The sequence below is a fragment of the Oryzias latipes genome, chromosome 13 (assembly GCF_002234675.1).
Source record: "Oryzias latipes chromosome 13, ASM223467v1".
Taxonomy (NCBI): Eukaryota; Metazoa; Chordata; class Actinopteri; order Beloniformes; family Adrianichthyidae; genus Oryzias; species Oryzias latipes.
Window position 1 is genome coordinate 1143779 of NC_019871.2, and position 141340 is coordinate 1285118.

The 141340-nt window shown below is 46.8% G+C and overlaps 6 protein-coding genes and 1 long non-coding RNA gene across 11 annotated transcripts in view; 6 read left to right on the forward strand and 1 right to left on the reverse strand.

Moving 5' to 3' along the window:
* Window positions 1–2764, forward strand: part of LOC101171760 (nesprin-2) — an 18835-nt gene extending 16071 nt beyond the window's left edge. For both annotated transcript variants that reach the window (XM_020707991.2, XM_011482165.3), the window contains exons 11-13: window positions 769–921; window positions 1092–1147; window positions 1410–2764. In XM_020707991.2, coding sequence (XP_020563650.1) covers window positions 769–921; window positions 1092–1147; window positions 1410–1647 — 447 coding nt within the window. In that variant the 3' untranslated portion in view covers window positions 1648–2764. The remainder of the gene's footprint in view (window positions 1–768; window positions 922–1091; window positions 1148–1409) is intronic.
* Window positions 2765–30973: 28209 nt separating this feature from the next.
* On the forward strand, window positions 30974–60274 carry LOC101172006 (cilia- and flagella-associated protein 91). 2 transcript variants are annotated; one of them, XM_023962031.1, is made up of 4 exons: window positions 30974–31179; window positions 51687–53216; window positions 54786–55298; window positions 59307–60274. In XM_023962031.1, exons 2-4 carry the CDS (start codon window positions 51896–51898, stop codon window positions 59327–59329), a joined length of 1857 nt encoding a protein of 618 aa, XP_023817799.1. In that variant the 5' UTR covers window positions 30974–31179; window positions 51687–51895; the 3' UTR covers window positions 59330–60274. The 2 variants fall into 2 exon arrangements, with proteins under 2 accessions (XP_023817799.1, XP_023817800.1); XM_023962032.1 differs by lacking the exon at window positions 30974–31179 and adding an exon at window positions 48728–49281.
* Window positions 60275–63247: 2973 nt separating this feature from the next.
* On the reverse strand, window positions 63248–76684 carry LOC101165082 (transmembrane protein 87A). 2 transcript variants are annotated; one of them, XM_004075172.4, is made up of 21 exons: window positions 76449–76680; window positions 74899–74971; window positions 72250–72347; window positions 71751–71876; window positions 71619–71675; window positions 70525–70593; window positions 70353–70382; window positions 70135–70258; window positions 67571–67632; window positions 67224–67407; window positions 67042–67141; window positions 66782–66875; window positions 66012–66089; window positions 65212–65320; window positions 65077–65135; window positions 64856–64959; window positions 64707–64780; window positions 64581–64642; window positions 64454–64506; window positions 64336–64366; window positions 63248–63866 (listed from the first exon to the last, which is right to left on the reverse strand). In XM_004075172.4, the coding sequence occupies exons 1-21, from the start codon at window positions 76572–76574 to the stop codon at window positions 63825–63827; spliced, it is 1755 nt and encodes a 584-aa protein (XP_004075220.1). In that variant the 5' UTR covers window positions 76575–76680; the 3' UTR covers window positions 63248–63824. The 2 variants fall into 2 exon arrangements, with proteins under 2 accessions (XP_004075220.1, XP_020563651.1); XM_020707992.2 differs by lacking the exon at window positions 66012–66089 and adding an exon at window positions 65535–65603 and having other exon boundaries at window positions 63522–63866; window positions 76449–76684.
* A 9566-nt stretch (window positions 76685–86250) lies between these two features.
* LOC101165329 (calpain small subunit 1) lies at window positions 86251–95469 on the forward strand. Its single transcript, XM_004075173.4, has 11 exons — window positions 86251–86384; window positions 88199–88253; window positions 88338–88374; window positions 88908–89000; window positions 92335–92392; window positions 92475–92539; window positions 92643–92711; window positions 92816–92894; window positions 93950–94066; window positions 94382–94440; window positions 95199–95469. The coding sequence occupies exons 2-11, from the start codon at window positions 88207–88209 to the stop codon at window positions 95223–95225; spliced, it is 651 nt and encodes a 216-aa protein (XP_004075221.1). The 5' UTR covers window positions 86251–86384; window positions 88199–88206; the 3' UTR covers window positions 95226–95469.
* A 460-nt stretch (window positions 95470–95929) lies between these two features.
* LOC101165744 (synaptosomal-associated protein 25) lies at window positions 95930–107598 on the forward strand. 2 transcript variants are annotated; one of them, XM_020707995.2, is made up of 8 exons: window positions 95930–96175; window positions 98003–98157; window positions 100953–100994; window positions 101974–102022; window positions 103272–103389; window positions 105088–105237; window positions 105333–105477; window positions 106059–107598. In XM_020707995.2, exons 2-8 carry the CDS (start codon window positions 98077–98079, stop codon window positions 106122–106124), a joined length of 651 nt encoding a protein of 216 aa, XP_020563654.1. In that variant the 5' UTR covers window positions 95930–96175; window positions 98003–98076; the 3' UTR covers window positions 106125–107598. The 2 variants fall into 2 exon arrangements, with proteins under 2 accessions (XP_020563654.1, XP_004075223.1); XM_004075175.4 differs by lacking the exon at window positions 103272–103389 and adding an exon at window positions 103762–103873 and having other exon boundaries at window positions 95955–96175.
* A 113-nt stretch (window positions 107599–107711) lies between these two features.
* On the forward strand, window positions 107712–113969 carry LOC101172259 (myb-related transcription factor, partner of profilin). The gene is made up of 7 exons (XM_023962035.1): window positions 107712–107838; window positions 109317–109516; window positions 111077–111171; window positions 111250–111406; window positions 111480–111644; window positions 111814–111861; window positions 113017–113969. The coding sequence occupies exons 2-7, from the start codon at window positions 109381–109383 to the stop codon at window positions 113682–113684; spliced, it is 1269 nt and encodes a 422-aa protein (XP_023817803.1). The 5' UTR covers window positions 107712–107838; window positions 109317–109380; the 3' UTR covers window positions 113685–113969.
* Window positions 113970–126187: 12218 nt separating this feature from the next.
* LOC111948506 lies at window positions 126188–127518 on the forward strand. The gene is made up of 3 exons (XR_002874522.1): window positions 126188–126239; window positions 126478–126654; window positions 127351–127518. It is a non-coding gene; the product is annotated as an uncharacterized LOC111948506 (long non-coding RNA).
* The last annotated feature ends 13822 nt before the right edge of the window (window positions 127519–141340 follow it).

Sequence of the window (141340 nt, forward strand, 5' to 3'; positions counted from 1 at the left end):
AGCATTTAGCCTTAAATCTTAAATAGATCCTCTAGTTTGATTCTTGTTTGTGTTTTTCCTCTCATGACTGAGGGTCACAGAGACATGTAGGACTTATTACTATTATTAATATTTTTTTACCCAGTCAGGTCAAGGTCTCCATGAAACTCTAATAAACCTGGAAGTAAAACGGAATGAAATTGACATTCTAGTGTTTTTACAGGTTCTTGACTTGCTTGGACGGTTTTAAATTCAGAAACCGATGTTTTATTTGCAGTCTTCATGATGCGGTGTGCATATTTCTGTGCTGCTGCCCAGCTGTGGCCTGATGGATCTGGGATGGTTTGTTTGTATCGTTGACGTCACACTAGACAGGAAGGTGCCAGGAGACCCGCCCATCCACAGCAACTCGTTCAAATGTCTCTGCAGAAAACACTCTTCCAAAGATGATCACTACTTCAAAGAATCAAGAAATTGGATCCTCACAAGTTTTTTTGGGGTCTTGTCCGGGATACATGAAAAAGCTGGTATCACTATGGGACCTTTGCCCCTCCCATAGTGGTGGATAAATAGACTGAGCTTTGAAAAAGATCTCATCTGTTCTGAAGTTCAAGTCCCAACCGTGGATCAAACATCTGAAAGCTCTGAAGACAGTTGTGAAGAACCAGCCGTGCTTAGATGTTAGAGGTTCTAGTTAATTAAACCTGCTGGAGAACATCATAGTTAGCAACTGTTTATTCTCACCATGTCAGGTCTTTCTCCTCATTTCCCGCCGTCTGCTGTGTTCAGGCTTTGGAGCTGCATCATCACCTGGACGGCCGCCAGCATCGCCATGACATCACGCAGCAACCAAACGACGTCCTCCTTCCTTCGTCGCCACGTGACTTGGAACCAAAAGCTTCCTCGCGTGACTGGAAGCTTCACGGTCTGTCAGGAGATCAGGTGAGTGGAGGGGTGTGGGGGGGGGATCACAGGCGGACTTTCTTCGGTTGGATCTTGGTGGTGTTTGAGAACCTGCAGTGATGAAAGCTGCTGCAGGCAGACTTTTCTTTTCTTTCTTCGAGTTCCTCAACAGCCTCCTGAGAAAAGTTAACAGATGCTCTGCTTTGTAGGAGGAGGAGGAGGCGTTCTTTAGAGACGAAGCCGCGCGTCTCCTTCCTGAACTGAGGTGAGAAGTTTCAGATGTTCCAGGTCTTCTATCTGAACCTGCAGAGTGAAGCGGATTTATGACGAGGGCCAGAGTTTGGTTTGTGGGGCGTCTGTCCGTCTGTCTGTTTGTGGTCCTTCCACTCTTCTGAGATAATAAAAAACTTCAAAACATCCAGGATGTGTAATCCGATAAAAGTAAAATGATGAACGATCAGAAGTTGAAAGTGCAAGTTAGTGTTTTTTGGGTTGGTCGTCAAAGTCTGTTTTCATTTTCTCTCCAGGTGTTCTTCCATGGCTCCCACGGTGGGGTCCCACAGCAGCTCCTCCTCGTCCTCGTCCTCGTCCTCCTCCTCCTCCCTGCTCTCCTCACGCCTCCTGTGGCTCCTCCTGGCCGCAGCCGTGGCTCTGCTGGGCGGCCTGGTCCTGATCAGCATGGAGGCGCCGTGCCACCACAGCAACAGGATGCCTGGGACCTTCCACTTCACCCTCAGATACGTCAACGGACCCCCGCCTACCTGAACTGGAGACATTTGGGTCCAAAGGGTCAAAGGGGCAGAGAAACTGACCGGGGTCCAACACTTTTGAGGCTCACGTGTTTGCAGAGCACCAAAGCAGCTCTTCTTCTGGGATTTCAACCTCCTTTTTATTTTTATTTAGATCCATGAGCTGCTTCTGAGATTAAAGGAACGTAGAGGATAAACGGGTCTGTCCGACACAAGCTGTCCAAAAGGAAACTTTTCCTCAGGAAAAAAGATTTTATTTAGCAAAAATCCAAATCAAAAGTGAACCGAGTAAAAGACGTAAACATCAGCAGTGGGATGGTCTTCAGTTTGTCACCAATTTTTCAAACTTCTGTCCTCCGGGTTAAAAGAAAAACAGAAGTTTGACTTCCACATCAGTTAAATTAAAAAGCAAAATAAAAGTTTAGTATCAAACTGAAATGATCAAAGTCAGTCAGATGTTAAGCTAACGGCTCATTCTTTCAAAAGGCCCCTGAAGTCCTACATTTCACTGGATGGATTTTTTTTTCCAATAGATTTTTTTACATTTGACATTTGTTTGTTTTCTGAAATGTGTTGCAGCAGTTTAGCTTAGCTTAGCTTAGCTTAGCTTAGTTTAGTGGGGGACCGGTCTGTCCTGTGAATGTTACTCAACATTAAAAAGTCTCAGACCGTTTCATACTTTTGAATCCTTTTTTCCTCCAGTCAGTATATAATAATAATAATCCTGCTGAGCGTTTAGTGGAAGAAGAAGCGTGGCTTCCTCAGGCTGATGCTTTGCCAGACTGAAAGCATTTTCTTTTTTTTATTTCAAATCAGCAGGAGGAAGGAACTTCTAGAGTCGACTTTACTTTTTACTTTTTTTTCAGGAAACAAAATCTCCAGATTTTCTGTTGGTGGGTCTTTCAGGCCCGGGTTCTGGATAAAGGACAGACGCGGTTTGTAAAATCGATGCAACCTCCTCATAAATAAGGACAGAAACTGAAAGGCGATGTGGGATTTTGTTGGTCATTTCTGACTTTGTGTAACTATTTTTCTTTTCATTGTTGCTGAAGAACATCTCTGTGAGTCTCTCTCCTCGTGGGGCTGAAGCTGTTCAGAAGGCATCTTTGTCTTCATCCTGAAGGTTTTGTGTTTCAGCGGTAAAGATGTTTCTCTTAAAGAATGAAATGGTTAAATGCCATCGTCAACTTTTTTTGTGCATTTCCTTTTTTATAAAAGCTCAATTTGAATACTTTTTTTGTTTTTGCACGTGTTGATGGAAAAAATAAAGGGATGTGTTTAAAAAAAGGTAGAAAAACATCTTTTTGTTAGTGATGCAGATGTGATGGAGGTTTTTGATGTTGTCCAAAAGGCCTGCAGCTTTGCTGCTGACGATTGTCCCAAATCAAAAGCTCTTAATCTTCCTCTTCCTACAGTCCTGGGAAGAACAAAAATTCATGCTAATCTTCCTGACATAAGCCCAGAAGCTGAAAGACTTTCCTCCCGTCTTGAGAAACAAGCACTTCCGTGTTGTGGATCTTGGATGCCGCCTCATCCGTGCCACGGCGCTGGAATCCGATTTCAATCTGTGCATTGTTCGGTAAAGATGGCGTGCGTGTGTTTGGACAGACGAGGCGGGTTCTGCGCGTGGAAACAGGACGGAGGAAACCGCTCCAGGTCGATACAGACGCATGAATGGATGGGATTGTTCCGCTTATCTGAGAAAAATGCTTCTAATTCAGTTAGAGGGCAAATAATTTCATGTTAGCCGAGGAATTTTCCCAGTGGACTTTTGACCCGGCAGCCCTGAGACGTGCAGAAACACAAAGGAAGAGAGGAAATCCTGAGATACGCAGACCACACCGGATCCCAGCGAGTCCTGGAGCTCCACGGAATCATCTTAGGAGGAACCGTTGTAAGACTGTGGTGATGACCTGTGGCTACTTGACCTTCAGAGCCTTAAAGGTCAAACAACAAAAACATCATTTATTTGATCAAAACCAGTTAACATTCTTTTCTTGTTCACATGTTTACATTCAGAAGTTTATTCGGTTTCTGACTGAAACTAACAAACACTTAGCTGAAGTTAATTCCTGAACCAAACGCAGACACCAACGGCGTTCCCACGGAGACGGACAGCGAGCCGATCTGTGGAACAGAGAAGCAGAAGCGGCGTGTTCATGATGGAGCTCTGCCCTGAAGACGCCAGCCACAGCCGGCCCAGACCCCAGCGACAAATCAGCGCCACGCATTCCAGATGTGCGCTCCGGAATCCCAGATCCGGATTCTCACAAAGCCTCCTGCTGCTTTGTGGACCTCCGGTCCTGCAGAAAACCTGCAGCTCGTTCCAAACCAAAGCCTGAGCCACAGTTTCCACATCATGAAACACCATACCCCCCCCCTAAAAGAAAGGCAGCATCAGACTGAACCCCTGAAGTGATTTCATCTGAACCCTGCAGCAGCAGAAGCTGCACTGTCCGCTTTAGATAATCAGATTTCAAACGTACACAAAGGGTTAGTGTCATTTAAAGAAAATTGATGTCAGATACAAGCACTCTGCTGATTCAATGGGGGACTAATGCGTTTATTCAGTTGTCTGGTGAGAACAAAACTGGAAAATGCATTTTTCTTTGGGATTGGGGGGGGGGTCCGCCTCGTTCCTCCCATGGGATTTCTGAATGACATGTTTGAGAGGCCAGGGTCCTCTGTGTGCTGCTCAGCAGATGAAGAGGCTCAAGGCTCCAGGAACTCAGGAACCGTCCGTCCTCTTCTGGATCTCCTCAAGACATTAGCATGGAAGAAGATCATCTTTTGGGTTTTACTGATGCAAATAAAGATGAGCCTCCCTGGCCTCTGGCTCTGGGGGCCTTGCGGCGGTCCTGCTGGCCCTGGCCTGGGTGGCGGTCTTGGTCGCCCGGGGGGCGGTCGTTCCCTGCCTGTTCCCGTGTGGCGTTGGGGGGATTCCGGCTGCCGCTGCTGCTGCGGTGGGGGTCTGGGTGTGGGGGTGGCTGGGCGCTCCTCCTCCTTCTTTTCACATTCCACCATCCATTTTAGAAGAACATAAACACTCACCTGAGCACAGGTGTTAGCTCACCTTTGCACTTATAGTTTGCATCATTGAATGAATGAAAGATTTCACACTAGTTGGTTTAAAGGCATAAGTATGCGTGTGAACACTATCTGTTTTGTGTGCATGTTGACATGTGGACATTTTTGCAGCTAGCAGGTGTGTTGATAATATTTGAGTGTGTGTGAACAGGCCCCGCCCTTTTTGTACTACATTTGAACCGTACCGTAATGATAAACAACCAGTAAACCTGTCTGCTCTATGCTGCTTCATGGTCTTACCCCCCCTCTCACTATCACCCCCCCCCTCTCTCTCTAACGTCCCTCTCTCTTCTTCCCTCCTTTCCTTTTCCGTCCGGTCCAACACCAAAGATTTTCAATCATGGTTGAAATGAATAAAAGTTTGGCCTCAATTACAAAAGGGGTTTATTCAGGCATACCTTTGGTTTGTCTAAAGATTAATAACCCCTGTTGTTAAAATAAAATATGTCCAACACAAGAGGCCCTCAGCTCCCATCTGTCTGCCCAGCTGTTGGACAGGACAAGTTAAAAAAAAAGAAAAAAAAGATGAAAAACAAATTCCTTTAGTGGAGTCCGCTGTGCCACAAACGTTGCCAACAGTTTTGGGTGGTCCTGTTCACTTCATTTAGCTCCGCCCACTTCCTCTTTGTTCACTTCGTCTTTCTTCACTCAATGAAACAAACCCAACCAAAAGCATGATGGGTGTTTTATTTTGAAGGGACATTACTTCAGGGTTCTGACTGAGTTTGTTGAAGTCCGTTGGCTCCGAAACAACGAAGGTCACGTCCATCCGGATGGGCGTCGACCCGTCGTCACCCATTTGGCGTTCACAGGAGTACCTCGCTGTGCAGATGTTCCTACATCCCACAGACTCTAGGTTGAATCTGAATTCCTTCCCTACCCCTCTGCCTCCAACTGTAGGGGCTTTTGGAGCTGCAGTGGTGTCCAAACAGTGACTTCGGGCTGGCTGGGTGTCTTGATGTGGGTGTCTACATGCTAACGTAGACGTCCAGAGACTATTGATGACATCACTGAGGAGTCAGTAGTGTCTGGAGTGGAAGACGCCATTTTCATATTTTCATCTCTCCGCTTGGAGGAATAAATGTGGCGGTAGAGAGAAGCCGGGGGTGTGTGTGGTGATGGTGGTGGAGGGGGGGGGGGGGGGGTTCAGATTGAAGGGAAGATGCTTCCTCCTCTTATATGAGCTGCAGCTGTTAATGTTAATGCAGGTCAGACGTGAAGCTCTGTGATAATCAAAGCCTTAATGCCGATAAAAGCCCCCATCAGCCAGTTAATCACAGCACACAGCCTGGAAACGCACCAATTAGGAGGCTTTACATCATTCGGGTTTCGCAGGACAAAGCCCTGATTCTCTCCTCTGACTGAAGGCTTTAGGTTAATGTCTCGTTGACGGGACCGGCTGGGGGAAAACGTCTGATTCCCGCCAACCCAACGGCGTGTGGAGGCAGGAATCTGCGTCCAGAGCAGAAAGCAGAGGTCGTGTTTGAGGCTTTTCTGTAGATGATGTGGTGAGAGGACCGGTTCTGGAACACGGAGAAGCTGATAAGTGGAGGCCTTAACCCTGGTGCTATTTTAGGCACTTTAACATTGGGAGTTGGGTCATCTAGACCCACTAGACAGTGCTCTGAACCTTTTTTCTTCAATGATTTGTGATCTTCACTGGTGTCCATGGATTACATGAAATCTTTCCACCTTTATCCACCTTTGTCATGGTAGGGAGAACACCTCAATGGAAGGGTGGGGGGGGGGGTCATCTCAGATAGCACAAGGGTTACAGAATTAACTTACTGCCAAACTTTAAATAGGATTCTAAGGTTAAAGGAGCTGAAGCTCATCATCAGGTTGTCCGGTTCTACTTCCATTTAGTTCATTCTGTTTTGAGATGCAAATTTAATTTTAAAAAGCCGTTTTCCACAAACATCACAAGAGTCTCATTTGAACTTCTCTCATGGTTTTATGTTATTTATTGATTTTAAATGTTGTACGGTGTCCTTGAGGGTCAGAAAGGTGTCTTCAAATAAATGTATTGCTGTTTTTTTTGTTTTTTATCCTCTCGGGCCGCAGACATCAGCTGCGGATCAGAATTTTTCCTACAAAAGATCTGTGCCGCAGTGTGCCCCCCCCTGGCCCCCCAGCCGGATTCAAGCCTCCAGAGGCCTTATCTGCCCGCTCGTCTGTGCAAAGGCGATGCAATCCTGTGGGTCTCTTCCGTTTTGTGGTCGTCTCAGCAGATTTTAAAAGACAAAGAAAGGTGTTTTTATCCTGAACATGTGTGTCTGTGAAGACGCTCATTCATCCAGGTAGAATCCATCAGAGCAGGTTTAAAGGAATTGACAAAGACTTCATTTGGATGAGAGGTGAAACGTCTTCAACTTTAAAAACCAAGTCCAGATGACAAGATTTTAACCCTTGTGCTATCCTATGACCCCCCCCCCCCCCCTTCCATTGAGGTGTTCTCCCTACCATGACAAAGGTGGATAAAGGTGGAAAGATTTCATGTAATCCATGGACACCAGTGAAGATCACAAATCATTGAAGAAAAAAGATTCAGAGGACTGTCTAGTGGGTCTAGATGACCCCACTCCCAATGGTAAAGTGCCTAGGATAGAACAAGGGTTACACTACTACTGTGATCCAGAACATCTGTTTTTTCTGAATGATTCTCTCTTTTTCCAATCAAGTAAAACAAAATTAAAAATTTAAACTTGAAATCCCAACAAAAGCTCCACAGTTCTAGATCTTTCTATTGTTCTATATTTCAATATATAGACGTATTTACTTCAGTTCTTGTTTGAGGCATAAAAATCTGATATGATCTAATTTATTCTAACTGCTGAGCAGAAAAAGAGGAAACCGAATGAGGTCAGTGATTGAAATAAACGTCACTGCAAACGATTGATTGGATCTGAGCACAGATATCAATAATTTTTGTTTTTTTTTAAACTTGAGATATTTAACCAGGTTTGGAGTTTTTTTTAACCTTCTCTTTCTGCTAAACCCTTCTGAGCTTTTTGTCAAAATCAGCACCATCCAGAATTTTGGAAGTGAGGAAATTCTTATTAAAATGAGTCAAAATCTTTTTTTCTTTCAAACATTTGACAATAGAAAAACTCAATTTAAGACTCAAAGAAACTCACTGCTCTGTAATGTTCAATTCATTTTATTTTAAAGTTTAATGACAAAGTAAACTGGCATTCCTGGTCAATATTTTGGAACAAAAATGTCTGATTTTATGAGGATACATTAAGATGTGCCAAATCGTACTAAGACTGTTTTTCCTTTTGTTGACATTTTCTTCTAAATGAGTTTTCACTAATTACACTAGCTTTTAATCAGTGTAATGAGCATATTTTAATTGGAACTAGCAGAAAAAACACATTATGAGGCTTTTAGCATTCAGTTTGAAGTCATTCTGACTAACATTTCACTCTTTTAGCCTGAATTCCCTTTTTGAAGGTTTGTGTGGAACTAGATGTTGAAATCATATTTCTGGTTGAATTGCTGCACAGACAGATGTTTTTTAGTGATTTCCGACCTCTTTGTGTGTTTGTGTTGATCATCACACATACAAATGTGTTGGTGTTTCACCGCCAACAGTCAGACGACCAAAGCCTTTTCCTCTGAGCGACAGCGGCTTCTTCCTGAGAGCCTCTCTGCTGTCTTTGCTTTGACTTTTTTGGTTTTTCCGTATCGACTCGCTGACTTTTTTCCCTCATGTTAAACACAGAAAATCCACCAGTCAAACAGTAATGAGCTCACTCAGCTGCCCCTCCCTGGGGCATTATGGACAAACACACAACATTAGCCTCTCTATTGACTACCGCAGCACACTCTGGGGACTTCACACAGTAACCGCTCATGTAACCAAACACAACGCCAGCCTGCAATCTGCTCTACACAAACACCCACAAAAACTCAGTTATTCCACCTGAAATTCATCAACTTTCTTTAGAGATGAAGTTACAACTTTGAGAAATTTCTCTTTACTAAAAAAATTCATTTTTTTCTGGTTGTATTGGAACTAAAAAACGCTCATTTAGGGGGGAATTTTGTTTGATTGGCAGGTGAGTTAACCAATCCGTGAACCCAAAGAGTTTACTGTTTTCCACCCAACTGTCCTCTTGGTAACTTCATCAATGGGGGGGGGGGTCCTCATTATCTCTGTCGCGCTTCAGGGTTTTTTTCAGCCTGCAGGATCCAAAGGTGCAGGTGGGGGGGGGGGGGTTGTCTGCATTATTGATTTCATGTAATCCATGGACACCAGTGAAGATCACAAATCATGGAAGAAAAAAGGTTCAGAGCTCTGTCTAGTGGGTCTAGATGACCCAACTCCCAACGGTAAAGTGCCTAGGATAGAACAAGGGTCAACAATGATTTAAAAGCAGCTGCAGGCGGATGCTGCTAAAACTGTGGAGCGGGCAGCACTTTATCTCCTCGCCTTATCATCGCTACTAAATGTGATCTGGGTCCCTCTCTCCCCTCACCTTATCCGCCAAGAAACAATGTTTCTGATGAAACGGCTCTTTCTGATCTGATTGGAGGGAAAGAAGAGAGCCGACTCCTTTATGGGAGCCATGTTCTTTTTAAAAAGATAAATTACTTCAACCTCTCTCTTTTTTCTCATCAAGCTGCGCCTGACTGGTCAGTACATACGTGTTTGTGCTGTACATACATGTGATTAGTTGTGATGATCACTCAAATCGTTCACTGTCAAGGAGGACTATTCTTATGGAAGTTGAAGGTTGGTTTGTTTTTCAACAAGACAAGAAATGATTCCTGCAGTTTTCTGAAACTATTGTGATTGACAGTTCAAGATCAAACCGAATGAAATGGTAGAAGTGAAAATCATTTATCTTTGAAAAAGTCTTTAAAAAGGGAAAATGCAGAGAAGATTGTTCAGGAGGAAGACTGCAAGTAAGGATGAAGATGAACACGCTTCGTAAAGAAGAAAATGAGAAAGGAGGAGGAGCATTTTCTGCATTTATCAAGTTCTTTAGTGCAATCATCAATTCAAATATTTGTCCACAAAGCCCCGCCCACATTTCTCTGCATTAGTGGAGCAACGGTTCATTTGAACAAGGATTCACATCTTAGTTCCACACGCTGCTGATCCGATTCATAGCTGATAGTGGTTCATGCTGAACGATCCAGTTCTCTGAGCTAAAGTGGATCCAGATCCTCTTCATCCAAACTTCCAGACAGAAATTCCTGCTACTGAACAGTTTTCCACATTCTTGGATTTCTTCCAGATCATCAAGTTAATGAAATCTGTGTCCAAACCAACAAGTAAACTAGAATGAATGTCAAATCCATTCACATGTTAGTTTCCTAAAGTTCACCACTGTTGTTTTTCCACATCCAAAGAATCCAAAGGAAACATTCTTAGAACATTCTAGACACTGGATGGTCACATGACTTTATTCAAAGTCTGTCCACACATTGGACTGGAATGATGGACTGATCCGTGTTGATGACATCACACGTGTGCTGTTGCTGTGATTGGTCGGTTTTACGTTATAGTCATATGAACCTACTGTACCTCAATCCAGATGGTATCTTCCAATATGGATTGTCATCAATTTATTTCATTTTTAAATGTTTTTATAATTGATGGGATTAACAGACTTGAATCAGTTTGGTCGGATAAATCAGAACATTGATTAATCATTAAATGGCGTATACTTGTATAGCGCCTTTCTTCCTACAAGGACAAAGCGCTTTACAGTCACAGACCCATTCACCCAGTCACACACACACATTCACACACACATTCACACACTGATGGCGGCTCCGCTGCCAAACACAGGCGCCCGCCTACCACCAGAGGCAAGGTGGGGTTCAGTGTCTTGCCCAAGGCCACTCCGGTTCATGGGCGTGCAAGGCGGGAATTGAACCTGCAATATTACAATCATAGGTCGACCGCCCTACCGCTGCACCACGGCCGCCCCAGCCCTAATCTGCATTTACTGCTAGTAAAAATGAATGTTGCTGAAACACTGGAGAAGCAACTGTGCTGGTTTGAAGATATTTTTCAGGGAGTTTTTGCTGCAGGACGACTGACAGCTCTGTGATGGAGATGAGGACTTTGGAAGATTTCTCCTCCAGATCCCAGATCTCCACAGATGGAAGATGCAGAGAAGAAGAAAACGTTGTTTTTAGGCCAGTCTACTTAAGACCTGGATGTCCCAGTTCCACAGAATGCAGAGCTCACACTCGCAGATGAAAGCAGTGTGTGTGCGTGTGTGAGGGTGTGTGTTTGCACGCATGCATGTGTGTGCGTGTATTCTCAGCGGTACGTCTGCTTCAGGGACAGATCTCACCGGGAGTTGGAGCGATGGTGCATAACACGCTCTCTGTCCTCGGCGGTCATTGAGCAGATATTTTATTGTGTCTAGACGGCAAAATACTAGATTATTTTAGGAACAGAAAACAAAATCAAACTTCAGCTGAAAGCAGTTGGATCAACAATAAACACCATCCAGGTGACCTGACTTTACCTTTGGTCAGGGACCGCTGGGACGGCCTTTGCTGGCCCCCATGACCCAAACTAGGATGAAGGACAGACAGACTATGATGGACCCAAGTCTGAATTGGGACTGTCCCAGTGGTCTTCCGAGCTCCGACAGCGCCGTGTTTCACGCATCCTCAGCTCAGCATCAGGAACCACAGTTCCAGTTTAAAAGGCCTGACGCTGCGTTCACACCGAACACCGTTCCCAAATTCACGTTGGATGCATCTCTTTGGACGCGCAGCAAAGTCGCTGCTGGTCGCTTGTGCAAAGTTTTTTCATCAACTATCCAGAATGTGGGAGAAGCTGCTACCTTAAAGCCCCCCCTATAAAATTGTTTTGGTTTTTTTAAAGGGGGACAATGTTTTTTTTAAATGTTGATTATGATGTTTTTAACCAAAATTCCAGAACCTAAATGTCTTCCACTGTACATCAGGGAGTGTCAAACATTACAGACCTTCAAAACACAGCTCAAGCAGTGGCTGAAAGCAAACCAGTCCTGTAGCCACTGACTTTTAACTCTCATAATGTACCACCTTCTTGTGTTCTTATTGTATCTGTGATTCTGTCTTTTGTTTTGTCCTGTTTTATGTTTCCTGCCTAGGGACTATGGATGCAAATTAGCATCATTGCTATAATCCAGCATGTTTACGCCTATCATTGTTTGGTAGATGTTCATTAATGTGCACTGTCCCTATTAAATAAAGCTTAAATAAATAAAAAATAAAATTGTTTTGTTTTTTTTCAAAGGGGGACAATGTTTTTTTTAAATGTTGATTATGACGTTTTTAACCAAAATTCCAGAACCTAAATGTCTTAAATGGCTATTGGTGCTGAGCTGAGTAGCTCCGCCCTCAATCCCCCTCTTTCTGCAAGCTGCAACCTGCAGGAGTGAAGGTCTTGACACAAGGGGCGGGGCACAAACGACACCGACTGACAGTCTCTATTCTCAAAAGTTAATTGGTGAAAAGTAGTTTTGGAACTTTTGGTCCGAAATCTTTCTGAACAATGTGCGGAATGACAAAACTAACGTGTGAAGCAGACCTTGCTGTTTAGAAAATGACACACAAAAAAGAATTTAAGATCATAAAAAATGCTTTTATTACATCAGAATTTCGGCTACATTGCAGCAGCGAGCAGCACTGGCTGTGGCACAGAACTGATGTGATGCTAGCACATGCAGATTGTTGAATTAAATTACACAGAAAATAAAATGAAATGTGGAAGAAAGTGACTCCAGACGTGTGATTTTCCACATACGTGCAGCCAGCACTGAACGTTTTTCTTGCCCGCATGGACCCAGAGGAAGGGTTAAGATCACCCACTCACACCGAACGTGATTTGTGCTGCGGAGGCGACCAGTTTCAATGTTAGGTTCATGGTACAGACGCCATCTGGGGTGGGATTTGGGTGCCGGGCCGTGGGGCAAAGGCCTGGCACAGCGCGGCGTGATATCAGTGGTGTTATACGGTGTGGTGTTCCAGATTTAAAAAATCAAAACGCTGGTAAAGTCGCCGCATCGCGTCAGCCTCACATCCAAAATAGAGGATCGATCCGATTGTTCTCCAGAACTTCCATCCGTTTGCTCATCGCTGTAAAGCTTTTGGGCAGCGCGGTTTTTGGAGCCCGTCCAAAGGTTTGTGTCCTGCTGGAATTCTATCACACCAAGTCTTTCATTTACTGGACAGAAAAAACCTGGAACAAGATCCATCAGACCGCTCTGACTTTGTCACTAATCCAGTTCCAGCTGTGAGTTCATGCGCTCCTCTCAACAGTCATGGGGCAAAAGCGCGTTCAAGAACCCGCGTTCAGGGCGTTCTGGAACGTGCATCACATGCCCCATGTGTAGGTAGCATCAGAACCTCTATAGGACTATCAGTACTATGGGGGTTTGAGGATTCAGCCACTCAGTCTCTGCTGTGATTCATCATCATCTCCAATCTGAGACCTTCCTCCTCCTGCAGTTATTTTTCTCTGGGGCTCAAACTTCTCCAACCGGTTTGTCTGTAAACAATTAAACCCGTATCAGTTTCTGTAATCAGATTACTTGCGTTTTCCTTGTTTGTGTCAGTTTCCGTGTATTCTACCGGCGAACTGCATCGTCCTGGTGTGACTCTTTAATCTGCTCTGTTGTGGGGGGGGCAGCATGTGTTTACCACCAACAGATTAGCCAGAAGTAACCTCTAACCTGATGTGTACAGCTGAATCCAGGTGACCCAAATGACTGTTTACCTGTCTCTGTACCAACCACAGTCATCTGGACGTAATCCACTTACAGCCAAAACAGGAACGGGACGTCATGATCAGGAATCTTATCCTCACGTCTCAATCTAAAGGAGGAAAAAAGTCGGGATTCTCCGGACGGTTTCAGGAGGAGCAACTGCTCACATGAGGCCAGAGAAGGTCGGTCTTTGTGTCTCCGTCGTTTCTTCACCTGAAGGCAACCGTGTCACTGAATGGCAGAGCATCAGCAGATGTTCACGTCAGAGAGAAAATAGAAAATGTTCAAACAGAAACTCCATCGACTTTCAGTCCAAAGTGCCCCGCCCCATTTCGACACATTTTCTCTGACAGGAAGAACCACAGCAGCACATCTGGACCTGATCCAAACATCACCAATCAGACACGCGTGGCTGTGGTTTGGAGAGGTCGGCTCCCTGCCGCAGGATAGACCATTCAAATCCCGGAACGTCAGGCCAGGACTGGGGACACCTCTCTAGTCCAGAAAGATGTCATTGTCATTTCCTGTCCAAATGTTGCAGTTCCTCCAAAGACGCTGGTGGTGGAGGAGAGCGACTTGCAATTGACTCAAAGGTCAAATGTGTTTGGAATAATTTAGCTGTAAATGTTTCTCTGTTGATGTTTCCGTCAATAACACTCCAATATCACTGGTGGAGGTATGCCGTACCGGCTGGAAGATCAGCTTTGCGGGGGCTCTTTACTGCTATAACCCTTGTTATATCCTATGGGGTCCAGATGACCCCCCCCCCCCCCTTACATTGACGTGTTCTCCTACCATGACAAAGGTGGATAAAGGTGGAATGTAATCCATGGACACCAGTGAAGATCACAAATCATTGAAGACAAAAGGTTCAGAGCACTGTCTAGTGCAGGGGTCGGGAACCTATGGCTCGCGAGCCATATATGGCTCTTTTGATGGTCACATGTGGCTCGCAGACAAATCTTTAATTATAGTTTTTTTTTTTCATTAGACCAGTCCTTCTCGGGCGCGATGCGATGCCAGAGGCGCGCAGTAGTAGCAGTGCTTAGAGAGAGAAATCTGCGCCAGCGCTATCAGTTACTATTATCTATTATTTCACAGAGTTTGTACCAGCTGGAAACCTGTGAATTGACGTGCCTAAAACTACGCGCTCCCGTCTCTGAGAAAGAGCGCGCAGATGCGGAGACGGGATGTGTGAGGGAGAAAGCAGGGGGTGGGGGGGTTGTGAGGACAGCAGGTGAATCGCGCAGGGATTGTAAAAACGTAAAACCCGCTTCCCGTCACTCACTGCAGCGTGTGAGTGTGTGTCTGGCTCCCCGTCTGCATGTGAGCAGTCTGTCTCACATCTACAGAACATTCAGACCTACGATGACGTTTAAAGTCTCAACGCCTGCATGAAGCAGAAACTCACCACGTATCAACCAGACTAGACCATCAGCAAAACCACCACGAGAAATACTCATCATTTATCAGCAACAGCATAACAATGTTATTAAAAAGAATCCACAGACTTATTGTACTTTAAAAATGTTGAAATTAAATCAAATGCACACATTCATTTGTATATTTAGTTTTAAACAAATTGTCGCGGACTGAGTTGGATGGCTGTTGGGCCGCGTTAAAAGTTCTGGAGTTCATTGAACGCATCAAGCAGAGATCTGATTGGCTCTCAGTTCTGTCGCTCAGCCTGTTGTTAGGTAGTTTGGACCAATGGGGTTCAGCTATGGGCCGAATAAGGAAAATGGGAGGGCTGCAGCGGGAGCAGGTGAATATAAAGTTGGGAGAAGCGCTCTCGTGTCGGCGGGAGAGATTCAGGAGTTGATGAATGAATTGAACGGCGTTTGTTGCGGTCTGCAGTAACCAGAATAAAGAACTTTAAAAGAGGTTAAGTCTCCGTGCCTCAGTGTGGGAAAGGGGCACCACATTATTGAATGGCTCTTTCGAAATTACATTTCAAAATATGTGGCATTTATGGCTCTCTTGGCCAAAAAGGTTCCCGACCCCTGGTCTAGTGGGTCTAGATGACCCCACTCCCAATGTTAACGTTAAGTCACGACTACTGAAAAAAGAGGTCAGGACATGTTAAAAACATTTCAACAAAATGCAATTTGAGGAAATTCTTTAGTTTGACCAAAGAACAATCTGGTTTTCCTTTCCAGGAATCTCAGGGGATCTAAATGTAGAGCAGATTGATTCCCATGATTTCTGAGGGTTGAACTCTCAGCTTCTTATCTGCTTCCATCTCAGTCGCCAACAGAAAGGATCGTCTGATCAGAGCATCGCCAGCGATCGCTCTTCCTTTGGAGCTCACCCTGAAGCAGAAATCTGAGAGACCAAACAAGCCCAAACCTCTGTCTTTAGAGGAAGGAACAGAAGGGGAAAGGTTCAATGAAACATAGTTAAAACATGGAAAACGACGCAACAAAGACACAACAAAGACACAACCACACAACGGTCAGAGAGGATAAGAACTATAGACCAGGAGGAGCAGGGATACTGCCACCCATTTCTTCAACAAAGATCCAAGAGGATGGGATGTGGGAATCAAGGATGGACACATTTGACAATGCCCCCCCCCCCCCCCCCCCCCCTAAAAACAGCTGACTGTGGCTGACTTAAGAGGAGAAGCATGTTGAAGTATAAAACAAAAAAAACCTAAAACATTCGTATTGGGCCTTCGTCCCAACTGTCCTAGCAGATGGAGACGGGCCTTTTTCAGTTTTTCCTCAGGAATCCGCCTAAAGGACAAAACAGAAGGTAAAGTCATGAATGTGGTGTTTCTCATGAATTCCTGGAGGATCTGAGGAAGGCTCTAAAAAACAGAGAAGGATCTGATGAAACGTGATCTGCTTCTTTTTTACTCTTCAGTCCTCTGAAGTTTCTCTGACACGGATATGATCCTCAAGTCGGGATGATCTCCAGACGCTGGAGTGTTGCATCACCCAAAAATCCTTCTGCTGGTCATGGAGCCCCCTCCTCCCATCCATCACCTCCACATTCTCCAGATCCTCTTCCTCGGAGTGGGCGGGGCAGCTTAACGAGATCTCCCACAGCTAATCAGCAGAAAGGCTTCCCATTGGCTGAAAAGCTGGCGGGAGGTTGGCATGGCAACAACACAGATTGACACTGACAGGTTGTTGCTACACATAATGGGATTACGGAGAGACAGGCAGCAGAGTGGCAGTTTGAGTGGGGGGGGGCTTTTGTGGGGGCACAGAGTGAACGCCGCTCGAGGCGTTTCTGCTGAAGGTCAAGGTTTTCTGTTGGGACAGGTTACAATCACACGTTTGACGGGAAAGAAGCTTTAGCCTGAACGACCATCAGGAAGGAACGCTTCCGTCTGTGACATGAATCTGGTCATCCTGCCGCGTCACCACAGATCAGCGGCTCCTTTCTCACACTCAGGTGCGTCCAGATCCCGCCGTTTGGGTAAACGATGGCGAGCACTGGACAAATGACTTGATGGTAATTTAATCAGAAAAAACAAAACAAAACAAAACTCAGATTCACCAAATAAGTAAGTAAATAAATAACCAAAGTGCAACGTCAGTCCAAAAAGAAACACAGCAAGGACTAAACAGGTACAGGTGAACCCTCTGAACAAATGACGGTGTGAGTTTCACCGCAGAGCGCTCATGTGTGGAAATGTTCTGAGCATTTGTCTAAAGCCACAATAACAGCCACCCATCCGGGTGGTTGACCCGTACGGCTGCTGTGGCTTTGGGGGGTTGTCCAGAACCGTGGAGGGTCGCAGAGAAGGGTGGCGGCATCTTAAGGGGAGCGCAGGTGTGTCTCTCAGTTCCCGCAGTGAGGCTGGTACGGCCATCGGAAGGGACGTCACGGGAAAGGAACGTACCATTGTGGTGCGGGTGGTAAATGAATGGCATGATTAGGGTTGTTTATGCCTTGGTTCCGCTTCCTGTTTTATTTTGAAGGTTTCTTCCTGCACGTCTTAGTTTAGAGTTTGACTTCCCTTGTCCCAATGTCCCCTGACCGTGACCGTGTCTGGTCAGTCTGTCAGCGTTTATGTCTCGTCTCTGCCTTCCTCTGGTGCTGGTCCGTCCCATCTGCTTCCCTGGATGCCTGGTAACCCGGACGGTTGGCTTTTGTTTGGTTTCCCGGCTCTGCAGCGTCTTTTGCTTGGTAATGAACCCCTCACATGGGGACCCGTGTGCCTCCCGTCTCTGCATTTTGCACCAACTGCCGTACCTGACAGACGTATCCATTAGGAGAATAGAAGCAAAACGCCCTTCTGACGCACGGTGACTCTAGTCTTACCTTTTCGTGTTGGGTCAGTGTTCACTACGACCTGTCGCCTGTGTGCCTTGTTCAGGTTTGACCATTTTTTTGGCTATCTGCCCGTGAGGGCAGTCGTGACTACGGCTTTAGACACTTCCTGATGCAGCAGAGAAAGGATCACCTTTAGCTCATTTAACTACAGACAAACATGTCTGATGACAGAAGAACCAAGAAGTCGGTTACTAAAACAGACACTGTGAATGTTGTAAAACTTCCTGTTTGTCCTCATTGGTGATCCAGTTAACCTGAGAGGAGCCATTCAGTCACAGGTGACCCAACACCCTTGGAAGGGGGGTTAGTCCCCTTAACCACTATCTATATAACACAAAGCCCGCTGCGTCGAGCGTCCCAGAGTCGTGCCAACACCAACGTGGGTTCCTGCACACAGCCCCACGAGCTCCCCCAGCGCCAACACTGGGAGAGGTGGGGGCTTCGCACATGCTCAGTGGGAAACCATAAACCGAGCCTCACGCCGACTCGCCGTGTGTGTCCATCATGAAGACTGAGGGGCGTTCTCCACATGAACGGTCTCCGACAGATTTGCTGTTTAAAAAAAAAAAGAAAGGGCTGGAGTTTATGGAGAAAGAAAAGAAAAGAGGCGGGCAATGAGGCAGAAAGAAAAGAGGGATTTAAGAATGGACAGAGGTGATGAATGAAGATGAAAAGAGGGGATAAATTATTAAGGAGAGGGAAACCGGGGGGGCTGCATGCAGGGAGGAAGGAGTGAGGAAAAAAGGAGGTGAAACAAGGCTCAAACCTAATTACACAGATTAATGTGGCGTGCAGAGAGCGGTTACCCAGAGGGACAGAGGGAATATTACACTGCAGGATGCTCCACACACTAATGTTAATGGATGACTGTCCGACACTCTCTCTCCCTGTCATCTCTCAGTGACTCTCGCTCGTTCTGGTCAGACGTGTCAAACCCGTTTCTCTGCCCGCTCCTTCCTTTTTTTCTGACCAGTTCATTTTGAGTCGTTGGGTTTTATTGACATTAATTGCAGTTCAGTATGTTGGCTGAAGAAAATAAGACCTCATGGAAGACGCTGAGTCATGGGAGGGGGGGCAGAAACTCAGCAACTTTTGGGAGCAAATGCTTAAAAACTGAAATACAGCTCAGTTTTCACAGACTTCCTGTTTAGCTGTGTGGGTGTTACTTCAAATAAATGCAAACGTATCTTTATACACTTTTATAGCTGAAAATTGTTATGGAATTGTATTTTCCGGAGTATAAGTCGCACCGCAGTATTAGTCGCACTGCAGTACATGTCACCCCATAGTCACGAAAGCCAAAAGATCCATAATCAAGAAAAAACATATGTAATTTGAGTATTTTACTTACTTTTAGGAGTAAAGTTTAAAGCTTTTGAACAAATTAGCCACCCCGACGTAATGCTGCGTTCACACCAAACACGATTCACGCCTCAAACATCCACTCTTTTTTGACACGCATGAAACTCGAAGCTCATTGTTTGTCCAAAAATGTGTTCATAAACTAGACGCTCCTGCCGCGTGAGGGAGGAGCGTCCATCAAGTGTTCAGCCTCGTCGCTACAGGGAAGCATTGACTCTAGATCTCATTTACAGTGATGGAAGACTTGGATGAGTTCATGAAATGACTCAGGCTGCGTCCGAATTCCCACTATGATCCCAAACCACTATAAGAATATGTAGAGCCGGTCTGTGTAGTGCTCTAGATTTTACTGCTCACTACTTTTGTTTTTTCTAAATGGGAAATATGACGTCTGCGATTTCACAAACTGGAATCTTATCAACACGAGTGACTATTTATAAATCCACTGTGTTCTGATGATGACAACGTTGATTGTTTATTTAAGACATTTAGATACATTTCTTTTCCCAAAAATTGTCCAAACGCAATGCATTGTGGTCTATATTCACCAGTCTAGTGAGCACTGATTCACACTGTTTTGACTTTTGGAAATTTCTAGGGCCATGGATTTTGGAATTGTAGATTCGGACAGCACTACAAAATGACAAACGCACAGTGTATTGATTAGCAAAGGAACTTGGACACAGTGTCAGTCTTTTTTAAACGGCGATCTGAATGGCGGCACTTTTAGCGATATTTCAGTGTCTTCATCGGTCAGTAGCAAATACTGATGCACACACCTACAACAGCACCCAGGTATTTGAACCCAGGAGAACCCACAGGGTCAGATTCGTCTGCAGTTGGTTTTTATTCTTTTAATTTTTATTTTACTGTAAGTTTTTTTTTCTTCATATTTTTCGACTGGCGACCTGTCCAGGATGTCCCCTCCCTTTGACAGCTCTGTGACCCCGAAAGGGAGTCATTTTTAGTATTTTAGTTTTTTTTATTTTCAGTCCTTTATTTTTTTGGCTGTTGTTAATTGCTGAAACCCAAAAAGAACAAACAATTTGAAAAAATTGGCAAATTAAATTTAAAAGCCAAGAGGAAAACTGTTCTTTTCCAGAGTTAAAAATTCAAATATAAGTCACTTTGGAGTAAAAGTTGCACAAAAACAGGACATAAAAAAATACGGAACTCAACTTTTGTTTAGCATTTTAGCCAAAAGGGAAAAATGTTGCATTAAATCCAAAAGACTGTCTCTTTACACATCAATGATCTTTCACATGCAGGTAATCTTGTCTTCACAAACTAACTAATAAAGTTGTTTGATTCCTTTAGACAGGCTGAATGTGAGAGGAAGACCTGCAGGTTGTTGTTCTTCATCACCTTTGACCCTCAAACGTTTCTTTTCTTACTCCATCTAATCTTTCAGTGATGACCTCATCCCCCCTCCCCCCATGTGTGCGTGATGACTCATACTTTTGTGTCTTGGCGCTCTTCAGCTGCTCAGAATGGCGTGGAGCGCTCAGGGTGACAATGACACACAGAGGCTTTACTTCATGGAGATGGGGGGTTGAGAGGAGTGCACAGAGGGTTAATGGGGGGGGGGGGGGGGGTCACGCTGACATGCATCAGAGCACAGAAAAGAAAACCCCGCCTCCTCCCGCATCCCCTCCCTCTTTTTTCCCCAGTCATTCTGCGTTTTGCTTCGTTTCTTGATCCACCCTTTCTTCTGCTCATCTTTCCCGCCTTTTCTCTGTCTCATCCCCTCCTTCCTCCTCGTCTCCTTTTCGGTCCAAACGAATCCGTCTGAACTTTGGAAATGAAGGCAGCTGCTGTGCGTGAAGGTTTGAACTCCTGGTGTTGGTCTGCTGGTTCTGGTGGATCCTGAAGAACCGTCTGTGGAGAAGATCCTTAGGGAAAGAAAGTCGCAGCATGAAGCTTTTTTTCTCCTTCATGGTGAAAACAGACAAACTTTTTCTGGATTTGGTTTGAAGGTTTCCTCTTCTGCACGCCGTCGCCTCACGCCTCATTTCCACGTCGTCCATCTTGTTCTCATGACAACAGCAAAGCAGAAAACACAACAAGTCACGGTGGCGTCACAACATGGCGCCACGCTGCCAGCAGGCGCCCGCCGTTTCCCCGCTCCCTGATGATGGAGCCATGATGCACCCCTCCACGCTCTCCCTGCTCACCTGTGACCCCCCCCCGCTTTCTCTCCCTCATCATTTTCTTCATGCTTTTGCTCAGCTCCATCTCCCTCCTTTCCTTTTCCATCCACTCCCCCCCCCCCCCCCCCCGTTATTCTACCAGTCAACATTGATTACATATTGAAGTTAATCCCCGATAAACTGCTTCACTTAAAGCCCTCCTGCTCCCACCAATCACAGCGCAGTATGCTGCCGACGGAGGATCCAAGCTGCATCCTCATTGGCCGTGGCGGGCTGTGTGGCGCTGCACGTGCGCGGCGCATTGTCTGAGAACCAGGAGCTGGGATGGGAGAGCGGGAAACGGATCTGACAGTTAGCACTGAGGGCTCGATACGACACACACATGGACTCACAAACACACACACGGACTCACCAACACACACACGGACTCACAAACACACACACGGACTCCCAAACACACACACGTACTCACCAACACACAGACGGACTCACAAACACACACACGGACTCACAAAAACACACACGGACTCACCAACACACACACGGACTCACAAACACACACACGGACTCACAAACACACTCATGCTCATTTATGCAAGGACACACGGAAGCTCCTTAATGAGAGTCCCCCCCCAACAGCGGCCTTTCACTTCTCACGTCAGCAAAGCGTCCTGGTCATCTGACTGTGGCCTTCGTCACTCACTTCTCTGAGTCCATTTGACGTTTCTGGGTTTCATCGTCACGTTCACGTCTCCTTTGACCAAAACTTGATCCCCAGAACTTCCAGCCCTCTGATCTGCTCATTTCTACTGCCGTCTCTTTGGTTTCCAGTCCCACCAGCCAATCTGTACCATGCCAGGGTAGGTTTTAATTCATTCTTCGCTGTGGTCACTTTGGTCCATACTTGGGGACATTGAGGGGAATTGTGTCAAGACCGGTTTGCAGTGGTCCAACAGACGGTTTGGTGTAAACCAGCGTCGTCTGGATCCGCTTACTAAACCTCTGGAGCTAAGTTTTCTCCACCATCAGCAACGGATGCAAAGTGTTTGTTTACATAGACTTCATGTGTAGCTTCTGAAGATTTCGCGACCATTTTCAGGTCCTACGTGCAAATCGCAAGGCCACTGAACGAATCTTGCCAGTTAAACAGGTCGAACTTTGATCAATCAGGGACTTGGATTTGGTTTATCTGGTAACCCCAGGCATGGCGACAACTCCATTTGTTTTTTTTAATAAATATAATGGTGATGAGGGTAATCCATATCTGCCAATGCAGAGATTCTGAACCAAACTGTATCCTTTTGGTGCCCAAATAGTGACATTTGCCCTCTTTGACAAGCCTCTTCCAACCGTATGTGTGCTAGTAAACAGTAGAAAAAGAAGAAGCCCCGCCCCCTGCTTATCCAGTGTGAACACTATGGGCTAAATGTGCGTCGCTTGAGGTTTATCCTGCTGATCTTTGCTCCGCCCTCGTAATTCCTGACCAATGGAAGTTTTTATTCACATGGTTTTGTTTCCTATCTTTGGTCTGAATCAGGAAAGTTCCCTTGGCAGCAGTCTGAATACAGACCAAACGTAAGGTTCAGAGTAATACTCTGAATACACCCAGAGATGCAAACAGCAGAGCACAGAGGCCAGGGTTGTTGTGATGGCCTTTCTCTTCTGTCCATTTAAACGTACAAAGCCAAGATACATCCAACCTTTGACATGTACACAACGTCGCAAACGTTTCTGTGAAGTCTCTCACCAACAGCTTTTTCATTCACTGTAGTCTGACAGTTTGAATGTTTGGTCACTCAAACGTTGCTCCACTAAAGCTGCTCCTGTCTGTCAGTCAGATTCAGTCAAGTGTTTTTATGACTCATTTTCATGGGAAGTCTTTTGTGCTGCTGTCATTAAATATTGCTATGTGCATCTCAGAATCTGAGCAGTGAAGTCCAAACAGGGTCCACAGAGTGTTGAGGGTTTGAGACCAGCCTTGGACTATCTAGCTGGGCTTGAATTGTGAGACATGTCAGATTCAGGAAACCACAGACAGTCGTAAAAACACTGTTGTCTGATGATGGTTCATCACTTCATAACTGGACCAACAGATGTGATGTCCTGCCTTTGTTGGGATGCATCCAGGATGTTGGAATCAGACTTCACCGGGGTCTTAGTGGGTATTATTAGTGTGCAATCAGTTTCATCTGGGGTACAAGAACTGGTCTTTAGGGTGTAGAAACCTGATTCTTGTGTGTCTTCTTTTTCTCTTTTATCCATAACTGTCAACTCATACAGACATAATTGTCTGTCCCCTCAAGCATTTTATCTCACAGTTCCCTGAGCTGCAGACTCAGCACCACCTCGACTGTTTAATTTCAGTTACATGACCAACATTATTAGACATCCCTGTTTTCCAGTTCTAAATTCAGTTGCAGAGACCTCTTTGCTGCTCGTGCACAGTTCCACTCACCATCTCTGTTACCGTCCTCAAAGCTATTTCCATTCCTACTCATCGTACTACATTACCGTCATCCCACTGCGTGTTATAGCAGAATGCGGGGGGGCGGTGGTTGGGGGAGACGGGCTGGTTTTTATGTCTAGGGTCACCCCATGATGACCACAGACTACCTGTAGCACGCTCATGCCCCTCCCATCTTCCTCTCTAACACTTTTCCTTTCATATCTGCTAACACGGATGACGCTTTCGCATCGCCATGACCTGCATGAGAGCCGGTCCTCAACGAAGGTCAGATTGACGCTTGTTGATTCAAGCCGTGTGGGATAAATTTATGCTGCTGCCCCCGGGGGACCACAAATGATCCGCTGCCATGCAGAACAAACGGGTTCCAGAAGACATCCACTTTGTAGCTACAAGCCTCCTGAATGTTTATCGTGTTGTTGCTCATTTATTGTTTGGTTGACGGGTAATTATCACCGTTGGCTGTGAATCAAATTGCCTCATGGAGACGTTAAAGATATCTGGTCTGATTAACGGAACAGCCTCCCCCTGATCAGGACAGAGGGACTCTTCTGGAAAAGTTGCCTCAGTGTTTCGTCCAGTCAGTTTAGTATGAACCAATAGAACTAACATCGATCAACTTGTCCCAATCTCGGACATCCATCCATCCATTGCTGAATCCCTTTTGAGATCACTGGGTTGCTTGAGCTCAGCCCAGTCACTGGTTCGCAGTTCGATCTATTGAGAAACGCTGATGATCGTGACTGAAAAACACAGTCATGCATCCATCTGATCAGCTGCACAAGCTTTTTTGGTGTTTTTCTTAAATTGTCGAAGTTATCAAAAAAAAACTGATTGAAGGTGGCATTAAGGGACAGCTTTTGGCGTAACCCTTGTGCTATACTATGACCCCCCCCCCCTTCCATTGACGTGTTCTCCCTACCATGACAAAGGTGGATAAAGGTGGAAAGATTTCATGTAATCCATGGACACCAGTGAAGATCACAAATCATTGAAGAAAAAAGGTTCAGAGCACTGTCTAGTGGGTCTAGATGACCCAACTCCCAATGTTAACGTGCCTAGGGTAGCACAAGGGTTAACTTGGACAAAAACACCTTAGCATTATGGTGCATGTTGACATGGACGCACGCTGGCCTTTCATGTCTACCACTACTTTCAGTCGTCCTTGTCTGATGATTCCAGACTGAACTCCCCTCGTCCAGATCACCTGCCCAAGGTCAAATCCAGATAACTGGAGAAGAAGTGTAGTAGATCTGGAGGAGCGTGGTTGGCCTGCTTTAGACCCCCTGATGGAGACTGTGCACTTTCAGAGACTAAAGGCAAAGCTGCAGTGTAACAGATCAGGTTCACAACCCTGTTCATTTGAGCCCATCTTAAACTAAAGTAGAGCGTGTAATGGCTCCTCTGGGAGGGATGGGGGCAAAGAAAAGACATTAGTGACTGTTGTGGCATTTTATGTTCAACTTGTGAAGCTTGATCCCATTTCCTGCTCACAATGATCACTGAATCTGCCTGTCCTGCATGAATGATGTTAACCAGCCGCCTGTGCTGCAGCCACACAAGGCTGATGGTCGTTCTGTCCTCAAGCCAACTCCCTCTCATTCATTACCCATCTGTCTCCCTGCATCAACACCTCTCTCCATCTCCCGTTTACCCCACAGACTGACACTTGACGGTGTCGTCTCTCTGATCTTTGTTTTCCTTCTGTCCTCTCGTTCCCTCGTCTGCATCCTTTCCGAACACGCCCGCTGCCACCGGAGCCTGGGGGCTCGCTCCAGACAACCTCTGTCTGCTGACATCCAGACGACATTGGGCTGTGTGTGTGTGTCAACGTTTGACGGGGGTGTGTGTGTGTGTGTGTGGGGGGGGGGGTGTTTGTCCTCTAGTTTTGTGTTCATCAGGGACGGATGCAAAAAAAGGAGCTTCTAACCAGATGGAGAAGAAAAAGGACAAGTAATGGAGTAAAAGTGGAACATTCCAGCTCCAGTGGTGTTGGGAAAGCCTGGAAATGTTGGACAGAACAGACGTGTGCTTTTGTTTGTCATGTTTTCAACATGTTGACGCAGATTATGGACTTTGTCCGTTAGATTCAACTCAAGATACAATGGTACGTGTAATGACACATCTACAGGTCCTGCTACCGCTTCACGCACTCAACTGCTTGTTGATGTAAATATTGAATTGGCTAATTGCATGGCAGCAGCTCAAAGCAGAGCAGCATGTGGTGAAAATGACCAGCTGTGATTCCAAATGAGGTTAAAATGGGAAATAAAGAAGTTCCCCATAAAAAAGAAGAAAAAAACAGGCATGTGTGCCCAAGACTCCGTCTGGTTTTAGGATCTGACTTTGAGCAAAGAGGATCTTTATTGTCTTGTTCTCACTAACCTACCAGCTGAGGATTGTCAGCATTGTCCCAACACGACCCGTCTCTGCTGCCGTTTAGGTCCCATCTTGATGAACCTCAGCTGTCAATGACAAAACCAACTGAAGATGATGTATATTGGAAATTTGAGACATTTGTAACCATAGCAACCTACTGTTTCTTGACCCTAATGATGTGCAGTCTCTGGTTTCGGAAGGTAATCCTCTCCGTCTCCGTGCCTGATGGGGGGGTAAGATGAAGTTCTGGGACTTTTTGGACACTTAGGAGAAAAATGAGTGTTAACAACAAACAAATGTCTTTGTGTCATGTGACCAGCATCCTCATGAAACTCTCACAAAGAACCGAATCAACAGATAAGGACTAAAAAAACATCTTCATCGATGGCAAACCAGAGCATCTCAAACGTCAACAAAGCTTCAGCCACCAAAAACACGTGCTCCCTTCATGATGCTGTTCATTGGACAATCCTACCAGTTCCATGTTTTCCTGCCAGAGTGGGCGGGGCTGGGCAGAAGCAGGAGGAGCCAAGAAGGAGGAACAAAGATGGAAGCTGAGGAACTTAAAAGAGAATTAAAGATCAAACCGTGATGGCATGTTTGTCAACTTTGCCTTCAGGCTGCATGTGTGTGTGTGTGTGTGTGTGTGTGTGCGCCACCACAGAGCCTAATTAGCTTTGCACAAACCCTCATTAGTCAGGAATCAAAGCAGCCATTTCATATCAACCACTGGGCTGAAGTGGGAGGAGCCTGATTTTGCGGGGAGGTTAAAGTGGGACTGTTGTTGTGGTAGCAGTGAATAGAGATGAGCACCAGGGAAACAACATATAACACTGTTACAAAACAGGTCTAAAAATGACAGATATGAAGGTGTGAGTACGATCATGGTCATACATGTTTGCTAAATTCTCCTCGAACACGCTAAGCAATTTTGTGTCATTCAGACCGAGATGCATCCTGTGATTTCTGCTAGACACAGTCTGCAGTCTGCAGAGAAAGGTCTGAGGGTGAAGGATGATGGTTGACCCCGCTGAGCTCAGAATGGTACGATCCAAACGGGACGGTACCGGCTTTCTGAAGGCACACAGAATTTGCGCTCAATGTTTTTAATCATGCATAGCATCGATTAAATACAATAAGTCACGTACTTCTCAGTGAGGAAGATGATTTGTTGACGGGCTTTAAAATGATATATTTTATTTATTTATGATGGCCTGTGATCTACACACACGTCTTTGTCCGACTGACGTAACGAGCACCTATCTATGAGATAACTTTTTCTTCCAGTGTCTTTTCTGTATTTTCTTTTACATGTTTGTTATAAACTCTTCATCTTTTGCTTTTTCACACTAGAGCCAAATGAAGAAATTCCGGTTTTACTTCCTCAGGTGCTCGAACAAAAACCTGAAGGGACAGACTTCAGTACGACTCACACCTCAGAGGCTTTTCTCACACACACAGTAGTGCACAGCGTTGTGCTGCGTACCACTTCAGCAATTTCCATTTAAACCTCACCTTATTTACTTTTCTAATCTAAACCTTGTATTGATCCACGCAGCCTGTTTGAAGCACCAAAGGGAAAGGCGGTTTAATTAAGAGCAAAATGATTTCTGAGGTTTCGTTGAGAAGCTTGTCCCACACATGCTCTGTGTCACATACCAACTCTCTCCAGGGATGTTCAAACACAGCAGGGATGTTTTCTAGCAAGGACATCATCTTCTGGGTCCAGGTGGGTTTTTCTAGCTGCAGGAGGCCAAACAACTGACTCCGAAGCTGCAGATGACACCAGGATACGAAGCTGTTTTAGGCACAAATATAGAAATGCTTATGGGTTTTATTCCTTAATGACCCAAAAAGCAACAAATTCTAACTTTAACGTGTGAAACGAAAATATGGAGTCCATGTTTGCAGACCAGTTCAGCTCCTTGTCCAGGAGGACTCCAAGGTATTTGTAGTTATCCACTACCTCCACCTCTGCTCCACCAATGAGGATGGGTTGAACCGCAGCAGGTGTTCGACGGATGTCCAGCACCATCTCCTTTGTCTTGGTGGTGTTCAGGTGGAGGCAGTTGCCTCCAGTGCACAAAGTCCTCCACCAGCTGTCTGTACTCCCCCTCCTCACCCTCCTCCCTGACACATGCCACAATTGCTGTGTCATCCGAGAACTCCTGCATGTGGCATGCATCAGAGTTGTAGTGGACGTCAGTGGTGTAGAGGGTAAAGAGGATAGGTGAGAGCACTGTGCCCTGTGGAGCCCCCGTGCTGCCAGTCAGCATGGAGGAACTGCAACTCCCCATTCTGACAAATTGTAGCCTGTTTGTCAGATATACCGTGTTAGAACCAGACAAAGACATTTACCGTGTTTTTCCAGGTTGGGATGGCACTGACGGCCTTTTCCGAAAGATACTTTTATTTATTTAGAGGCAGAAAACAGTTATGTTGGATTTTCATCTGAATGAGTTGATTGGGTTTATTTTTGAGAGTGTCAACAAAACACATCCATCTATCGGTAATCGGTAAACGTTTCCATCCATCTAACCATCATCTTCTGAACCTGCTGAATCCAAACACAGCTACTGTTGAGGGAAGGCGGTTCCACCAGTTCCTTGGAGGGCCTCACATGCACACTGAGGGGCAATCCAAAGTCCCCAATCAACCAACGAAGCATGTTAAGAAACCCGCATGCCCGATAAAAACCCAACGAGTTTTTTACGTGTCACTAATAATGTTGGGAGTCAGTGAAGTCGCAGTAATGTTTGCTTTAGCGGCGTCGGTCAGTTTTTTTTGGTGTTGCAAAGTCTGGGGTTACAGGTACACTAACTCGGCTAACATGGCTGACGTGTAGCGTGTTACCAACAAACCCTGAAGTTACTGTGAATGTAGTTAATCCGCCGTACAGTTCAGTCAGCCTTTTACAGGACAAACGTTTGAAAATAGACCAGTCATTAAAGCTGCGACCTGTAGTCCGGTGCAGAAACATTTCATCCGTTATCTGCAGATTATGGCGTGGAAGTTAAAAGTCATAATGTTAAACAGGTTTGTGAGCTGCGGCTTTGCAGCCACATCATTACCCTTCCTCCACCGTGCTTCACAGTTGTAAGGAGGTATTTTTAGTGGAATTCCAGGTTCACTTTGATTTTTATTGGCAGTTTGGCCCAGTTCATCTGAGCTGCAGCTCTTAAATCCATTTGGAAAATTGATGAACAGACTACAGATCGCTTGGTTTCATCAAACTGAGGAACCGCTGATGCTCCTATGATGCCACTGCAGATGGTGGTGTCCCATCTTACGAAAAGCTCGGCACACCTGATCACGATCAACAAAGATCCTTAGATTATCTGAACCCGAGTTCCACCGACAGCCGTCTCTCTTCAAGCGGAGCGTTTACAGCAGGTCATGTGACGCTTTGGCCCGAGAGGAGAAGCTTTTTTCTGGATGAGGAGGAGGAGCAGTGAGCTCTCCTCAGAGGTTTTCCCGCCCTGTGTCTGGAGGTGTGGCTGCTGCTGGTTTCACAGCTTCATTAGGGGAGCACGTGCATGGAGGTGCCAGCGGTCTGCTGCTGATAGTCTGACTCAGCACTCCTGCGGCTCCACGACCTTTGACGGGGCGAGTCAGATGGCTTTTATTAACCAGCAGAGGGTTTTTATGAGGTCTGTAAACGGATGAAATGAGCCGGCTTGTTTTGTTAGAAGTTTCTTCTGGATGTCTGCAAAGAAAATCTGTTGATTCAGCTCCTGTTTCTGTGGCTGCAGAAATAACCACCTCTTCTCCTTTTGGGCTCCTCCCTCGTCAGAAGATGGGAGGTGTTGAGCCTAGTGGAGGAAACAGGAGGAGAAGAGGAGGCGGCTGGATGTCAGATGATTGTCTCTGTTGTCAGAGACCTTCATTCCAGCTCAGCTCATGCAGCAGCTTTCTCTGATGCAGAGCCCTCTGGGAGGTTTGGTGCCCCTCCAGAACGGGTCTCTGCTCTCCTGCAGATGAACTCTGGTGAGGTTCTTTACAGCGTGAATGTAGACTTTCCAGGAACCAAAGGGAGCTCTGAGGAACACGACTAAAACATCAACGGATCACAACTAGAAGCAGGAACCGGATGGAGGTTTCCCCTCCTTTTGTTGGGGACTCCATCCAAATAAAAGTGGGAATCGAACCATCTCCTGCTGGTCATTAGAGGACCGACCCAGATGTTCGGTGCTTCCTGGTTTTTCTGGGTCGTGTTTTGTGCGTAGAAACTGCAAAAATACACACAGTTTCCAGACTCTGAACTGTGCTGGAGCGGGTTGGCTTCCATCTGCAGATCGGACCTTTTCAGAACAGACAAACCGTGTCACGTGACTGGACCCCTGAATTCTGGAGCGCCAAATCATCCAACATGGATTCCTGAGTGACATCATGAACGTGAAGGAGGAGTCAGAGGAGGACTGACACGCATCTCTCATGACTTCATGCTTCCAAATAAAGGAGAGGGGGGCCTTCCCCCTCCCTCTGCCCCAGTCCTCATGATGTTGCCCCATTGTTCTCTGGATCCAGCGCGCACGCGCGCGCCTGACCCTAACAATGCCTGAGGTTTGAATGGAGCGGAAAGTTGAGAGTTTTTGGCCCCCAGAAGGACTTTTGTCAGCTACTGTTTGTCTCGCGCTCATCTTCCCGCCCTCTGAAGAGAGGTGTGCACGCGCGAATCGGCGTGACAGCGTCCGTGAGGACATGAACCCCGCGAGGGAAAAAATCTCTATAAACCACTTCAATGACACGCGGGGAGGGGAGGGTTGGGGAGGTGGGGGTCTTTGTTGTTGCTATTGGCAACCATAGGCGAAGGGCGTCCTGTTCGCGCGCGCGGGTGCAAGTGCGCGCGCGTGCAAAACTTGCCAGCATTTTCTTTGCTGCGCGACGCGCCTCGCGCCAAATCCAGATCACACAATTGGCTGAGAGGGAGAGGGGGGGGACGCACGCGCAAAAGGAAAAAGAGAGAGAGGGGGAACGCACGCGCAAGAGAGAGAGAGGTGGAGGGAGTTTGGTCTTTTTCCGTCGGACGCAGCAGGTTTATTAGCTCTCCCTCCGCGCGCCTGGAGTCGGATTTACGCCGGAAAAAGGTTTGTTTTCATCTTTTCCTCCTCATCCTCACAGCGCGCGCCCACTGCTCACCCCAGACGCGTTCTTCAGCTGCACCTGGGGCTACAGGTCGCGCGAGCGTCTGTGATCATCAGCTAAGCCACATCGAGCGGCGCGCGGCACTCAGACGGACCCGGAGGAGCCGGTTCCGTTGTTTCGGATGGAGGGTCTCCGGTGCGCGCGAGGCAGTGCGACGCAGGCGTCCAAAAGACGGGGGGAGTAGTTCGGCGACGGCGCGCGCTTAAGCCGCTGAAGGTTTATTTTAGGGAAGCACCGGAGTTCATTCACGTGAGCTACCCCCGCAGGTTCCACGCACCCCCCCCCCCCCAGACATAAAACCCAACAAACCACGAAGCAGAGAAATCGACCTGAAGCCTCAAACGTGAGCGTTTTTGGAGCCGCGCGGTGCTCCTGCAGGCACGCGCAGCTCAACGGTTAATTCTGCTTCGTCTGTGCGCGCGCTCAGGGCTGTCTGTGCATTTGGCGCGAGCAGCATTGAAGTTGTCTGTGCACGCGGACTGAGCACAACAACCAAGAGACTGGGGGGGGGGTGATGGGGGGTATGCAATAGCGCACGCACGTGCTCATGGACAGACGAAATCCCATCGGGGCGCGCGCGCGTGTGTGTGAGATGTAAAGGAGGTCAGCGCGCGGAGGGAAAGCAGCTTCTTCCTTTTGTTTCGGTTCTTGTGACCATTTCGGTTTGGGCTGCCGTGACGCCGCGCGCCCCGGCACACCGGGGTGTGGGGGTGGGGGGCAGCTGCTGGTTGGGTTTCGGCTCCACCGGTTGGGTCGGTGCAGATCTGTTGTGGCTGATGCTCAGATCCATCCATCCACCACTCCGCTACTCCTCTCTCCATCAACCCCCCTCCCCGCCCCCTTCGGCTGAGTCCCGCCAGGTAGACCCCCCCTCCACCCCCTGCAGACATGTGGGGTGGCGGGCAGCCTTCTATTGTTCCTCGCGCGCATGTTGGAACCCAAACAGTCGCTTCTGTCGATCCTCTGAGCAAACCGGACCCTCCCGCCCCCCCTCTGAAGGGTGCTGCGGGTCTCCTTCCCGGGGGGTGGGGGGCGCGGTGCTTCTGCTGCTCCGTTCGTTTAATCTTTCTGTTTGTTGTTTGTGTTTACAAACAGAGCAAAGCAGCGGCGCCATATTAAAGGCTCTGCTTTAGCCCCCAAAATGGAGGGGGAGGGGGCTCCGGGGGGCTCATTAGCAATGCTAATTAGGGTTTTTGTCCTCAACTCGGTGCTTGGGCACCTGCTGTCTGGAGCATGCGCAGTACCCGGGGTCCTGAGCAGTGAGCGCACCTTTTTTGTTCCTCGGTTCTTCACAGATAAAGAAGAGATAAAGCAGAAGGAAGTTTACAAAAAGGAAAAATCTGAGGAGAAAATCTATCAAAGCATGAAAAGATTTAAAAATATTCTGAAAAAAAATATTATTTCTGATTTAGAGGAAACAGATATTCTGTAATAAAATAGTAAAATGAATCGACATGTTTGAAGCAGAACTGGGATCAAACTTTCAACTCTAGTTTGAATCTTAAAGTCTGTGTGACTGAAAGAGGAACCATCAGACATGTTTGTCTGAGGAACCCAAAGGTTACATTTCTGTGACTTCAGGGGCTTTAAGGTCACATTTACCGTCCTTCTTTAGCTGCTTCTTCATGATATTTAGAGGAAAAAAAGTCTTTTGTTGCCTCAGAAATCCTGGATCAGACTCAGACTTTTGATCTGGGATGTTTTCCACCTTCAAAACGCTGAGATGATGAAATAAGACAAACAGAGCAGAACAGGATGATGTTTGTGGAGCGATGCTTTAATGATAACTGGCTGAAAGCTCAAGGCGGACCTGTTAGAAGCTAAAGTCCATCTGTGTGGTCAGCAGGTGGCGCTGCGGTTTGTTGTCCTGATGCCTCGTCCATCATTTGTTCATATGAACTAATTTACAGATCATTTTCTGTAAAAGAAAAGAAAAACATCAAGATTCAGGTTTTGTTTCTGAAAGCAGGAGGATCAGAAATGGGCTCTGTGGCGTCCGTGGCGTTCCCGACCTTCACCTTCAGTAGCTGGGTCAGCACCAGTGACCCCGTGACCCGGACGGTAATAAAGCAGGTTTAGACGAATCCTCTGTTCAGAATCCATCACCTAGAGTTCAGCAGGAACCAGATGAGGGTACATGGAGTTTCCATCCATCCAGTTTCCAAACCCGTTTCATCCCTTTTGGGGTTGCTGGAGCCTATCCCCACTCCCTGCTGGGTGAAGGTGGGATTCCCCCTGAAGGTCTCCAGTCCATCACAGACAAATGCCACACAATAAGCTGGGATTCGAACCAGAGCCGTCTGGCTGTGTGGTGAGAGTGTTAACCGCTACCCCACCGTGTCGCCCAAAAGTTGATTTTATTTTGAATGAAAGCGAATCCGTCAGTGAACTCAGACGTCCATTTTTGACTCTCAACACGGCGAGATTGACGAGGGAGACGAGGATCTGGACGTAAACAAGAGGACCGGCAGAAGATCGGAGACGAGGGTGGAGGAAGGGAGATGCTTCTGTGAAAGCAGTAGAGGGGAGGAAGAGGAGGAGCAGGTGACCCCACTCCCAACGTTAACGTGCCACCATAACACCTCAATGCAAGGGTGGGGTCATCTGGACCCCATAAGATAGCACAAGGGTTAAAAATGTGCAAAGGATTGTGGGAAACTGGGAGAGACGGAGGACCACAAGTGCTATCAGAGAGGAAGAGGAGGGAAGGCTGAATCAGGAGGAGGAGGAGGGATGGAAATAAAAGAAGCAAACGAGTGACGACGGGAGCAGCCAAACAGAATAATCAGGAAAATCATTGAAAACTTTGCCCTCTATCTGAAGAACCTCTGAGGAGGTCCGTGAAGCTCCACCGTTCTGCTTTTTAACGTCCGTCTACAGCAGGGAGGCTCTCTGCTCACTTGCAGATGAACTCTGGTGCGGTTCACTTCAGTGGGAAGTTTGGTTTGGAGCCACATCTTCACGATGAGGCAGCGTTACAGTCCGACCACCACCACAGTGATGCACGTAGACATCAGCGTCAGCCCACGCCGTTCACACTGGACCGTTGCTACCTGACCCCGGCGCACGGCGTCACGGTTGGAAGAGGTTTGGTGGGAAAGGTCCATACGGTGTCAATCTGTTCCAGGATGTTTCCTTCACAGCTCTAATCTGATGAATGACAGACTTGGTGCTGTAGAATTCCGTCTGAGCTCAAACCGCAGTTGTTCGTTTCTCCTCCATGATCCATCCTGGTTCCTCTGACCGCCATCCATACGTCACTTTCACATCAGAGTCCCTGATGGGTCAAAGTTCAACCTGATATAACTTTCAATGCGAACTGAATGGACGATTGTTTTACACTTAAAAACGTGTGCAGCGACACGTGAACATGCGTGTTTCCAACGCGGAAGCCGGAAACACACATTTAAGAACACGGTGAACACGGTTAATAAAGTCTACCTGACTAAATGTTTTTTATATTTCGCTTAATTCTCCTCACACTTCGATGCACCTTATTTATGATGAGTTCAAACATAAACCCTTCATTGATCCGATGGGCCCTGCAGTGCTGGAAATACGGTAGTTTAGGTTGACCAACCCGTTTGACCCCTTCAAGGCTGAATACATCCGGACAGTCCTGTGCTGGAACAGGAAGTTTCCTTAGATCTATACAGAAAAAGCACATTTAAATCCATTTAAAAGAAGAAAAAGGAAATGTTTCATCATAAAATGTCTCCTCTAGGAGTGAAAACCATTTTCCACGGCCTGAAATTAAGGAACCCTAAAGGAGAATTTGTGGGCGGAGGTGGAGAAAGAAAGGTTTTTCTACTAAACGCCTGAAGAGGAACTGTAAATGAAAGAGGATGGGGGGGCGTTTGGCGAGGTCTGTGGTCGTCAGGAGGAGCAGGGAGGAGCCTCAGCTGGGGTTCAGTCAGAGATCAGAGCGGGAAAAGCTGTGAGGAGCGTGGACGAGCCGCTTCCGCGCTCATCACATGCGCATCATGAGGTGAAAGTCGGAGCGATTCACCTCGCTGCAGCTCCGTCAGGCGTGCCGCGCCTCTTCACGCCACAGCAGGCAGACTGGGCATCCATCCACACTGACCTGTGATCAGTCCAGACGCAGCGAATCAGACGTGGGTACATGACCTCCTGCATGTCTGCCGCCGCCACATGTGAGTGATTGTGAGCAGCACAAACGTATCAGCGCACATTCTGACAGCAAACACGGACCCCGTGATGCTCACCGCGATGGATTATTCCACCCTGCTTCGTTTTCCAAACAGAGGGAACATTTGTTCTGCCGCGTTTGACTCTCACCAGAGCGGCTTTCCTCTGATGGTCGTCTTGGTTCTGCAGGTGTGAAGCCTCACCTGAGCTGGGGTTTGGACCAGAACTCTGGCTCCCCTGAGGGCCAGCGTCTCTGCTCATTTGCAGATGAACTCTGGTGTGGGTCACAAATCAGAGACAGAGGAAGGTTCACACTAGAACACAGATTCAGGGGAAATTAGCGGCGTTTGACATCTTCATGTGGTTTGATTTCTGTTCATGTTTGTTGAAGGAAAGCAGGAAATCTTGGTGTCTAAAGTGACAAAATTGTTAAATAAAGATCTCCAGATCTGAGGTAAAGGGATGGAGACGAAGATGAGATGAAGATGAGAAATGACACAAAAATGAGACGAAAGTTACAAAATGTGAGACTTTAGGATAAAAAAAAACAGATTCCAGATTCAGTTCAGTGGAGAAGCTGATTTGAGTTACATGGTCCCAATCCAGCGGTTAATGCATTAACCGCTGGATTGGGACCGAAAGTTCCTTTAAATCCACTATTCTTCTTTTTTTGTGGTCAGGGATGAAACCCTAAAATTGCCTGCTAGGGGGCAGAAACCAATTGTTTTTTTCAACTCTTTTGGGTCAACGCCACATTCTTTTAAAGTGGAAGGATGCGGCCCCGCCCACAGTGACCCATTGGATTAGAGAGGTGATGTTCCATCGTAAATTAGAAAAGAAGTTCAGGACAAACTTTGGTTTTAGGCACAGGTGGCTGATTTTGTTACATGGCTAATTCTTTATGTCAGTATTTTTTTTACTTGTGAGTATATCTGACAGCGGCTACGGAGTTTGTTTTATTTGATTTGATTATTTTGTTCTTTGTTGATTTTCTTGTTTGTGCAATATAACTGTAAAATAATAATAAACATATTAAACTCTAAAAATTCAGTTCAGAGAAACTCGTTTCCTGCAGAAATGCATCTGTAAATGTTGACAGCAGACTAAACCAAACCCCAACTTATACCATCAAAAGGGCTCCATTTAACCCAAAAGCCAGAGAAATCTGTTGGAACAGCTGCAAGTGCTGCCAGAGAACAGATGCTAAATGCTAAACCAGCTGAAATGATTTAAAAGACGGCAAAAAAAAGGTAAAAAGTGTGAAGTCGTGTGTTTTTCTGAATATGAAATGAAATGTGAAGTTTTTAAAACAAAGTGTAGAAGTCCAGTTACAGATGAGTTCAGCTTCTAGAGAAATTTCAAACTGAAAGTTTGCAAGTACATTTTTACTATCATTTCATTCTTTTTCCCGCTCCTTTTCAATGGTCAGGAAACAGCAGCTTCAAGCCTTAAAAGATGAGAGAAACCAGCAGCACAGCAGGAACCTCCAGAAGCTCAGAGATGAAGCAAACGGCCGAAAAGAGTCGAGAAAAACGAACGGAAGACGCAGAGAAAGACCAGAGGAGTCTGAGACAGCAGAGAAGACGTCTCCTTCTGACCATCCAGGCTCACTTTGACAGTCCATGGCTTAAATTCAGACGATGCTCTGCAGAATTTGGGCAGATTATTTGACCAGAACCTAAAAAATGAAAATAACTCTTAAGCGATAGCATCAAATCAGCATTAAGGGAGACAGACGGAAAGCCACGGATGAAATATTTAGACGGATTTCCAAATCAGTCTTTTCTCTACTGTCATGTGTGTGTGTGTGCATGCCGTGTGTGTGTGTGTGTGCATGCCGTGTGTGTGTGTGGAATCCTGAGCGGCATGCCTTTTTGCTGAGGAAAACAGGGTCAAGCTGCAGAAAAAAACAGAAAGCGAGAGCGAGCACATGATGGGCAGATAAAGGCTTGTCTGTGTCTGAGGGGAGAAGAGAGTGAGGAGGATAAGAGGAGGAGGAGGAGGGCAGCGCGATGAAGGGCCCTCTGTGTTGAGGAAGCCAGTGGAGGCTCTGCAGAAAGCCCCCATGGTGGACAGAAACAAGGCATTTAGTCTGTGAGTTGGCCTCTTATAATGATGCCACTATGGACAGGATGGAGAAAAACTGAAATGTCCCTTTAAACGAGGGAGGGGGGCTTTTTGTGAGCAATGCTTGTAGTTTGATGGAGGTGGAGGGGCTGCTGGGTCGGGGGGGGGAGAGTTCAGGACTCGGAGCTCATCATCAAAGTCTGCAAAATTCCAAACCCGCACTTTTATTTCTGTTCTGTCCGGGTTTTGTGCCGTATAAAAAAGCCTGAATGGAACAGCTGCTTTGATTATTCTGAGCCTCTGTGTGTGGGGGGGTGGGGGTGGGGGTGGGGGGCTCAAAGTCCAGAGCTCCAGAGAAAACAGCCCCTAAAAAATACATAAATGGTTCACAAATGCAGAAAGACTCCCTTCAATAAATCAAAATCTGTTGGTGGGAGAAGAAAAAGGGATTTTGTGGTGAATTTGCACCAACTGGACCTCAGAACCGAACCGTCTCTGAGGAAGGAATGGGGGCCAAACCGGTACTTTTACAACGGTTCTGGTGCCCGTTCTGGAGCGGTGCTTGAACTGCAGCTTAGAGACCCACTCCAATCTTCTTCTGGCATTTTTCTGATGATGAAGGACAAACAGAGAAAATGAAGCTTAAAGCTGCATTTCTGAGGATTTCTTTATCAGTTGAAAACTATAAATCCTTCAATCATTGTTTACCTGTTTCTCTTTCTTCAGTATTGTATCTTCCTCCTTTTTTGGGGGCTCCACCCACCCTCACTGACTCACCCACTAGAATATAAACTCACCCACAATTGAATGGGTTAGTTCAAAAGGGGCCCAAGTCCAAGAGGTTTGTTTTTCCAGGAAATGACTTTAACTGCATAGCATAAAGGGAGGCTACACCAAATGATTCAAACTTTACCCAGATTTAGTTCCAGTTCATAGCTTACAAATGCTATAATATGAAGCACCTCACTGTAATCATTTCAGAGGACTAGCAAACTAAAGTCTCTGGACTTGGTCCCTTCTTGAATTAAACAGGGGCGCTGCCATATTGGATAACTAGTGCTGCCATCTATGGGATAAAGCTAAACCCATGAAAGAGAGGCCCAAGACCAGGAATTTAGCCCTTAATGCATTTTAAATGTCAAGCATAGTCAATACATTACAACGGACTTGGGACTTTTTTGCACATAATCAGATAGCTTTTCTTCTGAAGACCATAGAACATATAATACCTCTATTTTGAAAAATTGTGGACTTGGGCCCCTTTTGAACTAACCCATTCAATTGCTGGACATGATTAGCTAGAATTGTACAAGCAAACTGAATAGAATAAAAGTGATTGACATGTCCGAACTGAAGCAACAAAATCCAGGTTTTTATACGTCGCTTGTACATCGCTGTCGGCGCCAACGCTTTGGTACCCGTCCCAGCTCTGAGGCGGGGGTTGACAGCACCGTCCAAAGCTTTAACATCACTGCTGTGTTGCTCATAGCAGCTGAGTGGGGAGGGGTGTGGGGGGCAATATTGTTGTGTGAATCCAGTCTGGAGCCTGTTTGTGTGGAGTTTACTTGTTGGATCAGTGTGAGGTTTTACAGTCAGACTAGGACAACGATCAACACGGATCTACATGTTCTTACCTAGAACTGATGTTTTGAATATCAATGAATCATCTTAGTGATTGGTTTGATAAACGAATCTGTTCCTTCAATCGGAATAGAGCTGCGTGTGAATCAAACCAAACCTGACGAAGGTGAGACTTCAGGGCCGCGTCACACAGCCAACACGTACGTGTTGCTCTGTTTTTGCGTATGAAATGTCGGTCTGTCGTGATCCATGCGTGACAAACGTCATTCATAAGTGCGTTCGTCATCCGTCGATGACCGTCGGGGGTTTCAGACGACGGAATTTTTGCTTTATGCACATTTTGTTGCGTGATTTTTGTGAGATGCAGACACAATTTGTGTCTTTCCACGACCGCTCCTCGTATGTCTGACGGACGTTTCCCGATGCGTGACTTTTATATCACGGCGCGCTTATCATGTTCAAATATCCTAACTGACGCACGAATCACTAATCAATTAGGTGTTCTTGGCGTGGTTTACTCGTACTTGCATGTTTTAACGTGGTTCATTCCTGAGACATCTGTGAAAATTTCACGTAAAGCCACAGCTTCTCTCACTTTTTCCCCGTATATTCAAACTTCATGTGTAACATGTATGTGGCGGCTGTGCGACACACACGGCCTTTAGACTGAAAGGGTTTATGCTGCAGCGCTGGAGTGACAGACAAACTGTCAGTGACCAATCAGCTGAAATGTTGGGTTTGGAGTCGGTGAAGGAAGATTTAACCATCATCAACAGCAGATCTAAAAAACATCCATTTAAGCAGAAGCAGGAAAGGATTTGGAGTCAGATCGGTTTTAATGTTCAATTCAGGATCAACTACAGACGTTAGACTTTAGGAAATACCTTTTTTCATTTTTAGCCTTTACTTCCTGATGGTTTCCATCTTGTTTTGCAGTTTTTGGACTTTTTATTAAAGAATTTCCAGCAAATATTTTGTTAAATTCCTTTCTTGAAACAGAAAAAAAACTGTTTCCGATCCGAATCTTCAGCCTCAGTTCTTGTCAGAAACCAAAGAACGTGAAAGAACTTCTTTGTGAGACGTTGCAGGAGGAACGTGTTGGGGAAATCAGGTTTTTTTTTTTGGGGGGGGGGGTCTGCCCTTCCAGACACGTCCAGCTTTTTCTGCATCTCTGCTGATTCACCCACAACTCCACCGCAACAACAACCTGTAATTACCAAATAGCTGAGGTCACCTCCATGCGCTGACGTCCGTGGAAACGATCCTCTGAGGTTCTGCTGGAGCTGCAGCTCCTTCAGACTCGGACAGAAGTGAGAAGAAGAGGCGTCTGCAGATCTGCAGCCGAGGCTTTTCTCTGTCTGCTGCCCTGAACGAGCACAGACTCACTGTGAACAGGAAGTTTGTGTCATTCTCAGGACGTCAACATCCCATTGTAGAAATGGGACCTTTCTTTGGTCTTTTCTGAATCATTGATGAGTAGTTTTCCCGTTGTTGGTTCTTTCCTGATCACGTGTTTGTCTCTGGACTTTAGGAAAACGGTGCAGAAGATTTAGAGAAATTCTCCTAAGAGACGGGAGTCATAGACGTTTCCACACCAGACAATCTGCAGAGACGGTTTTCTTAGCTGTCACAGAACACAGGCTCCACTTTTACCGCATTTACAGTAGGCGGCAGTGCGCCGCGTTTTCATTGGTTCACCATAAAATGACGGAAGAGGTGCTTTGGATGCTAAAAGCGTGTTTTTTTTTTAGTTAAATGTTATTTGGAGTTGTGCTCACATTCTGATTTGACAATAATCTCGTTTATGACCCGAATTTCACGCACCGGCAGCTTTGGTGAACCACGCCCAACAGGTGTGGCGTCAGACGGTCCACTGTCGTCACCACATCCGCCAATCAAACCACACTTTGGATTCATGTCAGGAGCGGGACGGAAGACCTGATGCTGTTTATTTTCACGAGTCACTTTATTATTTTTTTATTTTCCCGCTCTCAACACACACATAACAAGTTCTCAGAGCCTTTAGGAATCTGACCAGCAACTTTCTCTGATACTTTTAGACATTTTGGAGGCGACAAGGTCAAACACCTTTTATAAAAATTCTCAACGGGTGCAGCAGCCAGTAAGTCAGCCCCTCCCACATCCAGTATGCACACCCCAGACAGATGTATAGATTTAGAGGAACAAGAATTACAGTTACTTTAACTTTGTTCTTGCAGTTCTGTTTCAAGTAACTGCTTCTAAACAGACAACTCCACAGGTTGGCATTATGGGATGTTTTACAGGGAAAAGTGGCTCGTTGTGTGCTTTGTTTGTCTTTAAGTTAAGGTGAAGCTGTTTGGAATTCTCCCCTCAGAGGGAATCAGTGATTGCTGGGATTGTTGTGAAGACGTTGCAGGCCAGTCGTTCAGTGAGCTTTAGCTTCTTCTGTGGAGTCTAGCGGTTGGTTTTTAACAAAAGCACGTGTGTTCACCTTTTAGCAGCTATCCAACGGTTCACACTGACACTTAAGGGTCTGCAGCTCCGCCGCCGCCATGGAAACTCACAGATGACGCTCTCATCATCAGATAGATGGAAATGACTTGTTTTGGGCGTCAAAGGTCTGAACATTGGTGGCGTTAACCCTTGTGCTATCCAAGGCTTTTAACATTGGGAGTTGGGTCATCTAGACCCACTAGACAGTGCTCTGAACCTTTTTTCTTCAATGATTTGTGATCTTCACTGGTGTCCATGGATTACATGAAATCTTTCCACCTTTTTCCACCTTTGTCATGGTAGGGAGAACACCTCAATAGCCACCGGTCAGCTACGTTAGCGTGTAGCTGCCAGCGCTCGGAAAATAAACAACAACATCAGTTTGATGATTTTAAAAAGTCATGCAAAAACAAAAAGTCGTGACCTACATGTAAATGTAAACGTCTGTGCTTCAGAGCACGCCCACATGAAGAAATGCGTTTGTCCTCCACGCCACAGCGCCACGCGGATCAATCACCCTGCCGGCGGAGGGCTACCCGGCCCTAAGTCGTTCTGAAGACTCCTTTAGAAAAACACTTTTGGACACCACTACATCTGCAAATGCCCCCACTGTTGGAGCAATAGGGAAGAACCAGAGGGGTGGGGGAGGAATTCAGATTCAGTCTAGGTTTGTGCTCAATGGTGGGTTTCATGGAACCAGTTTTGACTGTTAAAACAGAAAGAAGTGGTTTAGATCTGAGTGTAAAATATGTTTGTCACATTTCAAAGGCTGCAGAGGACATCAACAAATAAGTTCTGCTCCTTCACCCCTGAAGGCCTAAATTTATGTCCAGCTGTGAAAGAAAATTCACGCCTTTTGCTTTCATGTAGATGCCAAATGAAGGTAACTTTGGATCAAAAGTGGATTGATACATATTTGCATCAAAAGGCATCAAACCTTCAGAGCAAAGAGCGCCCCTCCCCCTTTTTCCATCATTTCACATCTTCTCCATCAGGAATTCTATTCGTTCTTCCTTTTTGTCCGATTCCTGAACAATTCTTCAGGACAAGCAGACGCTGGACCCTGAAGAATCTCAGTCCTCTGAAGCGGCGCACACAAACCCGGCTCACCGTTTTCTGTCTCCATGAAAGAGCTGAGCTGAAAATAAATGGACCCTAGCAGCGCCGCTCATGAAAGGCTTTTCAGCGCGCTCCTCTTCCCACCCCGATGCAACAGCAGGGATAATTAGAGAATTGTATTTTGAAAATATAGGTCTGCATGGTAATGAGGGCACATAGCCGAAGAAAAAAGCTTCGGTGCGGCTGAATCTGGCAAAGAGCTTCAAAGACGATGAGTGGCTTCCAGGCAGATGGGGAAGAAAACATTACTCCAGTGGAATAAAGAGATCACACAGACTGCAAAGCCTCCACGAGGCCACAGCATCTGCAGGAGAGGAATCACAGCAGCCAGGAGATCACAAAGAAAGCAATTCCACAACAGCTGGGGGTTCGTTGTGTACCCGCTCCTTTTAGAAGAAAAGGCAGGAGGTCCTGAGATGGTTCACATCCAGCAAGAATTAGGAATCCATAATACAGAAGAGGACAACCGCAGTCCTCCAGATCCTCCCCCTCCTCCTTTTCCTCCCTCTCTGAACTTCCTGCTGCTGATTACCTGAATCAGGTGTGTTGCAGTATGTCGCCATGCATTACAGGGGGGGAGAGGGGTGGTTCTGCAGACCAGCCCATCATTTACCAAAAAAAATGATCAATAACTTTGATTCTTAGAAAACAAAGAGACCGAAGATCTACAGCAGAACAGGAACAAAAGCATCTGTCCGTCCATCCGTCCACTAACCCACTCGTCTGTCCATTCATCCGTACTCTGAACCTGCTGAATCCCTTTTGGGGTTGCTGGAGCCTATCCTAGCCAGTGCTGGCTGAAGGCGGGGTCATTGACTGACCCCGCTTTGATTGGCTGGACAAAGTCAGTGGGAGTTCACCCTTAGAAAATGGTCTACTTCTGGCTCCAACCAATCATGTCAATTCAGACGCTGCCAGACGCCGCCATGTTGGAGCCAGACGTCATCAGTAAACAGTAATTGGTCCCAGCAGGCTCCACCTACTACTGAGGCATCTGATTGGTCAGTTCATGGTGTGAATAACTTGTGAGGATTATCAAGAAGATGTTAAAAAGGTATCAGATCCAAAAGTCTGTGGGATTTTGGCTTCTTGGACACAGCAGGTACTTCCTGTTTGGAATGCCAGGGGGGAGGAGTCACTCACTCCAGTTCTCATATACCATCAATGGTACACCCTGGACAGATCGGCAGTCGCAGTGCCACAAAAGCACAAACACATCTCGGGACAATCAGAGACAACAATTAACGAATGAAGCAACATGGAAAGTTCCAGCTGGGATTCAAACCTTGTCATTTTGAGACGAAAGTGCTAACCACTACACCACCATGCAGCCCCAGTCTTTTATTAAGTATGTAGATGAGCAGAAATTGTGTGGTTTTTTTTAAATCTCCTGTCGTTTTGGCCTCCTGAGAGAAGTGATTGCATCTTTTCTATCATTAGTTTGCCTTTGCAGGTAGAAATGTTTTAAGTTTCAGAAATCATATCATTGACATTAATTGATATTCATGTCAACGTGCTAAATTGTTTGCTTATCTTCCTGTTTATTGGACAAAACCTGGTGAGTGAATCAGGTGCGTCGTGTTGCTGCTGTGCGGTCAGGTTGAACGGGTTTTTCAGCACGCCGATCCACCTCCAAAGGTCTAAAATCCTGTCACAAAATCCGGCATCTTAGTGTACAGGTCGGTTCTGGAGCATTATATTGTTAAATGGATCAACATCTACAGCAGTTCCAGGGTGCGATCGATCACAGGAATTCATCTACAGCCTGCTGAGAGACCGGTGTCGTCTGCAGCGTCATGCTGGGATGTTCAGTGTGAAGCCGAACGCCGTCGTCTGCCACTCAAAGACTCCTCCCTAATGAAACTGAAAGCAGAAGCTGAAGGCGGGACGTTGTGGCGCCGCCACGGTTTCCCTGCAGGGTGCAGTCAGAAGGTTTGATGCTTGAGTCCATTTGTGGTTTTACCCAGGATAAATGAAGACTAGTGGAGGAGTTCCAGGTCTTACCAAGCAGACTTTGGAAAAGGGGAGACTGTCCCTCCCCAGCAGTGAAATGACTCTTCCCTCACTTATAGGTGGGGTTGAGTGTTAGTCTACCTGGCTGCTGAATCCACCTTTGAAACCTTCTTCTCGCTTTAACGTCATCAAAAGGAGATTTTCTTCTGGTTCAGAGGTTCGTTTCTTTTCTCCATATCCACCTTTAAATGCAGAGCAACTGTTTGAGACTCATCCGGTTACCCGGTGACCGTATCCGATCCAGAACCCGAGGAGGCATCTGGATGCTTCGGAGTGTATTCCAGCTGCAGTCTGTTGGTGTGCAGGGCTGAATGGAGAACCACTCCATGTGTTTGCGATGTGGAAGACTTTAATCCAGAAAAACAGGGCATATGTTTGTTGCTGTGGTGAAAGCTGTGAACATGAGGGGCTTGAATGGCGGTTGGATGAAGGCAAACCTCTCAATGGAGCAGCGTTGTGAAGACTGAGGCGTTAAAAGCAGAAGGACGAAGAGTCATCCTGTCAATCCACTTTAAATTGGCTGCTCTCCTAGTGGTGGATTAAACCTGGACTTAATACCTTTACACTAAAAGGCTGTTTGTTCTCCCAGAAGGCAATCTGCTGCGCCAGGCTTTAATCCACTGCAACAACAACCACAACAACCGTTTATCCCACCAGAATGTGCCAAAGCAGTTCATGGATCATATTTTTCAAAAGTCCATCCCAGAGGGGAAGGATTCTGGTGGAGGATCGGCCCGAGGCAGCGGGAGTCCCGCTGAGGCCTCAGGCTTTGTCAATGGGACCATCTTTGGGTCAGGGACGATGCTTCCTGTCACTGGTCGGTGTTAGAGACCGCTGTAGATCCGGTTATTGAGCCAGAGGCGGTCCGTCTGAAGTGTGAGCATCAGGGATTCTGCTGCTGTTAGCAGGCTGGATGGATCTGGTCCTCAACATCTACTGCACTGGTATTCCAGATGTTTCCGCCCTGATTGATCCAGGAGCAGAGATATCTGGAAAACTAGTACCATGGTGGATTTTGAGGACCAAGGCGAGGAGGGAACCCTGATATGGTGTTTCGGTTGCCACATCCTCAGCTTTGGCCCATGTGGCCTTTAACAACAGAGTTGACTTATGGAACTCCTTCTGGGACTTTGAAACCTGGAGAGACACTTAATGTATGTAGGCCAGTTCACGTGACCTTACAAAGAAGAAATGGGAGCAATGATTGTGGCTGAAGCTGTGAGGATTTAGAGGAGTAGAACTCCTCTTCTTAAGATCATGAAGAGCTAGCGAAAGACGGCGGTTAAAAATGTCACCGGAGTGACGTCCTCTTGGGGCGCTACAAGCTGGTTGGGCCAGGAAAAGATGGGGGGGTTGTAGGGGTTTGAGTAGATTCCAGAGGCAGCAAACGGCTTCTGTCGGGCTGTTTGCCAAGCAGATTCTGTTCTGCGTCTCTTTTTTCATCAGATGTTAGTCTGACGGACAGATGGAAACGCTCAAGTGTTGCCAAACTCCAGAGGATGCGACGGTGCCAGCAGCGTCAGGAGCAGACATTTCTGTACCTGTTGGGTCATTCTCACCTCCACGGCCGACGGCGGGGGGAGAGATGAGGGGGGCTACATGAACCGCTAAAAGCTTCAGTCGCAGCGGATTTGCTGCTTTCAGAAGGTCGTTGTTTGTTCCAGACTGACTCAATACTTTATTTACTGCTTAGTTTTTTTACTATTTAAAATGAATGTCTACTAAATACTTGAATGCTTTGGACAGAGGAAGTCCAATTTAGGAGATCGGCCCTGTTTCCCCCGTTACCCAAAATGCAGACCATAATGGAAACTAGAAAACACACTTTTAACGTCCAGGAGCTCCTCTGTATCACGTTAACCCTGTAACACCAGAGCCTTAGCTCCTGTGTTGACATTCTTTTAACGTCATTCCAGCGGATTCTGACGCAGAAAATGAGCCGATTCTGTTGATCTCAACACGTAAAGGTGAAGTAGGTGCAGATTTTTCATGATTCCGATCATCAGAGTGTAGTTTGAGTGGGCGTCCTACAGCTTCTTCCGGATCATGTACACACCTGTGCGTGCGCATTCGTGCGGTCAATAAGGAGCTAATATGAATTACGACGGCATCACCTGTGCGTCATAAGTGGGTGTAATTTCCATTTTCCCTGCGAATACTTCATGATGCACTTACCACACGCACCACAATGGTACGATCCATTTTCGTGGCGGGTCAGTCCGAGCCTCAAAGTCACACCTGAGCTCACCTGAAGGTACAACCCAAGAACCTGCAGCGTCCTACGTTTGTCTGGTCACCGAACCCCTGAACTGCCACTGGGACCAAAAGCAACACCTCTGGGTTCGATTCCCACTGCAGCGGATCCTTTGTGCCATCGTGTCCTGCAGCCAATCAGCAGCTCTTCATCATTGTAGCTCTGGCAGCTCTGCGGCGAGCGGCCTGGCTGGCTGTCCCGCAGGCCCGGTTTCATTTGACGTGACTGATGGCTTTGCATTACAGGAGTCCGGATGTGTCTAAAGCTCAGGTTTCACTGCCAGACGGTAAAACTGTCTCCGTCTAATTAACAGCCCTCCACAAACTCCAATCCTCTAAATTTAGATTTGATGATTTGTTTCGGTTATTTTCGCCGCCCTCTGATGGAGCCTTTTCCTCTGGGGGGGGGGTCCTGTCGAGTTAAAAGACGACCATGACCCAGATGTCCCGCGGCAGCGTGAGAACCGGGCTGATAGGTTTAAACATTGTAGATCAGGAAGACGCTCACCTGTGAGCTCGCCATCGCTGCTAACGGCGCCCGTCACTGTGGAGCAGAAAATCAATGAGAGCCTCTCTGTGGTGACACAACACTGCTGTTTGTTTGCTCGATGCATAACTTTGGTATTGATTAGGAAACAAACGAGGCTTTCATATCAACACCACAACTAATGGATTTATTAAAAAAAAAGGGATAATTTGAGGATTTCTGGTGGGGAACCAAAAACCCACCTGTGGCTTCGCTCAGATGGGAACCGGATCAGAGCCGATTGTGGGGAAGGACCGGATTTCATGCAGTCAGAACAGCCTCAGTAAACCCCGGGGGGGTGGGGGGGGGCTGAATGAAGCGCCCGATTGTGAACGCAGCAGCCGAGCTGTAGGTGTTGATAAGGCGAAGGTGTGAAGATGAGAGCCATTATCTCAGCGTGAAGTGGGACGTGGAGATTGGCTGCTCGTCCCCCCCCATTGACCCCCATTACAGCTACATTAACGAGCATCCTGAGGGATTAGATCGCAGACAGAGAGCAGCTGAAAAAACACTGAACGCTCTCCGCAGAGACCCTCCTGCAGAAGAGGGACGTTTGAGGGGAAAACGCGTCAGAGCTGAACGGCTCCAGGCGGAGGAATTCACTTCAGTTTCGTCTGTTCAGCCCAACATGACAACACAGTCGTCTCAACGGCTTCAGTAACTATGCAAAACATGAAATCACTTATAAAATACATTAGCCGATCGCTAAACTAAACTGGGCATCCCTGACCCGATTCCAGAAAAAAAAGAAGGAGGGATTCTCCCCCAGGATGGACAGGCCATGTAACAGAACTCCTAGAGAAGTATTAGCTTATCTGACTCTACAACTACATGTTTGAATAGTCCAGCAGACGAGCTTCATCCGGATGGAGGTGGGACACCGCGGGGTCGGGGTCCACGGCAAGGACAGGAGCCCGGACGGGCCAACTGAAATCTGGAATGACTGGGAAATCAATGAATGTTAAGATGAACGTTAGCGCTCACACACCTGGGGGGCAAAAAGTGTCCTCATTTGATGGGGACACGTCTCACTCAAGAGCCGTTTGGTGGTTTTACCCTCAAGTCTTCCCCCTAACCCTGAGGGTCACCTGGTCTTCACGATGACCCAGCCAGGGATTTGAACCCAATGTGGGTGACCACTCCACCACTAAGCCACTCAGGTGGAACTCACTCTTTTCATTGGTTAGCATCCACCCATAACTGGATGGAAACTTTGTGGTCTGCAGCGGTCCCCGTTCACGTGTCCGATCCCGGAACAGAGCGATCCCGGCTGACAAACCAACCGGACTCTGAGGTCAAAGGTGGAGCATCTGCTGCCCCCTGACCAGACTTGGCTCCCAAATGACTTCAGGAGGACCACAGAGTTCTCCTCTAGGAACATTCCCAGCACACGGACACACAGGACTGCTGGTGGAACTGAGGTGGAGCAAAGTTCTGACGTTCAGGTTCTGGTTTCCATGAAACACACCTGAGGTTCCTCATGTCCCCTGAACCTTCAGGAGTTAAGATGGTCGAGGAGTTTGTCTGAAGGGCTTCTGTTCACTCGTCAGTGGTTCTCGGAGGTCGTAGAGTTGGTTTCCAAAATGAGGATTTCAACTGTTTGGGGGCTGGAAACGGAGAGGAGGAGGATCCAGACAGACAAATGCAAGTCAGGAGGGACTCTGCTGTGAACTCTCTCCTCCTCCTGAAGCTCTGACACTGAGAAAGTCTGACAGGAGGAAGAGGAGTCACAGACGGTCCAGAAGGAATAAGAAAGGAGAAACCGGCTGAGGAGGAGAAACAGAGGATGGGAGATGTGAGGGACATCGAGAGGGATGCAAAAACGCAGTAAAAAAAAGGAGACAAAGAAGAGGAGGAGGAGGTGAGGAGCAGACGCTCAGGAGGAGAAACCAGACAGAGGACAGACAGATGGATGGAGGCGAACAAACGAGTGGAAAGAGAGTGCACCACTCCTCCTCCTCCTCCTCCCCTCAATCCCTCCCTCCATTTTGTCGTCCTCCTTCGTCTGATGCTGCTCCAGCTTCTCGGGCTTCAGCCACACATGCAGCTCAGCGCTCTGCTGGAGCGCCGCCGCCGCCGCCATGTGAGCGGAGTAGAAAAAACCTGGGCTGCTGATGGCGTCACGGTTCTGAGCGCCGCTGCGTTCTGCACGGCTGCAGAAATAGTGCTGTGCAGCTTCATGCATGATGGCTGCAGCCGTGCAGCTGCACTTCATCCAATTATGATTTTCTGGCTTTTGCTACTTTATGATCACATGCAGTGGTTAGTGCCCCCTGCTGGCAGGATCCCACAGTGCAATGGGGGGCCGGTCCTGTCCGTCAACATGTGAGGAGAGCAGCTGGTGTTTCCTCCTCAGAGCTTCAGGAGCTGCTGGAGCTTCAGGGTTCTCCGGTGGTTCTGTTGTTTATTTAGACAATAAAGGCGGCGGAGCGTCTCCGAGGGAAAGACCGGCTCTTTCCTTCAGCGGCGGCTCACAGATGAAGGGAAGGAAAAAGCTGCAGATCAGGAGGAGTGACTCCTCTGAGGCGTTTGAGGGTTTCATGTTGGATGAGTTCAGAAATCGAACTTCACGCGTCGGAGGTGAACAGAGGGGTTACGCAGACGCGGCTGGAGGTCACGGTGCTGCCCGCCGTTGGTCTTTGCGCCTCAGGGGCGCCGGCTGTGATGTGTTTGAGGAGCGTCAGCCGTCTCAGCTGGTGGCGGGCGTTCAGGCTGCGGGGACACATCAGGTCTGGGATCCTTCTCTCCTTTTCCTCCTCAGGCTGGCCTGCTGGAAGGAAACACATTTAGGTTTTGGAAGCTGAAGAAGTTGCTGCTTCTCATTCATCACACACAGAGAGACAGGTAGCCCACATTCGCTCAGAGACAGCTGATGGCTCCGCGTTTGGGGGGGGGGGCTTTCAGGAGCCATGGCGGGAAAGTGTTCCATCATCTGGCTGGTTTATTTCACTTCCGTCAAATGATCCGTCTCTAATCTGTGCCGCAGAGGTGTGAAACAACACTGAGTCCTGCAGACGGACAGACCTCTCTCGGGCGGCTGATGGGCGGCGAGCTAAAGCCCCGCCCATCAGCCGGGCATCGTTGGAGCGGAGAGCCGAGCAGCTGGTCAGCTGTTGGTGCCAGCAGCGTGCTGTGGGATTATCTGGAGCGTGTGATTTATGTGTCTACACTCTGCTCAGCGGTCCGTCTGCGCCCGTCCTCCAGGCTGACTCAGGCTGAGCGTCTGGACTCTCCTCGCCACCCCGGGACCCCGGCGCTGATTCACTCTGCTCTCAAACGTGTTACAACCTCCAAATGTAGACGGGAGCCGTCTGCTCAAACGGCAAAACACAGGAGAGAGCAGAGCGGGGAGCCGGACTGCTGAGAAGGTTTCTTTCAGAAGGAGAGTGACTCCGTCTGAGGCTGCAGGACGACCTGCTGGTGGGATTGATGACGACGGATCATCGCTCAGAAAGAAGCTGCAGCCGTTCACGGCTTTAGGAAACTCCTGTGCACACGATTGGAATGGAATTCTGATGATGGGGGACATTTATCTAGAAAATGTACCCATAAGAACCCAGACCACCTTTTCTTAGAAATAAAAAGTATTCTTCCACAAACTGAGGGGACCACAGAATGATATTAATGGATATTTTTCCATCACGCTGATCATCACAACATTCATTCATTCAATCATCTTCTGAATCGTTTGTTCAGAGTCTATCCCGGCTACTAGCAGGCGAGGGGGGGGGGGCATCCTGGACGGGTCGCCAGTCTGTCACATTCACACACCCCCGCACGCTCACATGCACACCTATAGGGATGATTTAGAGTGACCACTGAACCTATAACGCATGTTTTTGAACGGTGGGAGGAAGCCGGAGGTCCCCCATTGATGTTCCGGTTCACGTCCCGGCTGGGGGGACTGAACCAGCTGGCTGTGAAGAATCCATTTCTGATATTTTTCTGTTAGGAGCAGACGGAAAAACGCCGTCTGAAAAAGAGCTGATTGGTGACGTGGAGAATCTGCTAATAACTGAGGACAAAGCCGACAAAAGCTTCATGTTCCATCAAAAAGGTTTAGGGAGCAGAGGAAGCAGAAATGACTCAGAGTGTGGTCGCCGTCGCGGCCTGCCGTGTCGTCACCATAGAAGCAAACGGTGTAATAGCCCCCCATCCCATCCCTTCTGAAGCTCTTCCCGCAGAGCGGCGGTCCAGACCGACCTGACTGGACGTCTGTGGTGCTGATGAGACCATTAACCATCGGCCTCCCTTTTGTCTTTGCAGGAGTTTGGAGGACGAGTAGGATGCTGAGTATCGTTCTTCCTCGCCCGTGCTCTCCGCTCTGCTCTCCATGACCTGAGAGCCAACACTAGGGAAGGAACCCGACACCAGAGAAAGAGAGGAAGAGGAGGGCAGAAGGCCAGGGAAGGAAGAGAAGAAGAGAGAGAGAGACGCCTTTTTTGTTGTTGTTGTCATTGTGTTTCCTTTCTGAGATGGCGGCAACTGAGGCCAGTGCGGCGCCGGTGGTCCAGGAAGACGGGAAGGCTCCTGAAACCAAACCGGCGGAGGCAGAAGAACCGGCGGAAAGCACAAATTCAGAGACGGTGGACAGCGAGGCGGCTGAGAAGGACGGCCCCGCCGTTAACAGTGACGCCGCTGAAAACAAAGAGACTGTGAGTAATGACACCGCTGCGGCGCCAGGAGGCACCGAGGAGGGCGCCACGGCAGGTGAGGAGGCTGCTCCTCCCCAAAGCTCGGAAAGCACCGCCTCTGCTGAGCACAAGACCTCCTTTCTGGACTCCTTCCTGAACAAGAGCGGCCTGGGGAAGGTGATGGGAGGGAGGAAGAAGAAGGAGCACGGCACGGCCGCGGGAGGCGGCGAGGAGAGCACAGCGGAAGGAGGGGACAAAGAGGGAGAAAAGGCAGGCGAGGAGGCCGCTGCAGCGGAGGGAGGAGCAGAAGGAGGTGAAGAAGGAGGAGAGGCAGAAAAGCCTGCAGAAAATGGAGAGAAAGAAGAGGAGAAGAAGACGGAGAAGAGCAAACCCGCAGAAGCTAAGTCCTCCGTCCGAGACCTCATCAGGAAGCCGGTGGCGAGGATCTTCTCCCACCGCAGCACCGAGAAAAAGGACGGCGCCGCGGCCGCCACAGAACCCGAGAAGCAAGTCAAGGTTCGGTCCAGGTCCCTGGATCGTCTAGAAGATCCCGAAGCACTTAACACCACTGCAGACTCCAACCCGGAGGAGGGAGGAGCTGCTGCAGGAGCAGAGGAGGAGCAGAAGCTCTCATCCGCCTCGGCCTCCACCAAGCACATGAAGCGCTGGCACTCCTTCAAGAAGCTCATGGCCCAGAAAGCCCACAAGAAGAGCAGCGGAGGAGAGGAGGGGAAGGAGGAGGGAGCAGAGGGAGAAGGAGGCGGCGGAGACTCCTCCACACTAGACTCCAAAGAGTCAGGCCACAAGAGGTGGAAGCTGAAGCGCTCCTGGACCTTCCAGGGTCTGAAGAGAGACTCCTCTGTGGTCGGCATCAGCGGCAAAGCCAAAGGCTCCGAAAGAGATGAGAAGGAGGAGGCTGCCGAGGAGGGAGAGGAGGCCAAAGCCGAGGGAGGGGCCGAGGAGGCAAAGACGGAGGGAGGAGAGGAGAAAGCAGAGGGAGGCGAGGAGGAGAAGGCGGCAGCAGCCGGAGGAGGAACCGTCACACAACATGCCAACGAGATCTGGACCTCCTTCAAAAAGAGAGTCATCCCCAGGAGCAAGCGGGCCAACACAGAGTGCGCCCCCGGTGGAGAGGAGGACGCCACTGCAGCCGCCGCCTCAGGTGAGACTCCTGCACGAGATGAGGAGCTGAAGGCGTCCAGCACACATGCAGACACTCAGAAACGGGGAATCATTAGATCATCGTCTGATGAGCAGCTCCTTCTCTGGTGTTGGTCGGTTCCTCTGCTTTGGACCGTTGGCCTTTTGATGGAGGAGTTTGAACATTTGACTAGGATTCACCTTTAGCTGGCAAAAGAGACACACAGTCACACACCCATGCACACTCACACTCACAGCTGACCGCTGATAATGATCCATGGATGATCTGCTGTCTGTGGTTCTGGTTTCTATGGTAGTTAGAACACCTTCATGAAAACTCCTGATTGATCGGACAGAAATCCTCTGAAGCTCAGAATCCTGGCAGGTGCTTAGGAAGTAGCTATTTGAGGTACTCAGCTGTTTCCCAACATTTCTAACAAATCAGAAGATCAACCACCACAAAGTCAGAGTCTGTCCTTGAACCGCTGTCCTGTAGCTGTGAAACCACACGTTCTTTGTAGCGTCCACAGCTGGACGGAATCGAACATTCAGACTGTGAATGTGATCGAGAGCGTCTGACCAGGCACAGCCAGTAAACTAGCTGTCTGAACACACATTCAACAACTTCAATCGATTTAAGCATTGATTGCTTAAATCGATACCTCGACACCGGAGCTGAAGCTGGAGACACAAATTAATCAGTTCTGCAGAAAAATCAATTTCTTTAAACATGTCGCTTTGGCAGATTTATTAATAATTATCTGAATTCTTATGTTCAAAGTGGAGATATTAGGCTTTACGCCGATGATGCAGTTTAGTATGTTTATGCATAAAACCAGGCACAAATAAAAGCTTTGAGACATGTGGGAAATTGGCCCGAAAACTTTAATTGATGACTAAATTAGAGCTGGGAGATCAATCGATTTTATTGATTAATTCAAATTGGTGACATGCGATGACGTTTAAAATAAAAAGTTCGGATTTTACCGATTTCGTGTGGAAGATGCCAAAGTTGTGTTCAAAATTCTTCGAGGCACACTTGTGCCGATGGCGGGAGGGGGGTGTTGTTCGCTCGATGTCCCGGGCCATGAACCGGGTATGAACCCGTACAGGGATGGGCTGTTTCCTCCTCCTGTGACTTCACAGCTCGTCATCGTCACTAAGAAGCAGTTTCTTTTTTCTGCTGCTCATATAAAATTGGAATTTAAAATGTTGCAGTTTGGACTTTATCTGGATTTTCTTTGGCGTGAAGCTCTGGGATGGTCTTATCTTCCCAAATTTCCATAGGATTGTCAGCTGCAGCCCTCTTTGTCGTCATGTTTGGAAAACATTTGTTGCTTTTTTCTTGCTTTGCCTCTTTCTTCTTCTTTGTCTCGTGGCCACAGTTGTAAACGGTTCTGCGTCTGCGGCGCCCTCTGCAGGCAGGCGGAATAGTTATCACAGCACTTTTGAGCATTTTAGTTCTTTTTTCGAAACATTATCAGATGTTCTGCAATTCATTTTGTCCTGTCAGATTCTGTGAGTCTGGTCTGGAGTTTCGCTTTTGCATCCAGACAAAGGTAACTCCTGGTTTCTCCCCCTTCTCCTCCAGGTGAGGACGCAGCTGCAGAGGACGGGAAAGATGGAAAGTCGGCCAAGGCCAAGCGCTCACATTTCGGCCGAGCGGTTTCCCTGAAGAACTTCATCATGCGGAAGGGCAAATCCAGCAGCGTGGACCAGGGTGAGGGCGCCAAAGAGGGAGAGGAGGCTGCAGAAGGAGGCGAAGCAGCAGAGGAGGAAGGAGCCGCCGACGGCGAAGCCGAAGCTACTGCCGAAGCTACTGCCGAGGAGGCCAACGACAAAGACGCAGCTGAGAAAACGCCGCCAGCGGAGGTGAGCGACACCGAGGCGGCTAAAGAGCCAGATGAGACGCCAGCCGAAGCTCCCGTGACCAACGGAGAAAACGGCTGCACCAACGGCACGGTGGAGGAGAACGCCACGCACAATCACCAGGAGGAAGAGGAGAAGACGACGGAGAGCAGTCCCGTAAAGAAGAGCAAGGAGCTGGGAGGAGTCAAAGAGGAGGCCAACGCCAAGATCATCAACGACACAGCCGTGAACAGTGGTGAGTTAGAGCGGCGGCGGGACTCTGAGGAGCCTCCGAACATCTGCAGCAGCAGAGAAGGATTCGCTGACAGCAGACAACCAGCTGCAGCTCCACCAAACACTAACAAACACGCCGGGCTAGCGCTAGCTGTTAGCGGGACGGAGGAGGAGAAGCGGGGGGAGGCGGAGTCTCCTCTGAATGGAGCTTCTCTGGATGGTGCGGGGTCAAATGATTGGTGTGAGAGGGAGGAGGATGAGATGAGGAAGAGAGATTTAAGAGAGGCTGCAGTGGCTATCGTTCAGAGCGTGATGTCAGCAGCAACCGGCCAATTAGAGAAGGAGCTGTGCGTCGACAACGGCGTAAACGGCGTCTGCGATGCAGACATTTAACCCGGACGACATGCAAGGCATGCACGCCAAACGCACGCTCACAGATACGCACCGTTTTATTCACCTGCATGAACGAGGGGATCACAGGGAGATCGGGAATGTGGGGGTCCCGCCAGCGAGGCGCGGTGTCATGTGACTTCAGGAGGGTTCACAAGAACTCCACGTTTGTCTGGATCTTTCATTCCTTCTGTCTTATTATTATAAAACATTAAATATTGGCAGCAGATAGGGGAGGGGGGGGGCAATTCTTCTGCTAAATCTGCACACAAACCAAAGGTAGAAACTGTCCGTTTTAGGCTAAAGGAGCAGGAAGTCTGCAGAGCGCCGTAAGGCTGGTGCAGGAGAACTTTACGTTTGGTCACATGGAGGATCAAAAGACGGTCAACAATGCGGTGAAATGCTTGGGATCAGAAGAACTCCCTAGAATAATCAAGAGGAACTATATAACTTTGAAACAAAACAGATGAATACGTTTAGAAAAAATCTAAAGTGCAGAAGGGTTGAAATGGGTTTTCTGAAATGTTAGAGCAACTGCAACTGGACGTTGTAGCTGGACGATGGACGTGAAGAAAGACCTCAGACCTGCTGCTGAATACGTTTGGTCTTTTTCCCGAATTCCCTGAAAAAAGCCTTTTCAGAGGCTCAGACGGTGACAAATGTTGACCTTTTGTGGCTTTCGGCGGCAGGAATGTTCCCGGTTAAACAAACGTCGGTGGTGCCGGTTGTAGTCTTAAGTCCCAACTGTCCTAACGGGTGAAAACGGGCCGACTGGAGGGGAAAAACGGTAAAAACCTGTAGAGGACACGCAGGTGAGCCGCAGGAAGTGTCCAGGTGGTCGACCGCTGACTGAACGCCTAGAGAGATCTTATTCTACGAGCGACGGGTCGTAGTGAACACGTATACAACACTTGAGGGGGAAGTAGGTGAGTTTTCTTTTTTTCCAACCCTCAAATCCTGCAGACTGAACGAGGAGCCGGTTAAAGCGGTTCCTGTGATGCGTGCGCGCTCCTCGCTGCAGCCTGACCGTTAGAAATGAGGACTCTAGACAATCAGAGTGTAGTTTGTGTGGACGTCCTGCAGACACACGGATCACGTCACACCTGTGCGTGCAGCACTGGATTGTGGTCAGGAAGGAGCCAGGACAGAGTTTAGACACTTTTGATGCATTTAAGGTCCAGAGAAAAGCAGGTGAAGTTCTCACACAATTCATGGAAATCCGCCGTTTCTGTCATGAAGGAAAGTGGCGTCGCATCGTTACAAATGGAAAAGGTTTCCAAGCTCGCCAACGACGCCTCCGGTGGTCGAGATGCGGCCGCTTCTGTCACTGAGCCTCCGTGGGCCCGGACCCTCCGAGGTCACAGGGACCCAGACATCAGCGTAAACAGAAAACGTCTTTAAAGTTCATGAACAGGTTCACATCCAAACCACTTCATAACAGAAGGACAGCTGATGGAAACAGAGGCAGGTTCTCCTTCCACCACAGCGTTCTGGTTCTTTTTCTGCCCACCTGGGAGCCGCTCAGGGCTGCTGAGCAACAGGAGGTGAATTGCTGGTGAACCTCCTCCATTATTTATGAATCCCAGCCTCCTCTGCATTCAAGTGCTCCTCGGTCTTTGATCTGACAGAGACCAGAACTGCTCCTCCTGCAGATGAAGCCACGACTCATCAAACCCAATCCGTCCATCGGCTGGAGTTCAGAACCAAGTCTGACAAACGTTCACTTTGGTTCCTTACATTGGGGTTAAATCAGCCAATACTGACACCACAGCATCAGCAGTGCTGTCTGTCCACCAATCAGTACTTTGGTGATTAAGGAGATTTAGACAGTTCTGTCCTTTAGGATTTTTTTTCTACCTTTTATCTTTTGCAGCATCCAATGCAAACGCCAACTTCAACCGTTTATTTTCTCCTCTAAGCTCAGCTTGTAATGGAGCTGCGGGGGGGACATGTGAGAAAGATGTAACATCTAAAGCACCAAGAGGAACGATGACTTCAGAGCGTCACCCAGCAGGAAGGGGCCGTTATTCTGTTCCGGTAACTCTTAGGACGGCTTAAGCCACCGTCCCCTCCACCCTTAGTGGGGAGAGACGGGCCGTCAAACCTGTACGGGGCACGCAGGCGGCCCCGCCGGAAATGTCGGGGCAGTAGAGAGAAAATGTTCATTCTGCTGGGATAAAGTAGGGGCGATGCAGGCGTGTTGTACGGATTTGTCATTTGTCGACCCCCCCAAATCCTGTGGACTAAACACAGAAAGATCCTCAGTGTTGTTCACGTGTCACGTGCACGCTCCTCGCTGCAGCCTGGCTGGTAGACCTGAGGAAGTGAGTCAATCAGAGTAGTTAGGACCACGTCCACACGCATTGGTGTGCGGTCAGGACTCACACCCTCCGACCAACCAGAGCGTGGCGTAAGGACGCCACCGTCAACACGTGCGTGTAAATTCTATGATCTTCACGATACACTCACCGCACACATGACAATGGTGCGTTCCATCTCTGCACGCCGTCTCATGAGGTGGCCTTACGGACCTGGAGACGCACCTGAAGATGCAGTGGCTCCTCTCTAGGACCCTCCTATTTTCCTAATTTTCTTAATTTTCCAACCTCAGTGACTCAAAGTGACGCCATCCAGGCGTCACCACCAATTCCAAGTCCCTGATTTTGTCCAAATTCAACGTCGTTTACTTTAGCCTGAAAACGTTCTTAGAAAATGTGCTTAGCAACGCGTCAAGGCATGAATGCTCTCACTGATGGGGTCCGCTGGAACGTGGGGGGTGTGAACGTAGCTTAAGGACTCAGTTAAGCTTTTAAAAAATCACCACGTAGGCGAATGAGGAGTAATGAGGAGCAATGAGGAGTAATGAGGAGGTGCAATCCCTTTTTGACATGAAGCATTTGGTGCTTTCAGCCAGCAGGTGGAAACAACATGTGGCTGTTGGGGAAACGGACGTTTTCCTGCTCAGGAAAGGACTTTTGAACAGAACTGAAGTAAAAAAAAAAGTTTAAATCTAATTAAAATGAGAGTTTTGTGAGAAATATTTATGAGTCCTCTGATAATAAAAATGGTAATAATTTATTCAAAAAGTACATTTAAATACTTTTTTGGGGGTAACATTGTTGGGTTAGAAGCACCTAAAGCACATCAGGAGAAGTCCAAGCCTGGAAACGCTGGGATGTTTCCTCAATCCTTTAATCGGCGCTCTGGCAGCCCGCTGGTAGCTCGAACCGGCGGTAGCTGTGGCGGTTAGCTCCGTTATCGGAGGTGGGAGGGAAAAGCCGGTTTAGTTGAGTCCATCAAAGGATTAGAGCCCAAAATCAAAGAGCCACTCAGCCTCCTCAACAAGCCAGATTAGCCGGCCCTCTTCCTGTCGCCTCACAGGCGGGGGGGGGACGACCCACTTCCTGACCACATTTCAGGGACCGTCTTCCTGTCAGACCGCCACGCCGAAGCTCAACGGACAGCCAGAGACTCGTCCAGAGATCAGCTGCTTTGTGGGGTTTCTGTAACACAAAGCTTAACTGCACAATCATCTGCACTAAACACACACTGAACCTTTTCTCTGACTGTTTTTGTTATTATTATTATTCCTTTTTAAGACCTTTTTTTAATTTCAATCTCTTCTGTTATCATTTACCAGACAAAAAGGCGGGAAACGTGTGAGGCCACACAAAGAGGATTAGAACTGCCCGGGATTCGCTGAGCAAGGAGCTCTGAGCCCCGCCCCCAGCTCCTCCCCCCTCCCCCCTTCATCCCCCCTCCTTCCTCCCGATTGAGCGGAGTCATGGCATGTAAACAGATCAGCACGGTGAGCGGCGGCGGCGGGATGAGAGATGCAATTCACGTAGACCAGAGAAAATCATTCTTACTCAGAAAGCAATAATTCAAGCCCCGCCCCCCCACCATCTCATCCTCCCATTGGCCCCCCTCCCTCTCCGTCCATACATAAACATGTGTACATCAAGTCCTTTGTTTTTCTCTGCTTGTCTGTGAGATTTTATATTTGTCTACAAGAGAAAAGAAAAATGTGAAGAAAAAAGAAAAATCGAGACATTCCAGCCCCCCCCACCCCACTTTCTCCCTCTGACAACTTATTTCCCCCCCCCCCCAAACCTTCCAATTCATGACTTAAAAAGAAAAAGAAGAAAAAAAAGAAAATTAGTTTTCTATTGACCCCCCCTTTGGTTTGTAGACCCCCCCCCCCCAGCCCTGCTCTTTGCCCCCCCTGTTACCCGGTAGATATTTGCAGTGCAGCAGGACCGTGATGCTCCAGTGTGTAAACTGCCCTGAGGACTGCCGCCTCCCGACCGGCTGCCGTGTCTTCAGCCGTGTGTGTTCCGTGTTTTTAGACTGTTGTGTCCGTGGAAGAAAACAAACGTCACACGTTCAAGGAGAACATGGACTTTTGCTGTTTCTGTTTGCTTTGGAGGTTTTCTTTCTTCCTTTTTTTAAATACATCTAACTGTTACTGCAGTCTGACACTGTAATTAAATGATGATGATGATGATGATGATGATGATGTTTTGTTGGTCCAGGTTTTCACATGTCCACTAGCAAATTGTCAAGACAAAAACATAGTAAAATAAAGACTAAAATCTAACAACTAAACTGCAGCCGTTCTGTTTCTGTGGTTGGAGTGGCGTGTGTGGCCCCGGCGAGGGGGCGGGGCTTGCTGGTCAATCTGTGTATCGATGATCTCATCCGTTTGCGTAACAGGCTGAATAATAGAAGATTCCTGTGGATTATCCTAGATCTGTGTGTGTATGCTGGCAGGAAGCTGCCCCCCCCCAACCCCCACATGTGGATTAAATGTGTGTGTGTGGGGGCGCGTTTTTTGAGGCTGATGATGAAGGTGAACCGTTGGAGTTCATCTTCCTCACAGCCTGAGACCTTCCTTCACGACAGCAGCAGAGAGGAGCAGAGAGGATGCTGGTCTTCAGTCACTGCCAGCAGCCTGACTCCGCCCACTGATCAGCACATCCTCATCATCATAAAGCGTTCATCTTGATGATCTCATTGGCGGTGATCACCTGGATCAGGTGTGTTTTCCTTCAGTTGTTTACAGATATCAGATAAAGGTTCTTATGATCCCAGTGAATCCAAATCCTTTGAAATCGGCCAAACGGTCCAGACAGAAATGTAATAAACGCCTCTAAGTGGTGGACGGATCAAGATTTAAGATCAACTTGATTAAATCCTGTAGGGAAAGTCAGTCGTAGTCGCAGAACAATAAACAAAGGACAGAGAAACTCTTATTGACATGAACACCCGCGGCTACCAGATGAGCTGTAGAGTCGGATGGCGGATGGCAGGAATGACTTCCTGTACCGCTCTTTAGCACAGGGGGGGGTGAATGAGTCCACTGCTGAAGCTGCTTCTCTGTTTGTCCACCACTTTGTAGAGAGGAGGGGGGGGGGGGGGAATTGTCCATGGTGGTCCACAGTTTAGCCAGCAGTCTGTCCTGTTGGCGTCCTTTGCTGTGACGCCAGCACACTACAGCAGAGAAGACGCTGCTCGCCATGACAGCCTGGTACAACATGTCATGACAGGCTCATGTCCTGCTGCAAACACGGACGGACCCGAGTCTCCTCAGAAAGTAAAGTCTGCTCATGCCCCTCTTGTAGACCCCCCCTAGTGTTAGTGTCCAGATGGAGGTTCAGGAACTCGTAGGATGAGACCATTTCTACATCCATCCCACTGATACAGACTGGGGAGGGCGGGGACTTTCTCCTACTGAGGTCAATCACCATCGGCGTTCAGCTGCAGGTGATTCTCCACCGACCACCTGACAAACGCTCCACAAGGCCCCTGTACTCCTCCTCCTGTCCATTCTCCAGTCTTCAGACTACAGCTGTGTCATCAGAGAACTTCTGGAGGAGACGGAGCTCAGAGTGGTGCTGGAGGTCAGCAGTGTAGTTGGTGAATGGGAAGGGGGGCAGCACGGTTCCCTGAGGGGCTCCTGTGTTCCTCATCAGGGTGTCGGACTCACAGCTCTGCCGTCTCACAGACTGTGGTCGACCTGTCAGGTAGTCCTCAATCCACCAGACCAGGGGGGCGTCCACCTGCTTCTCTGACTTCCCCCCATCAGTCTCAGCTGGATGCTGATGAAGGGAAGTCAAAGATCACGATCCTCACTGTCCAGGGAGGAGGACGCGCTCTGCAGCAGCTACGTCACTACATCATCCACTCCAACCTTGGGCTGGCATGTAATCTGCAGGGGGTCTTGGGGGGCTCACAGGGGTCTGAGGTGTAGTTTTAACATCTGAGGAGATGGAGAACCTCCAGCTGAACCTGCAGACTCCTTATAGAGACTGGAGGGGGTTTCAACCTGATCTAGGAGGGGGTCCTCCTCCATCAAACCAGAAACCCTTCGCTGTGATCCGTCCACCACCTATAGAGGCGTTTGTTGCATTTCTGTCAGGACCGTTAAGGATTTCTTCAACTGGTATCTGTGATTTGATGGAGATTTTGTACAATATCTGCATAAAACAAATAAAGTTTAGAAAAAAAACGTTTCTGCAGGAAAAAAAAACTAAAACTGAGACATAACTTTGCAAAGTATTTGAAGAAATCTTTTCAATCGATGGATTTATGATTTTATCTTTGACATTTTCCGTTTTATCTCTAGTTGTATATTTCCGACTGAATTGTAGTTTTTGATGGATAGCCGTGTCAAACAGCCGCTACTGAGCGTGACGTGAAAGCGAGGACTGACAAACGCCATGAGGTCGTTGGGCCCGAGGAGCTGCAGCCAACAGAAGCAAACAGAATTTCAACCAACAGCTTTGGTTGGATCCCGTCCTTCATCCTGATGAAGACCATCTGACCATCTGGTCTGAAGTTCTGGAGCGCTGCCATCCATGTGCCGAAGGGGACGCTGAGCAGAGACGGGCCAAGGACACAAACTCACACAAGCCACACCTTTGGGGCACGGACCCGCAAATGACCTCTGCTTACACCCCCCCCCCCCCATAGGAAATGGGCGGGACAAAGTAAAGGAGAGCTTTAATGTCTCCACCCACCTGTAAAATAAATATTCAAACCAAAGAACTGAGCTTTAAAGAAATCAAAGTATCTTTAAAAACCAACCCTACCCCCCTCAGTAATAAACAGACGGCTAAGCGGTAAACATCCGGTGAGCTTTAGAGACAAATAAATGCCATTGATGGAGTCAATATTGAACCGCTTTCCCTTCTGAAACCAGCCTCTAGTGGTCGTTTGAGGCACTGCAACCTGTCCTGTTTGCTTGGCCTAAAGTCTGCTCACAGAAGGGGGGCCTTCAAAGACGGCCCCCTACAAACCGGATAAGCTCCGCCCAGTCCTTGCTTAACATGTTGGATTTTCTTAGAAAAGGCAAATATTTGTTGACGGTTCTGCAGTTTTGGTCAGGAGCGGGTTTCAGCCCAGCAGCACGCTCAGTTTGGGTCAAAACGGTTCGGACCGTGAAGAGAAGTTCTGTTGCAGGAAACCGAACGCAACTCCCCCCCCCCCCCCCCCCCCCCCCATGGCCCCGGATGCTCCGGACCAGAACCACTCGGATGTCCGGCTGCTGATTCTACAGCTTCAGTGAAAAAGTCTGGATTTTGTGTGGATAAATGTTTAATTTCTGTGAACTTTAATAAACCCGTTTCCACAAAACCACCAAGTTTCAGTCCAGACGTTTCTGTGGATCTGACCCCATTGACCCCGCCCACTGAGGGCCCGTCCAACACACGTCCAACACGGCTGTGGGTCTTAAGAAAAACACAAAGAAGAAGAACATCTCGGTGCTGAAAGAACAGGAGAACCTGCTAGGAAGAGCCACAAACAGAACCCAGGAGCTTTGGTGGCGTCACGCTCCACGCGTGGCCAGGCCGAACACGCAGACGTTAGTGTTCAGAGAAAAACAAAAACCCTGGAGGGGGGAGGGGGGGCTCTGCAGCAGAGGAAGCTCGCCAAAATAAAACGCAGATTAAACAGACAAAAAACCCCAGAAGGTCAAAGGTCGGCGTGAACATCTCAGACGCCGCTGTATTTACACCAAGGCTTACAAAGCTGATAAACTCTGGGATGAAGACCCTCCTCCTCCTCCTCCTCCCTGCAGTTCCTCCGCCGTGCTCGTCAGAGCCTTCTTTTGCTCCGCCTCCTCCAGCAGAGTCTCTCCTCAAACTTGTGGGATTCACTCCATCTTGGACATCTCAAACTTGGTCGTCACGATTTCCTGAAACAAAAAACATTTCAGGTTTGGCCGCAAAGCAGAGAGAAATCCTGAAACCAGACAAATCTGTCGTGAAATCAAATTTAATCAACATTCTAGTCACACCAGAGCGCAACGGGACGGCCCCTCCCTGCAGAACCCGGCAGCCGTTTGGGCACATTAGAGCCGTTTTGGACCCAGACGGAATCGAACCCTGATCGATACTCATCAGCTGTTTGTGGCTTCATGTGATCCAGCGCGGTTGCCGTGACAACAAGCAGAGGTAAACAACAGTGTGATGCGAGTGGAGTCTGCCGCCCCCTGCTGGGGAGCAGCAGGCGACTCATCAGAACCGGGACCGATCCTCGTCCCACAGTCGGTCCGGCCGGAGATTTCAAAAGTCCCAGCTCTGGCGTGACGGGCCGTCTCCTCAGACCTTCAGACCCCAAACCCAAACCCATCTGACCCAGAACCAGGGATGAAGACGTCTAACCTCATCTGAGTCCAGCAGGGGGGGCAGCGCTCTGCGAGGGACATAAACGCCGTTTTAACCACAGACGGAACATTGGCTCACACCAAACCAGAATGGTGGGTTCTGTGCAGCGACTTACACGTCCGCCATGGAGGATGGGATGTTCTCCTCCACCCACTTCAGGTCCTCGTCCTGCGGACACAGAGCTGCAGCTGTGGATCTGCTCTCACACTGAGCTCCGTCTCAAACTCGTTCAGCAGACTCACCACTTTGCCGGCTTTGGCCGAGCCGTTGGTCTCCGCCTTGGCGCCCCTCATCTTCATCCCCTCTGAGCACAAACACAGTCAGACCCACACCCCCGGAAGAGACGCCTCACAAAAACAGGTTCTGACCGAAAGCTTCGTTCATCATGGGCTCCTTCTCCTCTTCCTCGCTGTCTTCGTCCACCAGGGGGCTGAAGGCGTACCTGCCCCGGACAGACGGGGGGGTCAGCGACAGAACACAGGAAGGGGGACAACAGAAGAAAGGAGGAAGACGGCACCTCTGGTTGTTGGCGGACGGCCGCCACAGGAACATGATGACCAGCAGGATGGTGGAGAACAGGAAGCGCCAGAAGGCGTCGTTGATCCACAGCTCCCTCCAGTCCTGTGGACAGAGACCTCAGCTCTTTACCAACAGATTCAGGTACAGACGGCTTCACGGCTTCATGCTCTGGTTCCCCTTCGCTCTTCATGGAAGCAGAGTGGAGACGCTGGTACTCACGGCCTGGCACACGGACAGAGTGATGGTCTTGGTGGCCCAAACGATGAAAATGACAGAGGCTGAAAGAAAGAGACAGCTGGGTTTCAAAAGGGCTGAAGCGGCGTCGAGCGCGGCAGAAGGCAGGATGCCACGTACCTATGACGGCGAAGATGAGAGTGTTGGTGAAGTGTCTGTAGAGCGACAGCTTCACCACGTTCCTCCTCAGCTTCAGCAGCTTCATGGTCTGAGCCAGACTCACGAAGATGTGGCGGCGCGGTCAAGGAAACATCCCGGAAAAACCCCCAACCCAGCGGCCAGAGCGGCCCATCTCCTGACTTTTGGCATTTCAGTGACTGATGGTTGCTAACGGCTAACCTGCCTGTCTGTCAACACATCAGAGCTTCTGCAGCGCGTCAGAAAGACAGAAGAAAGCTTCCAGCGGCACTACAGCCGCAGGAGGAGGGAGCAGTGGCGGATATCCACCAGCAGAGGGCAGAGTCGAGCAGAGCCAGAGGAATAGCAGCCAGCAGGACAACATCAGCATCAGCCTGAAGAGAGAGGAAGATGGAGGAGGAGGAGGAGGAGGGAGACCAACAAAAGAGGGAGAAGGGGGAAGAGAGAAAGAAATAATGGAAGGAGTCGTGTAAAACAGGAAGACGTTGGGTAAGATGACCCGATTCTGACACCCATCAAGCACCGCTGAACGCTTAGCGCCGAAGGGGAAACGTCCCACAACCTGTTGGGGAAGGGTTAAACGAACGCCCCAAAAACCTTCACTTTCAGCAACAAAACAGCCAAAAATGGAGATCCTTGCTGCTTTAATAAGGGGATGATGGACGATGAAGACCATCCCTAGATTCTCCTTCCTGCAGCTGAGAAGAGCCAGAAGTGAAGCTGCAGCTCTGCCGTCCCTCAGTCAACCATCAGAACTGCATGCATCCGTTTCAAAAGGATATCCACCAGACAATACAGGAGTCAATGAGGGACAGCGCTATCTGACAAACGATGGTACTGCTGCCGTTATCGCCATGGTCCTGCGGGAAACACCAGAGGTTACACAAACACACACATCCAAGAACAGCTTTCCTCAGAGGAGGAAGAGAAGGAGGAGGATGAGGAGAGTTCTGACAAAGAACGACTAAAGCTGATCCCGCCGCGCAGAAAACGCCTTGGGGGGGGGGGGGGGGGGGGGGGGGCAAGTCCTGGTGTTTGGCCACATGAAGCGCATCAATGAGACCTTTACTGATGATCAGATTCAACGGTCCAGTTGTTGGAGGAACAACGTTCAGGCTGACAGAGTTTAGTTTCTGGGATTTTGCTCTGGTAAAAGTCGGAAAAAAAAGAACAAAGCAGCCCCTCCCTGCCCACCTCTGACCATCCAGAAGGGGGCAGTGTCTGCTCATTTACAATAAACCCATGGGCCGGCGTTGGCACGGCCTGATCCCACTGTTCTTAAGCTCCAGGTGTGTCCACTAGGTGGCGTACCGTCCCACCCATCCGCCTGTCGCTCTGACAGGATTTCCGCCCACAGAGCCCCCGTTTCAGAAAGCAGACTTGTTATGAAGAGCCCACCCCAAATGAACGGGAGGGATGATGAACAGTAGAGTCTAAGTAATAGGAATGGTGTTGGCGCATCGCACAGACAGGTTCTGGGGGGGGGGGGGGGGTTGGGCCCCCATAAGGACGTAAAAACAGACGTCACTGGTCAGAGGAGAAGGAAACTCACAGCGTTGACCCGCAGGATTCCCTCGATGACGGAGAAGATGAGGTAGAGCAGGCCGACGCCCACCACTCTGTGCATCAGAGCACCGAGCCGCGGTCTGGGGGCGGGACCAGAACAGAACAGAAGAACCAATCACTGACCTGTGGTTGTTCCACGATCCAAACAACTACCAATTCAGAGCTAACACTAGTTTGTTTCCAACGTTGAGGCTCGAGTCGTAAACAGAATCTAGAATTTGTTGTGACTCCAAAGCACACACTCACTTCACGATGCCGTATCCCAGACTAGCGATGATGACCAACACCCGGGCCAGAGTCCTCTTCACCGCCGAGAGCACCTCGGCGAACACCACCGCCCCCTGGACTGCAGGAGGTGACATCACAGCCCGTTACTGCATTGGCACTGCCTGAGGGTCCGGTCCCACCAGAGCCGGGTCAGCAGCTACCTGAGAAGCCTTCGTAGCGGAGGCTCTGGTACTCGGCGTAGTAGACGGCTTTCTCCAGCATGCCCAGGAAAATGACGCCTCCGATCCAGAACTGGATCCGGAGCAGGTCCCTCCAGTAGCAGGCGGACAGAACCAACCACAGGACGGCCAGCAGCACGTACACGATGCACATCACCATGTAGAACTGCAGGCAGAGACGGGCTTCAGGAGGGAGGGAACCGCTGAGGCGCCTTTGACTCGTCTAAACGACCACGAGGCCGGCGAGGATTGGATGTCCTCCGACCAGCCAGCCAACACGAGCTTCACATATTGCTGCTGTTCTGAATAGGACCTGTGTGCGTTCTTACCACCATCAGGGGCCACTCGGAGGCAGATATGTAGTCGTGGGGGCCCTTCATGCTGATCCGCACTGCAAACACAGAACACGGCCCGTTAGCTCGGCGAGGAATCGAGCAAATCCTGAAAATGGCGGCGGCGTTGGGATGAAGTTGACGACTTTTGATGGTCGAGATGTTCTCAGTGATAGCCTGGCGACTTGGTCTGAGTTTGGGATAGGCTCCAGCAACCCTGTGAGCCCAAAAGGGGTTCGGGAGATTCTGAGGATAAATTGAATGGATGGACGGGACGATCAGGTGAAGTGAGCAGGAAGACGTTTGCCGTCTTAGCCTCAGGGATCTGAGGACTGAAGACCGTTGCTCCACCTGGATCGCAGCAGCAACGTCTTTGGTCTCCTAACAGACCTTCTTGGAGTCCAGAGCTTCTCCTGCATGTTTTTTATGTTTGTTTCCAGGGATGCTCCAATGGAGGATTCTGGGTAGATTATGGCAATTAACGGCTTTTTGCTTTGCTTCAATGGCGTTTTGTTGCCTTCAGTTGGTAAACGTTGCTTTAGAACCAGGCGACACCGATTTGAAATGGTACAGAAATGAGGTTCTTTAAAGACCCACTCGGATGAAAATGGCGTTTTTAACGTGTTCTTGTGACTTTTTTCTGATGATGACAGACTTTAGTAAAGAAAATTACGGTCAAAATTGCATTTCTGACTTTTTCTTTCTTCAAATGGTTGTGAAAAAGAGCCGTTTGTAAAAGATCGCATTTGTGACGCAGAAAAATTGCAACGCTGTTGTCGTTGCAACGCTAATGTTAGGATGGGGCTGTGAGGGGCTTTGGGCTAGCTGGAGAGTGTAAACAGATAGACGATGGGAAGTGGGGGCGGGGTTGATTCGCCTACAACTCAAGAGGCTAATTTCTTTTTTTTTTTTTTCTTTTTTTTTAACTTGTCCTGTCCAACAGCTGGGCAGACAGATGAGAGCTGAGGGCCTCTTGTGTTGGACATATTTTACTTTAACAAGAGGGGTTATTAATCTTCAGACAAACCAAAGGTATGTCTGAATATACCCCTTTTGTAATTGAGGCCAAACTTTATTAATTTCAATCATGTCTGAAAATCTTTGGTGTTGGACCGGACGGAAAAGGAAAGAGGGGAAGAAGAGAGAGGGACGTTAGAGAGAGGGGGGGTAGGGGTGATAATAGGAGGGGAAGGGGGATAAGACCATGAAGCAGCATAGAGCAGGCAGGTTTACTGGTTGTTTATCGTTACGGTACGGTTCAAATGTAGTACAAAAAGGGCGGGGCCTGTTCACACACACTCAAATATTATCAACACACCTGCTAGCCGCAAAAATGTCCACATGTCAACATGTACACAAAACAGATAGTGTTCACGAACGCATACCTATGCCTTAAAACCAACTAGTGTGAAATCTTTCATTCATTCAATCATGCAAACTATTAGTGCAAAGGTGAGCTAACACCTGTGCTCAGGTGAGTGTTTATGTTATTCTAAAATGGATGGTGGAACGTGAAAAGAAGGAGGGAGAGTGCCCAGCCATCCCCACCCCAAGACCCCCACCGCAGCAGCAGCGGCAGCCGGAATCCCCCCAACGCCACACGGGAACCGGCAGGGAACAACCGCCGCCCGGGCGACCAAGCCCGCCACCCAGGCCAGGGCCAGCAGGGCCGCCGCGAGGCCCCCAGAGCCAGAGAGCAGGGAGGCACGGAGGGAAAGAGAGCAGCCCCCCCGCCGCGCCGGGAGAACCCAACGCAGGGCCCCACCGGAGAAGGACGCCCACAGCCCCAAACGAGCACCCCACCACCACCCAGGAGTTCCGGGCATCCCCCCGCCCCAACCCCAGGTACGAGCCAGGACCCCCCAAGGGAGACCCGCTCCGCACTCCAGGCAGCCACCCACCCGGCCCACGGTTGGTCCAGGTAGGAGCAAGGCAGGGGCCCGCCGCCCCCGCCCAGGAGGGGGGAACCCCGGGGAAAAAAGAGGCTAATTTCTAACAAGCTCTGAAAAAACAATCTTTTAGGGTTTTTGATTTTGCCTAAAAACTGGATAACAAAAGATAAAACACAAAGATGATCAGAGTTGGTCTTTAGCAGAACTTATTTCCTCTAAAGTTTGACAAAAATGTAGAGAATAGGATGTCAGAAAGCCTTGAAGGACGGTCGTCGTCACATCAGGACTGCTGATCAATTAAAGGTGGAGCTGGGACAGAGAATCTAGTAGGGATAAATCTGGAGCCTCACAGACTCCATGCTTCTGGTGTTTTTCTTTCTTTGTGATGCGTGGAGCCATCGGAGTGCAGCTGGACGCTGACGCTGCTGGAACACGTCTTGGTCCATCGTCCCTGCAGAAAGACGGACGTCTGCACGGCCGCAGAACCCGTCGGTTCGGACGGCCGGGTTTCAAAGCGTGACACTAGAGGAACGTCCTCCTGAAGGAGGGACTCCTGCTAGAGACACGAACCCAGGCCGTCTCACCGAAATGCACCTGCGCCTATTGGTGGTTAACGGACAGAACCATGCGGCGGCTTTTCACGGGTGTGGGGCGGCGGCGCGCACTGACTCTGCAGACTCCAGGCGGCGTCGGCGGGCCGGTTCTTGTTGAGGTCTTCGATGCTCAGGAGGAACATGTACGGTCCGTCCTCCCAGGTCTGAGCCACGGCGTCCGAGTGAGGGAAGACGGCCGCCTGCGACACAAACCCGGAAGATTTACTCCAAGATTCAAAGGCGACTTTTATTAAAGCCACTTCTTAAGTCGATGCAGTAAATAAAAACACCCACCTGTTTAGAGGAATTTCCAGACGCATTCGGCTGACAAAGACAGAAAATTCCTAATAAATATTTCATGGATGAAACACGGCAGCATCACCTTTTCCTGCTTCCCGCCACAGGAAGCAGCTTTTTCCCTAATGTTCTAAAGAGACGATCTTCCTGGATGTTTCTCTGCTCAAACCTTTGGTTTGGGGAGATCCGGGCTCCTCCTCCTCCTCCTCCTCCTCCCTGGGGTCTTCTCTGTGACGGTCTGAAAGACAGATGATGAACTTTCAGAAGAGGAGTTTTCATTTCAGAGAAGCTCTTTGAAGCTGCTTTTTGAACCTTTGGGTGCAGTTTTTGAGAAGAAAAACAAAGTTTAGGACATGAAAATGAGTCCAAAAAGGAGGAATTGTAGCTTCTGCATTTATCCCACTATGGGACATTTGTTCTCCGCTTTTGACCCACCCCCTGGGGGAGCGGGGAGCTGCAGCCGAACCGCTCTGGGGAGATCTGAACGTGGGTCAGCTTTGACAGATGTGGCGGCCTCTGATCGCTTTGCTGCTCCGGACCGGAACCGTCTAGATCTTCTCGAAGGCGGATCTAACAAAGACATTCCTAAAAGCGGATCTGGAGTAAAGGAAGGAGCGCAAACACAGTCGACAAGCGACAGACTGGCCATCAGCAGAGGAGGAGGAGGAAGAAGAAGAAGAAGAACAGCATTTGCAGTTCTTCAGACGCGTTTCACTGCTTCAAACAGGAAACTGGAGCTGAAGTGAAGAATCAGAGGATGAAGAACCAAAACGACAAGATAAAAAGCAGAAATAAAAGATACGAAATGTCATCACAACCTCAGTAAAAAAAGGGAAAAAACATCTGATATGGAGATTTGATGAAACAACAGTTTATCAGTGACTATTTCATCTTTAGTTGCTGGTAAAGGAAGAGGAGGAAGAGGAGGAGAACTACAACAGAGAAAGCTGCAGAGTTTGATGGACAGAAGAAAGGAGGTGTTCAGGAGACCCGATGGAAAAGGAGGAAGGGCTTCTAGATTGGGAGGAGCTGGAAGGAGGAACAGAGGAGGAAGGAGACGTTTGATGGGAATGTTCTGGGGGTAAAGAGAGGACCGGATGGGGAGTGAGCTGGAGGAGGAGGAGGAATTCTGGAGGGTCTGGGCTTTCTCTCTGAGGAGATGATGGAGAAGTCTGATGTTGGCGACAGAACGGCAGGAGGACAGACCGACGCCGCTCAGCTGAGAGGAAGACGATGACGCTCCTCCTGAAAGCCGACACTCACCGCCGTCTGCTGGATTTCCTTCAGATGCTTCTTCTGGTCAAACTTTTCCACGCTGAACTGAGTCACAAAACAAACAGCGTGTCAGTCAAAGGGAAGCCGCCGCCGGACCGGGCTGCCGGGCGCCGCTCTCACCACGTCCAGGTTCTTGTCGGAGCTGCAGTCGAAGGTGGGATACTCGTGGAAGACAAAATAGCCGCTGCCTCCTTTCAGTTGGACCTCCTCCGATTTGAAGTAATTCTTAAAATAATTAGGCTTTGCCTGAAACAAAGGAACAATAGGATTTTAGAAAAGTATCGCCAAACGCATCACACGACATAAAGGACGCTCTCTGAGGTCACAGGAACCTCATTTCCTGTGGACCGGGACGCAGCGTGATGTTGGGGCGGGGTTCACTTCTCTCTGGATTCAAAGGTTTCTACACCAACTAACGGAAGGGCAGTCAGGCTGCAGCGCCACATTGGAACTCAGGGTGGCGCTCTACCCACAGCAGAATCGGTTTGATGTGTGGAGATGCTTCAGACTTTTCTTACAGGGAATCAAACCCTAAATGATTTGGGTTTAAATGAGCCGGCGGTGTAACGTTCAGCCTTCCGTCAGCCACAGGTCAGAGAGAGGAAGAGGAGGAGCTTACGTCCCTGTTGAAGATCTCCTTGTAGCAGTGCGAGTTCCTCAGATACCACGACACTTTGAGCAGGACGGGCGGCGACACCGAGCAGTTCTGTGACACAACTACACAAACACACAAACACACAAACACAACAGGTCAGATGAGACTTTTTTCCACGAATCCCAGCCGAAAAGGAACGAAGGAACGGCACAGTTTCAGCAAGCCGACAACTGCCCCCGAGGCCCAAATGCTGAGAGAATCCCCCCCCCCCACCCCCCCCCCCCCCCGCCGTCTCATGTTTCAGGACAGAAACCAAAGTGAGAAGAGTTTGAGATCAAAACATGCAAAATCAGACTCGATACGGAAACAAATACTGACTCTAAAGGTTCACAGAACCGAGAGAAGGTCTGAGCTTCAGCAGAACCGGTTCACAGACTCTAGAACCGAGTGAAGGTCTGAGCTTCAGCAGAACCGGTTCACAGACTCTAGAACCGAGTGAAGGTCTGAGCTTCAGCAGAACCGGTTCACAGACTCCAGAACCGAGTGAAGGTCTGAGCTTCAGCAGAACCGGTTCACAGACTCCAGAACCGAGTGAAGGTCTGAGCTTCAGCAGAACCGGTTCACAGACTCCAGAACCGAGTGAAGGTCTGAGCTTCAGCAGAACCGGTTCACAGACTCCAGAACCGAGTGAAGGTCTGAGCTTCAGCAGAACCGGTTCACAGACTCCAGATCCGAGTGAAGGTCTGAGCTTCAGCAGAACCGGTTCACAGACTCCAGATCCGAGTGAAGGTCTGAGCTTCAGCAGAACCGGTTCACAGACTCCAGAACCGAGCGAAGGTCTGAGCTTCAGCAGAACCGGTTCACAGACTCTAGAACCGAGCGAAGGTCTGAGCTTCAGCAGAACCGGTTCACAGACTCCAGAACCGAGCGAAGGTCTGAGCTTCAGCAGAACCGGTTCACAGACTCCAGAACCGAGACTCTAGAACCGAGCGAAGGTCTGAGCTTCAGCAGAACCGGTTCACAGACTCTAGAACCGAGCAAAGGTCTGAGCTTCAGCAGAACCGGTTCACAGACTCTAGAACCGAGCGAAGGTCTGAGCTTCAGCAGAACCGGTTCACAGACTCCAGAACCGAGCGAAGGTCTGAGCTTCAGCAGAACCGGTTCACAGACTCTAGAACCGAGCGAAGGTCTGAGCTTCAGCAGAACCGGTTCACAGACTCCAGAACCGAGTGAAGGTCTGAGCTTCAGCAGAACCGGTTCACAGACTCTAGAACCGAGACTCTAGAACCGAGCGAAGGTCTGAGCTTCAGCAGAACCGGTTCACAGACTCTAGAACCGAGCGAAGGTCTGAGCTTCAGCAGAACCGGTTCACAGACTCTAGAACCGAGCGAAGGTCTGAGCTTCAGCAGAACCGGTTCACAGACTCCAGAACCGAGCGAAGGTCTGAGCTTCAGCAGAACCGGTTCACAGACTCCAGAACCGAGACTCTAGAACCGAGCGAAGGTCTGAGCTTCAGCAGAACCGGTTCACAGACTCTAGAACCGAGCGAAGGTCTGAGCTTCAGCAGAACCGGTTCACAGACTCTAGAACCGAGCGAAGGTCTGAGCTTCAGCAGAACCGGTTCACAGACTCCAGAACCGAGCGAAGGTCTGAGCTTCAGCAGAACCGGTTCACAGACTCCAGAACCGAGACTCTAGAACCGAGCGAAGGTCTGAGCTTCAGCAGAACCGGTTCACAGACTCTAGAACCGAGCGAAGGTCTGAGCTTCAGCAGAACCGGTTCACAGACTCTAGAACCGAGCGAAGGTCTGAGCTTCAGCAGAACCGGTTCACAGACTCCAGAACCGAGCGAAGGTCTGAGCTTCAGCAGAACCGGTTCACAGACTCTAGAACCGAGCGAAGGTCTGAGCTTCAGCAGAACCGGTTCACAGACTCCAGAACCGAGTGAAGGTCTGAGCTTCAGCAGAACCGGTTCACAGACTCCAGAACCGAGACTCTAGAACCGAGCGAAGGTCTGAGCTTCAGCAGAACCGGTTCACAGACTCTAGAACCGAGCGAAGGTCTGAGCTTCAGCAGAACCGGTTCACAGACTCCAGAACCGAGCGAAGGTCTGAGCTTCAGCAGAACCGGTTCACAGACTCCAGAACCGAGACTCTAGAACCGAGCGAAGGTCTGAGCTTCAGCAGAACCGGTTCACAGACTCTAGAACCGAGCGAAGGTCTGAGCTTCAGCAGAACCGGTTCACAGACTCTAGAACCGAGCGAAGGTCTGAGCTTCAGCAGAACCGGTTCACAGATGTGGACAACAGTTTCCTGCCAACAGTTGAAGAGCAACGACAAGAAAATAAAACGTCTTCTCTGCATTAAGGTTGAATTGTCATCATGAACTTCTGTGTTTCTCTCATCTTTCTTGCTTCACACTTTCTTTGTGCGACTGAATCGATGGACTTCTTGATTGAAGCCCTCTTCAAAACAAGTGATGGGGTCCGGTGCAGTTCACCAGGGAACCACCGGGGGCTCCGTTAGAGAACCAGTCCCACTTCACAGCAGAAATGAACACACTTACGGTTTCACACATCATTCCTGACACCTGGTCTCTTGATTGACCTGTGACCCTCAGATCCAGAATGGGATTCCTTGATGTTTAGTGAGGATGGGCGGAGCAAAGCACTGACCTTTCAGGCTGATGATGCTGTTGTTAAACAGAGTCTTGGTGAAGAAGAAGGGGTTCGGCGACTTCACGCTCTCCTGAAACGACAGGCACAAACAAGGTTTCTGAGAAACGACTCCAGATCCAGCAGGAACAACTTTCCCAGTCCTCATGCAAGCTGAGCCCCCCCCCGGTTGAAAAGTTGGATCAGGATTTTCTGCTGATGGTTTCACAGAAAGTTTAACTCCAGGAAACATCTTCAGGAGCCAAAGCTCCTGAAGATGTTTCCTGCTCGTCCTCCTCCGAGTCCCAGATGAACGTTGACGTCTTCATCAGGTTTTTTCTGTGCTTTCATCGCTCTAAAGGGGGCGGGAACAGCGTCGCCACACGGCTGCGTTAGGAAGCGAAGGGAGGGAAGTTCGTCCGATGTTTGCCTTCAGGCTTTATTTACTTTTTGGCTGTTGGACTTGAGTTTGAGGAAAGTGATCTGGATGTTTTCCATCTTCCAAGTGAGCTTCAGCATCTTCAGAGACCAGCTTCAGCCGTCAGTGATTTTCTCTAAACGTGTCTTTCATTTGCCTTAAGTTTACCAAGTAAAGTTAAATAAGACAAAAAAAATGAAAATATAATGAACTACATTTTTTTTTACAATCCTTCTGAATCCAAGACTTTTACTTCTTTGGATTTTATTTTGAACAAAGTCCCAAAGTTCAGGTAAACGTGTTGAGGATGACTTCATTCAGAACAAATCTAAAAACATCTTTAGTAAAAAATAAAAAAAATCATCAAAAAAAAAAACCTTTAACAAATTTGAATCATTCTTGCTAAAATGACGACTTTGCTATTTCCTCCAGCTTCTGACAACAGCTCAGATCCTGAAACAAGCCATCTGTCGTCATGGCAACCTGCTCTCTCCTGTCCATCACCCGTTCAGCAGCTTCACATGGCTAGTAGGACATTTCTGCCATGGCTGAATAAATACCGGATATCATTGTTTTTCTGGGATTTGTTTGCTTCTGTCCTGGATTTCAACACCTCCCAACAGTCCATGTTTAACATTTAGCACAAAAAAGTAAATGAAAATACTCTTAAAAATACTGCCTAGTAGTAGTGAAAATATAACTCTTAGTAAAGTATTGTAGTATAATGTGGTCATTCTTTACTGAACTGTCGAGACAGTTTTATAAAAGAAAACAAAAGACGTTTTTAAACAGCTGTTTGTGTTAATTGTCAAAGAAAAAAGGTTCAAACATCATTTACAAAAGCATACGACTGAGTTTGAACTGCCGTTCTTTTGTCTTCCAACTCCTTCGGGCTTCCGTAGTTTAGACTAACTGCGACTCTGTGAAAGTATCAGCAGAAACGTCACAAAGGCGGAATTCAGACTGCTCTGAAACGGTCTTCCTGTCACTCCGGAGGCTTAACACGCGCTGACGTCACCAGTCCTGGCGCAAAAGGCCAAAACCCGTCATCACGGTACCGTTTGGGCACCAAGAACCGCCGTTCGAGCGGTCTAGGTCGGTGATTCTGCGCTGCAGGCTCGTTACCGTCAGCGGATCGGATCAGGAAACTCACGCTGTCCACGGTCAGCATCCACGTTCCCTGCTCGGACACCGCGGAGGCCGGTCCGGTCACACCCGCCAACAGCAGCGCGAGCAGGGCGGCCGACATGGACCGACCAGGACCGGTCGAACCAGCCATTTCAGCTAAATCCGGGTCGGAACCAGCGGCCACGGATTCTCCAACTCACAACAAGCTGCAGACTTCCGGGTTCCGGCTGCCGTAACACGTAACCGGAAGAGAGGCGGTGCATTCATGAGCGTAGGAAACTAGACCTCTTTGAACAAACTCAAACTTAAAAACAGCTGTTCACCCTTAAAGTAATCTGAAATTCATTAAAGTTCATTTAGATTTGAAATATTAAAACTAAAAACATTTTCAAAGAAACATTATTGAAATGTTACATCAAGCCAGACGTACATAAGACGTTTTGTTATCTGTGTGCATTTTGATCCATTTTTGATACATAGATCTTTTTAAAATATTGAAAGAATTGAATCAAAGCCTTTTGACTTTGCATCATGAATTCATAACCGGAGGTGATTTGTACCCACATGTTTTTTTTATTCAGTTGCTATTTGGATTTAACCGCAAAAAACGTTTCTCTAGTTTAAAAACCTCTAATGTATCGACCCAATCTCCACTGTGAAGTAATGGCGCCCTGATAATTTGAAGGTCATCAAGATTCCTAAAGCCTCTGTTGAAGGTGTAACCGTGCATCCTCAAAGCAGTGGGTTTGTATGCAGGCTGGATTTCTATCATTCTTCTCAGAACATTCTGAATAAAATGTCGTAAATATTAGGTTTGGGTTTCAAAGAGTTGTCTTCTGTGATCAATGTTTCTGGAGAAAATAAGCAAAACACTTTGATTCGTCACTGACATTCAGAGGTTGTTTTTGTAATTTAAAACCTTCAAGTGCTTTTTTTATGTTTAATTATAAATCCTCTGACATTATTGTTGATATTTTTGTTATTAATTAGTTTGATTTTAAACTTTCTTTTGTCTTTCTTTTATTGAGAAGAACTTTGGGACCCTAAAGGAGCCGTGAAGTGCTTTATGAATAAAGCTTCAGTCATTCATTCAGTTTTTGGATGTAGCTTTTTGATTTTCAGAAGTCATTTTTCCTGTTAAACGACCGAGTGGAAGCGTGGCCAAGCGTTTCCCCTGGAATCGCGTGTTTCTTGAATGTAATCTTGAACTGTCTGTTTTGACATGAGCTCCTCACAAAGACAATGACACACATGGATGTGGTCCAACCAGAACTGGAACAGGTCGCCCGGCTCCCTGCCAGGCACACTTACATGTTTCAGCAGCAGAGGAGTCTCTCTGAAAGCTCGTCTTTCCTAATCTGCACCGACGCTCAGCGTCTGTTTTATTTCAATCCACGGAACGAGTTTTTGCTGTTTCAAAAATATTTTTTTTTGTTCTGGGTGCAGGTTTGAACTCTGGAAACCTGAACCCTTTGCAGACACGCCCGATTCAGACTGTTGATCCAACAACAACCTCATGTTTGCTTTACTGTACTCCATGCAGAGCCTCCTGCTTCCTGTTTTTGTCTGGAGTTTGGGAGCTTCAGGAGGTTTTTAGGGAGATGGAGTTAGGATGGTTTGATTTGTTTTTCGGCCATGTGAGGCGCAATGTGTCCAACAGGATGCTGAACGATCCCCACTGGTCCCCTGGTGGACCACATCCATCTTTTCTGCTGACAGACGGTGTTGTGACATGCAGGTTCACATTCAACTGAAATTCTCAGATAGAATAATTCCAGATTTAAAACGGACCCGACTCATTTTTCTTAGTTGTCTGTAATAACAACGCAGGCAGCATTTTTTCTTAGTTGAACAACTACAACACCACAGAACAAGACAATCGAATAAAAATGGATCAGAGTAAAGTGAGGCGGACAACGATGTTTTTACTTAACTACAGAAACATCGAGGAGGTTTTCCGTCTGTTAGATACTGTTTTTATTTTTGGTTCCTTAAGGAGCTTCAGCGACTCCAAATATAGTCGGTAATTTGTTTGTAAATGTTGTAAATTTTGGAGGCATCTTCATATATTTGTGTACATTTCTTTTTACACGAGGATTATGATTAAACAGTCTAGTTTTTTTCTAATATGATGTATTTAATAAAATACTAACATGTTATGTTGTTTTTTCCCCCAAAATGTTTGCATTTGGAGACAAAAGAAAAATTAATGTTGCATTCACAGAATGTATTCATGTGATCATTTATACTAAATTATTACTAAATTTCTTCAACTTTAGGGATTTTCAAATATAAAGTTCTCAATTTGTTTACTTTATCTTGATCAAATGTTTGTAAAATGTTATTTTTATTAAGTCTTCTCGCCCAAATATGACAAACAAAAAAATAACAATAAACTACATTTTTTAATCTAACATCAGGATTTTTTTGTATTAATAACGATGGTACTTTCGGTGTCATGAGTTGATACACCTTTAATTAAATGAATTTTTTCCTGTGGAAAACGTTTGATGACTTTTCTATAGACGGATTTGTTTGGCATAAAAAACAAACTTCTGACAAACCTGCTCATAGCTCAGAAAAGTACCATCCAACATGTGAAGAACTGTCCCAATGTTCTTTTTGTTCGCCAACACGTCAGAATCAGGACTCCCGACAGTGAAAGCACGGTGGTGGCAGTATCATGCTAGGAGAATACCATGCAGGCTTTCCACTAATTTATCAATTTACTGCTGCGTCTGTCTGATGAAAGTTTCATATATGGTGACATTTTTCGACACTGGAGGATTGCGGTTTTCAGACATGTTGATGGCAGCATGGGATTTTTCTATTGATTGATTTTTTTGTCTTTTAGTCCCACTCCGATCATCTTTTGATCTGTTTTCAAAGCGTTCCCAGTTACGGCGCTCCTAACCGGACACGGGGAAAAAATATTACTCAACTGTTCACTCAAAATAATCAATCAATTAATTATTTGTAGAGCACTTATACAAGCAGAGGCAACAAAAGTGCGTAACGTAAAATCAAATAAAATCAGAAACAATATTATACAATAAAGAAACAATAAAATCAATAAAACCAACAAAATAATAAAATGAACAAGCTGAAAAGTTTCTGTCTCCCTGAGTCACTCTACGTGGACGATACACATGTAGATTCAGAGATACAGCGGCGCCAGACCATTCAGACATTTAAAAACCAAGAGTACAATCTTAAAAATGATGCTAAAGACGCAGGCAGCCTGTGAAGAGAGCGTAACAGTGGAGTAATACGCTCACACCGTCTGGTCCGCGTTAACAGGCGGGCCGCTGAATTCTGAACCAGCAGAGACGGTCAATACCCCTGAGAGTTACAGTAGTCCAGTCTGGAGAAGATTACAGCATGGATCACTTGTTCCAGACCATGAGGAGGAAGGTATGGCTTAGCTTTGCTGATTAGCCTCAAGTGATAAAAACTAGACTGGACTACTGCACTGACCTGCCTGTCAAGGTTTACCTAAGATTCCTAATGAAAGGAGCATCTGAAGGGTCCAGGGGGCCAACAGCACTGCAGCAGTAGTGTTGTTAAAAACTGTTCACAGAGTAAAACAGAAGGAGTCAGGCAGGATCAATCACCAGGACTTAAGAGAGACTTTCTAGAATTCAATAGGATCTCAGGCTGATGTTCTCAGACAACATTCAACATAAACTGAGTCTTGAAACTTTTCACAGCAGCCTGATCCTCAGTCAAGGAGTTTTTAAAAAAATCTCTAATGAAACATGACAGCTTAAATACTTCCGTTACATGTTGACTGTAAATAAGACAAGTGGTTTAAAGCAATAATATGAATAAATATAGTTAGCCACTGCATCACTGATGTTTCCATTGACTACAGCGAGGTAATCTCTACGCCAGGCGGCTGGCTGGATGTCGCCGGAACAACATATGATATTATTGTCATTTTCATCAAGACAATACTAAATAGACCCTCTAGTTTGATTCCTGTTTTTATTTTTCCGCAGTCCAACTAATGCGGGTTACAGAGACAGGGAAGTAGCGACAGAAAGCGTCTTTTGCAGCGGGAGTGGACCTCCCAATAAAGACGTTGATCTCATGAACCCAGAGACGTGATTCCAGATGCTTCTGTGGAGCTTTCTAATCCATCCGAACTCTAAACATCCTCCGTGTCTTCCGTGGATCGTAATTGTTATGTTAGCTGCTTTGGCTTAACATTTGACCGACATAAACCAGACCATGCGTTGTTCTCACGTCCGTGGTTTATTCTGTGTCTCCTTAATTTCCGTCCGACCGGATACATACACAACAACCAATAGTTCCACTTCACTTTATCCAACACCTCCCCTTTTTAGTTAGAACACTCTTTCTTTATCAACATTAACAATTCCATTCTGGAACATAAAATAATTCCCACTATCTAGGGTATCAAATAACGTTAGCTTATTCAACTTAACTTTCTTACTTCTGTTTTTTTTTTCCTGTAAATCAAAACACAGACTTCCTCACTTTTCTGTTAACCAAACACAAATTTTCATACACCATTGTCTTTTATTTCCCAAAAACTCTCACAGATCTAACCGCTTGGGCGGACGGGACACTCGTCCCGAAGATGTTACATAAGGTGGCTTAACCGTGTCCTGTGTGTTATGACTAGGTATACTAGATTCTCGACCTGAGTTTTCTTCCACTCCAGTCTGCTGTGTGGACACAGTTAACTCTGACCTTTCCGGAGAACGTAAGGGGCTCACATGTGTGCGGTTGCGCCTAATCTGACCTTCATCAGTGTCAATAATTTACGACCTAGGTGTAGTTGCATGTTGTACCACTGTCCCTTCTTTCTTCTCTCTTGGTAGCCATACAGTTTGACCTGTTTGAAGATCCGTCAGAGGACGGACCCGGTGACGCCGATCGTACTGGCGTTGCTGGTTTGCTTTGTACCGTCTCTGTTTGGTTTTGAATTGTTTCATATTTGGCCATCTTGGGAGAAGAGTCACAGGCTGCTGTGGCAGTGTTGTCTTCAGCTGTCTACCCATCAGCAGCTGCGCAGGGGAGTAGGCCGCACTCGAGCGGTGTAGCCCGATAAGAGAGAAGTGCTTTTGTCTTCTCACCTCCTCCTTTCCACAGTCCTTTAACTGTAGCTACTGCTCTTTCAGCTTCTCCGTTCGCCTGCGGGTATCTTGGACTGCTGGTGATGTGAACAAACCCGTACTCCGTAGCGAAGTCCTTGAACTTTTCACTGGTGTACTGCGGTCCGTTGTCCGACACCACTGTCTCTGGGATCCCATGGCGACTGAATGTCTCCTTCATGGCAGCTATGACTGTCGCGGCAGATGTCACATTCAGTTTAGCCACTTCTATGTACCTTGAGAAATAGTCCACCACCAGAATATAAGTGTCCTTATTCCAAAAGAACATATCCGTACCAACCCGCTGCCAGGGCCGCTCCGGTACTGGTGTGGTCAGTAGTGGTTCTCGATGTTCTGCTTTATGTTGTGAACATGTGTTACAATTTTCCACAACCTTACTGATGTGCACCGACAAACCTGGCCACCACACAGACTGACGAGCTCTAGCCCTGCATCTGACTATGCCCTGATGTCCATCATGAATCTGTTTCAGGATCTCTTTCCTCATGCTTTGAGGAATGACCAGTCTCTGTCCTCTCAGCAACAACTCACCCGCCAGATTGAGATTGTCTTTTTCTGACCAATACTCACTCAGCTCCCGTGGCAGCATGTGCCTTTCGGCCAGCCTGTTTTACAGCACTGGATAAACAGGGTCGGAGTGTTGTTTTTGTTGAATCTCTCGTAGTCTGGGTTCTGTAGCAGGAATGCTCTGAACTACAGAGTCCACAAAGACTTTGACCTCTGCTTCGTTGTTCAATTCTTCTGGTGTGAACGTGTGGTTTACTGGTGCTCTAGACAGTGTGTCTGCCGTTATTAAGCACTTTCCCGGAACATGCACGATGTCAAACGTGAACTTCATAAGTCTCAATCTAAACCTCAACACTCTTGGTGGTAACTCATCTAAAGCCTTGGTGCTCAACAAAGGTACAAGAGGCTTATGATCGGTCTCCAACCTGACTCTTAGTCCATGGATGTAAGGTGCTAGTCTTTCACAAGCCCACGTCACCGCCGGAGCCTCCTTCTCTATTTGAGCGTAGTGTTTTTCTGCAGGCGTCAACCCTCTGGAAATGAACACTACTGGCCTCCAGGTTCCATCTTTTTGTTCCTGAGTGAGGACGGCCCCGAGCCCGTATGAAGATGCGTCTGGTGCCACACGTCTTGGCGTCGATTGAGTAAGAGGCGAGCACCCGTGGTGAACTCAGTTCAGTCTTTAGTTTCTGAAAAGCCTCTTTCTGAGCGTTTCCCCAATGCCATTCATTCTTTTCACAAAGCAGGTCTCTTAATGGCTTTGAAAATGATGCCAGGTGAGGAAGAAACTTTCCCAAGTAGTTGGCCATGCCCATAACTCTCCTCACTCCCTCTACATCTTGCGGTTCAGGCATCTCCATTATAGCCTTGACTTTGTTTGGGTCTGGGGACACCCCATCAGCCGTAACACAGTGACCTACAAAAGAGATTTTATCTTTAGAGAACTCACACTTGTCGTTCAGTGTCAGTCCCTCTGCTTCAAATCTCTGCAGCACTCTGTGAAGCCTCTCATCGTGCTGCTGCATATCCTCTCCCACGACAACGACATCATCTGCATGGCACACCACCCCCTCGCACCCCTCCAGCATCTGTGACATCCTGCGCTGGAAATGCTCAGGAGCTGATGAAATCCCAAAAGGCAGGCGGTTAAAGCTTATCTGCCAAAGGGTGTGATGAACGTTGTTAAAAGTCTGCTTTCTTTCGCCAACGGGATCTGCCAGAAGCCTGAGGTGGCATCCAATTTTGTGAACACCTTTGCTCCGGACAGCATAGCAAGTGTGTGGTCCACAGCTGGGAGGATGTGTCTCTCTCGTTGCACCCACTTATTCAGGTGTGTCATGTCCACACACAACCTTATTTTCCCTGGTTTGGCTTTTGGTGCCACAACCAAGCCTGCACACCAATGTGTGGGTTGTGTCACTCTGGAAATTACACCCGCTTTTTCCATCCGCTTCAGTTCCTCTTTTACTGCGTCTCGCAGGGGTAGCGGCACTCGACGTGGAGTTGACAGGGCGTATGGGACCGCTCCTGGCTCCAACTCGATTTTGTATGGCTCTTTTAACTTCCCTAGACCAGAGAACACTGTGGGGTACATAGCCTTAAAGTCCACTGGTTGTGTCTGCACTGCACTCACTCTCTTGATGAGCTCTAGAGCAGTTATTGCGGGAAGGCCAAGCAATGGTTTATACAGTCCATTAACCACATACACATCTTGCATAGTTGTTCTTTTGTCAAAAGTCAGCTCCCCTTTGAAACGTCCCCTTACATCCAGTTTCTGCTTGCCTGGACCATACAACTCTTTGCATGGTGGTTGCAATGTCCCATGCTTCTGTGGGGAGTAAATGCTGCTCGGGATAGCCGTGACACTGGCACCCGTGTCTAACTTAAAGTCTTTTCCTGGTTGAGATGCACAATGTTGCTCCACTCATCAACCTCTTTCTTCTCCATTTCACCTAGAAATGCAAAATCTTCTTCATCGTCTTCACTGTTTCTTTGCTGTTGTTGTCCAATTATATTGTGGATTCCCCCGGTGGATCTGCATTTCTTTGCATAATGTCCTTTTTTGTGACATTTCCTGCATTCTGCATCCCGGGCCGGACATTCAAACCGTGTGTGTCTTTTTAACTGTCCACATCTGCTGCACTCAACTGTTTTCATGTCATTTTTGCTTGTTGCTGCTTTAAATGACTTTAAGTTTCGTTTTTGTATAGCCTCCACCTGTCCTGGTAGCTCCGCCCCCCTGAGAACCGGCTGCTGTCTCTTTATCTCTTCACTTTGCCTCACACGCGTCATGGCTTTCTCCAGCGTCAAATCTGCATCTAACTGCAGGCTCTCTGAAAGTCTGGCATCTCTTATTCCCACAACAATACGATCCCGTATCAGCTGCTCTCTCAATGCTCCAAACTCACAGTACTCCGCCAGCGTGTTCACCGCCGTAATGAAAGACTCCGCACTCTCACCCGGCTCTTGATTCCTCCGGTTGAAGCGCGCTCTTTCAAAAATGACGTTCCTCTTCCTCACACAGTGCGCCGTGAACGCTGCAGATACGTCATCGTATGACTTTTTCTGTGCGTCTGTGAGGGGGCAACACATTCAGGATGTCTTCCGCGTCGTCGCCGGCTGCGTACATGAAGCTGTTCACCTGGAACTCTTGCGACTGTTTGTCGAGTCCCGAAGCTATTCTGTATCGCTCGAACCGCTTCAGCCATCTTGGCCACTCCGCAACTTTTGCGAAGTCGAACTTGCCTGGCGCTGCTAGCTGAGGCACGGCCGCTGCTCCGTCCCCGCTCCTCCTGTTTGCATCTTGCTCGCTCATGACTGTCTTGTTGTCACTTTTTCACTTCTGACACCATGTTATGTTAGCTGCTTTGGCTTAACATTTGACCGACATAAACCAGACCATGCGTTGTTCTCACGTCCGTGGTTTATTCTGTGTCTCCTTAATTTCCGTCCGACCGGATACATACACAACAACCAATAGTTCCACTTCACTTTATCCAACAGTAATGTAAGACGGAGTTGACAAACAAAACATTTATATGAATTTAAAGTCGTAAATTTATGAGAAAAAAGTCTGAACTGTTCAATTACGAGAATAAAATTGTACATTTGCAACTTTAAATCTCATAAATTAACCAGAAAAAGTCATAACAATATACAGAGAAAACGCACCAAAGTTGTCTGTTTATTGGAGCCGTGCTTGAAGATGAAAGATGTGGCGCATTTTGTAAAGCTTTATTTCCAGATAGGTTGAAAAAAAAAGTCTTTACCTTTTGGCGACTCAAAATCCTATTATTGTCAGAGTAGCCGTCTTTCCGGGGTTTGGTGTCGGTAAAGCGGAGTTTCTTCTGTAAAATAAGGAGCTCAGAGACACGTTATTCACTGATCTAAAAACATTTCCCATCTCCAGGATACCAGCTCTGTGTTCATCCAAACAGGTCCTGATAAAACATTGAGTAGTTAGGAATATGAAAGATCATAAAATACGTTTTTCTTTGTATTTATTTGATTTTATTAAAGACATTTTGATAAGAATGACGGTACCGCGGTTTAGCCGTAGAGTCAGCTGTTTTCTGAAAACTCCCGCCCCTTTAACCGTCTCCATTATTCTTGGAGGCTTGGCAAATCTAACAACAAGTAGATGAGGAGATTGGCATCATTTTCCACTAAATCAGGGCTAGAAGAAAAGACTGCCTGACAGGAATCTACTTCCTGTTCATTCAAAAAAAAAAGTCCGCTTTAGTTTTTTCTTCCATTTAAATACTTCTTTTGAATAAATGTTCATTTCTAGGGAACAGTTTCATGAGTCCATGGGAACTGATTTATTATTTCACGGTGTAAATAAAACACTTTTTAGTGGCAACAAAATCCTAATGTGTGGCAGCGATTTAATGATTTTTTTTACCCAGGTCAGGTCATGGGCTCCGTACCCAATTGTCATCTAAAACTGCATGTTTTCGTCTGCTCCAGAGTCACAACAACTGAATCAAGAAATTCTCAACTACCCCTGGCTGCAGTGTGCAGAACGAGGCGGAGCTCAACGTTTAACCCAGCCCACGTCGCTCCGCCTCATTCTGCAGGCCTTCTCAAAATTCTCAGGAATGCGAACCTGGAGGACTTTAGGACCTTGTAGACGCCCTAACCGGTGTGTGTGTGCGCGCGTGCCTGCGCTGGGCGGGGTCGATGACGCACAGAGGAGACTTTTCTCGCCGCTCCTCTGGACTTTAACAGCAGTCGCAGCTCCTGTCCTCCTCCGTCCGTCTCTCCGGTTCTCCTCCGCGCCTGGTCCTCCTCAGCAGGAGCTGAAGTCTGTGAGTCAAAACTTCACGTTTCCAACCGGAACCGGGTCTGTTGTGTTGTTGTTGTTGTTGTTGTTGTGCGGTGGGCTGATAACGTTTGTTGGGTTGACTGTTGTCACGCCCAAAGAGCGACAGACAGACAGACAGACAGACAGTCTGCTGTCAGACCTGCTTCACTCCAGAAACGGAGAAAAGTTACTTTAAGAAAGTTTTGACAGCTTGTTCCAACTCTTTCAACCTCATGATCAAGACCTGCTGCTGTGGATCAACAGGATCATGTAGAAGCTGTTTGGGTTCTGGGGTTCCTGAGGTTCCTGTGGGGCTGGCCGCCACACATGCTGTCATGGAAACTGGAAAAACAAAAAACAAAATCTGGATTCATGCAGACGACACTTCAAATAGACGCATGACAGACAAGTTTGACCACAAAACGTCCAAACTGAAGATAAGAAAACCGTTTCCCCACCACCGTCCAGGAACTTTCACACTGAGCTGCTTGGTCTGCTGCAGGAGGTGTGGACATGTTTGACATCCTCCTCCAAAGAAAACCCTGTTTTTGGTGCATTTAACGCCTCCTTTGGCATTCTGATTATGGAGGACATTTATTTAAGGAAAAATTAGGCTTAAAGTGCATTTCTGAGTATTTCTTCATTGAAATTGTTGTGAATCAGGACTAAACAGTCAAAAACGGTCGTTTGAAAAAGGCTTTCTACAATCGTTTGGTCACAAGCTGCCAGCTCCGCCCCATTCTGATGCAGACAAACAGATCCATGAACGTCTTTGTTGCCCTCGTCTGATATTGCTCACCATTTTTGCTGCACCACTAATGTCAGGTTGGGGGGGGGGGGTGTGAGGGGCCGTAAGCGAGTGGATTGATGGGAGAGGAGGGCAGACTCACTCAGAGGTGAATCTCTTATGAACTCCTGCCGCTCTGACGAAACTAAATCCTAGAAAAATACTTTTTATTTTTTTTAAATCTCTGTTAAAAATGGCATAATCATAATTAAAAGACTGGAATCTTGTGATGGTCAGACATTAATAACATCTGCAACTTCAAAAGCACAAATGTGACACACTTTTCAATAGAAAACAAATAAAAAAAAACCATTGAGGGTTTTTTATTTAAAAAAAAGGGATTTTAAACTTGTAAAAACAAGTTTTGAAGTTGTCAGATTCTCTGAACAAAGAAATGAATGCAGTTGTTTTCTGATCAGAGTGACAGAGCAGCTGATCATCTGCATAAAGTCAGACTTTCACTGGTGCTTTCCTGCAGGATTATTGGAATTCTACCATTTCCCATGGTACACCTGTATTTAAGGCTGTATTCAGGCTGGACACATTTGTTCTCTTAAAGTGAACCAGAGTTCGTCTGTCCCAATAATCCAGAATACATTTTCAGTCTGAATGCACACAGGCGGTTCCTGGTCCGGGACCTGGAACTGCTCTGTGACCCATCTTTGGAGGTGGTCTTGGTTTGTTTCCAATTGGACTGAGCTTCAGTTCTCTCTGAGATTCCTCAGTCTGAATCTCTGTGAGAATTCTGAATAAGTCTACAAGCTCTAGTCCGGAACAGGAAAGTCTGCCTGACAGCAGTCTGAATACAGACCAAAGGCAAAGCTTAGGACTGGGTCCGGACCAAACGGTCATCCCAGTCTGAACACACCCAAAGTCTAAAAGATTTGACTGACAATTACATTATATTTTTAGTTGTCAGTCAGTTAATGACTTATACACTGTTGAGAGAACTTGAACTCACATTGTTTATCTTATGATTGATTTCTCTTTAATTATTTACTCGTATGTTTTTTTTCTTTTTCTTTACGCAGAATCCAAAATGTATCTTGCAAATAAACTCATTGGTGGGATCGTGAAAACCATCAGGTAAGAGTTTTCCCTGAACAGCAGTTGTCGTCCAGCGCTGCTGCTAAGCTAAGCTAAGCTAACGGTCTGTTCTTTGTGAAACAGCAACATCGACCCGTCTCAGTTCAGGCCGTCAGACCCGGTAAGTATGGACCCCTAGAGTCTGAATTTTTTGATTGAATTTGTTCCCGTTTAAGGTCACGCTTTCCATCAAACTCTGCATGCTTGGTGTAGAATTTAGACGCCAAAGTGTTGAGGTGATTTCACCTTTTTATGTTGTAAGTCATTTAAAAGTAAAGCTCAATCAGCCAAAGAACTACAGCAGCAGCAAAAGCACGCTGCAATCCTTCTTCCCCCATTGATTTTAGAGCTAAAACAGTTGAATCTGAATCTGCTGAAGGACCTGAATGGTCTCCAGAAGGGTGGTAACAGCTGAAGACTGATCTGAAAAACCAACGGAAGAGGAGTGTGAAGGTTTAAGCGTCCACAGAATGACCACTAAACGATCGATTTGTGTTAAAGACGACATGATTCTGACTCGCAGTGGAAGATTTCAGAATCAAACAAACAAGCAGGACATCTGAAGGGCTTTACAGTCTGGAGGAATGTGTGAGGGTTCAGTCTAACAGAAGCCTCTGTGTGCGTCTGCGTGTGTGCGTCTGCGTCTGCGTGCAGCCTCCCCCTCGCAGACCCCAGCACCTCGCCCAGAGCAACGAGAACGAGGAGGAGAAGCAGTTTCGGAGGGTCTTCCAGCAGCTCGCCGGAGATGTGAGTTCTTCTGTTCACACCAGTTTAAAGTCTTTCCTGTTTGTGTCTGAACTTCAAATTGGATCATAATTTATGTTTTTACCTCCAGATTAAATGATCCACATCCCTGACATTTTGGACAAAACAGTATATTCATGTTTGTTTTCAAATGTCAGTAAAATGCAATAAAGGAGCCAAATAACCATATTTCACACCTACAGATTTAGGGGGTGGAGTCTGATGTTTGGCCACACCCCCAAAGCCTCAAGGCTATGTAGTATCAGGAGATAAAATAGTTTTTTTCTCATTAAAAGAGACCTAATTAAGCAGCTGATGATTGTCAGAAAAGCCAATGTATGAATAAAGATTCATTCATTAGATGATATAAATTCATTAGATTAAAGTTTTATTTCTAATCTAGAAACTTTGTTTTAAGATTTAGTCCTTAAAGGACCACTTCAAAATGCCCAAATGTAAAATATCCTAAAGTGTTTTATTCATTTTTTAATCTAAAAAATGAGTAAAAGCTTTCCTGTTTAAAATCTGCTTTTTGCAGATTAACAAACTACACATTTTGATAGCTTTGAAACCTGAAGTGTCATTTTCAGGATTAAATCATTTTTATTTTCTTAATTTTTTTTTCCAATTCAAACACCAAAGAATTTGAGTATTTGGGAAAAATATTTAATTTTTAAAGTAGAAAAGGTTTTTGCTTACATTTTTTTCAGATAATTTCTTTATATTTGCTAATGAATAATCACCCAGTTGTGCCAGACGAAAATACGAAATAATTTTCCAAGATCACACACCTGATGGTTGTTTCAAAATCATAAAGTGTTAGAAATCAGTATTCTAGGATAAGTAGATGATCTCTGCTTTGCTGAAGGAACCTTTGCAGCTTTCTGAATTATTTCTTGGCAGTTGGGGAGGATTAAAAAAAATTTACGTGACAAAATCTCACCTTTGTCAGTAATAAAGGTGTTGTTCTAAACATTTCTTTTGCTTCACTGCCTCTCATGGTGTTGATATCAGCAAACAAAGAGGTTGGAGAAGCTGGGGTGGATTTCAGTTAAAATTTGAATTTTTTATCTGTCATTTTAGGGAAATAAAAGATATTAATCAGTTGTTGAAGCCTTCAAGGGGACCAAGAAAGAACAAAAAAAACTGTTTTTATGTAGAAATAACAGAAGCTTTCTGGAAGTCTGAGAGTGCAAATAAAAGCTGAATTTGATCTTTAAATGAGGACGGTTCTATGAAAGAGAGCCCGGACAAACCCCCAAAATGCAGATCAGTTCTTCTAATGTTTCATAGGTTTGTGATAAACTGAAATCCCATGTGGACTGGATCTGTTGTGCTTTTGTAGACTGGAATTTGTTTTATTCTTCATATTTTTTCCTGCATGGTTAGACTGTTGGTTTCTTTGCTGCTGGGAGTGTTGGACTCTTCCTCTCCATTCCTGTCATTGTCTGGCAGGGCGGCGCTCTGGCTTCAAGGTGTGGTGTGTCTGAGTCAGTCATGTCAGGGGAGTGAGCTCCAGTTTAACCAGTCAGCTCAGCCCCAGATGATTTACCGTTTAAAAGAAAAACTTGTTGGTATGCAGGCGTCTGCCTTTAAAACTGCAGACTCAGGTTTGACCAGTTTGAGCAGGAAATGAAAAAAACAAACAAAAAGATAAATAAAAGAAAGTTTCTGATTATGAATAAGCCAGAGTTTAACCACAGAAATGTAGAAGCAGGTCAAGTTCAGGTGCTGGCGATCCATCAGAAAAGAGTTAAACAGCAGAGAACATGAGCTCAGGTCCCCTGGGGTTAGAATTTAACCCCCACTTTGCATATTCTTCATTTTGGCTGACAGTTAAACCCTCAGGTTCAGGAGGAACAATGTCCTGGAACAGAGGATCAGCTTGCAGAGTTCTGGGAAAATGGGGTTTAATCACCATCTGGTCTCTGTACAATCCGGGTTTTGATGCTGGACTCAGCTGGGACGCTCGCCGCCACCACTTTTGTTTACCGTTTCTGTGGACGGCGTTTCTTGGTGCAGCCCGGAGCTGGAGGGAGTCTGGTTTGGGAACTACTGGATTTCATCTCTACCTTTTGCAGATGATGCTGTTCTGTTGGTTTCATCAAACCAGGACCTTCAGAGTCTCACCTTAGAGTGTGAAGCGAGCACTTCCAGGCTTGCGGGTGTCATTCGGGAAAATTCATTTTTTTTTTAGCCCACTGTGTGGGTGGAGAGCTCCTGCACCAAGTGGAGGAGGGTCTTGGGGTCTTTTTCATGGAGAAGGAAGAGCGTGAGATTTACAGCTGCTGCTGTATTGATCTGTTGTAGAGAAGAAATAGTTCAATCGAACGGCGAAGCTGTGGATTTACTGGTCCATCAGTGTTCCTACTCTCACGTGTGCTAGTGAGCTCTGACGTCACGGCTGGAAGGAGAAGATCCTGGATGTTCTACTTCACAGGGTGGCTTCCCTTAGAGGTGAGGTGAGGAGCCCGGAGGAGAGGCCAGTTGAGGTGGATCAGTCATCTCTTTTCAGGTGCCTCCTCAACGCCTCCCTCGGGAGGAGTTCCAGGCGTCTCATTGGGAGGAGATCCTGGGGTAGACTTAGGACACCGTGGAAGGACTGTGGTCTTTCTTCTGGCCTTAGTGCACGTACGGGTAGAGAGGGAAGTGGATGGATAAATGGATCTTAAAGTGATTCCATGATGGGTAAATGGCTTGATTACCATAGCTCACAAAGTAACAGATACTACCAATAATAATACTACTAAAATACAACAAATAACACTGGGAGGTACAGAGTGACATCTCAGAATAGAGCCAGATCTTCGTACCAGTTTGTCTGTAGAAGAGAGCAGATCCAACAACGCCATCATAAAACCTCTTAAGAGTCCTGCAAACTCTGGAGGACCTCAGTCTTCTCAGCCTCTCCTTGCAGCATTTTGTTGTTGCCAAGCGACAACAGCTGATTGTGTAACCGCACTCTTGCAGAACGCTTCGGATCTGGAAGTGATGGAAAACCGTCCAAAAAGGACTGTCGGTCAAAAAAAGTGTTAACACAAAAACAAGTAAGCTAGCACAGAGCTATGGTAACTGTCAGCCTTTTGTGGTGCCGCTTGAGGGAAAACAAAAAAAAAACTTTCGGTAACGGGGGTCGGACTGCTGCCCCCGTGACCCGGTTAAGGACAAGAGGGACATTAACATGAAGAAAAAGTCTCTTCTGACAAAGACATGATTATACGTTTCTCTATACATGTTTGACAGACTCACTGGTCATTTACTCCCAACCTGCAATGAGTTGAAAATGAGTAGCGGTACTGAAGTGTGACAGCTGGTTTCCTTTGGTTTGCTCCAACAGGACATGGAGGTGAGCCCCAACGAGCTGATGGACATCTTGAACAAAGTCATTTCCAAACGTGAGTCTACAGTGAACGTTGATGCTCATAAATGAGGTTAAATGGAGTCAGTGCAGCTAAAATTAGGGATGTTTTTGTACAGGCAAAGACCTGAAGACTGACGGATTCAGCATCGAGTCCTGCAAAAGCATGGTGGCTGTCATGGACGTATCCTTCAGGATTCAAGTGTTCATAAGGGTTGTGTTTGCTGCTGTAAAGAAGTCATTCAGCTCCGGTTTGGGGGTTTGAGCTTTAACCTGATACTCTGCAGAGCGACAGCACAGGAAGACTGGGCTTCCATGAGTTTAAACACCTCTGGAACAACATCAAGAAGTGGCAGGTTGGTTCTTTCTCCGTTTTGGTACATTTTTCTGCCCTTTCACTGAGAGCAGGCGGTTCTTAGGGGGCGGAATATTTTACTGTCACTGTCTTCTTTGTCTTTAGGGTATCTATTTATCCTACGACTCTGACCATTCCGGCATGATCGGCTCGGATGAGCTCCCACGCGCCTTCGAGGCTGCAGGTGAGAATCTACAGAATCTACAAGTCCAGTCTACAGATGAATGCTTTTACTTATCCCTCCGGAAAATGTCCCTTATTTTCACGACCATAAGGCGTACTTGAGTCTTGAAAATTCTCCAAAATGTACGGAGCGTCCTATAGTGCGGTCCGGCTAATGTGTTGTTCCGTGACTTCGGTAAAGAGGACATAGAAGGGGACATCATGAGAACGGTAAGGAGGGAAGTGAGGACATGAAAGAAGACACCCCCCGAAGAGTTCTAAAGGGGGGGGGGGGGGGGGTGAGTGCGAAGCAGAACAATATGGTTTTAGCGACCCTGAAAATGCAAAGAGACACGCTTATGAAGCACAGTTTAAACTGCTAGCCATCATCTACGCAGAGGGGAATCGAGCAGCTGCCAGAGAATTCAACATGAATGAATCCGTGGTTCACAAGCGGAGGAAGCTGGAAAACAAACTCGGACAAGTCAAGAAGAAGCATCTGGGTTTCCGCGGAAACGAGGCGAGGCGGCCCGAGTTGGATGAGCGAGTCAATGAGAGAACAGCTGGGAGAAGCGTCTCTACAGTCACCATTCCACTGAAGGCAGGAACGCTCGCAGAGGAAAACGTGTCTGCTTTCACTGTTCTTTGAGCTTTTGACGAAGCCGCCGTCATTCATGAGGAGCCGCACGGCAACCAGCCGGACTCTGACGATGAGGAAAGGGAACCTGGCGTGTTTGACAGAAATTTAGCCCGGCTGTTCATTTCAGATGCAGAAGATGAGGACTTTAGTGGATTTTTGGATGCTGATTGATGCATGAAAAAAATAAATCACAACTTACTCAGTTTTGCTCGCTGCCTTTCTTAAAACACACACTAGCATGCATGTTAACATGCCTGTGCCTTAAAGCCAATGCGCCTTTTGAATGTGTTAAATAAAGAAAAAGCTCCCATAACTGAAACTGCGCCCTATAACCCAGGGCGCCCTATGGTCGTGATAATATGCTAATAAAATTGTCCTGTTTGAGGTGGAAGTCTTGATTGGACACGCCCCCAGAGCAATTATGTTTGTTTCTACAGGCTTTCCTCTGAACGAGCAGCTCTACAAGGTCATCATCCGTCGCTATAGTGATGAGAACGGAAACATGGACTTTGACAATTTCATTGGCTGCCTGGTTCGACTCGATGCCATGTGCCGTAAGTCGTTGCTCACCTAATTCTAATACCAACTGGTTTTATTTTAATCTGGTATACAAATTAGGCTTTTCTCCCTCCTTTTTGTTGATATTATGGTCAATGAAACCGTGCCCACTTGGCGTGGACTGAATGATGTGATATCTTCTGACAACATTAGTTTAGTTCAGCCAAATTCATTTTATGTTCCAATAAAACCAAAATAAAAGGTTAAAGGAGGATATAAAGACTAATAGGATTTATTGATGACAGAAAGATCATCAACAAGCTTCTCTGTGAGAATTCTGACGGCTGTAACGGTGCGTTTGTGTGCTGCAGGAGCGTTTAAGACTCTGGACAAGGACAACAGCGGCGCCATCGACCTGGACATCAAAGAGGTCAGGTTTCCCTTTGAATGGTTCTCGTATGAGCGAGTCCGTTTCACTTTTGTGTTGTTTACTAAACACACAGTGGTGGGGGGTTGGTGATGTGGGCTGCTTTTACAGCTACAGGACCTGAACACCTCTGGGCAGTTCTGGTTGAATCCATCAGCTGCATTTTCATCAGCTTAAGTCCGTTTTCACTCGAGTCTCTTTGACTCCATTTAGACTATAGAAAGACCCGCTCCAATCATCCTTTGATATTTCCATTTCCATATTAAATTTCCAGAGTATTCCCAGGGCTCTTTTAATTATGATGAAATCCAAATCGGTGTTGTTTTCTAGGACATAGTTTCTGCAGAGCGGCAGGAGTTTATTTAAAATTAGCTTAGAGCTCTCTGTTTACACGCTCTCAGGCACCCCTAAACTAACACTACCACTCCAACAAAAATGCTGATCAGTCATCCAGTTTTGATCCATTTTCCAGCTCAGACCAGGAAAACAAAGACGTTCGTGGATTTATTGGTCTGCAGGTGGATGAAGAGAAAGGGGCGGAGCATGGAGACTGTGGCTCCTCCCAGCAGATTTTCTATCCATTAAATGATAGAAAAATGCTGCTAGAGCATGTTAAAAACACAGTTTTAATCAAAATGGGTCTTTAACTTTGTCAGCTACAAACAGAACATGATTTAGTGATCGTAAAGATTTCTCCAGAAAAGCAGCTTCCAGTCCACCGGAGGTTTACATTTTTGGATTTCCTTCTGTCTGTCTCACAGTGGCTTCAGCTGACCATGTACTCCTGAAGAGGGCGCTCCGTCTTCCTCCGTCATCCCACCTTTTTTTCCTGATCCGTATCCATGGAAACTGGACCAACGTGGCCACAAAAGCTAATATAAAGAAGACTTCTGAAGTGGGACCAAACTGGAGACGCTGCTGCTGCGCTGACGACCTCCTGCTGCTGGGGGGCGCTACAGCCTCTCTGCTGCACTCGTGTTTTCATGTCTGAAGTAAACTTTTGCAAGAATAAAGAATCTGGGATAAAAGCGACTCCGTTCTGGTTTTCTTGGCTCTTAAACTGGCAGTGAGCTCAGGTTCATGTCAGGACGTCCGTTCCGTTCACAGAGGGCTGCAGAGGTGAACCCTGGGTAATTGAGTCTTGAGATCGCCTTGGTTAAGTCAACAGAAATCCTTTGACATCAGCTGTTTGTTTGATGGGAGATCTGTTGTTGGAGATCAGCTTTGGACCATCAGACACTAGGATCTTCTGGTAGATACTTCTGTTGTGTTGTTGAAATGACGTTTTTTCTTTTGGAAATAAATATAAAATTTCATTAATATGTTCTGATTGCAGAAATTACAATTGTATGTATTTTTTTAAAGTTGTAAGTTTATTCTAAGGGAAAGTAACAAAGGCTCACCTGTGTGGTGGGGGAGGGGGTGGGGGGAATTCACCTGAATCTGAACCAAGAGGTCATCAGCTGACCGTGACGTCAGACTTCCGTCCAGCCCTCTCTTCTGTCCTGACATGCGCAAAAACAAGCGTCTGTCAAGCGCGCGCTGATCTACAGGTCGCTTGCCACACAGGTGGAGGTAAGGCGCCGCGCGCCGTCAGGGCGGGGCGGGGCGGACAACCCCCGAGGAGTGCTTATTTGCAGAAGGGGCGGGGCCTGCGGGGAGGAGGATGAGATGCTTGCGAAGAAGAGCAGTCCGCGCCGGACGCTTTGATGAGGAAACGCAGAGGAACCGATCAAAGGTAAGATCAAAGGCTTGACGAAACTCCGCAAACACGTGCGTGATGACAGAGGGAAGAGATTGAAGTGCGCGTGCGCACGGTCAAAAAGAAATCTAAACAAATGTTAACTCTGGAAAAACCTATTTCCTGTAGAAACTGCTGAAGATGCAGACATGTGCCTCGTTTAGTTTAAGTCTAAATTAGCAGGAGGACAGAGAATGATGAGTTTGAGCCGAAAAAAAAGTGGAGAAAATACCTAAAGTTTGTAAAACCTGTTCTGAAAAACGGCATTAATAACTCATCTCAACTGCTGTAATAAACTGAATCAATTTAAGATTTGAATTGACACTTGACATTTAAAAAAAGGGAGTGCAAAGTTTAGAAAATTTGGCCAAAGTAGGAATCAGAAGTTTTAATAAAGCTTAACAATAGTTATTTTATGGAAAGAGTCCAGAGTGTGATGAACCATCAGAACAGATTTAGTTAAACTAAAGTTCATGAGATATTTCTCCATTTCTACACTTTATTTACTTCAATGTGTTGTTTCAGTCATTTGTAGTGACTGAATGATGCTCTATATATTAGCGGTAAATGAATTTCCTGGAGTTTCTTGTTTTTAATCAATGAAGGAGGCTCTGAGCAGAGAGCATTCTTACATTATTGAGCCAGTAAAAACACACTAAAGGGTGCAGTATTTGAGCGATTCAAAGGTTTCACAGTTTGTTTCTAAAATCCAAAGTGGACAGGAACGCGTTGAAGGAGCTGAACATGGAGACTCCAGGGAAAGGCTGATGTGGAGAAAACCTCCCGGCCGTTTCTGCACATTTGAGGTTTCAGACCCTGATTGGTTCTGAGCCTCCCTCCTGCAGACTGCAGCACGCAGACATCCTTCCCTTCCAGTGATTTTTCCTTCCTCCTCTTTTTGTCGGTGGATGATGAAGACTGTGGTGCTGCAGAAGGAGAGTCTCTGTGAGCTTCCATGGATCTCAGAGTGATGGTGGATCCGGTTTTAGAGTCTGAAAAAGCTCAAAATCCAGTTTGTGGTAACAGGAACGGCAACGAAAGCTTTTCTGCAGCTGCAGTTGACAGTAAACGCCTCCTGTTTACAGTAACTCCATGACGGCTGATGACAACACAAGAGGACCTCCCGTCTAACGGGTGCTTTTCTCCTTCCGTTACCTGTGTCTCACCTGTTTGCAGATGAGAGTCTTCTCTTCCTGAACTCATTTTTTCACATCCTGCCTGTAAACGTCTCCATTTCCGGGGCTGCCGTCTGTCCGTCAGAACAAACTGGACCCTCAAACTGAGCTAACTTGAAGTCTGAAGTGCAGCTTTTGTGTCTTATTGGTTTTTTTTTGGTTTTCTGTTCCTTTGTGTTCCTTTTCCTGCATTGTTGATGTCATATTATTCAGAATTCTTTTTTTCCATGACTGGACCCCAAACTGTGTTCATCTGGTACAATGTTGTTCTCTTTTCTTGTGTATTTTTACATATTCTTTCTGTGCTGCGGCTGATTTAAACAAAACTACACAGGATTTTTTTTTACAACAAAATCTTAAAAACCTTGGATTCTCACAGTTTAAACAAAAAGCTGTCTAAATGTTTTTTTTTTACCTTTAGACACATTCTTCTCAAAGTAAACAGACTATTGGAGTAAATTAATTTCATTTTTTTAGGTAGTTTGTTTAAACAAAGAACAAATGTTGTAATGGTGTTACCCTGAACATGAGTATTTGTGCTCAAATCCTTCTTTACGTTGAGAGTATATGTTTTTTTTAACTGATGGAAAACACATTTTGCCTTTCTAATGGACTTTTAAAAACACTCAACGTTTATTGGACTGTTCAGGTCTCTAAACCACCTGATGCTGCAGCAGAATCTGGTCACCGGTGACTGAAGCCGCTGCAAACTCACAAACAAACATGGCCAGCAACCGCTTGGACCCGCCCATCCTGACCGAGCAGGAGGAGCTACAGAGGAGAGCCAATCAGGTCACAGATGAGGTAACCGCTGAAGCCGGGTCACCCCGTGTTTTTGGGTGTCTGAAGTCATTACCAGAACAAAAATAGAACTCTTTCACAGCCTGGTTTGAGCCCGAGGGGAGCAAACCGTCTGTCCCCCCCGGATGCCACCTGACTCACCTGGTTGCCGTGGAGACGGCTGGTCTCCCAGCAACCAGCTGCAGAGAGTTGGCCCACACACTCTGAGAGGTGGTGCTAAACAAACACTCCCGGGGCTTCGGATCCGTTTGTCACCTCATCATCTCCTTGGGGGGGCGGCGCCCCCGGGGGCCTGAGGTGATATTTACCCGACAAATAGGCTGACGAAGGGGGAGGGGCAGTTCAGCCCAGAGTCTTGTTGTCACTTCAGAAACTTCGACAATCACAGTTTACAGATGTGAAGAAGCCTCTGAAGGGTTTTGATTCCTCTTCCTGTTTAGAATATTCATTCAGATCTTTTCTTTGGTCACTCGTCTTTAGCTGAAGATGAGCCGTAACTCTGCATCATCATCCAAAGACAAGACTTCGTCATCAGCAAAGACTTCAGCTGCTGCGGCTGCTCTTCTTCACACGTCTTCAAACATGCAGTAGATGAAAAATTGAAGCTTCGGTATTCTGTTCGTTTTGTTCAGGATGAGGTCATTCCGGGTTCTTCAGGCTCCTGTTAACCCTTTCCAGTCCGGCAAAGGCTCAAACCCCATCGCTAAAGTCGATCAGTCTGCTCTCCTGATGTAGCGACGTTTGTCTTTGTGTCCATTCATCCTCTGGATGGAATTTCGGAAAGTCGTCATCATCTGTGCTTAGAGCGCTAATACCTTTGCACCAACAGAGCTAGTAGGATGCTAGCGCAATGATAGCTAAATACCCAGGTGCCCCGGCGGTTGTTGCGGGTGAACACTAGCTGTGACTGTGTCTGCTCATGTTTGTCACACTGGACTTCTGCTGCTTCCATGATGTGCTCGTCGCTCGCCGGCGTCCGCCACTCCGCTGCTCTGATGCCACGGTGCGACCAGAATGACACGGGGGTCACCTGCGTGGTCAAAGTGGGGCATTTCAAGGCAGTCTGCGTTATGGATGACATGAATCTGATCCATCAAACCAATAAAAACACAAAGGAAAAAAAACATCACCATTAACAGAGTGAGAAATGTGCCGCCGTCCACAGAGTCAACAGATGGATATCACATTACACGGCGAAGGCCAAGTTCAGGTGAATGAAGACCCCACCCCCCAAACCAGTCGGCCAAATCCCTTTCAGCCTTTTGTTCTGCGCTTCATCCTCATGGTTTGTACACATAAAGCCACCGTGTTCCCAGCTCTTCTAAAAGTCTCTCAATAGATGCAATTTACTGACAATATTTTTATTCTAGTTATTTACATGAGAGCTTTTCCCATTTGGTCTGTTATGAAACACACTAGAGTTCCCTTTGATGTTACGAATAATGAGAACAAACACCATTATCAAGAGTTGAATATTTAATAGCCCGCATTTTTAGACAGGAATAAAGATCGTCCCAAACATGGACCGTGTCAATAGCGGGCATTTCCTGCGGGGGCTGCAGTGACAGCGACGTCTCCTCACTAAACTCATGATGATGTTCCGAGGCTCTTCCACAAGTGCCACGTTTAGTTCTACCAGGTTCTTTGGGGGTCCGATCATCCAGTCTCTGCTTCAGCTGGTCCCAGACGTGCTCTATGGGGTTCAGGTCATTGCTGGCCAACCATATGAGGCCACGCCCACTTTCTGAAGTCCAGCTCTGACCATTCTGGCAGCATGTGGGGGAGACGTTATCATCCATGAACAGAAAGTTGGGGGTGTTCTGTCTGAGTTGGGGGAAGCTGGTGGTTCTATGACATCTGAGGTATAAACATGCCGTGACTGGACCGTCTGCAAGAACCAAATGGGTTTTGCTCTGACTGGTGATGCCTGTTTAGACTGCTGCTCCTCCACCAAAGTGAACCCTGGGGACCATGTTCTCCACCAACGCTGATGACCATCATTTCCGTACAAGGTGACTCGACACTCCCAGTAGACCGTTGCCGCATTGTCCAGGTCACACAGTCTTCACTGCAAAAGTTCACGGCAGTGTCTTGGTGTGGGTGGAGTCACCAGCAGCGGTCGTCTGTCATTCCAGTCAAAGCGCTGGAGTCGGTTCTGAATGGTTAGTCTGGAAACCCCAGTACCCCTCCCATCTGGTAAAGGGGCCTGCAGCCGTGCGGTGTTTGCCAAACCATGTCTGAGGTCAAAGGTCCTTAGGTTCTGGTCAGGGTTCCACTCCTGGGTCTTGATGCATGTCTGCTGATGACACTTTGAGACAATTACCTGCAACACTTGACTGTCTACGACCAACCTGGAGGCGCTGTGGTTGGATGGAGCTGCTATAGTCCGTTCAGTGGCGTCGTGTTCGTGGCTGTTAGAAAGATAAACTTGAAACAACTCACTGACTAAGTCAGCCTTTTAGACCAACAGATGAAAAGGTTTTCCCGTTAGAATTTGTTTGGGTTTTGGCCCCACTAAGTCAGAGTCACTGAACACCGTGAGACCATCATGTGGAAAACAAGAATACGGTGTGTCTGTCACACCAATACCATCGGCCCCCATCCCCTACATCTGTGAAGTAAAACTGACACTGTGCTTGTGACAACCTCGGTGACTTATTGTGACAAGATATTTTCAAAATAAGACAACGGTGAAACTTTAAATCTTTAGAGCCCGTTTAGTTTTAGTTTAGTAAAGCCAACAACAGACGCCTGAAAGTGTTCTGATGCAGCTCAGCTACTGTTTCTCTGTCCTACAGTCTCTGGAGAGCACGCGGCGGATGATTCAGCTGGTGGAAGAGGTACGTTTGGCGAATAAAAAACCAAAACAAACACCTACACGCCCACGCTGGGATCTCCATATAGACCTCACAAAGTAAACTGAGCTCTGCAGAGTTGGACCAACTCCCACATGTTCCTTTTTGGAAACTCCAGATTCCAGGTTTTTGTGTTTTCCGTGTTTACCGTCCTGCCACAAACAAAGCAGTCCACTGTCTTTTACTCGTACAGAATATTCTAGAAATGAGTCTGCCTCCGTCCCTCGGCAGCTTAAATATCCCATTCTGCTGCTGAGGGTGGAGCCTTTTCCTGCACATGACCCAGTTTGAGCTGAGCTTTAGCCCCCCCCCAACACACACACACAGACACACACACACACACTACAGCAGCAGCTGCTGGTTCAAACGCCGCAAGAATGAAAAAAGGCCAAGGGCTTTAGGAGTAGCCGAGCTTGCAGAGTCCTGTGCAGTGCACGTCACGTGCACCAAAGAATGCAGCTTACGTTACACTGATGTTCATTCCCACCAGCAGAAAAGATCAAAACCCAAACCTTTATGGCCTGTTCTGTGCAGGTATCATGCATTTGTTCAATAACGACTCATACTTGGGTTGTGGAACCGGAAACATCGACAGGATTGTGGATGTTCTACATAAAGCTCAGAAAACGGAGGGTTGGATGCTAAATGAGTCAGTTCAGATCCCAAAGGCACCGTGTGGAGATGGAAAATGTTAGATGGACCAAGATATGGTCAGAAAATCAATAAGCAACCTTCATTTTTACCTTTCCGTTCCAATCTTCAACCAATTTTAAAGTAGAATTTCAGCTTCAGGGCATTTTTAATCCCAAACAAAGGAGTAAAAATGTGGTTTATTCAGATAGAGTCCATCATATGCTGTAGGTGGGTTCATGATCTCCTGCTTCAGCTGCAGATCTACTGAATAAAATCCAGAGTGGAGGTTCTTCAATGATCAGAATGACGACCGTCTGCTTCTGCCTTTCAGAGCAAAGATGTCGGCATCCGGACTGTGGTGATGTTAGACGAACAAGGAGGTAAGCCGCTGCAATTCATGTCCGCTGCTGTTTCCTGCAATATGAAGGCCAACATTTGTTCAATGACCTGATGTTTGTGGACTTTGGTAGATTTCTGTAACGTATTGTATTCCAGCTGTTAGACTCGTTTCTCTTTGCCTTGGTGATGGAAAACTCCCTCCAGGCCTCACTCGGCCTCTCCTGCTAAAGCAGACTGAAAGGTTCTGTCAGTGTCGGGACAACGTTCTGAAATAGTGTGGATGGACTGAATATTATCTTTCCGTGCATTCTCAGCCAGTTAGGTCGACATCCCACACAAATCATGTCGTTTGTTGTTCAAGCACCAAATTTGCAGAGGATGTACTTTAGGATCCCCTCATTGAGAAAAGCACTTCAGCCCTGACAAAAATCCAAAAGGGCTTTTATTTTTTTAAAGACAATGACTGTTTACTCAATTGTTACAGACATGTGGTGCAAAGGTGGAGCGGTTGACTGGATTGGAAGATCGCAGGTTCGGTTCCTGCCCCGCCCTTCTTTGTGTCACATGTGGTGCATTTCACTGAACCCCACGTTGCTCCTGGTGGTTATAGGTTCGAGACAGTTCTGCAGCCGAGCTGTATGAGTGAATGTGACTGTAAAGCAATTTAGGGGAACTAAAGGTACCCAGTGACAGGAAAATGTCTAAGGAAGAGCGAAGCAGTAATTACAGAAACAGGAAAAGAGTCTTGTGTGGTGAGGAGGTACAGCCTCTTCGTGATTCATTTCTGTCCTGGTCAGGAAGCACTGCCCCCAAATGAGCAACATTTAGGAGTTTTCTGGGATTCCTGTGAGCCAGAGCTCACAAAGGTGTGAAGAGGATTGGCATTCTCAGTCCAGCTGAAGCACAGGACTTTCCTGGGGGGAAAAGGTTTTGTTGCAGATGAACGCTGGTGCGGTTCCCCTGCAGTCGACGCCACGGTGGCTAAAGACCGCTGCATTGTGGTAGGACTTTCCATTAATCAAAGATGGGAAATGACAGACACTCTGTGTTCTGGGGGAACAAAAACAAATAAAGCGTGAGTCTGGAGGAACAGGAAGGGGGAAAAAGTCAAAAAGCTCATTTGGGTTTTGGTGCAGTGAGGATCTTTTCACTGACTAGCAGACAGACGACCAGCGGGACGGGCTGCTCTTCTGCTCTCTGTCCATCTTTCAGTCCGGGCAGAGCTGGTTTCAGGTCGGTTCTGTGTTCGGAGTGAAAACTCTGCAGCGTTAAACTTCCTGTTCCTAACAGAGCAGCTGGAGCGAATTGAGGAAGGCATGGACTCCATCAACAGAGACATGAGAGAGGCTGAGAAGAACCTGACAGACATGGCCCAGTGCTGTGGTCTGTGCTTCTGGCCACTCAGGAAGTATGCCCCCCCCATCCAGAGTGGCGCCCAGTTCCACCAAACCCTGTCTGCGCTGCCACTCGTACGCCAATGAGAGTTCACGTGTAGTTATCCAACAACTGCAGATGGAAGCCGGAAAGACATTTTCTGGATGCTTCAGCTGGTCTGAGCTGAATCCTCTTCTGAGGAGCAAATGAACGTTCAGAGGCTGCAGAAGGCAGATTTAGTGGAACTGGACACCAACGTGTCTGAACTGTAGCGCTGCTTTTCATTTGCCAGATTCTGAGTTGCTGGTCTTTCGGTTCATTTGTGTTTTTGCTTTACCCTCCGTCCTCTCTGCTTCCATTTGTGGTCCTGTCATTTGCTTTCATCCTTCGTCCTCCCCCCTCGTAGAACAGCTGGAGCGCATAGACGAGGGTTTGGATCAGATAAACTCGGATATGAAGGAGGCAGAGAAAAACCTGACAGACCTCGGCAAATGCTGCGGCCTCTGCAACTGTGAGAAGTAGGTACCAGGATTGTGTCTGTGTGTGTTTGTGTGACACACCCAGGGACGACCTTCATCCCAAAACACCAGCCTGATTCAGAAAATGGGTCTGGGGTAGTAGGGCTGCACGATATGAGGAAAACCCGCGATATGCAATATTAGTCAATATTGTGATGACAGTAATACTTGTGATAGATGAACAAAAAGCAGACCAACTAAAAACATCATTTCCATTTCACTGCAACGGTTTAAATAAGAGTCGACATAACTTATACTCCAAATGACCCTCGTCTAGGAGGCCAACATCTAACATAAAAGGGATCATCCGATTGGTCAACAACGTCAAGGCTTCCATCCGAATGGTCAAATGCAAATACTTCGAGCTGCCATGAGACTGTTTTAGCACATCAACGTAACCATTTATCGCAGTCGTCGCCGTCTTTAGTGATATGCGTACGGCACAGCTTGATATCACGATAAATGACTTATTGTTCAGTCTGGGGGGGTTTTGAAAAGTACAAATAAAACTGGAACCTCAGGAAGTGGTTTTGGTTTATGCAGGAACAGAAGTTATGTCAGGTATTAATTTAATGCATTGATCAAAGACTTCAGTCTAATGAAAGCCTTTCTAAGAGATGCCGTCGGTGGGCCGTCTGGCTAAAAGATGGAGGTCTCCATGTTTTGGAATCTGTCAGAGCAGAAATCCCAGTAAACTTTTTGTATAAGGAGTTTCCAGCTGTCTGTTCTAAAATCCACAAATGATTTAGAAAACAGTCTGTAGGGAAAAAAATCCATCTTCACAGCTGTAAGGGAAAAAATAAACTGCATCCACTGCTGATTGGCAAATTACTTAGACTGTATTGTAAATGTACACTACATCTATTCAAAAACATTCAAATTTGGCTCATTTGACTTATCAGATAATAACAAATGTTAAATATAAATTATGTAATTTTATGCTAATATTTAGTGATTTATAAGAAGTTTTTCTTTAGGTTGATATCTAAGAGGACATTTGCAGTAATTAAACTTAGAGTGGTGTGTAATATACATTTTTGTTAAAAACAGACAGTGTTTTAGAAAGTATTATTTGATTTAGTATTTTTTGCTGCCGTTGTCGTTTTGTGCTGCATAGATTCTTCGTTTCTGTCGGCCGCTTCCGCCTTCCGACTGGATTTGCTGGCGTCTCTTTCCTGTTTTCATGAACCCTAAAATAATCATCATTTTGTCAGATTGAAGGCTTTTGAAGAGAGTGGGGCGTACAAGGCCGTTTGGGGCGGAGCCACCAGCCAGGACGGCGTGGTGTCCAACCAGCCGCCGCCGTCGTCCCGCGTGGTGGACGAGCGGGAACAGATGATCATGAGTGGAGGACACATTCGGAGGTGCAGAGGCGTGTGTGACGCTCTTCAAACAAAGCGCTTTGTGGCGCGGCAGCTGGACAAACAGCCAGCCTCAGCGGCGTCCGTGTTTGTTCCAGGGTGACCAACGACGCCCGAGAGGACGAGATGGAGGAGAACCTGGCCCACGTGGGCAGCATCGTGGGGAACCTGAAGAGTATGGCCCTGGACATCGGTAGTGAGCTGGAATCCCAGAACGATCAGATCGATCGGATTCGTGACAAGGTACGGCGTCCAGGCGGCGAGCCCCTCCCTCAGGGACCAGAACACACGCAGACATTTAGGTTTGGTTGGAAAACGTTGAGTTTGCTTGAACAAACCCTACAAACACCTGCAGCAGGAAGACTGAAAGACCCACTCCAACTCTGTTCTGGGTTTTTTACGTCTTGAAGCATTTTTCTGATGATGGAGGACAAATATAAAGAAAATTAAGGTTAAAACGGAGGATTTTCTGAGGATTTCCAGTTTGAATCCCAGCTCTGGCATTTTTTCACAAACTTTTCTTGTGCTGTTTTCACTTTATTTATGGTCAACTTTGATTATTTATTTTTTATTTTGCCAATTATTATCCTTCAAGTTCCATTTTCATTCGGTAATCTAGCATCGACCTGCATGTTCTGCTGGAAATGCAGCTCCTAGTTCAAGGTAACATAAAAATGCCTTCTGGTCTGGAATGTTCTGGGTCATTGTTCTCTGTTTGTTCTCTCCGCTTCTGTTTTTGGTAGAAATCATCTCCACATGGAGTCAGTGGAGGATCTTCGGTCTGAAACTTTGTGCTAATAACTCTAATGTTTTTTCTCCTTTAGGCCAACCTCAACGTGTCTCGCATCGACGCCGCCAACCAAAAAGCCAACAACCTCATGAAGCGATAGGGGAGCGCGTCGCCTTTTCTTCTGCTTTTTCCCAAAGATTTTCATCCATGGCTTTGGTTAGAGATGTGGCAGAAGCCTCTTAAACGGTGGCATTTCTCAACGGATTGAAGTATTTCCAGTCATTTTCTGAAACAGCAACAGTTTTGTTAGGTTTTACAGTCTCACATTGGTTTTTTATCTCCATTTTTTTCGTACATCTCACTAGCATTTTGTGTTATTGATCGCATCGGGGAAACCGGGTTATTGCAGCTGTAAACAAACCTTTGAAAATCCAAGAGCCCCTGAAGGGACATTGAAGGAATAACTTAGTTACTGTTCATTTATGATCATTACTGGCATTTCTCCCCACGGTACCTGGAAATGGCATCACGTGAGCTAATTGAGTCTAACTTTGCTCTCGGACTCGTCTACTAAGAGCTTGCAGCTTTGCTGGCTCACCGTCACAATGACATCATCTCTGAACGCCGTCTTTAACGAGTTTTAAAGTCATGTGGTTTGTTTTGGCGCCGGGGTTTACGCCAGTTTAGATCAGGTTACCACTTTTATTCAGGAAGAATTAAGACCATCCGGTAAACTCCATTGATATCGGTGGATGCATGCAAAGGGCGTTGAAAATGGGCCGCAGGTGAGGACAGAACATGTTCGTCTCCTTCTACCAGAACCTTGACCCACAGGGTGTCAAAGTCTGAAAAGCCAGATGTCTGCGTTGCTGCAGTTACTTTGCAAAGGGTCCAAATGGATTCTTACGACACACTGAAACCGTTTGGTATTTGTGTTAATAGCTGTTAATAACTGGTGAGCACCAGTTAGTTTTTGTTTTTTATTTTTACTTCAAATGCTTTTTTTCCCTTCAGTGTCCCTTCAGGGGCTCCGTAGTTTCCAACATACACTCCATAAACATCTTTTTTTTTTTAACACGTCTGTCTGCAGCAAACAGGTGGATGAGGGCGCCCCCTGTAGGCGCAGTGGGGTGCTGCTCACAGCTGGAAACACGCATTTTTCCTCAGAGGAGAAGCTCTGGCGACACCAAGCGGACACATGTGGAATTTGTTCTCCATGACTTTTCATCTTCTCTCCTCCACATGGACGTGACGTGAAGAAGCAGAGAAGTTTGGGAGAGAAACAAAACAAACAAAAGAATGGCACGATCAAAGATTTTATGCTAAAAACTAACTAACTCCTGACTTTGCGTCAGGTTTTTAAATACATAAACAGTTATTTATGTTAACGATGTCTTAGTTGTTCACATGACCTCATTATTTTTCGTGTTTTTCATTATTCGTGTTTATTGGAACATTGTGAACACGATAAAGTGACCTGCGCTGATCCCATCAGGCCTGTTCTTCAATCGCATCAACAATTATTTTAATCTATTTGACATCAACACATCAATCAAAGATGTTGTGGGTTGTTTTTGTCTGCATATCAGTACATTAAATAAAATATACATTAATATGTTGCCATGTGAGTAAAAGTTTGTGTCATCTGTCAGTATCCTGAGTTATTAATGTTCTGATGAATCCAGATTATGAGAGTTTGGTAAAGAATTCGTAAGAACTGCGTGAAAATGTTTGGGTGTAAACACGTTCCAGGCCGGCAGGGGGCGCCGGGGAGCCTTGACAAAACGTACGCGGTGCGGAGTCTGCGCAATTCGCTTCTTCTCGTCAGTCCGAACTTTCGGGAGGAAGGAGGGGAGAACGGCGCCATTTTTCTGGTAAATATCTAACCCCCCCATCCTCTAATCACGCGGCGTTGTTGCGCGAGTCCTGCCCGGGAAACACCGCGCGTGCATCGTATGCTCGATCGGTGACGGTGCGATCGACCCGCGCGTGGCAGAGCCGAAGCTAGCGGGCGCGCTCGTCATCCCATCCTGCCCACAGATTAGCGCGCGCGCGGCCGCACTTGCGGTGCGGGATTTTCCGCCGCGCGGGTCCGATAGCGCCTCCGCGGTTGAGGCTCACATAGCTGCCGACGTTAAAAAAGAAGCGCGCGGAGCTTCGGTCGGTTCGCGGCTTCCGCCGCTCTCTGTCGGTTAAAGTCCGCGGAGGAAGCGGGGGTGGCCGGCTGCAGCTTCGGGAAGCGACCGGCGGAGAGACGGACACAATCTCAACAAAGACACCGCAGGGACGCCGCTGATTGGCTGACGCGGCCCACGTGACCAAAGGAAAAGCGCAACGTTAATTAAAACCCAAGTTCTGAGGAATTTTACTGTAACAACTGCAAAGCAACACGTTTATGTTAAGAATCCATTTACGATATAAAAAAAAACTAAAAAAATAAATTAAAGTTATTTATTTTTTTCAAACTATTTATTGAACATGACTTCACATCCAGTGAATTAACGGAAACAGTAATAATTGCAGCCAGAAGGAGCAAATGTAAAAGATCATGGAAAAACAAAATAATCAAATGTATTAATGCATAAATAAAACATTATAGAAAAGCTTAACATTAAGGGTCAAATTAATGGAGGTTTAATTTTCAAATCTATACATTTTCCTTACATAGTTTAAATGACATCTGTTGTAAAGTCGTAGTTCTGATCTATTTTAAGGATTTTATCTACATTTCCAGAAGCCAGAAAACCTTCGCAGGGTTTTTCTGTGGCCAGCAGGGGGCAGCATAACACCATCAGCTAAAGGGAAATGAAAAGAAACTTGATTTATTGCGTTTGTTTTATCCCGTATTTACTCTAAATATGGAATTTCTGCAAATTAAAATTGTATTCAGAATTACAAAATGTTTTTAAAAGAATTATGAAAATAAAATGGGTAAATGTGTAGATTTATGTACATAAACTAAGATTTCTTTAGGGTTTTATAAATGATTTGTTTGTTTTATCTCCTAAAGGGCAAAAATATGCTTTAATGCTTCAATTACAACCAATACATATTTAGATTTCTACATATGGTTGTGCATAAATATCTTTTTTATTGAATAACTTTAAATATAGCCCCTCCCAAACGTAATCTAAGCTTTTAAATGACAGTTTTGTGTGTTTCTCTTCTGTTTGAGTTGATCAACTTTATCTACGTTTGAAAATCCTGCAGTGGAAAAGTTTCTGTTCATTTTGTGTTGCCTTTTTTTTAAATAAAGTTCCTTCAAATCAGATGTTTGTTTTATTTGGTTCTGACAGAATCAGAGTTTTAAAAATGAACGTTTAGTTCTTGCTTCGTCTCCTCGTCGCTGCAGGAGTTGGACGGGATCGTCCCGACTGTGACGCTTCACCGAAACCACAGGAAGAGGAGGCGGAACCATGGCGACCGTGTGGCGCGAGGAGGACGAGGAGTTTAGAGCGGGGGGCGTGATGATGAAGGCCAAGCCCAGGTTCTCCTTCCATGAGATCAAAGTGCTGCTGAACGCCGTGACCAAGAACAGATACATCCTGCTGAGTGAGTCGGCCTGCGTGGGGCGCCACCGAGTCCGAGAGCTCTCTGTTCACAGGGTCGATGCCGTCATCCATGGAGGCGGATGGAGAAAGGCTGAGTTTAGGACGGGAAACGGGTTCAAATTTAAAGATTTCACGTCATTTTCCTTCTAATCGGATGAAATGTTTTTTGGGAGTTAAAACGTTAAAAATAAAAAGTTAAAAAGCAAATTAAATGTAAAAATAACAAAATAATCTGAAAAGAGCAGCTCCACATGAACACATTTACGGTGAAAGTCTCTGTGATCATCCTTTGATCCGTTTTTAAAGCCTTCCTGGTCTTTTACTGAACATGATGAAGATGATAAAATGGCTTTTGGCTCAAATCCAACAATCGGTGTGCTTTTCTAGGACATAGTTTCTGCAGAGCGGCAGGAGTTCATTAGAAATAGGAGGTGTGGGCGGGGCCAGAGTAAGCCTCCATTCATATCCCATCATCCCTTTGTCTACATTCTCCTGCTATCTTACAGCCCCTCCCACCCCAACCTAACCTAACAGTAGCGGTGCAACAATAAAAATATCAGTCGTCCGGTTCTGATCCAGATTCCAGCTCAGACCAGGAAAACAGAGACGTTCATGGATGTAATCGTCCAACAAGTGATGCATCAGAATGGAGAGGAGCAGGAAGGCCAGCAGAGGATCTGCATTCATGCTGAGGCTCATTTAATCTAAATGAACGTGTAGGTCTGTTAAAACAGAAACACCAGCGATCTCCGGGCGCTCCTCAGAACATTTTGTTTTTGTGAGGCACCATCAGCTGATCGTGTGGCAGAGAGCCACGCGTGAAGGGAAAGAGTCCAAAAAAACCCAAATATGAAGCTAAACACAAACAGAGGAAGTCACGACACAATGAAAACATCCCATAATGAGTCCTAATCCATCTTTGCTCTCTGCTGTTGGATGTTGGACTTTCAATCCCAAATGAGCGGTTTGTTTTCCTGCTGAACAGGTTTCAGGTTGAACCAGCGGTGGATTCAAACCAGGACGGATTCACTGAAGAAACTGGTTTCCATGATTGATTTTTATCAAAAACAGACTGAAACCAGCATCAAAATGGTTCGTGGGATGAGCTCCTCTTTGCTTGCCGCCGTTTCCACATCTGCGCTTTGCGAGACACCGGCGGTCGAGAGCAGAAAACGGGGGAATCAAATCTCAGGTTTCCCAAAAATAAACCAACTCCAGTTGAATCAAAGCTCAATGTAAGCAGACGTGTTTGTAGTTTTTAACGTGTTTGTAGTTTTTAACGTGATCCGTCAGCATTTTGACCTCAACTGTCCTCCATTCAACACTTCCAGACTTCCACAGACTAAGTCACACGGTTTCTGCAGGAAAATCGCTGCTTTTGTGGTCAAAGGTTTAAGAATCCAACGTTGGGATTTCCTGGATTCTTTTATTTAATGTTGGATCAGAATCAGAACCATAAAAACATTTTTGTCTCACTGTAGTTTAATAAACGTTTTCATTCTCAGCTCCCGAATCAGTTCATCTCGAAGTAATCCGATTACTGCTCCCCTCCTCCCCCCAGAGAAGTTCAATCAGGGGGTGTCGGCAGAAACCAAGAAGCAGACGTGGGCGGAGATCACCGAGCAGGTCAACGGTCTGGGGGAGAACCACCGGCAGGTCGGTCACCAGAAACTAAAACCTCCAAAGTGTACGACCCCCGCCCGGGTTTGTGAAGGAGTCCCTGTGTGCCCGCAGGTGCGGCAGATCATGAAGAAGTGGGCGGACCTGAAGTGCGACGGGAAGAGGCGCATCGCCGCCTTACGCGGCCCCAACGGCAGCAACATGAGGAAGAAGAAGATGGGCCCCGTGGAGAAGATGGTCCACAAGATCCTGATGCTGAGTCCTGAGACGGGTGAGGAGCTCATGGGGGGGAGGAGCAGGAGCTAATGGGGGGGAGGAGGTCCATTAACTTATCACTTTCTCAGATTCCATCAATGACCAAGACCTGGAAGAGGACGACGACCTGGCAAAATTCACGACCCCCGCCTCAGGAAGCCACTTCTCCTACCTGAACCTGAGTGACAGCTCCCACCCCTTCTCGGGGGAGGCCTTCGAGGTGTCGCCCACCTCCACCCCGGAGAAGGATCTGGGTAAGAGGATCAGTTTTTCCCATCCTCCTGTGTGACGGAACGTTCTTAATGTTTTAAATAAAGCTTTATGCAGTCAAACACTGTTCGCCACATGACTCCGCCCCTTTTCTGTCTCCATTCTTTAGTGGTTTTAAATGTTTGATGTCAGAAAGCTTTGATCTGTTCACAGGTGACCCTCTGCAGTCGTCCTCCGACATCGACCTGCCGGATGAAGAAGGTCAGAAAGTCAAAGCTTTTACTTTTTAATGTTTCATCACCATGACGACTCCACCACCGTGCCCCACCAGCCCCCTCTGCCGGCGTGCGACGTAGCGCGGCGGTTCACACTGGACCGTTGCTGTCGGACACGAGCGAGTTTGGAAGGGAGTGAAAGTCTGTCTATTCTCCCTCTGGGCGTTTTTCTGCTCTATTCCCATATTTGAAAGACTTTGTGGCGTAGAAAAAAAACTGCAGTTATTCATTTCTCCTTCATGATTGATTTTCAAACGGTTGGTAGAGGACGCCATCCCTACGCCACTTCCACATCAGAGTCCCCCAGGGGTCAAAGGTCGACCCAGTTTCACTTTTCAAAACGTTGGTAGAAACCTGCGACACGGGAGAGAATTTAGAACGCAGGAGCACGAATTTAAGAGCGTTTACGCAGACTTTCATTGAACGTGCGTTGCCAAGGGGGATGGGAACGTCGCTTCCAAGGAACGTTCACGCTTCCGCTTTGATGTAAGGTCTGGGGGGGGGGGGGTCCTAACACCAAAGGAGGAAGCTGAAAGTGAGGAGAGCGCTTGAATGACAGATACTTTATTTCCTTCCTTCTGACCGTCTGCGTCCGGAAACGCTCATCGCCACGGCGACGGTCTTTTCCCACAGCCTTGCACACGTCACTCTGATCCATCAGATCGAGGACGTAGAATCTTCTGCTGTGAAGTACAGAAACCTTCACTCACTTTCGACTTAAGCTCCGCCCAGCCCATACTGCCACACCCAGTTTTCTGTGAGCCCGCCCACAATCTCTGGAAAGGCAAAATGATTGGCCAGAAACAAACAGGAAAACTGAATCAAATAGAAGTGATTGACACGTCCGACACAGGAGTTTTTGTGCTGCACCATTGGTACCGGGACCAGCATGGCTCAGAGTTTTGGTGCCGGTCCAGATGCATAGCAACCGTTTCCAGGTACATTTCCTGTTGCCCTGGAGAACATTTTGTTCTCCTCTGAAGCTGAACTCATTGATAAAATGTTTTTATACACGAATCCTCGACTGAAACGCAGAGAAGATCGGACCTTCACGATGAACGGATCGATGTTTTTCACCACAGAGTGTCCGGTTCTGAGAGGGGGGGTGCTGGAACTAAAGGAACTTTCTTCTTCTCTGCAGAACCAGTCATGAGTTTCGAGGACGACTCTGCGTTCTCCTACCCCCCGCCGCTGCCTCCACCCGCCCCCCTGCTGGACGACGCCCAGCTGAAGTGGAAGCCGGTCCAGACCTACTCCAGGAGCGGCCAGAACCAGAACAGCGGCAGAGCCGCGGCCTCCACCTCCGCCGTTCCCCCACCCTCTCCCCCAGCCCCCTCTGCTTCGGCGGCTGTTGTGGCCAATGGTACCTGTTCCCCCCCTGCACCCGCCCCGACCCCCATCGCCCCGTCCCCTCCACTTCCTGCTGCCAGAGCTGCCCCGACCATCGCCGCCCCTTCCCCCGTGTGCCCGCCCAGCTCCTCCTCCTCGGGGCCCCTCCCCGCGGGGGCGTCCCAGCACAGGGTTCAGGACCAGGTGTCGGTTCTGGCGGCGCAGAGCCTGCGGCAGCAGCAGGCGGGCCGCGTGCTGCTGGCCTCCGTGTCCCAGTCTCTGGAGGCGCTGGCGCAGTCGGTGCAGCTGCTGGTGGAGAGCCAGCAGGAGTTCGTGACGGAGTCGCTGCAGCTGCAGCGGGACACGGTGGAGGTCCTGAGGGACTTCTCCAACACGGCGCTCGGCATGCTGAGGGACAAGGCCGGCGGGGGGCAGCCGGGGGGCCAGCAGCAGCATCCTCATGCCACGCCGCGCTTCTGAGGCAGGACCCGTGTGGCAGGGCGCTCCGTGGTCAGACTTTGATGCATGCGGCGCAGCGGCTTCATGGACGCCGTCCCGTCTCAGAGCAGCAGGAATTAAGATGTTTGGTGGTTTTTATTTATGAATCAAAGAAGCAGAAAAACTTTTTGTTCAGGATGAAGGTTTTCTGTAGATCTGCTGTTAGGAAGGATGGAGGAAAAGTGGGATGTTCTAGATTTCTTTTTTACTGAAACTGGCTTCAGTTCTTTTGGAGAACGATGATAAATAAAGCACAGACTGGACTGAGGTGGTGTCAGAACATTGCTTTCAATTACAGGTCTTCTGTCTCCATCCTGCTCAGTTTTTGGGTTTTGGTCTGGAATTTCCTTCTGCCTTTTAGTCCTCCTCCTCTGCATGTGGTTCTCTGGAGGAGTCGGGTAGATCTTCAGAGGAACCGTTTGCCTCTTCGTCCTACATTCGTCTCCTTTAGAAGCTGCTCAGCCTCTTCAGATGTTGCAGCGTTCACGTCAGTAAAGACGGTTCTTGACGTCCAGCAGAACCTCCGGCTCAAATCCGTCCACCGGGGAGACCACCGGGTCCTAACTGATGTTCAAAAACACATTTTACCGGTGGAAGGAACACTCATCCACTCGTCTGAGTGTTCAATCAGGGGGTGTCGGCTCTTTGGTTAGGAATCTTTAAGCCCTACGTCTGACTAAAACCTGACCGGTTTGTGTCACGTTCAGCATTTTTAGCCACATTTGGGCTTTTATTCTGGAACAAAATGCTTATATTCACATATCAAACATTTTTTGCACATAAATTCTCAGAACTGAACTAAACTCAAGAAATCCATTTTAAAAACGGCCCACAGACGGCCAGCAATGGCGTCCCCCCCCCGCCCGCCGCTCCATTTTCACAAAGGTACGATCCTCACATCCGATTGGCTGCGATGCCTTTTTGGTCCAATCAAAACAAAACGTTTGGTCTTGAGCAGAGCCCAGGCTGAAAGAAAGCAGCCGCTTCTGACCACGGACTGTAGACCGCGTCCACGGGACGCCACAGCGTGGTTTCCTTGCAGCTCCAAAAGACTTAAGTCAATTCTGTCACCATTCTTTCAAGATATGGTCGACGCCATTTTGGAATCAGATGTTTGTAACCAACAAAGAACGGAAAAACTATTAAACTAACTAAATGACGGGCTGCAGACCTCACTGGTCTAAAGTAGTCGTTACTATAGACATACAACAATCCTGTAAAGATCATCAGGAAACCACGTTTACCTGGTGAACAGGTGAGCTACCTGGAGGATCAGGATTCTCTGAAGCTGTAGGAGGGATAGACAAAGAAAAGGGTTATACTAGGGTTGTGCCGATGGACGATATCATCGTCCATCGTGATGGGTGACTGACATCCCGATGGAGAGACCACCATCGTGATGCCACGCCCCCGCCACGTTGCGCGTTGACACCATAAGCCGCGGTTACATGTACAAAATATCCTGATGGTCATTGGTCGGATTAGAATCCAACCATGTACATGGGCCCAGAAAAATGTTTTCAGAATATAAAATCGTTCACTAAGGTCACAATTTCGGTCGGAATAAATCATTCGCACACGCGCAGTATTCGCACATGCGCAGTTTGAAAACCGGAAGAGGATACAACTTCCGCCGAGCGGCTTTTTTTCCAAACTTTATTGAAGGTAACAATTCAATACAAGACGATAACAGCGCCGAGCGGCTATATACATTGACATGTCAGCTCGGTAAAATACGAGACGATCTCCTAAACGTGCTTTTAATAATGTTACGGTTATTATGAAACACCTGTTCGCTCATCATTTGAATTTTAATCCGTGTGGTCAGTGCTTTTTCTGAACGTAGCCAGGATTAGCAGTATGCTAACACGGGCTAACAACATTAGCTTTGGGTGGCGCTGCATCCTGTGAATAACATCAGCCTTTATTTAGTCGGGACACTACTGGAAACACAAATCCACGTGATTGATTGAATGTTTTCTAAGGACTGAGCGACATTTCTGCTTTGATGCTCAAACCGCTGTGTGTGCTGACGATCCGAGCTGTGCTCAGACACACGTTTAGACCCGGTTCTGAGTTTGATAGATCGTACCCCTAGAGCTGCGGGACGGATCGCAGTCTTAAATCTCCCACACATACCGCTCATGTACCCCCCCCTTCCCATCAAACATAAAGCTGTAAATCCGCCCTCCGCCGGTCCACTTCGCTAGTTAAGTGCGGGAGTGGACTACTTCTTTTCTATTTTGCTTGTTACTTTTTCTGTTAAAGTCACTTCCCTCAGTTTATACTGGATCATCGCGGATTAACCATTAGTTGGGAAATAAAATCAAAAAAGCAAAATAACGAATAGCCGTTGTATAAGAACGAAAAATGTAAAAATACCCCCCCCCCCCGACGATGTCATCGTCCATCCCGATGGTTGACAGCAAACATCGTCAACGGCCAAATTAGGGGACATCGCCCAACCCTAGGTTATACAACTTAACCTTTGATTTCACAATAAGCTCACTAAACAGATTCACTTTTTTTTTTTTAAACGTAATCTTTTGTACATTGGTGGGGAAAAAAACCCACCCATCATCACCTCTAGAAATGTAGAAAATGTAATTTTCTTTTACTTTAAGCTTTAACGTGAGGTTACAAGACTGTTTCTAACAGAAGTTTTAGTGGAAACAGTTTCAACTTTGCTCTTCTGGTGAGATGAACTTTTCAGACTGAACCTGCAGGAAGAGTTTCTTTAGGCGGTTTGGTTCAAGTTTTACGTCGGTTACTCCCGACAACCCTCTGCATTTACCCGGACTTGGGACCGGCACATTAAAGCACTGGATAGCGCCCCCGTGTGGTTGCATTACCTAATCAAAGCTAATTTGTTCACCTGGATTATCTATTCCAGCCATAATGATTCACACTGGAGATGGTTATGTCACCACATAAATGATATTCTTAGGGTATTTGTAAACGCTCAACATTTAACCTTTTAGTAGATTTTAGTTTTAAACTACGGGTTAGATTTAAAACAAGCCGTTTTCTGGCTAAACTTTTAATTTGATTTTTTTTTAAATTCAGACGTAACCTTAGTTTAATTTACTGTATAACTTCCATTATTTCAAAAATATTTTACTTTGATGAATTTTGTCAGAAATGGAGATGAAACCTAAAATTATTGAAATTTTAACGACATTTTCACATCTTTAACCAGACTAAAAACATTCAGAACTATTAGTACTCAAAGATTACTATACTTCAGTAAATACTGTAGTCTTCTCACCCCATTAGAACCAATGGGAACCACAAATGGGAACCAGAGGAAGCAGAGATCTGCTTCTCACTGCCACAGGTAGGATCCATCTTTGTGGTGGTCAGAGTTCCAGCTGGTCCAAAGGAACCAAAGTCTGAGAAAATGTCCTTTTCCAGTTTTGATGTTGGTTTAGATCCAGTTTAGTTTGAATTTGTGGCTCAGAAGCTGCAGATGTTGAACGAGAAACTCAACTCCAAAAGGCCAGAGATCTCTATGAAACAGCAAAATGGAACCAAGTTCCCATCATGCATTACTTTTCCTGAATGGTAATGTTGATTTTCCAGCTGAATGAAGGGGGAGGGGCTTACAACTCCATCATTGGTCTCCATCAGGTCAGAATAGTGAAATCCAACCTTGGAATTGTTCCGTTTTCACGTTTGTCCACTGGAACAGTCCAGTTGATCCATTCAGGCCAAAGATGTTTGTCATTTCACCTCAGGGTGAAAACATTTGTGGTCCTGGACCAGCCAATCACAGAGCAGAAACCAAAAAAAGATCCACCTGAACACATTTCCAGAGGAATATTGGGACTTTTGTAGACTTTGTAAAAAATGTCCAGAGTTCCTCACAGACAGAAACTGTTTTCCCACAGTTCAATTCTCCAGTGAGGCTGAAGAAGCTTCAAATTTCTGCTTCAACATCAAGAGTTGAACATCTGAACGTCCTTTCTGGACCGTCAGTGAAGGTTCTCAACTATCCAGGTGACATTTCACTCATCCAGGAGGCTTCATCAGGACTCAACTTTAGGATGTTTTTGGTAGATATTTGTCCACAAAAACCATCAACTCTTCAGTGAAAAACTAGAACATATTAGGCTTAAAATACATAAAACCATCACACAGAGTCTTAATTCCATTCAAAATGGTGTTTTTATAAAACCATGTTAGAAGTCTAGAACCGCTTTGAATTCTGACGTTCTGCCATCGATGGAACAGTTTGTTCTAGAAACTATTTTTATAGAAAGCAGCAGGAATTCAGCTGTTCTAGAGGTTCTACCATTGGTAGAACAGCCTTAGTACTGAGAGAACAACATGAAGAACTGAATAAAATGCTGCACCTGAACCAGAAAACACTGAATCTGCAGCAACAGTTGACCGCTGAACCAAACCCTTTGAGGCAACAGTTGCAGTTCCTTCAGAGAACAGTGGGTTTTGGTTCTGCAGCAGCAGAATGTTCCTTCACACCAACAGAACCTCCCATTCTAGACACTGAGACTCGTAGAGGTTCTGAAACTGGACCACCAACCCAACACTGAGTCCAGAGAAATCCATCCACCTCAGAACAAAACCGCCGTTCTGTCAGGAAGGGGGCGGGGTCATTGAGTCAAGTCAAACCAAGACGTCAGGTTGTTTTTGCACGCCAAGCAGAAGAGTGAGCACGGTGAAAGTGGCTTTAGCTGGTGAAGTCATGCAGACACCTGGAGGCTGAAAGAGAAAAGTCCCAACAAGAAAACTGCAGTTTTTCTGCCAGCAGGAGGACAGTTGGAGACTTTCAGAGTAGAAAGGATGGTTGGAATCTTCTATGGTTTTAGTAAATGTGTTTAGACATGCATGAATAACACCAGTGGGGCTCTTTAGGGGGACATTTGTTAACCAAAACCACAGTTTCAGCAGCTCAATGCTGCTCATAGATCACCATCCACTGCTTTGAATGCAGTCAGTGTGGATAGAGAACGGAGATGAACCTCAAAGCTGGAAATGAAATTCACTTTGGAGTCTGACAAATACTGAAACCTGCAAGAAAGACTTTGAGTCATTTTAACTCAGGCTTGGAGCAGAATTTGTGACAACATTCATGTATTGAGAGGCTTAGGGTTAGTAAAGAGAAGCAGGTCAGAGCTGCACCTCTGAGGAGAATGTGCCACCGTTACATGCACATCATTATTGTCCAGCATTTGGGTTCAATGCTGTGACACACAAATGAAGAAACCGTTTTAAACCTGTTCAGAAACAAAACAACCCAAAAGATCAACAGGTTTTGGTTGGGATGCATTCTGTAGTCTAGACCTCACCCATTGTTGACCAAGTTTGGGTCTGAGCAGAGTTTGTTCCTCTAAATGAGGATGAACTATCCTCAGACAGGTTGGTGTGAAAAGAAGAAGCAACCAAACGGAGGGGGACTTCACCCCCCACCATGTTTACCACAGGGTTGCTTTAACAAAAAAATATGTTCTTTTCTCTCAAAATGACTAAAATGAAACCATCCAGTTATAGAAATGTCCACCTTTCAGTGATCAGGACACGTTTCTGTTCAGAATATAAACTTCCTCCGTTTATATTCAACCCGGTTCTGAGATGAAAACCCAAATCGAGTGCAGAGAAACCCATAAGGCCTGGTTCCTCCAGAGTCCAGAGAAAATGACTACATTCAAAAAGATTTTTCATGCACCATTCAACAGACATTCCATAGGGAGTCTCTACTTCCTGCTAGAGATCAAAGCATAGCATGGTTTTCAAAATAAAGCTAGATGGTTTTCAGCACTGTTCATTTTACACTCAAACCCGTAATGGAACAGAAATCTCAGGTAATCCGAGTACAGGACGGCATCAATGCACCCAGAAAGTGAAGATCCCAGGTGTGTAATGCTGTGGCGGCGCCCCCCTGTGGTCAGGCCCAGAGCTGGAATAACTGGATCTCCAAAATACCATTTCCTCACAGCAGAGCAGATGCTTCTCAGATGATTTCAGTTCTCATGAGTCATGTTGGTGAACCCAGAGGGATGGAGGGAGGGGTCAGGGTCAGGAATCCTAATGAATCCATTGTTCTTTGGAACAATCTTCAGTATTTAAACCATTTTTTCAAGCAGCCGTTTTGGCCAACAACTTTGCCGTGCGTTTCATTTGCTCAGAAACTCATTTTGGTAATTTGGTGTTCTTTGAGGAAGTTTCTGCCTTAGTGGGACGGTGTACATCCTTCTAGAAACGGGCTTTGAATGCAGCACGTGACCATTTCTACAGACTTAGTGAATCTCAGGAACAGAGTTTGGAACTTTTCCTTTGGCCAGACGCTTTAACCACAGCTTTTCCATCCAGTTTGCAGTGGAATCTGTTTGCAGACATGCTTGTATTTTCATGGCTCCCATTGGTCCAGTTTATTCTCTAGTTGGCTTTCAGTCTGAGTTGAAGCCTTAGTTCACGTTCCTCCAATGGTCCGGTCCATTTATCCAGGTCCACACGTCTTCCTGTTTGGGTCACAGTTCCTCAGGACTTTCACAGCTTTTTGCCATTTCTTGCTCTCCAATGTGTTTGTTGTTCTTCCATGAATCAGGCTTTGTGGGTTTTAGAGACATCTTCATCTGTTGTGTCCACACAGTTCCTGATGAGTCTGTCCACTGCAGAACCACTTTGGAAGGAAACAGGTTCATGTTTGACACTTTATAAACCCAACATGACAGCTTTAAATGAAAACATGATGACATATTCAGAGGTAATGTTAAACCCTCTGCTGGGAGGCCTCCCATCACACTACAATAGTTGGAATAAAAACTAACATTTTCTGGAGCATTAACTAAAAAGTTAAAGTTTGGCAGAGTCTATTCTAACTTCACCTGCTTTTCTTTTGCATTTATTAGTTTAATTATGTTTTATGTACAAGTCTAGTTTGGTTTTAGCGTTACACTAAGCTGCACCTTTGTTTTATTTACTGAATGATTTATAGATAATTAGGTTAATATTGATTTTAGTTTAACTTTGAGAAAAGCTGAGAATAGTTTGAGATGAAAGGATTTAAAGGAAACCCAGACGAGAACGAAGCGCAGAAGAGCAAAGATCCATGCAGACGGACAAAAAAGAAAACCACAGGAAAGACGAGGAATCACAAGATGAAGAAACAAGAAGAGGATCCAGAAAACCAGAACCCAGAGACCAAACATGAAGTCCAGAGGCGGAGCCTCCAGGTGGACGCTCCAGAGGCTAGAACACCAGTGGACCCAGAAAGACAGACCAGTGGGGAACCAGAGAAGCAGAGTTCCCAACCATGCATCACCGTGACAGGTGGGTGTGGCCGACGGTGCATGCAGCCCTCCCTGATCTACAGCTCCCTGGTTGTGGGCTGGGCTTTCACGTTCACGACCGCATCAACAGAACCTGAAGAACCAAAGACCAAACCTTTGGACCAGAACGTGTTCACTGACTCTAAATCAACTAGTTCAAAGAAAACCAGAACCAGACCAAGAACATTTATCACAACCAAACCCTGTTTCAAACAGTCCAAACTGGACTGAACCATCACAGAAATGTAGTTTTCTAAACCAGCACGTTAACAAAAGACAAACTGATGAGATGAGGTGTGTTCATACTATTTTTAAAAGGATGTAAGAATGTTTGAGAATTAAAAGACATTCCATTCTGATCTATAGATCCATCTATATATAGATATCTATACATATATAGATCTATAGATCTGCTTGAAATAAACCAACCACAGCGGGAAGGCCGAGCGCACGGAAACAAAGATAAAAATGGTTCTTACCTGTTGCAGCTCTACCTGGAAAAAAAACGGCACAGACCGATCCAATCACAGTGGAAGAAGCAGAATAGGAGATTCTGACCCTGATTGACCTCCAGACCACAGAGTCAAACCAACAACCTACTGATTCAGCTCCAGACCCACAACCTCTGCTAGACCTGAGAGCCGCTGCAGGTCAGAGGACGGCCATCAAACTACAGACCTCCAGGAGTTCATCAGGATCATTCAGGAACTACACTGATCCTGACCAGACCGGACTCTTCCAAACCTCCAACACAAAAAGCCTGACGCTGAACCTCCACTAAACAGGAAGGAAACGGCGTTGAAGGTGACTTTACCACAGAGGAGGAGGAGCTTAGTGGAACCGGATCAAAACACAGTCGATGCATCATGAAAACAAATTTAAAGAACCTCCGAATGATCGTCGGAGTTTCATGGAGGCAAAAAGAAACAAAGAAAGTAAAGAGGGGCGACACGGCGCCCAGAAGGTCAGACGGGGGCGACACGGCGCCGAGAAGGTCAGACAGGGGCGACACGGCGCCCAAAAGGTCAGACGGGGGCGACACGGCGCCCAAGAGGTCAGACGGGGGCGACACGGCGCCCAAGAGGTCAGACGGGGGCGACACCGCCAGAAGGAAAGATTCAGCAGCCAAGAGCTGGACGACCTACCTTTAGAGGACTCCGATGGTAAAATGTGGGTGTGTGCATTAAAACTGACTTACCGTCTGGAAGATCCGTACAGAAATGAAGTTTCCAAAATGGCCGAACATTTGAAATGATTCTGAGCTCAAAAACAAACTACAGATTGTTCTGAGGAAGCCCAGAAGTGGGAGACACACTGCAGCTTCTGGACCAGATTCTAGTTGATTTGCCACTAAGAAATATTTAGGAAGTCAGTGGAAGGAGGACGGAACCTAGAAGTTCAGGCAGAACTTGATGATCTGGGAAGGTTTTGGCACCAAAACACATTTCAGCGGGAAAGATCCTGAAAGCACCACTTCCATCCTCACTGGGACAGAAACACTCAGCAGAGCGTCCAACAACACAGGAAGTCACCTTCAACGCCAGCTTAGAGACAGAGGAAAAGAGCGGCGCGGCGGCCAAACCAAGAAAAGAAGGACTTACTGGTTGGAGATCTTCCTGAGGAGAAGAGGAGAAGAAAAGAGTTTTAGAAATGGGCTCTGGAGGAATAAACTACAAGCAGACATTTAGAGTCAAAGCGCTGATGGCGCCGCCATCCTAAAGCCTCCGTGATTGGCCGGCTTCCAGGGCTTCAACCGGACAGACGGCTGAAATGGTTACCTCTTTGTTTGGTTCCAATTCTCCTTTTCCAGTACAGGCGCCGCTCTTCCAGCAAGGAATTCTGGGAAAGATCAGAGTACAGCCGCAGTCAGGCTCTGCTTTAGAATCAGGATCAGCAAAAACCAGATTTGAAGAAAACATTGAAAGTTTGAATTCAGTTATTAAAAAGGAAAAAATAAACTAGAATGTTGAATGTTTGAAGTTTAAAATTGTAAATTAAAAAAAGGAATTTGCTTTGAATTAGAATACTAAAAAAAGAAAAGGAAATTTAAAACTTAAAAAAAAAACTGGAACAGCTGCTGTTATTTTTATTTTCAGCTTTCATTTCTTTTTTTCATTTTATTTCAAGTATTGATGTTTTGAAGCATTACGTCCCACAAATGAAAAGTGAAGCCAAATATTGTTAACATTCTGGCATCTTTACTCTCAATGATGCTGTTAGATTTACAGTTTTATTGATGATGATGTAATATTTAGAGTATTTCAGCAAAGAATCAAATTAAAATCTGGAGAATCCTAAATCCAACAGCTGTTCCCATAAATTTAGCAGAAAAGACATTAAAAAAAATATGAAGCACAGAGTTTATTAAAATTTAAAAGATTTATCAATAAAAAGCCTTATAGTGATTTGAAATAAGATTTAGAGCAAAAAGAAAACTGTTTTCAGGAACGCGGCCTTTCAGCAGCTCCAGAACAGAAACGTCACATTTCTCCCCAAAGTTCCGGATTTTCACCAACAACCCGAGCAGAATGAAGAACCACTGACCTGCAGCTCAGCCGCGTCCCGCAGAACCGAACCGAACACTGCTGACACACCTGGACCCCCTCACCTTAATGAGCTCTCAGCGGCAGAGGGAGGAGGGGGCGGGGTCACGTGACCAGCCGCTCCTGCGGGAGACCAACCAATCGCTTTGAAGATGAGATGGTGACGCAATAAGGCGGCGGTTCAAAGCTGCTTTGATCATTTTCCTTCATGTTTTTGTGTTTTGGACAGTGGCGGTTCTACACTAACTTACTCCCTGGGCGAGTAACCCCACCAGCCCCCCCCCCCACACACACACACACGCACACACATACAAAATTTGATAACATCCTGTTGTGTTCCCTATCTTCTATTTAGGCATTTTACTCAAAAAATGCATGAATTTTCTAGACTCGTATTACAGGGGGGTCAAACTCAGTCACACAGGGGCCTAAGTTAAAAACACGCTTAAGGTTTTGGGCCGAAGAAGATAAATATTTACTGAACACACTAAAGCTAAACTTTTAAACCTTTTAAACTGAACTTTTTGAACATAAATATGAATAAAAACAGGAACATTAATCCAGAATAACTCAAGTTAAACCTTAAATAACTTGTAATATTTTGTTCTCCATATAAATATATTCTGTCAAAATTATACAAATATGAACATGCTGCAGGACAAAAAACAAAGAAAGCCTGGAAATATTAATAAGAAATTACAAATCAAATAATTCCGTTTTTTTTTTCTCTTTTATCATTTTTTAGAGCATTTTTTTTTAGAGCTGGACTCCTGCTTCATTTTTAGCAATAATTTCTTAATGTGTGACGTCCTGTGTGTGTCTTTGTGAAACATATCAGAGGGATTAGATCTAAAATATAAAACTTATTGTGATTAATATGTTTAGGTCTTATAAAACATTAAAGACTAAATCTTACAACTCATCAGTGGGATTACTCCAAAAATATTTGACATTTCCCTAAATTTGTGCAACACCAACAGTAGAAATCCTCCAAAGAAACTCAATCCATGAAAAATGGTCTGCGCTCATCCCCCCTCCCTCCCCCTTCCTCTTCCCTCTCACACGCGGCTCCGTCTCTATGACGGGAGGTGCAGCTGCGGCTCAGAGTTGATTGTCAGATAGAAAAAGACTCCCAATCACCTGTTAGTGTGATTCAGCCACCGGCGAGTTGCGCTCCCCTCTCGAGTTTTTTGACTTATGTTCCAAAGACTACCGCAAAGAGGTGTGGCCGCAAGCGTCTTGCAGCAGAGGGCGGTGGTCGCGTGCGCATCGGGTCTGCTGTGTCGGAGCAAAGACTTGTGGGAAATAATCTCCATTGCCTGCTTTTTTCGAAATTGGGTTGAGCACGGGTGTTTGTTCTGCCTAATTCCTTTTCATGTACCTGTTTTACGTTGTTTCACTCTGAGGTTTTTTTTTTTTTTTTTTTTTTTTTTTTTTTGCACCATAAGTGTGAACAGCAAATAGGAGGAAGACATTCTTCAGAGTCTGATGTGTCAAACAGAAAGAATTAAGTGTCGGCTGCTGAAGCAATTTCAAATTAAAAGCTCCAAGCTTCCTCTTTGAATATAGTATATAGCACATTATGTGTAACGCCTCAGGTATGGCAAATGCCGCCCCCTATGAAGTGCCGCCCTGGGCGACCGCCCACATCGCCCATATCAAAAACCGCCACTGGTTTTGGATGCGCTTATTCAATACAGCTTTTTTAAAAGTTATTTTCTACGAAAAAATAAATAAAAAAGAGGAGGTCAGGTTTCAAGGTTTTCTAATTTTAGTATTTTTAAAATTTAGTGTTATATTTTAAGGGACAAAACTGAGTTCAAAAAGTTTATTATGATCCAAAATATGGCAAACAAGATCAGAATAATGTTGAGAAATTGAAATAAAAAAAATAGAAAACAAAGTTTGAGATTTTCCGCTGCTTTATCTATCATCTTATCTTCTGTAAAAAAAAAGAACATAAAAACAAATTCAGTCAGTTATGAACTCTGATATTAAAAAAGTCTGATTTCATTTTGTCCTGAAATACACTTTTAAAATTACTTAAGTAATTGGAACTGAGAGTCTGTATCTGTAACTGCTGCTAAATCATTTATTATTATTCCCATCAAAACCTTAGTTGTTGTCAGAATAAATAATATGTAATAATGTAATGTAATGGTAATGCACCACTTTGATTTCATGTCAAGCGCCTTATGAACAACACCCGAAAGAAAAAAGTAGTGAGCATGGGTGTCCGAATTGCTTTTAAAATTCAGAGATATAGTGCTGCACTATATAGGGTTTTAGTAGTTAGGGATCAGGTTCGTTTCCACTGAAATGCCTTCCGTCGACCAACTTCGTTTCTAACAATAAAGTTTAAAAAAAAACTTTGTTTCTACTGAAATGCCTTCCGTTTCTATCGAAAATTTCAGTAGTATGTGTGTGATAGATTTGATATGTGTTTATGAATGCTAATTCTGAATAATGTCCTACATGGCACCTCATATTTGGATCTGTGTTACATCTCCTCCACTGATCTCTTCTCACAGACTCTCCAACTGTGGACTCTCAGAGAGTGAATGTGAAGTGGTGGTTTCAGCTCTGAACTCCAACCCGTCTCATCTGACCGAACTGGACCTGAGTAACAACCAGCTGACAGTTTCAACAGTAAAGGTTCTGTGTGCTGGACTGGAAAGTCCAAACTCCAGACTGCAGATTCTGAGGTCAGAACACTTTTGCTGATGTTTTGAATTCACATTTGCAGCTAAAAAGATTTAGTCCAAACGTCCATCAGTAGTTTGGCTTTTGCTAAACGCCGCTAGACGGGCTAAAATCAGAACTTTGAGTGCAGTGGTGTTCAGAAGAGGCCGAGCAGAACCACCGGGCCCCGTGCACCGGACCTGTGGTTCATGTCTGATTCATGCACACAGGTCATCACATCCATTTTTCTTCTACATCCAGGTTGGAGAGCTGCAATTTGTCAGAGATCAGCTGTGATGCTCTGGTCTCTGCTCTGAAATCCAACCCGTCCCACCTGACAGAACTGGACCTGAGTGGGAACAAAGACCTGTATGATTCCTGAGTGAAACACTTCTGTGGTCTTCTGGAGAGTCCAGAATGCAGACTGAAGTCTCTGAGGTCAGTCTCTATGTAAAGGACAGCTAGTTTTTGGAACGCCATGTTAAAACCTTCAACGCTCATTTTTTTTATTTTAAAGAGTCGTTCTTATCAAAAAGTGTTTTTAATATGTTCTTCATTTTTCTGATGATGGAGGATATATATGAAGAAAATTAAGCTCAACATTGCATCTCTGAATATTTCTTTATACTTGAAAACGAGGGTATTTGTGACGTAGAAAATACGCTGGGCGGGGCCACAAGCTCCCTACTCTGCCTCATTCTGATCATCCCTGTCAGTCAAACAGATCCATGAACGTCTTTGTTTTCCTCGTCTGCACCAACCGTCCCGCCCACAACTCAGATGTGAATTTCTACTGAACTCCTGCCGCTCTGCAGAAACTATGTCCTAGAAGACGACACAGGTTTTTAGGTTTTGGTTAAATACAGCATCATCATAATCAAACGACCACTGGGACCGATCTGACAGTTGTTTAAAAGATGATCAGAGTGGGACTTTTCCTCTTTTTTTTTTATACTAAGTGAAATTTCGCGTTCTTGCTTCTCACCTGGAGCCTCTAAAAATGATGAAATTAGCTTCAGTCAAGAATCCAACTCACCTCGGTATGTGAACCTGAAAAACAGGAGCCGTCCTCCACCGTGCACCGTCCTTCATGTTGCTTCCTGATCTGCTGATGAGCTGCTCCTCTGGATGCAGGCTGGACGACTGCGGCTTGTCTAAAGCCAGCTGTGACGCTCTGGTCTCAGCTCTGAGGTCTGCTGGGAACCACCTGACAGAACTGGATCTGAGAGGGAACAGACTGCAGGACTCAAATGTTGGGCCGCTCCAGGACCTGATGAAGAGTCCGGACTGCAACCTGCGCACCCTAAGGTCAGATTCTGAGGCTCCTGCAAAGCTGCAGCGTCTCAGGTGAAGGCAGGCAGTCGGCCAATCACAGCAGCAGAGCGTCCAGCACACCTGAAGCCACTTTTGGTTGACATCTTCTCATTGCAGATGGAAGTACTGGCACTGATTGGGTCGTGTGTTCTGACAACCAAAGTTGCAGCTCGTCTGTTCCGGAGGAGCAAAGAGATGAAGCAGAGGAGGTGAAGAAGACTACGCTGGAGGAAATGGTTTATTTCTGACCATCAAAGCAAAAAAAGAACTAGAGAAGACAAACCACAGAAGTAACTATCGATACAGAGATACATCAGACTTAGAATAATTCTTTTTGACGTGATAAATATGGAGTTAAAAAGGTTGATATTCTGTAGATTGTCCATGTTGGCTCCAAGCTCGGTTCTCCTTTCTGCTGTCAGATCGACATCCTTTCTTCTGGTTTTAGCAGAGATTGTTTTAAGTTTTCTTCACTGTCATGTGAACTGATCTGAACTCAAAACTGGCACTGTGCAGCGTGCACGCTCCACCTCCGTTCCAGCCGTCCTTTTGGGTGGATTCGGCTGTCTGTGGGTGAAAATGGTCAAACTTGTACAGGGCGCACAGATGGCAAACATGAAATGTCGAGGTTGTGGACCCTCATTGAACCCGTATGGAGAGAAAGTTTGACGGCTCCTTGCGTGCTGCCCAACCGTTACCCTGAATTTCCACTAGTCTGTCCACGGTGTCTCTCCAGTGCGATCGTCCGTCTCACGATCATCAGTTAATAGGAGTGGTCTGTCCTGTCACCCCCTCAAGTAGTTCATCCTGCTTGATGCAGGACCCCATGCCTTTTGCTTCCTAACTGAGTTTTTGTAAAATACAGGATTTGTATCATAAATGATGGTATGTTTTTTAATCTCTAACGATCGTCATCCATGGTGGTCTTTTCTTTGGTTTTAACGTGCGTTATCGTGTGAACACGCACCTTAAATATGAAATTAAGTCTTTTAAAGTTTTATTTTGAAAGTACAACGGGGTTTTTTATTTTGAAACCCCTCACACCTATTAACGACTAAAGTGCAGCATCAGGACGCCGTACGACATCATCACCTGTACATCATAAGTGCTTGTAACTAGACGCACGACAACGCTACGTTCCATTTAAGTGACGTTCCTTGTGGCGGCTGTACGAGCCTCAAGACACACCTGTGCTCCCCTTTAGATGCAGCCGCTCCTCTACGACCCTCCATGGACCCAGACAACCCAAAAACAGTCAGGTTAACCCCGTACAGGTGCTGTGACTGAGACTCTAAGACACAGCTTTTCAAAAAGCTGCTCTGACGGTGAGTCTTTCATTAGTCAGAACAGGAAGTTGAACAGGAAGTCAGGTCTTCTGGTAAACGTGAGCTGCTGAGTTCAGCTGCAGGAAACAAACAGTCCTGCTCCACTCGTTCCTTGTTCTCCACGCTGTAGCGCTTCTTTAAAAAGAATTTCAGCTGGACACAAAGATGCACTTTTTATTGTTTTCTTATTGAAGCCCAATAAAAGTAAAAGAGAGAAAGAAAGTCAAAGAAATTGTTTAGAAATGTACATTTTTTCATGTTTTTCTAACTTGTTGAAGGATTCTGGTTCTTCATTTTTGTTCTGTGCTGTTAGTTTTTATGTTTTGTTCTCTGTCTTCTGTTTTGCAGGTTAGGATTCAGATGAATAAACATTTTAGAAAATTCTTGACTTTCTAACGAGGTCTGCTGATTTTAGCAAACATCAGAAACAGATGAAGCTCAAATGTTGCATTTATGTTTCAGTAACATTCAAATCAAATCAACCTCCTTCTGGAAAACCTGCTCTCCTTTAAAGAGAACATGACATCAATAATTTCAAAACATGGTGTAAAGTGGAATTTGGAAGCAAAGACAGCAGAGTTTTTGTGGCAAAGAGGCACCATGAGATGAAGGAGCATTCAAACGGTGGAAGTGGAGGTCGTGTCAAACGCAGCTGGAAGCTTCAGTCTAGATCTGATCAAAGATGCAACCAAAAGATAAGATTGGAAAGAACTAAAGTTCAACAAATCTAACCAGCTGCAGAAATGAAAGGAACTGAGAAAAAGTGGATGTTTGTCGGGCCCCCACCTTTGTCAAATGGGGGGGGGGGTCTGGCTAAACTGCTACACCCAAGATACTCCGGACCAGGGAGAGGGCATCACACAGAAAACCCAAGGAACGATAATTTTTTGTACTGCAATAATAATCTAATAGAATAAAAACATGCAGCCCCAACACGACAAAGCCAGAACTGTTAAAACCCAAATAACTACAATAGAAAGGTAATGAATACAGTTAAAAACTAAGGGAAACCTCATAAAAACTTTAAAAAATAAAGATAAATAGTCCATGAAACACCGGGGGGACAGGTCCTGCAGCCAGCCGCAGTCCTATTGCACCTCTCATCCACCCTTTGGGTTGTTCCTCCAAACATCCACCTGTAAAGTGAAGATAAGTCCTGCTAGTATCTCAGATGATAGGGGTAGACAGGCCTGGCTACATGCAGAGTGAGAGTTCCACTGGAAAGGAAGAGGATCCTCACACACCAGCAGGGCACCTCACCCGGACTATGAGTGTACGTCACGTTGTGGCACCCCTTGTCCTGGAGAAGACTCTGGCTCTGGCTCCGGCTCCGGCTCCGGCTCCGGCTCCGGCTCCGGCTCCGGCTCCGGCTCCGGCTCCGGCTCCGGCTCCGGCTCCGGCCACACCGGTTGCTCCAGTGCTGTCTCCTTCAACAGCTTCCAGCTGTCCTTCCTCTTTTCTCCTGCTTCCAGTTCAGCTTTATGGGTGGGGCCATCAGCTTACTGATTGGACACCCAGGTGTGTCCAATCTGGGCTTCAGTCTCCATGGGTGTGAAACAACACAAAAACCAACTCCACCACAAAAGCAAGCAAACAAAAATGACTGGAAAAGGTTTCACCACACAACACGTTCACATCAGTCATTTCTTTTGTCGACACCCGTAAACTGGGGCCTCATTTATAAAACTTTGCGCAGGATTTGCGTCAGAAGTGGCGTACGGATGAAACATAGGACGTGCGTACGCACAGAAATATTCGGATTTATAAAACCGTGCGCACGCACATCCTACGCATCTTTCCCTTAAAAAATCACAACCGATTCTAAATGCAGCGCAGCTTTTGAGGCTTCATGACACGCCCATAGTTGCCCATAAATAGTCCGTGAAACGCCCACAAATCAATATTCATTGATTGGGAAACCATGGCAAACACCGAGAGGAAATGAAAAAAACGTAACTTCACTCAATGTGAAGTAGAAGTTATCGTTGGCGAGGTGGAAAAGAGGAGAAAAGTGTTGTTTGGAGGGCACAGTGTGGGCATTACTAATGCCAAAAAGGCACGTGAGCGGCAAACGGTGGGAGACGCCGTAAATGCTGCAGCCTCACAACCTGGGTGGACCGTGGCCGAAATGAAAAAGAAATGAAATAAATGATCGGACATCAAAGTCGAGGCATCGGCAGAGTGTGTCTGCCACGGGTGTGTCTGCCACGGGGGGGGGGGGGGGGGACACTGGAGCTGACCCCTCTTGATGAGAGACTGGCGGCTATTATTGGGGAATCCCTATTAAGTCCCCCTTATCGGCGTCCTCCTCCGCCTCAGTCACCTGACTGACGCACCAGACGCACCGGGTGACACAGGTAAGAGAAATAATTAAAATGAATGCAGTCAAGTCACATGTATGCAGGCTACACAATTACAGATTATTAATATAGAACAATTTTATTTTAGTTGCTGGGTGTTCCAGCGGGGCCAGTGGTTACGATGCTGCAGCTGAGCAGCCGTCTGGACCCAGCGTCTCCACGGCACGCGGCTCTCAACCCTCCAGCAGTGGGCGTGTCCTCACCGATGCAGTCCTTGAAATGCAGAGGGAAGTCAGTAGTTCAATCAGAGAGGTGGCCAAGGAGTTGGGTGAAATCAAGACTGACTGGAATAAACTGCACGATGAGGGAATTCTTGAATAAATAATATTTTCCACACCCCTCTTGTTTTTCTTTACAAGCGACGCATCACTTCCAAACGCTGGCGCACAGCAGCAGCATTTGGCTCAAATGCGTGGGGATGGGGTTCAGGGTCGGGGCCAACACAGCAATCGGCGCCAGGGGGTAGAGGCACGTTTTTAAGCTGGGCCACATTGTGTAGCACAGCACATGCCAGCACGATTTGGCACACATTGTCACTTTCACGTGTTTCTTCCATCTGCCGACGGTGTCGCCGTTTCTCATTTCACCCGTTTTTGTGCGTACGCCTGGGTCAGAGCTTGAAGGACCGCACATTTTCCCGTCAAGTTTGCTTTTTATAAATCTCAACTATTGCGTAGAGAGTGGCGTACGCCTTCTTTTGTGCGTACGCAACGTTTATAAATGAGGCCCCAGGTCACAACTCCAGAGCAAGGGACAGATTTGACCCTGAGGTCATGTGAAGGACGTGTCTGTCTGTGTCTGATTGTGAAAAAGCAGAGAAATCCAACCATCTTTTCCAGTGTGTGTCCTGAAACCGCTCCAGGTCCCCCCTCCTAGAGTCCTCACCTCGTCTCCTTCATCCTTAGCTGGGAAACCCCCATTTTACAACTGCAGGTCTGCATCCTAACTAAGTGGTGATCTTGCTCTGTCATTTCCTCTTTGCTCGCTGACCTGGGTTTGTGTTCAGTGTTCAGAGGTGTGTTTGTCACTTGGGGGCGGTAACCTTTCTGGTGGATCTGATTGGCTGCAAACTTGCATGTCTTATCTGGTGAAGCAGCGGGGCGGGGCTTTCTTTTAGAGGCTGTAACGTGGATTAAAACGGTAACAAATGCAGTGATTTTCACAAGAGAAAAACTTACAGACAGAAAAATCTGCTGCTCTTTCTGAACTTGGTTTTGGGTCGTTGGTTAACGTTTGAATCCACGTTACATCCAACATTTTTCTATTAAAGCCTCTGACACAAACAGGGGGGGGGGCAAGGTTGACACAAAGAGACGAAATTTCTAACTGAGAGTCAAAGAGCCACACACACACTGACCTGCCAGACACACACACACACCTAAAAACACACACACAAACATCCAGGGGCGGTTGTTCTCTGCCTGCTGCCGTGTGGCGTTGAGGGCTTCTGGCTGCCGCTGCTGCTGCGGCGGGGGTCTCTCTAACGTCCCTCTCTCTTCTTCCCTTCTTTCCTTCTCCGTCCGGTCCAACACAAAAGAATTTAAAAAATAATTAAAATGAATAAAGTCTGGCCTCAATTACAAAAGGGGTTTATTCAGACATACCTCTGGTTTGTCAGAATATTAATAACCCCTGTTGTTAAAGTAAAATATGTCCAACACAAGAGGCCTTCAGCTCTCATCTGTCTGCCCAGCTGTTGGACAGGACAAGTAAAAAACAGGAGAAACACACACACACACACAGACACACACACCCACCCACACACACACACACAAAGCCTACAGTCTAACACAGGCAACTTCACCTTGTTTCTGCAGAAACTCAGCTGCTGCTGCGTCTTCTTGTCTTGTTGGAGTTTGTTTTCCAGCTTCCTCACTTGTGAACCATGGATCCATTATTTTAAATTCTCTGACAGCTGAGGTTCAGTTTAGTTAGAAAGATCTTCACAGATTCAGACTTCCGGCCTCAATAACTTCTGATAAACGTTCAAATGAGTCAGCAAGTATCTCAGTCATTTTGTATTAACACAGATAGTGAACCACAAATGCATTTCTAAAGAAACAAGATAGTTTTTTTTGCCTCTTAAGCAGAATTGTTCTCTTCAAGCTGAGAATGCAGACATGCAGACATGCAGACACGCAGACATGCAGACATGCAGACCTGCAGACACGCAGACATACAGACACGCAGACACGCAGACATGCAGACACGCAGACATGCAGACCTGCAGACACGCAGACATACAGACACGCAGACACGCAGACATGCAGACAAGCAGACATGCAGACATGCAGACCTGCAGACATGCAGACATGCAGACCTGCAGACACGCAGACATACAGACACGCAGACATGCAGACATGCAGACATGCAGACCTGCAGACCTGCAGACATGCAGACCTGCAGACACGCAGACATACAGACACGCAGACACGCAGACATGCAGACACGCAGACATGCAGACATGCAGACATGCAGACACGCAGACATACAGACACGCAGACATACAGACACGCAGACATGCAGACACGCAGACATGCAGACATGCAGACATACAGACACGCAGACATGCAGACCTGCAGACACGCAGACATACAGACACGCAGACATGCAGACACGCAGACATGCAGACATGCAGACACGCAGACATACAGACACGCAGACATACAGACACGCAGACATGCAGACATGCAGACATGCAGACCTGCAGACATACAGACACGCAGACCTGCAGACATACAGACACGCAGACACGCAGACATGCAGACACGCAGACACGCAGACACGCAGACATGCAGACACGCAGACACGCAGACACGCAGACATGCAGCGAGTCGGCTGCCAAGGGAACTGCAGCTGCTGGATTCCCGTGTTCCTCCACGTAGCTGATAGCTGCAGTTTAAACTGTGCTTCATAATCGTGTCTCTCTGCATTTCCAGGGTTTCCAAAATGATTTTGTTCTGCATTTATGCTCATATCTGCACCTTTGTACTATGGGGGGGGGGTCTTAATTTAGATCCTCGCCTCTCTCCGTACTGTTTTCTTCTAGGTCCTCTTTACTGAAGTCACACATGATCACATCAGGGCAGCTCTGTACATTTTGGAGAAAATGTAAGACTTTTATGTGCGCCTTATGGTTGTGAAAGTACAGCATACAGAAACTGATCAAAGGCAGAGAGCCGCATGCAGCTCAAGAGCTGTTAGCCCCCCCTGCTCTAAAAATGAAAGTCCTGCCCTGCTGTCTGGCTGAATTTGAACAGCAAATTTTGGTAAATCTATTTACCCCAATTCATTTATCCAACCATCATAGATGTGAGGCGATGTTCATGTTTATTTGTTTGACACAAAAAGTGCAACACTTTTGCCACAAAGGCAATTAAAAAAAGCTCTCTTTTAAACCCAAAGATTATTTCAAAGCTTGATCTCTGAATCTTCATCAGGAAACAGGATCCATGATAACAGATCTGCAAAACGGTTCAACAGGAAACTCTTCTGACTAGATATGATCGTCTGACATTTGTGCCGCAGCAGCTGAGCTGACTTTTATTTTAGTTTAAATTCTGAACCTCATGGAAAAGAATCAGACTGAGGAAGTTTTTCCACCTTTTTAACCCTTGTGCTATCTTAGATGACCCCCCCCCCTTCCATTGAGGTGTTCTCCCTACCATGACAAAGGTGGATAAAGGTGGAAAGATTTCATGTAATCCATGGACACCAGTGAAGATCACAAATCATTGAAGAAAAAAGGTTCAGAGCACTGTCTAGTGGGTCTAGATGACCCAACTCCCAATGGTAAAGTGCCTAGGATAGCACAAGGGTTACAATATTCTTCAAAACTTCAATGATTATTATTGTTTTCTTAGCTTGCCATCCCATAATGAACAAATCCAGAGCAGATGAAGGCCGTTTTTCAACTCCAAGCTCCTTCCAGACTCCTGAGCTTCCTCCACCTTTCTAAGGTGACCAGAGTCTTCCTCAGAGGAAACTCTTGTTTTGATGTTTGATCACATCTTGGTTCTACTCCTGAAGTTTCTTCTGCTAAAAGATAGATCTTGTTGTAGAGTTCTGAGCCCCAAGTGTCAGGAACTTCAAACCCTTATAGATGCTCAGCAGCAACAAACACCCAGAAAATCATCAAACTAGTGTCTTTGAGGGATGTTGTGAAGAACAGGCTGTCAGAGTTTGAAAAAACAGTGAGAGCAGAAAGGCTGGGAGGGCGGGGCCAGAGCACTGGCGTGATAAGTAGAGGAGCACGGGAGGGGAGGACAGACGGAGAGGACATGGAGCGTCCAGCTCTGCTGCTGTTTGTGGGTCTCTGCAGCTCAGGTAAAACTCTGCTTCCATCCTGACTGGCTTTGACTTTTAGATCTGGGAGAAAGCAGTGGCGGCTGTTTGCATTCCTGCTGACTGCAGAAGAATCCGTGCATTGGAGTTGGAGAATGTCACACATGACGCGCTGTTCTCCTCATGAGGGGCCTCATGTTGAGGATGGGGTTGTTTCCATGGAGACCATTCTGGTCTCAGTAGGTAGGGACCCTGAGAAAATTAAGAGGAGCATCAATTGAAAACGGCTGCAGGTAAATTCTGCTTGATGGCACCAAAGTTTGAACAGAGATGAATATTTAAAAAAAGTTTTCTTCCATAAATCATATGGGACGGCTGTGGTGCAGAGGTAGAGCGGTCGACCTCCGACTGGAGAACTGCAGGTTCGGTTCTCGCCTTGTTCATGTGTGGAAGTGTCTTTGGAGTTTGGACACTGCTTGTGGTTACGACGCTGAAGTTGGCTTCTGATTCACAGCTTCTGATTGGTGAGGCACTAAAGGAACATTCTGCTGCATTTTTCACACTAGATCACCTAAAACCAGGTCCTGATCAAAAACCACATGACCTGGACTGCTCTAACCTGGAATAAATTATGATTTAGATACTAAAGAACACATTAAACACAGTTTCTGATTTGTGAAAATGTGAAATAGAAGGATTTTTATCGTATTTTACGCACTGAGTCCACCTCAGACCAGGTCCTGTTCAAAAACTGCTGTGTGAAATAGAATCATTTTATCACATTTGATGTAATTTAAGGATCATAGGGACAAAGGAAGGACAACTTAAAGCAAAACACCAAAAACAGGAACTTTAAAGTAAATCAGGAAACAAACCAAGAAAGAATGGACCAAAAAACTCAAACTTAAGTCAGGGGCTCATGCTAACCCTGACCATAACTATGTGTCCAATCTGACATCTGTTTCCCAGTTTCTTTTGGATGTTGATGTCTGAGATTGTAATGTGGCCTCTTCCAGCCTTCTTGGATTCCTGTAGTCCATCCTAAAAGTGTCAGCTTTAGTCTGTGCCCAGTCTGTGGAATGCAACAAAGTCATTTTGTGCACCCAGGTGATGTTATGGCCACCGGCTCGTACCTGTGGAAACAAATACAATAGTACAATCCAGTGTAAAAAATAAAGATAGAAAAATGTGAAGGAATTAAAAAATAAATTTCCCCAAAATTTCAGGAACAGGACCTGGTCTGAGGTGGACTCAGTGCGTAAACTGTGTTTAATGTGTTCTTTAACATCTAAATCAGAACTGAATCCAGGTTTGAGGGTTTTACTGTAGTTTTTGATCAGGACCCGGTTTTAGGTGATCTTAGTGTGAAAAATGCAGCAGAATGTTCCTTTAGTGCCTCACCAATCAGAAGCTGTGAATCAGAAGCCAACTTTAGCGTCGTCTTGTGGTCACAGATTGGCGCCAGTGTTTGTCCGCTGAGCCGCCATCAGTGAGTGAATGTGACTGGAAAGAGCACTGGGCCTTAGAGCGAGGTAGAAAAGTGGGATGAAAATATTTACAAGTGAAACCATCCGTGCTCTAAAGCTGCTGAATCTTAGTTGGGTTACCGCGGTTGCTGGAGCCTATCCCAGCTGCTGAATGGGGGGTCAGGTCACCAGTCTGTTACAGCGCCACACAACCACACATTCACACCTAATGGACAAGCTATGATCAATGAACCTATGAAGCGTGTTTTCGGACTGGGGGAGGAAACGGGAGAAAACCCACACATGTACAAGTAGAACATGCAAACACTCCCCCCTGGGATTTGAACCATTTGGGAGGTTAAGGTGCTTCCCACTACACCACCATGCAACCCCCATGTAAATCAATAGACACTTTAATTGTGGATTGAATTAAAGTGACTCAAAAGCTGTAAATGATAACTTTAAGTTTCCAGTCAAAATGACGGCAGGATCATTCAGCAGGAGTCGACACTCAGACTTTTCTGCCCTCTGGTGGTTCACATGCGTTTCTGCAGGTCCTTTGACATCCTCATTTCATGACTCTGAGTGTGAATGTGTATGTGTGTAAGTGTGTGTGTGTGTGTGTGTGAGAGTGAGTGTGTGTGTTGGACAGATGCTACTGTTACAATCAGGAGCCTCAGATCCACGAGGAGTATATTTAGGCAAGGCAAGTTTATTTGTATAGCACAATTCATACACAAAGTAATTCAAGGTGCTTCACAAAACAGAAAAATGCATTAAAATCACAATACATCATAGAAATAATCAACATAAGATTTACTTTAAAAGAAAAGAAAAAAAAATTGAAAACTGATAGGACCTTTCAGTCATATACACGGCTAAACAGAAATGTTTTAAGTCTAGATTTGAACATGAACACAGAAGAGGCCTGTCTTACGACTTCAGGGAGGCTGTTCCAGATCTTAGCTGCAGAATATTGAAACGCTGATTCCCCTTGTTTAGTTCTGACTCTGGGAATCAACAGGAGGCCGGCCCCTGAGGTCCTCAGACTACGAGATGGTTCATATGGCACTAACATGTCAGAGATGTACTTTGGTGCTCGGCCATGGAGAGACTTGTACACAAGCAGAGCTGCTTTGAAGTCTATTCTTTGAGGTACAGGGAGCCAGTGCAAAGACCTGAGCACAGGACTAATGTGATCATACTTCCTGGTTCTGGTCAGGACTCGAGCAGCAGCATTCTGGATGTACTGAAGCTGTTTTACAGCTGGTTTGGACAGGCCGGTGAGCAGGCCGTTACAGTAGTCTAACCTACTGGAGACAAATGCATGAATAAGTATCTCCAGGTCTGGCTTTGACACTATGTTTTTTTTTTTTTTTTTTTTTTTTTTTAAACTTGTCCTGTCCAACAGCTAGGCAAACAGATGAGAGCTGAGGGCCTCTTGTGCTGGACATATTTTATTTTAACAAGAGGGGTTATTCATCTTCAGACAAACCAAAGGTGTGACTGAACAAACCCCTTTTGTAATTGAGGCCAAACTTTATTAATTTCAATGATGTTTGAAAATCTTTGGTGTTGGACCGGACGGAAAAGGAAAGAGGGGAAGAAGAGAGAGGGACGTTAGAGAGAGGGGGGGGGGTAGGAGGGTGATAATAGGAGGGGAAGGGGGGGTAAGACCATGAAGCAGCATAGAGCAGACAGGTTTACTGGTTGTTTATCGTTACGGTACGGTTCAAATGTAGTACAAAAAGGGCGGGGCCTGTTCACACACACTCAAATATTATCAACACACCTGCTAGCCGCAAAAATGTCCACATGTCAACATGTACACAAAACAGATAGTGTTCACGAACGCATACCTATGCCTTTAAACCAACTAGTGTGAAATCTTTCATTCATTCAATCATGCAAACTATTAGTGCAAAGGTGAGCTAACACCTGTGCTCAGGTGAGTGTTTATGTTCTTCTAAAATGGATGGTGGAATGTGAAAAGAAGGAGGGGCGTCCAGCCACCCCCACACCCATACCCCCGCCGCAGCAGCAGCGGCAGCCGGAATTCCCCCAACGCCACACGGGAACAGGCAGGGAACAACCGCCCCCCGGGCGACCAAGACCGCCACCCAGGCCAGGGCCAGCAGGACCGCCGCGAGGCCCCCAGAGCCATAGAGCAGGGAGGCGCAGAGGGAAAGAGAGCGCCGCCCCAGCCCAGCCAGGAAAGCAGCCCCCCGCCGCGCCGGAAGAGCCCAACGCAGGGCCCCACCGGAGAGGGACGCCCACAGCCCCAGACGAGCACCCCACCACCACCCAGGAGTTCCGGGCATCCCCCCGCCCCGACCCCAGGTACGTGCCAGGACCCCCCAAGGGAGACCCGCTCCGCACTCCAGGCAGCCACCCACCCGGCCCACGGTTGGTCCAGGTAGGAGCAAGGCAGGGGCCCGCCGCCCCCGCCCAGGAGGGGGGAACCCCGGGGAAAAAAGGGCGGCCCACAAGGGATGTTATAAATATGGCCCGACCAGGCTCTGCCATGTTGGAAGTTTGGCGGGGCCCAGCGCCCAGGGGCAAGGACCAGGACCCACCCCCCAGAGACACGAACACCCCCGGCTCAGGTGTAATATGAACCCCCCCACCGCGCGGAGAGAGCACCGCCGGGCCCAGGGAGCCGGCACCCAAGGGACACGGCCGCCATCGCCAAGGGGCCCGCACCCCCCACCAGGGAAGGGGTAGGGGACAGATGGACCCAGGTCCCACCTTCCTTGTAAAATGTGTGTGCGTGTATGGGTGTTTGAGAGGGTGTTTGTGTGCATGTGTGTGTGTTTATGTTTGAATGTATATATTGAAGGGGGAGGGGTGTGTGTACTAAGGGGGGTGCAGTTAAAATTGGGTGCAGTTAAAATTTGACACTATGTTTTTGATTTTGGCAATGTTTTTCAGATGGTAAAATGCCGCTGATGTTACTGACTTGATATGACTGTTAAAGTTTAGGTCAGAGTCCATGATTACCCCTAGATTTCTGACTTGATTTGAGGGTTTAAGAGACAGAGAATGAAGGTAGCTGCTGACAATTTCTCTTTGTTTCTGTGGGCCAAAAATAATAACTTCGGTCTTGTTTAGGTTTAGCTGGAGAAAGTTGTTCTGCATCCACGCACTGATCTGTTGGAGGCAGTGGCTGAGTGAATCCACCGGCCCATATTCACCTGTTGTCAGTGACACATAGATCTGAGTATCATCTGCATAGTTGTGATAAGATATGTTATTACTGCGTATTAACTGCCCTAGTGGCAGCATGTAGAGGTTGAACAGATGGGGTCCCAGGATCGATCCCTGGGGCACACCACAAGTCAAGGCCATGTAGTCTGAGACACAACTCCCAATTTCAACAAAATATTTCCTGTCTTCTAGATAAGACTTGAGCCAACTTAGGGCAGATCCAGAGATGCCAACCCAGTCTTGGAGTCTGTGCAAAAGGATCCCATGATCAACAGTATCAAAGGCAGCGCTCAGGTCTAGCAGGATTAAGACAGAGACTTTGCCATCATCAGTGTTTAGGCGGATGTCCTTGGTTACCTCGATACGAGCAGTTTCTGTGCTATGATGGGGTCTAAAACCTGACTGAATAAGAGAAAATCAGTGAGCTGTTGGTAGACAACTTTTTCAAGGACTTTTCCTAAAAATGGGAGATTAGAGATAGGTCTGTAATTATTCAGTACAGTGGGATCAAGACCGTTTTTCTTCAGGAGAGGTTTAATGACTGCAGTTTTTAAGGCCTCTGGAAATATTCCAGATTGAAGAGACGTGTTAACTATTTGAGTAATTGATGGCAACACACTGTTCAGGACAGACTTTAGAAATCTAGTGGGTAACACATCAAGGCAGCATGTAGACGAGCTCAGACGGGTGATGGTCTCTTGGACAGTTTGGTCAGTGACAGGTACAAAGTGAGTCAGCTTAGAGTGAGTAGGTGGCCGTTGGATAGTTATATGTGTTGTGGAGTTGATGGCTTTTTTAATGCCCTGAACCTTGTCATTAAAAAATACAGCAAACTCATTACATTTAGGTGTGCAAACCAGTTCTATTGGTAGCTGGGTTGGAGGGTTAGTTAATCTGTTAACTTTTGTGAACAGGACACAAGAGTTGCTGCTGCAACTTCCAATGATTTCAGAGAAGTACCTTTCCCTTGTTCTGCATAAGATCTGGTTTTAAGCGTACAACTCCCCCTTATACATTTCATAATGAACCTGGAGTTTTGACTTGCGTCACTTTCGCTCAGCTCTGCGGCACTGTTGTTTCTGTGCCCTGACTAGATCATCATTCCTCCAGGGAGCTTTCTGTCTATGTTTTCTCAATTTAACCTTCATAGGGGCAATGGCATCCAGAA

Excerpts from the sequence above, each read along its gene's own strand:
- LOC101172006 (XM_023962031.1), top strand. The coding sequence starts at position 51,896 with ATGGCGGCAACTGAGGCCAGTGCGGCGCCGGTGGTCCAGGAAGACGGG. Across the intron at positions 53,217-54,785 it reads CACTGCAGCCGCCGCCTCAG|GTGAGGACGCAGCTGCAGAG; the intron begins GTGAGACTCCTG and ends CTTCTCCTCCAG. Across the intron at positions 55,299-59,306 it reads CGACACAGCCGTGAACAGTG|ACAAAAAGGCGGGAAACGTG; the intron begins GTGAGTTAGAGC and ends ATCATTTACCAG.
- LOC101165082 (XM_004075172.4), bottom strand. The coding sequence starts at position 76,574 with ATGGCTGGTTCGACCGGTCCTGGTCGGTCCATGTCGGCCGCCCTGCTC. Across the intron at positions 74,972-76,448 it reads GGATGCTGACCGTGGACAGC|GAGAGCGTGAAGTCGCCGAA; the intron begins GTGAGTTTCCTG and ends CTGTCGTTTCAG. Across the intron at positions 66,876-67,041 it reads CTGGGATACGGCATCGTGAA|ACCGCGGCTCGGTGCTCTGA; the intron begins GTGAGTGTGTGC and ends TCCCGCCCCCAG.
- LOC101165329 (XM_004075173.4), top strand. The coding sequence starts at position 88,207 with ATGTATCTTGCAAATAAACTCATTGGTGGGATCGTGAAAACCATCAG. Across the intron at positions 89,001-92,334 it reads TCCAGCAGCTCGCCGGAGAT|GACATGGAGGTGAGCCCCAA; the intron begins GTGAGTTCTTCT and ends TTGCTCCAACAG. Across the intron at positions 92,393-92,474 it reads GAACAAAGTCATTTCCAAAC|GCAAAGACCTGAAGACTGAC; the intron begins GTGAGTCTACAG and ends GTTTTTGTACAG.
- LOC101165744 (XM_020707995.2), top strand. The coding sequence starts at position 98,077 with ATGGCCAGCAACCGCTTGGACCCGCCCATCCTGACCGAGCAGGAGGAG. Across the intron at positions 98,158-100,952 it reads CCAATCAGGTCACAGATGAG|TCTCTGGAGAGCACGCGGCG; the intron begins GTAACCGCTGAA and ends TCTGTCCTACAG. Across the intron at positions 102,023-103,271 it reads GATGTTAGACGAACAAGGAG|AGCAGCTGGAGCGAATTGAG; the intron begins GTAAGCCGCTGC and ends TGTTCCTAACAG.
- LOC101172259 (XM_023962035.1), top strand. The coding sequence starts at position 109,381 with ATGGCGACCGTGTGGCGCGAGGAGGACGAGGAGTTTAGAGCGGGGGGC. Across the intron at positions 111,645-111,813 it reads CACCCCGGAGAAGGATCTGG|GTGACCCTCTGCAGTCGTCC; the intron begins GTAAGAGGATCA and ends ATCTGTTCACAG. Across the intron at positions 111,862-113,016 it reads CGACCTGCCGGATGAAGAAG|AACCAGTCATGAGTTTCGAG; the intron begins GTCAGAAAGTCA and ends TCTTCTCTGCAG.